This window comes from Furipterus horrens, unplaced genomic scaffold, assembly GCF_987537825.1.
Source record: "Furipterus horrens unplaced genomic scaffold, mFurHor1.1.pri manual_scaffold_4, whole genome shotgun sequence".
NCBI lineage: Eukaryota > Metazoa > Chordata > Mammalia > Chiroptera > Furipteridae > Furipterus > Furipterus horrens.
In genome coordinates this window covers 141,124,645-141,268,823 of record NW_028327174.1, presented here as the reverse complement: position 1 = coordinate 141,268,823, position 144,179 = coordinate 141,124,645, and the positions used below count along the sequence as shown (strand labels likewise).

The window sequence follows — 144,179 nt, the reverse complement described above, 5'->3', positions numbered from 1 at the left end:
AGGCAAACTGGGCTCACAGGTGGTGGCCAGTATGACTGGAGGCATTAGCTGAACCAGTCTCACCTGATACAGGTCTAAATGCTAACTAGATGTTTAAAAAAACACACACATGAATTAAAAACTCCCAAAGCACTAATGACAAATGAGGACGCTTTGCATGGAAATTAGTAGAGTATTACTAAACCCAACTGGCCTAAATCCCTAAAATCTCAGTTTTTTCCCCAAAATTCTTTTTCCCCCCTGCCTTCTGCCCAGTGTTCTCGCCCTGATTCCCAGTCTCCTCCCTGCACCCTCCCCATGTTTACAACCATGTGCCTCTAGCGCCTTCCCCAATTTCCACACCTCACTCAGCAGAAAAAAAGCTTGGAAAAAGCCAAATCTTTAGCCCTAAGCAATCATCCATTGTTGCTTAATTATGCCCCGGGAGTGCTTTGATTTTTCTCTCACTGGCAAATAAACTGGGGATCATCCTAGAGCTGAGTCAGAGGACGTGAACATTCCCAGACAGGCTGCGGTGGGCCCCACACTGCTTTCAACGGTTCACAATTGTCCCCTCTTTGAGAAGCAGCACAGGTGTGGTCAAGGGCTCTGACTCAGAAGCCATGTGGCCAGGATTCACATCACTGTTTTTACCTACCAGCCGTGTGACTTGAGGCAGGCAGATTAACTTCTGTGCCTCAGTTTCCTCATCTGGAAAGAGGAATTGGTAATAATGAAGCACCTTATAACTGACAGGAAGTTTATAGCAGTTACTCTAAGTGAAGTGCCTAACGTGGTGTCTAGTGGATGAGAGCTCTGTATGTAGTTGTTACCATCACACTTTATTTACAGACAAGGAAATGGAGGCCCACAATTTGATCCAGATCATATAGCTGATATTTAAGAGAGAACGAGATCAGGAAAGGAAAAAAACAACTCCCTCTCCCCGCAAAAGAGTGATAGTTAAAAACTTGCAATAAACAGAGTGATAAGGATAATCAGAGAAAAGAGAAAGAAATAAAGAGATGTGGAAAGAAAAAGAGAAAAGGGCAGAGAATAATAAAGCAAGACGAAGTCCTTGGCGTATACCTGTAACCTTTGGGAGGGGCCCCCAAGCTCTCTGTGCGGGCTCGAGCCCTGCTCAGGGCCCTTGCTGGCTTCCTGCCTGCCCTCTGTGCAGCACCCCGGCTGTGGGGTTGGCCTTCTTCCCACTGGGTTCCCTGGACGGTGAGTGGTCACTGGTCAGGGCTCTTGATCCATGGAAGCCTACAAGATTAGATACTATTTGGAGAATCATTTCATTGAACTCTTTTATTGTGAATTATGTTATTTTTAGCCTATTAGCCCTTATGTTCTATTCTACTCTAATGTAATGCTGTGCTGAGTGTGTGAACCCTGTGCTCCTGTGTGTACTAATAGATCATAGGGCAGCATGTAGAGCAAACAGCTTCCCTTCGAGGAGTTAGTCCTGGGTTCTGGTCTACCACTTGCTAGCTGTATTATTTGGAACTAATCACTTCAACTTTGTGAGCCTCAGCTTCTTTACCCATTAAAGGAGATTGAAAATACTATCCCTCAAAGATTGTTATGAGGATTAACTAAGACCATGTAAAGCTCCACCCCAAGCTGTAGTTATTATTAAAATCAGTAACCATTTCCACAGTTAGGAACTGAGACTCCCCAGAAATAACATAGATGATTAATGGAGGAGCTAAAATTCAGCCTTTTCTCTCTCACCTCTTCATCTAGTGTTCTTTGCTACTACCACCAGGGAGAGACGAAATTAAGAGTCAGTTCTGGATTTTGATTTTTTTTTTTTTTTTTTTTTACTGTGCTGAAGTCTCCACAGGGAATACACTGGGTTACCAAAGCTCAGAGACTAGAGCAGCTCAGTGAGAAGAGAGGAGAAACTGATGAAGACTAATTTCCTAACCCATATGTTCTAGGAGGGCAGGGATGACAAGGTCTGCCTTTGCTCACCACCCACATCCAGGGGCTGGCACACAAACACTCAAATACTTGTCAAATGAATCACTTAACTCAGACAGTGGTGACAAGGGTCGAGAGTGATTATGGAGAACACAGGAGTAGGCCTTGGGCGTGTGGGCTGAGAGAAAAAGAGTGAACAATGGCTCCTGGGTTCTAAGCATGGGGTGGGGGCGGTCTGGTGGATCCAAAATGGAAAACTAATGGGAGAATGGCAAACCCAGCTAATAGCAGGAAGTGAATCTTTGCCAATAGTTAGACACATAATCCAGTCATTTACCCAGTCCTGGCAGAAAAAGACTGGGCTCAGGTCAGGAACGTTTGGTGAGCTTTCCACTGGGACCAGGGTCAGCACAAGGGTAACTGAGAAGAGAATGTGTGGCATGGAGGATGGAGTGGGGCAGAGAGGTATTAAATCATTCTGATTCTCCCGTGGGGGAAGCAGTCCCAGCTTTCCCTCCTCCCTGAGGATTCGGGGACAAGCCTGTGGCCATTTTATGAGCTATTTTCCTTCAGCCTCTGGTGCTGTCATATACTGAAATCCCCTCAAGTCAGAGCCCCCCTGATCTGAGTTCAGAGGAGAAGAGAGGGATCCAAAGTGTGGACCTCGGCCGCTAGGGCAGTATCTCCAGTACCTGAGCTCATAAAAGTCAGCTACAACCTGCAATGCAGTACCTTCTCCATCTTGTCCCGGTGATGCTGTCCGAAGGGGACCTGTGATCCTGTGGCATCGTCTTTGGAAGGAAACCCAGAATGAGCACAGGTGGTGCCCACCCACTAGGGTGTACCTGGCTCCCCACCACCTGCTGCTGTCGCTTCCAGTCCCCTGCTCACGGCTGTCCTTCTCACCTGATTGAACTGATTTCACCATCCCTAACTCTTCCCAAAGGAGTGCCCTGAGCCATGTCCAGCATGCTGGGAAAAAGGCTGTTTTTGAAACATGTAGCGGACTTCTTACCTTCCCAAACAAGGAGACTGAGCAATTGAAAAGACTGGAAAACACTGGTTATTAAAGTTGGAGACACACTGGTTATGATCCACCTGCTGCTTATCTCGAAGTCAGGTGTTTCTTCTAGAGAAGGATAATTTGATTGAAACCAGGAACAGAATCTGAGCTTTCCATAGAATGTGGCTTTTAAAAAAAGAGTTTTCAGATAAGTCTAGATTTAAACTGTGCTCATTCTAAAATTATATTAACTTTTTGTGAGTTAGTGTACAAAAATCGCCACATTTTCTGAACATACTTGTGTCTGAAATATTTTCTTTTATGTAGCTGTTGACAAGAGTGTGTGGCAGCTATGGCCACTGACGTGGGAAGATTTTTTTACTGAGATTCTGGGTAAAGAAAAGGAGGCTACTGGATAGCATGATCCCATTTCTGATAAATGACTCAACCATATTATTCATGTATTCATTTATGCATAGAATAGCTATTAAGAGGATATTCACTCCATTAATGGGGAGGCACCTGCACTTCTGTGCTTTTGTACTCCTTGAAATTTTATAATGCTCATACATTACATTTATAAATAAAAGTAACAAGTAAAGTGAAGGGTGGACATACAATTTTTTTTACAACTACTGGTGAATGTACAATTATTTCAAAATAAGAAATTGAAAAACTGAAAGTAAATACATTTCCATATAATGTTTAAACTTCTGAATACTAAAGCCAGGGATAGATGCCTTAGAGGAGTCTGCTGCCTCGAGCGTGCCCAGCCCGTGAGACCTTAACAGCACTCTCTCTTCATGCACTCAGGGGCAAAGAATAAGATTAAAAAAAAAAAAAAAAGCAGCAAAGGTAGAGTAACAATATATTGCCATGTTGCCCCTTTTTAACAAGGCAAATCTTGCCAAAAGATAGGCGGGTTTCACAACTCAGGCTCCCAAGAACACTCAGGAAGGCAGTGCAAGATCAACACATGAGTAACAGAGATAAACATGAAACCCCCAAGCGTGATGGAAAGTAGTGATAGGCGGCCTGGAGTGCCCTCCGGGGTGAAAGTTCTTAGGGAGGAATAAAGCTGCAGCTCTCGTCATCTCCGTGTCAGCCCCCTCTGCTGGGCTCCTTATGGCAGGGTTATCTCTCCCAGGCTTCCATTAACAGGCAATCTCTCCCCCTGCCCCAAACACCTGCCCTTCCACTCCCCTTCTCGACTTTTTTTTTTTTTTTTGCCACACACATTGTAAGACAAGTAAAATGTGGTACTAACAAACTAACAAATGACAAAAGAAAAAAGAAAGTCGCAAAGGGCAGTCCAGCAGGAAAGGAGGGAGGCAGTGGTGTGTATCTGGAACTAGAGGAGGGTTCACTTGCTTTTGCCAGTCATCATTTTTTTCAGGAAATATTTATAGCTTCCCTGCCATGGGCCAGGCACAGGACTAGAGGCTGGTGGACAAAAATACACATGCTCCTTATCCTGGACTTGCCTGTAGTATGTGGAGTGGGGGTGTGGGGGTGGGAGAATGACATTAATCACATTTTCACACAAGTAAATCCCAAAGTACATCTCTGGTGGGCACTTTGAAAGAAGGGTACAGTAGTATGAACTGTGGGACTGGGGAGGCAAGAGTCAGGAAAATTGGGAAAGGTTTCACAGAAGTGAACCAGGGAGAGAGCTGGGCACTAATCTTAATAATGACATTAAAGGCAAGATAATTCTCTTTATTTTACAAAATTGGATGTAGGGCTAAGGATAAATTATGTCATTTGTTCCAGAGTCAGTGATGGAGCTTGGAATCAAAACCAGGTCTGTCCTACTCTAAAACCATAATTGTTTCTGTAGCGCACACTGTTACGATCTCAGAAGCTGGTACCACGCCTCAGGTGCTGGTCTTCCTTAGAAGCAGCTGACAGTGCTCACATTCCAGGACAGGAAGTGGAAGTGTTACAGAACCCCTGGACTGCTCCAGTTGAAAACAAACCCGCGGGCTCTTTAGTTAGGGGCCCGATTGCCCGCCGCCAAAATTATAACTCTCAATACCAGAGTTTAGTGAAAAGAAAAAGAATAGTTTATTTAACAGTTATATAGATTTAGTTATTTGCGGATTTCTGTTGTTAAGTCTTATGTTCTTTAAAACACCCATAAACACATATCCTTGCTTCCCCCCTACCAAACCAGGCTAGTTTTAGAAAAGTCAGAGAAACCCTTTCCCTACTTTCCAAACACAGTTCAGCTTTACCAGTAGCTGCCAATCATTCAATCCTGATTGGGGAGACCTCGTCTGTGTTATGGGGTCCACCAGCTTTTAATCCAGAACCTCATGGATTCTCAGCCTCCTTGTAAACTGTATAGTTAGTCCTTTTGTAATCCGCACAGTCAGCCTCAGCCTTAGTCCAATTCGCACAGTCCGCCTTAACCTTAGTTAAATCCGCACAGTCAGCCTTAACCTTAGTTAAATCCGCACAGTCAGTCTTAACCTTAGTTAAATCCGCACAGTCAGTCTTAACCTTAGTTAAATCCGCACAGTCAGTCCGCCTAAAATGTCTGCCACTTATTTTTAAATCCCTGACTACGTCCTCTGACGCAGTGGGTGCGGTAACCAGTTCTGACCATTCACAGAACCTCATGCAGGCTCTGTGTGCTTTCTCCATACCATCCCCTGGTCCCAGTCCCCTCCCATCTACCTGAGGCTTTGGATTCATTAAAGCCATTTTGCATTAAAAAAAGACACTAGCCACCAGCCTCAGGCATGTGGAGGCATTCTGAAAAGCTGCTTCCTTCTCCCCATCCCCCAGCTGCAAACTCTGGGGTTGTTTGGAACACCCCTGTTTCTGTAACAGAAGGATGAAAGCACTTTCAACTCACCATGTTCTGCCGACAGTTCCCTCTTTTAAAACAATGAAGGTTAGAACTGAAAAGTTCTGACATGTGTCCTCCAAAACTACTCCTTTTACAATGTATGCAGGAGGATAGAACCATAAAGATAGAACTTCTGCTACCAATTATTATCTCAATAAAGTTTAGTGAGGTATAATTTACCTACAGAGTCCTGTTCAAATCTTAAGTGATGAATTCTTACAAATGTACTCACCTGTATAAGCCAAATTCCTATTGAGATGTAGGACATTTTCAATGCCCTTTGCTCCCTATCAAACTCTCCAAGGTATACCCACTTTTCTCCAGGCCACGTACCAAAACTTTTCTGATTTCTATCACCACACAGGTGTACCTTTCCTAGAAATTCATATACATGGAACCACACAGTAGCTACTCTTTTGTGTCTGGTTTCTTTCACTCAGCCTAATGTTGTTGAGCTTTATCCATGCTGTGTACCATGGTTAGCCTGTTACTTTCTACTGCTGAATTATATTCAATTGTATAAGTACATCATAATTTGTGTATCTATTCTCCTATTAATGGATGTTTGGGTTGCTTCCAGTTTAGGGCTATTATGAGAAAAACTGTGACCACTGATGGAGAAATCATTTTGTGGACCTGTCTTTATTTCTCTTGAATAAATAAGCAATGGAATTTGTTGGTCATAATTAATTGCCATACAGTTTTCCAGAAGGGTTGTACCATTTTAAACACTCACAAGTAATATGTGAAAGTTCCGGTTGTTCCATATTCTTGCCACCTCTCAGTGTTGGATTTTTTAACTCCACGGTTTTGGTAAGTGGGTAAAGGTATCTCACTGTGGTTTAATATGTATTTACTAATGAGTAATAATTTTGAGGGCTTTTTCATGTGGACATTTGCATATCTTCCTTTGTGAAGTGTCTATTTAATTCTAATGTCTATTTTTAAGTTGCTTTCTCTTTTTATTATTGAAATATAGATGTCCTTTGTAAATACTGGATATAAGTACTTTGTTAAATACCTGTACTGTGAATACTTCTCACAGTCCATAGTTTTGTATTCACTTTTATAATAATGCTTTTAATTTTGATGAAGTACAATTTATCAATATTTTCTTCTTATAGTTATTTCTTTCTATATCCTATCTAAGAAATCTTTGCCTACACAATGTCAAAAACACATTCTTCTACCTTCTCATAGAAGCATTATCATATTAGTTTTTATGTTTAAGTCTATGATCCATCGCAATTTAATTTTGTGTATGCTGTGAGGTAGAAATCAGTGTTTTTGTTTTTCATATGGATAGCTTATTGTTCCAGGACCATTTGTCAAAAAGACTTTCCATTCTCCATTGCATTGCCTTTGTAACTTTGGCAAAAATTATTTGACCTTATATATGTGAATCAATGTCTGGATTCTCTATTTGTCTGTCTGTTCTACTGCTAGATTTTGTCTTTCCTTTTACAAATTCCATATTGTCTTGATCACTATCACTTTTAAAGAGTGTAAGCTTAATGCAAAAAATAAAATAAAATAAAACAAAGGAACAACAACAACAAAAAAACTAGACCATCAATTCACACCATACACGAGAATAAACTCAAAATGGATAAAATACTTAAATGTAAGTCACAAAACCATAAAAATCCTGGAATAAAATATAGGCAATAAAATTTCAGACATCTCTCATAGCGATATTTTTGCCAATATATCTCCTAGAGCAAGAAAAACAAAGAGAAAGAAAAAACAAATGGGACTACATCAAACCAAAAAGCTTTTGCACAGGAAAATAAACTATCATCAAAATGAAAAGGGAATGCACTGTATGAGAAAACCTACTTGCCAATGATACACCTGATAAGGGGTTACTTTTCAAAATATATAAAAAATGTATACAACTCAACACTAGGAAGACAAAAAATCCAATTAAAAAATGTACAATGTCTTGTAATTTTCTGAGTACAGGTCTTTTACATCCTTGGTTAGGTTTATTTCTAGGTATTTTATTCTTTTTGAAGCCATTGTAAATGGGATTTTTTTTTTATTTCCCCTTCTGTTAGTTTGTGATTGGCATATAAAAGTGCAACTGGTTTCAGGATATTGATGTCATATCCTTCTGCTTTGCTGTATGCATTTATCAGTTCTAGCAGTTTCTTGGTGGAATCTTTGGGGTTATCTGTGTACAGCAACATGTCATCTGCAAATAAAGATGGTTTTATTTCTTCCTTTCAAATTTGAATGTCTTTTATTTCTTCATTTGTCTGATTGCTATGGCTAGGACTTCCAGTACTATGTTGAATAAGAGAGGTAAAAGCAGACATCCCTGTCTTGTTCCTGATCTTAAGGGGAACATTTGTAGTTTTTGCCCATGGAGTATGATGCTGGCAGTGGGTTTCTCATATCTGGCCTTTCTTATGTTTAGGTATGATCCCTCTAATCCCACTTTGCTGAGAGTTTTTATCATAAATGGGAGCTGAAGTTTATCGGATGCTTTTTCTGCATCTATTGATATGATCATATGGTTTTTATCCTTTATTTTGTTTATGTGATGAATCACATTTATTGATTTGTGAATGTTGTACCAACTTTGCATTCCTGGAGTAAATCCCAGTTGATCATGGTATGTGATCTTTTAGGTGCATTGCTGTATTTGGTTTGCTAATATTTTGTTGAAAATTTTAGCATCTATGTTCATCAGGGACATGGGCCTATAATTTTCTTTCTTTGTAGTGTTTTTATTTGGTTTTGGAATTAGGATAATTCTGGCCTCATAAAATGTGTTTGGGAGCCTTCTCTCCTCTTGAATTTTGTGAAATAGTTTGAGAAGGTGAGGTGTTAGTCATTCTTGGAATGTTTGCTAAAATTCACCTGGGAAACCATCTGGTCCAGGGCTTTTATTCAGATTCTCTGATTCTTCCTGATTTAGTTTTGGAAGATTGTATATTTCTGGGAATTTATCCATTTCATCCAGGTTGTCCAGTTTGTTGGCATATACTTGCTTGAAAGAAATTGAAGAAGATCCCAATAAGTGAAACCACATACCATGTTCATGGATAGGAAGAATTAATATTATTAAAATGTCCATACTAACCAAAGCAATCTATAGATTTGGCACAATTCCTATCGAGATTCTAATGACATATTTCAGAGAACTAGAATAAATATTTCAAAAATTTTTATGAAACCAAAAAATACCCCATATAGCAACAGTGATCCTGAGACAGAAGAACAAAGTTGGAGAAATTATGCTACCTAAAATCAAACTATAAGACCATAGTAATCAAAACAGCATGATACTGACATAAAAACAGACACATAGATCAATGGAACAGAATAGAGAGCCCAGAAATAAACCCACAACCTTTATAGTCAATTAATATTCAACAGAGGAAGCAAGCACATACAATGGGCTAAAGATAGTTTATTCAATAAATAGTGCTGGGAAAATTGGACAGATACATGCAGGAAAATGAAACTAGACCACTTTCTTACACCACACACAAGAATAAATTCAAAATGGACTGAAGACTTACATGTTAATTCTAAAACCATTAAAAATTCTAGAAGAAAACATAGGCGACAAAACTTCAGACATCGCTCATAGAAATGTTTTATCAGATGTATCTCTCCAGGCAAGGGAAACAAAAGGAAAAATAAACAAATGAGACTACATTATCTAAAAAGGTTTTACACAACAAAGGATATCATCAAAAAAATAAAAAGACAACCCACAGAATGGGAGAATATATTCACTGATACATCTGATAAGGGGTTAATATCCAAAATTTATAAAGCACTTAAAAAACTCAATGCCAAAAAAACAAACAAACAACCCAATTAAAAAATGGGCAAAGAACCAGAGACACTACTCCAAGGAGGACATAGAGATAGCCAAGAGACAGTTGAAAAGATGCTCAATGTCACTAGTTGTCAGAGAGATGCAAATTAAAACTACAATGAGATACCATCTCACACTTGTCAGAATGACCATCATCAATAAATCAACAAACAACAAGTGCCACTGAAGATGTGGAGAAAGGGGAACACTTCTGTACTGTTGGTGGGAATGCAGATTGGTGCAGCCACTGTGGAAAGTAGTATGGAGATACCTTAAAAACTTATAAATGGATCTGCTTTTTGATCCAGTGATCCCACTTCTGGGATTACATCCAAAGGAACCCAAAACCACTAATTTGAAAGAACATAAGCACCCCTATGTTCATTGCAGCATTATTTACAATTGCCAAGATATGGAAGCAGCCCAAGTATCTATCAATAGATGAGTGGATAAAATAACTATGGGTCATTTATACAATGGAATACTATGTGGCCATCAAAAAGAAGGAAATACTACCTTTTGCAACAGCATGGATGGACATGGAGATTATTATGCTAAGTGAAATAAGCCAGCCAGAGAAAGACAAATACCATATGATGTCACTTAAATGTGGGATCTAATAAACAAAATAGACTGATCAACAAAACAGAAATAGAGGCATAGAAACATGGAACAAACTGACAGTTGTCATGGGTGAGGAATGGGGTAGGGACTGAATGAGAGAAGTTGAAGGAATTAGCAAAATAATAATAATAATACACACACACACACACACACACACAACACAGAAACAGAAACAGACACCATTGTGGTGATAGCCAGAAGGAAAGGGGGGTGAGGGCTAGGTGGAGGTGGACAATGGTGAGGGGAATGAGGGGGCATAAAGAAACTTTGCTTGAGGAGGTGGGCACAAAATGTTGGGGAGATGACATTTTATTGAGTTGTACACTTGAAACCTGTATGGTTTTGCAAACCAATGTCAACCCAATAAATTCAATAAAATATTTTGGAAAAAAAAAAAAAGACATGTAAGTTTATCAACTTTGTTTTCCTTTTTCAAGAATGTTTTGGGCACTGTAAGTCCTTTGCCTTTTCATATGAACTTTATAATTAGCTTGTAAGTTTCTACTTAGATTGTCATTGGAATTGCACTGACTCTTCAAGTTACTTTGGGGAAAATTGACATCTTAACAATTTTCAGTCTTTCTATCATATGTCATACGTTTTCATTTATTTATATTTTCTCTAATTTCTTCAGCAATGTTTTGTAGTTTTCTGTGTAGAGGTCTTATATGCCTTTCATTAAATTTATTTCCAGTTATGTTTTTGGGTGCTATGACAAATAAAATTTTATATTTTATTTTCCAATTGTTCATTGTTAGACTATTGAATCACAATTAATTTTTATATACTGACTTCCAATTTCCAGCAACCCTGCTAAATTTGCTCATAAGTTCTTGTAGTTGTTTTTTATTTGTGGTGGTTTTTGGTTTTGGTATATTCCTTAAGATTTTCTTTGTACACAATCATATCATGTGTGAAGAAATAGAATTATACTTCTTCCTTTCCAAATTGTATACTTTTATTTTTTATTTCATTATTTCAATGGTGATAGCATCTATGTGCAATGTTGAATAACGGTGTTGAGAAAATACATTCTCATCTTGTTCTCATTTTTAGATGAAAAGCCTTCAACATTTCATCATAAGTATGATGTTAGCTTTAGGTTTTTCATAGTGACCTACATTGAGGAAATTCCCTTCTCTCCCTAGTTTACAGTATTTTTTTTTTAAATCATAAATGTGGCCCTTACTGATGTGACTCAGTTGGTTGGGCAGCATCCCACATAGCAAAAGATCACCAGTTCAATTCCCTGTCAGGGCACATGCCTGAGTTGTGGGTTCAGTTTCCAGTTGGGATGCATGTAAGAGACAACAGATTGATATTTCTCACATCAATGTTTCTTTCCCTTTCTTTCCCCCTCCCTCTTCTCTAAAAATAAATAAAATCTTTTAAAAATCATAAATGAGTCAGATTTTGTCAAATGCTTTTTCTGCATCTATTGAAATGATCATATAATTTTTCCCCTTTAATCTCTTAATGTTGTGAGTTATTAATTAATTTTGTAATATTAGAGAAATCATGTATTCTTGTGATAAACCCATTGGTGAGATATTATATTGTTAAATTTGATTTGCTATTTTTTTAGGATTTTTTATCTATATTCATAAGAAATATTCACTGTAATTTTATTTTCTTGTAATCATCTTGCCTGTTTTTTATATCAATGTAAGGCTAGACTCATTAAATGAACTGAGAAGTGTTCTCTTTCTATTTTTTCTGGAAAAAAATTGTGTGAGAGTGGTTATTATTTCTTTCTTAAATTTTTTATAGAATTCACCAGTGAAGCCATCTGAGCCAGAGTTTTCTTTCAGGAAAAGTTTTCAATTAAATTCAATGTCTTCAGCAGCTACAGGCTATTCAGCTATCTTATTTTGTATTGAGTCAGTTTTAATAAAATATGTTCTAATAAATACATCCATTTTATCTAAGTTGTCAAATTAATTGGCATAAAATAATTTATAATGCACTCTTATTATTGTTTTAATGTCTGTGGGGATCTGTCACAGTGACTCTTCTGTAATTCCTGAATGAGTAATTCCTTTTCTCTCAGTTCTTTCTTTGATTAGTCTAGCTAATCATTTTTATTAATCTTTTCAATCAACCAACTTTGATGTTTTTAACTTCCTCTATTGCTCATATGTTTTCTATTTTCATTTATTTCCACTCTTATTTTTAGAATATCCTTTTTAAAAATTAATTTTGGGTTTAATTCTCTCTTCTCCTAATTACTTAACATTAACCATAGATCACAGATTTTGTACATTTGTTCTTTGTCATACAGTCACTCAGACTTACACATTTCCCTTCAATCAGTGCTTTAGCTGTATCCAACAAACTTAAATATATTGTCTTTTGTTATCACTTATTTTAAAATATTTTCTAATGCTTTTTGTGATTAACCTTTTAATTTCATAGATTATATACTAGTGTATTTTTAACTTTGAAACTATTTGGATATTGTCTAGATAGTTTAATTTTATTGATTCCTAATTTAATACTGTGTGGTCAGAGAACATTCTTTATATAATTTTATTCCTTTTAATTTGTTGAGACTTGTTTCATGGTCTAGATTAGGATACCATTATTCTTGATTTTAAAGAGGAGCTTTTAAAAAGAGGTATCTGAACCTGTTTCCCATTCCATCATGTTCCCGCCTTTTCCTTCACTCTGGCCTCTAAGCTTCTCATCTTGCAGAGACGCCTGTCAAGAGCAAGACCCAAATCCTTATCTTCCTTTCAAACTTCTCTTTCTTTTATGTAAATCAGACTATAGTTCCTCAAAGACATGCAATCTGCTTGATTCTCTGAAAGACAGTTTTTAAGAATATATCCCAAACCTGTAAGAAAATGGGTACTTGGAGGTAAGTTTATGTTTCAAAATACCATAGAAGAATACATGAACTAAGAACAATAATAAACTCTTTAACATTTCCCCCAGTGATTTGGACCTCGAATGGTCTCTGCAAGAGACCATCATAAGAGAAAGAGAGTCTTGTAATATTATCTTGAGGATGTAGGTTTTGTTCACAACCCCAAATATCAGTTTACAATATAAAGTTTAATGGGCTTAAGGTAAAGATACTACCATTCCATTTCTCAACTGGAAAGTCAAGTATGTTTCTGTTTCCACTTAGCACTATTGTTGGATCATAGTAAAATGTCTAAAAGGCTAAAATTGGAATGGAGTGTAAAAATTACTAGTTCTCACTGATTCCAGGTATCTATCTCCTCATTTCTGGGCACAAGGAAGATGTCACTTCCAAGACTTCCTACAGTTAGACAAGGCTATATAACTACTCTGGCCAATGAGATATAAGCAGAAGTCATGTGCATCACTTCATACCAAGGTAATGATTAGTTCATGGGAAGCCTTTCAACAACTTCTTTCCCTGACTTGGAAACAAATGATACTCCAGGTAACGGAGCCATTGCAATTTTAAGTTCCTGGATGGCTATGTGAATGCCCTCATCCAAGTCTAGTTACATTAAATATACAGCAAAAAGTGAACTTTATTTTGTTAAGCCACTGTGATTTCAGACTAAAATTGTTGTCGTAACATAAGCTAGCTCTTTGCTACTCAAAGTGCCATCCCTGGACCAGCAGCATCAGCATCACCTGGAAGCTTATTAGAAATGTAGATACAGACTCTACTGCAGAACTTTTTGTTGGCAGCCGTCCGTCTCGAGAGACGATGGTGTAGCTTCTTAAGAGTCTATCTGCACCGCCGAGAATGGCTGTGCAGTCCGACTCGGGAGTGACACGGTATCTGTCTCCTCCCGTGTTGAATCGACATCTTGCGATGACGCTGGAGTGTCCTCTCCAGTGAAGCTGAAGCTACAGAGCCTGGGCAGGGTGATATGGAGGGTCTGCTGTTGCCCATGCAGCAGACCCCCCCCTCTCTTCGCAGCTGAAGGGTCCAAGGGAAAGACGGAGTCAATACAGCTTGGCTTCAGGTGCGCCGCAGGAGTTGCCGGTGTTGACTACAATGTCAAACCGCCTTAGGGACTCCGGCTCCGGATTTTCTGTCGGGGTTTACTCCCTTAGCCTTTCCCCTGAAGAGGTATGCCGCAAGGCAGCGGAGGTTTTTTGGAGTCAGAGTTTTCCTTCTCTGATGTGCCCTGACTGGAAGATCGAACCAGCGACACTTAGCTCGCAGGCCGATGCTCAATCCACTGAGCCAAACCAGCCAGAACTACTGAATCAGAATGTGCATATTAAGAAGATCACCAGGTAATTCATGTATTAGTTTGCTAGGACTGCCATAACAAAATACATCATCGTAAGTAGATTAAACCATAGAAAGTTATTTCCTCTAAGTTCTGAAATCTGGAAGTCCAGCATCAAGATGTTAGCATAAGTGATTTCTCCTGAGACTTCTCTTCTTTGCTTGCATATGGCTGCCTTCTTGTTGTGTCCTCGTGTGGCCTTTTCCTTATGTACATGGATTCCTGATATCTCCTGTTTATCCTAATCTCCTCTCCTCTTAAGGACACTAGTCATATTAAATTAGAGCCTGCTCTAAGGGTCTCATTTGGATTTAATTGCCTCCTTAAAGATGCTATTTCCAAATACAGACACATTCTGAGGCACTGGGGTTTAGGGCCTCAATATATGGACTTTGAGATGACACAATTCAGTCTTTAAAAATTCATATGCATATTAAAGCTTAAGAAACACTCATCTAATCTATCGAAAATGTGTAGCAAGTCCTCCTGAGACTATAAAATGACCACTGTGGTCTGATTTGTGCTTAACATTGAAATAACAAGGCTCCTCCTGACTTTAGATCTTTTGTCATCTTTTGCATTCACCTTCTGTCATTTTTTGGAAGAAGTACTTCTCAGATTGCCATCATAGTCTGCTTCCAAGATCTGATAACAAACCAATGGCACATTTTCTGAAATACAGATTTCATTTTGGTAGTATGGTCTTGATATCACAACATCAATTCAAAGGCTAAAGAATTGGGTGGATGTTTCCAAAATAAACCAATAAGACATGTTATTTTCTTTTGAAAGAATCCAAGCTCTACCCAATGGCAGGCATCACACAAGGTTGCTTATTGCCTGAATGTTAGTCATCTAGACTAGACAGACATCTTCACTTTGGTGCCAAACTCTACTTACTGGGGTCTAAATTTAGATTTATAAGATAACTATACAAAGTTTTAAAACATACTTGGCCATTCCAAACTCCCAGACTCTTGGGGAATGTAAGAATGGAGGCCAATTATGTCCCAGGGCATGGGCTGGCTTTACAACGCGCCCACCAAGTGGCTGACCAGCTGTGTGAACAGCTCTAATGCTAGGAGCCTACTGCATTCCAAGCCAGCCTCCTTGCTCTCCCATAGAGCTGACTTCATCCATCGTTACCCTTGTGGTCATCTCCACTGTTTCCAGTTTTTCCTCCTTGGTCATACAGCTTTAGTCCTTTCTCATAGAATTGCCTTTCAGACAATTGAACTTGGCTATTATAATATCTCCCAGTTTTCTGTTTCCCAGGTTAACCAGATCTATGTAGTCTTGGAAGAAGAAAAAAGAAACAGGAAAAAGTCAAATAGTTTTTAAAATCTTAACACGACACTTCATAAAAATATGGGCAGAACAGGAGGTCCCTTATGAAACCATTCTGAGACTCTGAGCAACGATTCTGCATTTCCAATGAACAGGTAATTGGGCCTTATTTTAAAATATCACAAATTGCAAGTCTAGAATGCCATTAAACTCAGAGAACTGGCACAAGGATGCAGAGCACAATGGTATGGAGCTGTACTGTCCAGGACGGCAGCCCCCAGCCCCACATCAGGCTGTAGTCAGGAGGACCTTGGCTTTAACTAAAACTCCGCCACTTGAAAATGTTCCTTAACCTCTCAGAGTCTCGGTTTTCTCCTCTGTATAGTGGGAATAATAATACAACTTACAGTATATCACCTGTTCTTACGATGAATTCCTCATTATTCCTGGGGCTCCTGCTGTTAGTGCAGTGGCAAACTAAGGGTTCTTCTCACTCCCAGAAGATTATCATTCTAGCCTCATTATTCCAAGTCCCTTTGGTAAGGATGAATTGTGTGTGAACCAACACAATCTCCCCACTGTACCAATATCATTTCCCTTTTCCCAGCTGTGCCTGAGCTAATCCACACTTACATGCCTCATAGTAGAGCAGACCACAGGTGAAGAGGAACTAGGTGCAGCATCAGAAGAACATCAAGTCAAGTCCTGGCCTTGCCACAAACTAGCTTTGTCAGCTGCATTTATCATTCAACCTCTCTGAACTGCAAGGCCCTCCCCTGGAGGAGAAGGATACTATTCCACACCAGCGAGGTGCATAGAGTGTTATAGGAGGGCCAGATGAGAAAGCTGCAGAGTGCTGCACAAATCAGGAGTTCCTGGGAGGATGGAGCTTGAACGAGGCCAGTTGTCCCTCTCTAACAAGGAGACATGGGTGTTACTAGCTGCGGTTCAGCTCTCAGAGTTCCAACGTGATTCAGGAGGCACAGGGGCCACCTTTGCTCCCTACTCCTGGCATCCCCAAGAAACTTAACCCCAATGCCCCCCTCCCAAAAAAATTCTTGCTCTTCCCCAAGGGACTCTGGAAACTTGCACAGGTATAAGGCTCTGTTATCAAAGAACTCCACAGATGTTTGGGCCCACAGAGGCCCATTTTGTTTTTGACTTATGCATTTTACCAAAGTTTTTCAAATAAAACAACACTTGGAAAAAATCTCCTTCCGTCCCTGTCTTTATGTCCTTCCAGGTCAAACCCATTCATAAGGCCCATCTGGGGCCCCTGCCTACTCTAGACATAACTCCTCCCCCATTGATGGTTAAGGTCAGTGTTTCAGAAGGGACCCATTTCCTCTGTTTTGTCTCATCCCAATGCACAGACATGGCAGAGGAGAAAAATGACTCAATACTGCTTTGACTAAAGTGTTTTGGAGACAAGAGGCCAATTTTGCACTGTTTTTTTAACGTTCATGGCTTGAGATAAAGGGCCTCTTTGCTGGTACTGCTGCCTTTCAGCATTCCATCCTTCATTTTTCTCCATCTAACTTCCCCACTTGGCTCATCTCAGACTGAATTCACAGAGAAAGAATAGCAACCTCCTGCCCTGCCAGGGAAATGTCATTTCCACAGGTACAAAGGAAACATGCCTATTAGCTTGTTGTTACACAGAAGGGCACAGCCCAGACAAAGTCTGAAAGATGCCAGAAGGCTGGCTCCTTAGTGCTCTCAGCTTCCCGGGTGTCCTCGTGGAATGGTAGACACATGGACCATGGACCAAGGGTCTGAAAACCCAGCTCTGCTCCTACAACTTCCACCAACAGCTGTGTGAACTGGGATAACACAGGTCTCTGTCTAAGCTCCTCATCCATAAAGTGAGGTGGTAATAATAATGGTAATGATGATAACTATCATTTAATGAGAACATACAACATACCAGGGATTGTGCTGTGCTTTGTACACATATTTCCTCACTGGTATTATTTATCTCATTTTCATTGATAATGAAACTAGAGCTGATTGAATTTGAGTAAGTCCACCCAAGGTCATGAGTGTCTTTGTAGAAGTTTAATTTGCATTCCGGTCTGTCTGCTCCAACACCTGTGTTGGAACCCTCTGTATCTACAATCATTATTTCTTCTCTGAAGAAAGACATTTTGGACCTTCTCTAACCAAATTTGACCAAATAATTGTAATGCATACTTTCCTCTGTCATTTTCACTTACCACATTGCAATGAAGATACATTTGCTGGCCTGTATCTGCAATGAGATTTCAATAACATCTTCCTAACATCAGTGTCTCAGCAAGATGTAGCCAGAGAAACTAGCATGGTCCTTTGTACATAATAGGTAAAAAAGGTTTGACGAATAAGCAAATAGTTTCTGCATATTATATTGAGAGCACTAACTTGATTTAGTAAATTGGTACATGCTTCTCTCTTTGAGTATAAGTATTGACACCCACCATCCCTCCACCATGGTAATGCAGCCCCCAGCCTTCACTCATGGGGAGAGCTGGGCAGTAGGTGGTGCTCAGCGGCGCTACCAGACAATTCCTATGTGATTAAACATAGAATGTTTAGTTCGAACCACATTATTATATAGTATCACTGCTATCCATTTCTTCAATATATTAGGACTTAAAGGTAATAAGTTATAAAGAAAAACATCCAGAAAAATGCATAGCTCAATAAAATATGAATTTCCAATAGAAGGATAAAGAGTTAGATACAGATTTTAGAGAGTACTTTTATGAAAAATGTGCTTTAGTCTGATTTTATACAGCTTCGGGAATTTATTTCCATATTACTGCATCATATAAAATACCCCAAATAGAGAAGTCTTTGGTTATGCCAAGAAAGTGGTTCAATGGTAATTGTGGATTAACACACACCCACAGTAACAGTGGCTGCAGTGCAGCATCGGTGCAACCATTTACACTAATACATGAAAGGCTCCCTGCCCTCCTGCCCCCCTGCCCCCAGGCACAGCAAATGACTACCAGGGCAGGATTACCTTCCACTAAGCAGATTTCATAGTTCCAAGCCTCAAATCATGTGTAACCATCAGGGAAAACATGGGGCTGAACCAATTAAAAAAATAAAAACTATCCTCTAGCTCACAAAATCACATAATTACACTGCAACACTTAGCATTTTGATTATTTGGAAAACCTGATACAAAGGCTCAGAAAATGCCCCCAAATGCATCACAAACACAGTGCCTTTACTTATGTAAGCTCCCTTTATAAAAATGTGTTTCCAAGATATCTCTATAGGGAAAGATGGGTGCAGAGAGAGGTAGTAATGTAGCAACAAATACTATTGTCATTTTCTCCATCTCAGTCCATTGATTGTTACCTTTGCATTCATTGGTTTTAAAATTGCTAATGGCAAATTACTGTTTTACTTGTAGAAACACCCAGCAGTGGTGAGTCACTATTCCTTTCACAGTGTCTACTTGTGGAAGCTTGAAGTACGTAAACCACTGATAGCAATCCGATGACCAAGTTTAACACTAGGTTTTCCTCTGCCCTAAGACATATCACTTAGTCATTTTTGGTACTCAATATTTCCTCCAGGAAAATGGGCTGCCTGCCTACTTCAGGATTAGTCAGAATTTAAAAATCACTCTGAAAAAGATACTTAGCTCCTTAGTCAAAACCATAATATAAATACTAACAAGTATTTGGGAGCGTTAACACTGAACCTGGAAATGTTTTCCCCACCCACTATTTTGCCATCTCCCGACTCCCATATCAGTGCCATCCTTGTGCACTTGGTAGCACCCATTCCATCCCTGGTCTTCTCACGTTGCTTACCGAGAAGTATGTCTATTGCCAAGTGCACTCAGGTTTCATCCACAAACACAGATCCAGCATGGGAACCCGAGCAGGGATAGAAAGGTGCTTTGACAGAAGTAAAGAATAAAATTATAATGAATGTGTCATGGAGGCAGCAACCACAGGGAGGAAAGCAAAAAAAGGGGAGAGACATGGAAGGGAACCCACAAGCAGAGATGTTAAGAATGGTTCACAAAGCAGAGGTGAGGGGAGGAGAGGAAGAGTTCAGTACTGGGGACCAGGCCATGGATATGAACAATAGCTTTTTAAAAAGTTAGTTAATTAAAATATTACTAATATAAATCAGACTGCATTCAGTATCTCTTCTATATAAAAAATACCTTTTTATTATTTCTTTTAATCCAAGTAGACAGATAAGACAATAGAGATCAGCAAATAATAAAAAAAATTTAAGTCACCAGAAATAACCAATGGATTATAACCTTTGTTTAGATTTTTGTTTTTTACACAAAAAGAGATCATATTTTACATACTGTCTTATTTTTTCACTTAACAGCACATCAAGAATAGTTTCCCATGTCAGTAAACATACATCAAGATCACCATTCTTAATGGGGGTCTCATTTTTCATTGCATAAATGAATGAGATTTCATTTACCCAGTCTCCTGTTGGACATATAAGTGGATTGCTTTTTTGGCAATTACAAATAATACCTTATTGATTAACTTTCACTGTGTAACAAGTCAACCCAAGACTTCATAGCTTAAAATAAAAACCATTTTTTAAAGCTCATGTTTCTTTGAGGAAATTTGGAGACTTGGTAAGGCTGAAATGCCAGGGCCCCTCTCACTGACATACCTCACCCTGCAGTGGGCGAGACTGGGCTTCTCCACACAGAGGCCTCAGGTTCTCAGACAGCAAGCCCCAGGGTGCAAGTGCTTATCAATACTCTGCTTCCAACACACGTATGAATGTCTCGTAAGCTGATTCAAGTCACACATCCAGGCCAGTTGGAAGGGATAGAGAAACAGACCTCAATGTTTGTGGTGGGAGAACCTGCAATGCCCCATTACAGGAGGTGCACACGTAAGGAGGGGAGGATTTTTGGCCATTTTGGGATCCTCCACAGATGCTATACTAAATATCCTTTCAACTACTTCTGTGCACACTTACCTGGTTATTGATAATGGGACTCATTCCTAAAGATGAATTAATTGTTCTTTAAAGGATAGGAACATTTTATTTTTTTAATATACTTTATTGATTATGCTAATACAGTCGTCCCAATTTTCCCCCCTCTGTCCCTCTCTGCCCAGTACCACCATTCCCTCCAGCAGTCGCCCCCCACTTAGTTCATGTCCATGGGTCGTGCATGTAAGTTCTTTGGCTTCTCCATTTTCTATATTATTCTTAGCATCCCCCTGTCTATTTTGTACCAACCAATTATGCTTCTTAATCCCTGCACCTTTTCCCCCATTCTCCCCCTTACACCTCCTAGCTGATAACCCTCCAAAATAATCTCCATATATATGGTTCTGTGCCTGTTCTGTAGTTTATTTTTATTTTTTAGATTCATTTGTTGATAGTTGTGAATTTGTTGCCATTTTAATGTTATAGTTTTGATCTTCTTCTTTTTCTTAAATAAGTCTCTTTAACGTTTTATGTAATAATGGCTTGGTGATGTTGAACTCCTTTAGCTTTACCTTGTTAGGGAAGCACTTTATCTGCCCTTCCATTCTAAATGACAGCTTTGCTGGATAGAGTAATCTAGGCTGTAGGTCCTTGCTTTTCATCACTTTGAATATTTCTTTCCAGCCCCTTTTTGCCTACATGGGTTTTTTTGAGAAATCTGCTAATAGTCTGAGGGAACTCCTTTGTAGGTAAACCTCTTCTTTTCTCTTGCTGCTTATAAGATTCTCTCATTATCTTTAACCTTTGGCATTTTAATTATAATGTGTCTTGGTGTGATCCTTTTTGGGTCTAGCTTGTCTGGGACTTTCTGAGCTTCCTGGACTTGTATGTCTGTTTCCTTTCATTATTTTTTCAAATAATTTTTCAATCTCTTGCTCTTCCTCTTCTCCTTCTGGCATCCCTATGATTCGTGTGTTGGGACATTTGGAGATGTCCCAGAGGCTCCTTATACTATCTTTGTTTTTTTTTTAATTCTTTTTTCTTCTTGCTGTTCTGGTTGAATGCTTATTTCTTCCTTACATTCCAAATCATTGTTTTGAATCTCAGCTTCATCCCCTCCACTGCTGGTTCTCTGTAGATTTTTCTTAATTTTACTTAGTGTAATCTTCATTTCTTCCTGGGTCTTTTTTATATTGTTGTTATACTCAATGAGTTCTTTGAGCATCCTGATCACCAGTGTTTTGAACTCTGCATCTGATAGGCTGATTACTTCTGTTTCATTTAGTTCTTCTTTTGGGGTTTTGATCTGTTCTTTAATTTGGGTCATATTTATTTGTCCTCACAATTTGGCAGCCTCTCTGTGTTTGTTTCTGTGTATTAAATACAGGTGCTTTTACTCCCTGTCTTAGTACCATGGCCTATTGTAGAAAAGTCACATGGAAATTGCATGGGGTGGAGCTTTAGGTAACTGCCAAGGGTAGGAACATTTTTAACTGTCGATTCACACTAACACAATCAGAGTATATACTCTTATTCACTAGGTGCAGCAATAAGAACTTACTATCTGGCATAATATATAATATATTACACAGTAAACATTAATTAAATGACTGACTGAGCAAACAAAACTGAATAATCAACAAAAATAAATAAATAAATAGCTCGAAAATACTGGTAGTAGTTCCATTTCTTAAATATTAAATTTAAATATCTGATAGGTGAGCGGTGAGGTGGTCCAAGATATTATGTATCTTGATTTTGATAAATAGTAGATGAAGTTGGTGATTATATCCTTGGATAAGGGCACTGCACAGTCTGAGGGTGGGCAATAGTACTATTATGTGCATTTTTATCCAATTGAAAAAATATACCCAAACTGTATTTAGTAATTCAAGGTGCACATGATAGGGCTCTGTCCTTGGCTTTGTCTGGTTTAATATTTTCAACAACACTTTAAAATTGTATTTCTCCAATGTAATTTCTTTTTTAAAAAGTCTTAACAGTTGCTTAGTGTTTGACATAAATTATTTTCTTATACTATTACTTAAATATAGGCACAAACAAAATGAAATTTTGCTTATGGCATCCATAGAATATGAAGCTAAAAGTTAAAAATAAAATGGAAACCCCGTGAAAGTCAAATGAACATACTAATGTGACAGGTGATGTTCTTTTGCTGACATGAAATGACTGGTTTACCTCACGTGGTCCTAATGGCAATGGGAAGGTGCTTTTGAGCTCCACACAGCAACCGTGGAAGGGCCTGGTGAGGTCCCTGCAGTCTCACGGCACCGCCTGACACAGTCCTGTTGGCCTAGGCTCATCACATACATACCATTACACCTTTAGCTGCCTAGTTTTCTTTTCTAATGAGCCTGGACCATGTGTCACAAGCACAGTCTTAAACACTAACACAAACACATGCAGTAAAATGTTAATGCAAACACATGCACCATTGGTCTCGAGACAATTAGAACTTTTCACTTTTTATTGGGTCAGTGAAAGGAAAACAGAAATGTTAAAATTCCCATAGAGAACTCGGTTAAGCAATGGTGAGGAGTCACTAGGCCCTGGGTAATTGCTAGATTCTGTAGGTACAGTGATGAACTAGACAGCACACTACCGTCCACAGTTGGAACTGAGGGCTGCTGCTCCACTACAGATGATACAGAACTGGGAGGGAGAAACACATGCAAACAGGACCTGGATTCTAAAGGATCTTTATACATTTTCCCCATTATAATATGTGGCAATTACTAAATCAACTACCTGTTTATTGTTAAAGAATTGCAAGTGATACAGAATTCTATAAAGTATTTTAACTGAAAGCAACCCCTTTCTTAATATCCTCCAGTCCTACTCCACAGTGGTCACAACTGCGTTAACATGAACTTTCCAGACCTTTCCATGAATTACAAAACTCTAAACAATTTTATTTTGTATGCACAATTCTGTATTTATCCTCTGGCCTTCTCCATACAGTGGTAATTATCTAAAAGGTGTCTTTCTTATGTGAGAGAATCATCCTAGTGAAGTTAACAGGGATCACAGAGACAGAACTGGGCAAAACTCTTCAATGGTGTGGAATCATTACCTTGTTCTAAGTTGTGTGAAAAGGACTAAAGACACTGTGTGCAAGACACCTGGCACACAGTAGGCACTTAAAAAATAATGACTGCTCTTATTATAATTTAAAAGAGTGGTTGTTCTTGAACACTTACCAGCTTTTCCAGCTGTAATATGCTATGTTTTGATTATGATGTGATGGCAGTTCCTTTTCTGACAGTCCTGAAAAGAATGTCCTTTAATGTGGCTGCCCATTGGGGGTTATATCTTTTCATAATCTTTGGAGCAGCACTCTCGGTCACCCTACCATTTAACATAATACCTCCCTTGTCCTCAGGAAGGAGATGTCGGAGGGGCGGTGGAGGTTCGGTCATTTGAATTTTGAGACAGGGTGTTCGTGTCAGGACCATATTTCTTTTCCAACTCTGAAATCTAATTTCCTTGGAATTGTGTTTAACAGTCCTACGTTTACAGCACCAGTTCCTGGCGTCCCATCCGCTCACATATACTACATCACTTAGGTAATGCTTGGAAAGGACTTCGAAGGAAATGGGCCCAGAAGTGCTAAGTAGAATTACATGATACGAGTAGACAGTGGGGAGCCACACGGATAGATAAAATCTCCTGTCTGCGCTACATTTCATTTTCTGGTAGGTTTTATGGACCCTTCATGTGTTACATTGGAAATAAAGCAGGAAGTCACATTTTTATGAGTAATATGTCTGTTGAATATTGAAAAAATAACAAAGTAATGGAATGGAATATCTGCCTTCAGTTGCATATAATAAAAATAGTCAGAAATTAAGGGTCTGTCACTTTCCATTTTGTAATATTTTAAATAAATGACAAAAAAAAAATGGAGATAGGAGAAGGTAGCCATGGGGGAAAAACAGTTTTAGACAACTTTCTTATTCAGGGAAAGTGGTTCTGAAGAATTTGAAGGGTTCTTGGTTGATGGAGAAAGTTTACTTAAGAATTTGACCTATTTATTCATTTGTTCATTAATTAAATAAACTTTTACTAAGTACCTTCAGAGATGAAAATGCTGGTGTAGAAAGCATGGGGCATGCTATACAGGAGGCAAGATAAATTGTGTCCTTGCAGAACATGGAGAAGGGAGGGTCATGGAAAGTGTCCCTCAAGAAGGTGACATCTAAACTGTCATAAGGGTGAATAAGTGTTTTCTAGATGGAATGGGAAGGGAGGGATTTATTTCACGGCAGTGGAACAGCATTAACAAAGCACAGAGATGCTAAAGACATGAGCGGGTGAGAGAATGACAAAGTTTAATACCCTGGCAGACATGTGTTAAGTCTAGAGGTGAGATCAGAGAAAAAAATGCTAGCTCCAATTTTGCAGAACATTATAGGTATTGCTAAATACATACATCCTTTGTCTCTTCTTCAAAGAAACAACATATGCTGACATATATATGAAAATGGTGTGTTCTACTCAATTAAATTCAGCAAATATACCCATAGCAATCCTGAGGACACTGAGAGGAATATAAAAAAATCTCAATGGTCCAACGCTCACAGTATAGTTGGCACACTGTTCTTGCACACACCTTGGTATTCACTTCAGTTACTGTTACCCTGTCGGTTGGAACCACAGCCTATAAATCACTTGTAAGATCAGGAGCAGCCCGGCAGAGAGTCAGGTGTGGGTTCTAGAGTCAGACTTCCTGAGAGCAAACCCCAGAGGTTTTCTCCTCTGTAAAACGGGAGCCCTGAAAATTCAGTCTCACAGGGCTGCTGTGCAGACGAAGCGGCCGATGCAGGCACCACGTCCAGCACAGCAACTAGCGAGGTGTGAGCGCTGGAGAAATGTAAGCTAACAGACACACCGAACGATGTCGCGCTGAAAGTCCGCGCGGCTCCTCAGAGCATCGCGTGCAGCACCACAGGGAAAGAACCACCCCTGCCCGGTGTTCCTGTTCTGCGACTGCTCTCTGGGCTTTGAAAATGGAAATGTATATGTAACTTGGAGATGTTTGTTCATTATCTTCTGTAGAGCGGTTGTCATCATCCTCATCCCCTCATACATGGACGGAGGAGGCTACAGTTTACAAGTGTCCCCAGCTGTGTGTAGCTGGACATGCAGCAGTTAGAGAGCAAACCCCAGGCCATTCAGCCCCAGGGTACATGCGATACCTTGACAGAGGACATAAACTAATGATTTTTAAAATAAAGTAACAGGGGATTCCATCTGGGGAAAAGTGTTTCCTCTTCCCTCTAAACGTTGTATTTAGCTTCTAAGTGCCTCCCCCCAATTTTCATCTCCATTCCCCCTAAACTGGAAGATCAGAGGAGGAGACAGAGTGGTTCAGGAAGATGAAGTTGAAAAATATATATAAAACAGATGGATCAACTGATATGTGTGATTATATCAAGAGCAAATTTTAACTGCTGGCATTGAGCTTAGGACTCAATCACTGCTTAGTATATAGAAAAATAAACAATTAAAAAATCATGGCAATTATTAACTCCAGAGAAAATAAGAAGTTGTTCAAGAAAGAAAATGCAGTCATAATATATAATATGGCTCAGTGGTGGGAAAATATTCACCCCACTATATTAAAGTCTGCATCAAACATGATAAACTGCAGTGAGAGGATATGGAAAATGTATGTTTGTGAATTAAGGAGGAGGAAGAGAACAAAGTAAAAGTAAGAATGTTTTCTTTAAAAAAAACAAAATAGGACATTTAGTTACGTTAAAATCTGGAGGCAAACACAAAATAAATGGCTAACAGAGTTAAAAATGGCCACTCTGAGAAGAGCATAGGCAGAGGTTACTGTTTTTCCAAGTAAACCTTGTAAAGTAGGATTTTTTTCACTATAGAAACTATAAAATGGATTAATTTGACACAAATAAATATTAAATATGTTAAAATGCATGAAGAGAATTGTGTTCAGTGTGAAGTGCTTGAACCAAGGGCTGCAAAGCGTGATGAATGTTGGCCGAGCCCACTGTGCAGGACTTCCAAAGGCAAGAAAAAGACATGACTTTTTAAGCAAAGGAAGGGCATGATCAAGCTTTTGCTGTTATAGTATGGAAAACAGCCATGGAAATATGTAAATGAATGGGCCAGAGGGTGTTCCAATAAAACTTGATTTCCACAAACAGGCCACTGGCACAACCTGATTCTGAGCAAAGGATATGAATACACATTCCTACAAAAAAAGATATACTAATGGCCAATGAGCACGTGCAAAGTCCAACATTAGGAAAATGTAAATCAAAATCACAATGAGATACCACCTCACAAACAGATTAGGATGGCTACTTTCAAAAATACAGAAAATAACAAGTGTTGATAAGGAAGTATAGAAAGTGGAACCCTTGTGTACTGTTGGTGGGGTTTTAAAATGGTACAGCCACTGTAGGAAACAGTATGGAGGTTTCTCAAAAAATTAAACATAGACTTAACACACAATATAATCCAGCAATCCCACCTATGGGTAGATAACACAAAAGAATTAAAAGCAGTGTCTCAAAGAAATATTTGTACACTCACGTTTAGAGCAGCACTATTCACAGTAAAAAAGTGGAAGCAACCCGTGTCCACTGAAGGACGAATGAATAAACAAAATGTGGTATTCGCTTACAGTGGAATATTATTCAGCCTTGAAAGTGAAGGAAATTCTGACACATGCTACAACAAGGTTGAAACTTTGAGGATATTATGCTGAGTGAAATAAGCAGTCACAAAAGGCAAATACTGTATTAGTCCGTCCACTTATTTGAGGTACCTAGGGTAGTCAAATTTATAGAAACAAAAAAGTAGAATGGTAGTTACCAGGAACTAGGGGAAGAGAAGAATGAAGGGTTGTTGCTTAATGAGTACACAGTTTGAGTTTTGCAAGATGAAAAGAGCTCTGGAGATTGCAAACAATGTGAATGTACCTTACACCATTAAACTGTACACTTAGAAATGGGTAAGGTGGTAGATTTTAAGTTATATGTATTTTACCATAATTAAAAAAAAATATTAAAAAAAATAAACAGGTCAATGGCCAAACTTGTACTTTAGGCCTTAGTTTGCCAACCCCTGGTCTAGAGCTTCAGGACAGAACGATTATTAAAGAGTGGAAATACAACATTTGCCTTGAGAGCAGGTGGAGGCAGGGCATTTCCTGGGTCTCACTGCATCTCCAGCACTTTGTCATAGATGCTCAATACATAGTGAATTGAACTGCAGCTTCTCTGAGGCAAACTCCTCAGGAGAACTGCATCTGGAGGGAAGCAAATGGGGAGGGACAGAAAGAAAGGAGTAACAAGCATCAGTCCCTTCAGAGGAACACTGGTTACCATAACAGCAAGGTTCTTCCCCAAAGGTAAAAGCTGCAGCTGCCCACATTCAAAGTGTCCTATGTCCAAGGACTCTGTCCTAAGACTCTGCAAAGCCATCTTGTCTGTATCCTCCACAGAGCTGCTTTGTTTTCAGCATTTTTTTAAAAGGTGAACCTAAGAAAAATCTCTTGATAGGATTTCCAATTGTCCTGCTGTGCTGCAAATGTAAGGCTTCTTGGTTTAAAATAAGAGGACAGTTACCAGTGACCTGCAGGACCACATTATACCCATCCTCGTGGGAGCAGATGACCTGAGGAGGGGAGGGGGAAGGGAGGGGGAGGCTCGATTTTAAGATGCACAAACATGGGCAGATATCATCTTCAGGGACGACACTTACGGCCCTCCACTTATGCCCAGGCATCCCTATTCTCTTTGAACTATGTAGCTGCCCAGTTCTTTAAAGGCCACCTCCCACTGCAGCTTGGGAAATTTTACCAAGAAAAGAGGATGACACGGAGTCACCAAATTATCAAGGGGCATCATACAAAGGCATTTCTAGGGCCTTCAGAACTGATGCCCAGTTCTTAGCCTTCCTCTCAGAAAACCAAACCCCAGGCAGCAGCTGGGAAACTCTCAAATCCATTGCCAAAGTCGAAACCTGCTCCTATTTTATAAAGTTAAATGTTGAAAGTGAAGGTTTGATTGTTGGCTCTGTAAAAATGGGAAAGGAAGAAAGGGGACAAAAAAATGTGGCTTTTCAGGGTAAAGACTTTTATCGAAAGCAGGTACATTGTACAAGTCCGAGCCCAGGAACAAAGGAAGCCTTGTCTGGCTCCCTCCGCAGGTCGTTCTAAAGCCGCAGTGGCAGTAAGGGGAGTCGGGGAAGTGGTTTCTGTGCGCCATGGAAAAGAAAGAGCAATTCATGCAAGCTGCAAACAGGGGGCTGCTCTGAGGTGTGCCTGCAGTCCTGGCCTGGCCAGCGGTCATGTTTCACCGTAAGGAGAGGAGGCCGGCTGGGAGCTGGAACCTGAGGGAGACTGAGGTCTCCCTGCGGCCAATCAACCATCGACAGGAGAGATGAGGCAGCCTCCTTGCAAACAGAATCAGAGCAGGAGTCCAGGAGGCCCCTGTCCAGGACTAGCTGCAGTAGGGTGCCCAGCAGGAAGGTGCAGGTATCGAAAGCGTGGCCACACTGCTTAACAGTCTGGTCTCTGAGGCAAACCCAGCAGAGCGCTCTCTTCACCAGCCCAGCCACTAATCAAGGGCGGCCACTGAGGAGTTGAAAAGGGCTGGTCGGAAAGGAGGTGTACTGGAAATTTAATAGATATACTGTAATCTGAAGAATGGTGTGTGCAAAAAAACAAAGGAATGTAAAATGTCTCAATTTTTATATTAATTTTGAATTTTTGGATTGTTATGATAGGATAAAATTTTGGCTACACTGAGTTCAATGAAACATAATGATTGTATCTGCTTCTTTTTATTTTTAAAAATGTGACTGCTAGAAACTTTTAGATTACATATATGGTTTGCATTGTAGTTCCTTTAGACTGAGCTACCTTGGAGAACAGTCAGAATAGCTCTGACATTCTCAACTAATATTCTGGTTGGTATTGGATAAAGGAGAGGCTAAGAAGGAGGAGAAAATTTGAGTGAATGATGTATTTATGGTCCTACAGCCTGTAGCTCCTGCTTTGAGGTAGCTAATTCCTATGGCACTGCCCATTCTATACCCGTCCTTCCACACCGTGGTCCCCCGACACCCAGCCTGGCACACAGAGAACCCTGTGTTTTTCTGAGGAAGGGGTGCTTTTTCTGGTCTCCACTAAGCTCCCTTATGTGCGTAGTCAGTTAGATGGCTGCTGCCGGGGGCTGACCGACTCTCAGCTGGGACAATAAGGCAGACTGGGTCACATGTCTCTCATCCTGCAGAAGGCTAGCTGAGCTTGTTCTCATGGCCTCTGGGGAGGCTCCAAAACAGCGAGTGGAAGACTCAAGGCCCCTGTGGCTTAGCCAGAGCTTACATCATCATTTCTGCCACATTCCACTGACCAACACACAAGGCTGGTCCAGATTGCAGGGGTTTACAAACAGACTCTGCCTCTTGATGGAGGAGGCTGCAAAGTCACATTGCATCAAGGGAGGGAAATAATTTGGGTCATTTTTACAACCAATTTATCACAGAGGCCTTGTCTACTTCCCTGAGTTCTCTCTGTCCATTATACCCTGTACTCCAGCCATACTGTAACCCCCATTTCCCAAACATGGTACAAGAACCCAGAGGACTCAGGAACCAGGGGCTGGGTGCCTGGGAGGGTGGGGTGGGATGAACTGAAAACAGGATTGGTTGAATGAACAAGAAGCCATTCATCTCTTGATTTTCTCACCCTCTCTACACAGCCAGGTGAATACCCTTCTTCACCCAGGAGCCTGGAGATTTAATTGTGACAAGTCTAAGCCTGAGGAATGCTAGAGTTGGAAAGATCAGGCATAGCTCAAGGCAGGGCACCATCCTGAGAACAGGGACTGAAGGGAAGTCAACACACTAGAGGTGAGACACACCCGGCTGCATGCCCAACTCAGCTCTAAGAAAGCCGGCTGCCAGATTTATACATCCTAAGCGAGAAACTGTAGGATTCCACCTTGGGAAATCAACCAACTCAAAAGGCATAAGAACATTGACTTTTGTGAGCTGCCCAGTAAAATGTCAAGGTACCTGCTTGATTCCCCCCTCGGGAAGCCTCCAGCCACAGGAACAATCCGCCAAGGTCAAGAGACCTTTGAACAAAACCTCCACTGTGACAAATAGCAACAAAACCAATATCCAATCAAAGAGATGGGCAGCAGAGTTGAGGCAGTAAGAAAACAAAGTCCACGCTTCCATAGCCATGGGTCAATACACAATACTTACCTTTGAGGTAAGTGGCATCATAAGCATATTATTTAGAAATAGATTTGTAACAGAAATAAAACTAAAAAGTGCTGGAAGCCATTGGCTCTAAGGGTGGGACTCTAGGGAGGAGTGAGCAGGGCTTGGCTGGTTTACATATTAAACTATATACATGCATTAGTTTCTTAGAATTGAAAATTATTATTTTTAAGTAAACAAAACCTAATTAAATGTCATCTCTTATTGAAAGACTTCTCTGTTTCCCAAACAAGTCCACTGCTCTATTTTATGTGTTTTCACACGACTGTGTTACGCATTCATGTAATAATACATTACTGAGTACACATTCATGCCATTAACCATATTTTGTCTGTAATGTATCTGTTTGATTGTCTGTCTTCCTTCCAGGCTATGCCTTCTGAGGTCAGTGCTAAATCTTAATTCAGTGCCAGGTAGTCATAAGACATGCCCTACATGTGGGGAATGGGAGTTGTGATTAAATTACAGCCATTTCATAAGGCAAAATTGTGTCCCTTTATTCACTGCCTTTCTACTTTATTTTTAATTTACCTATTCATAATTTCCTTTGTTCCTAAAAAGAATTTAAATTGACTTGTAAAAACATGTCCAATTATAAAAGAAATAAATGAAGATATCAGGGCAAATGGAAGCCTGATTTTAAAAAGGCATACCAATATATTATTTAAAACAAGAAAGACAGAAGGCAGGATGGAGAGAATACAGGCCAGCAAGAAGGGAGAAAGGAAGGAAGGAAGGAAAGAAGGAAGGAAAGAAAGGAGGGAGGGAGAAAGGAGGAAGGAAGGAAGGAAATTTAAGTAACTCAAATGGCAAAAGAATTTGCCCAATGCTTCCTCATTTCCAGCTCCACCCTCTACTCCTCAAATCTCATGCCCATATCTTTGCTCAGGCTGTCCTCTTGGCTGATGAGTATTCTTTAAGACAAGGCCACTCAAAGTGTGGTCTATGGATCTGTGCCAGTCTGTGAACGGTTCCATTTCCATCCATGTCGGGAGAAATTATAGTATTTTATTTTTCAAGGCTGCATAATGTTCTATACATTCACATTTTCTTCATCCATGGATTTGAACATCTGAGCTGTTTCCATATATTAGCTATTGTGAATAATGTCACAATGAACATAAGAGGGCAGATATCTCTTTGAGGATCTAATTTAAATTCTTTTGGATACAAACCCAGGAATGAGATTGCTGAATCTTATGATAATTCTATTTTTCATGCTGTGGGGAATTCCCACATTGTTTTTCTATAGTGGCTGCACTATTTTACCTTTCTTCCAAATGTATAAGAAATATAACTTCTGCACATTCTTACCAATAATTATCTTTAGTTGTTGTTGTTCTTGTTGTTCTTTTTTTAAATAATAGCCATCCTAACATGTGTGAGGTGATGATCTCACTCGTATTCATTTGCATTTCCCTGGTAAGTGATGGCGAGTGCCTTTTTATATCCCTGTTGGCCATGTGTATATTTTTTTCCGGATAAAATTTTAAATCCTTTCTTTGTGTTTCATTTTGTGTTGATTTCACAGCTTAACTCTCTAAGGTAGTTACTTTCCTGATTTGGGGGTTTGGATGAGCACCTCACTTTTACCCTCCTGTACTAGGATAGCCACTTCCTAGTATCACTATGGGGAGTGTATCATATAAGGGATGCAGAGTATGTGGCGTGTAGTAGGATTTAAGTATATAGTTTGTTTAAGGGATGATAATATTAGGAATGTGTGCTCTAACTTCCTCCCCCTGTGTCTGAGGCAGACATTGCTAAACAAACCCTACACTTCCCTATGGATATAAAGCACACTGAGGTTCCTGTTCAACCACCACCATTGATGAGAAGTAGAAATATGCACCTTAGTTTTAATCCTCAGTATAAACTATGCAACCTGTAGCATGACTCTAGGCTAATGCTGGAGTGATAATCCCTGTTCCTGAGTCTAGTGAACCAGCATTAGATGGTATGGAAAAGTGAGGATTTTAAATGAAAGGACTGTCACATTACTGGAAGAGAGGCAAGTAGGCCTTCTGGATGGATATAGTCTCTTTGTCTTTATGGAACTAGAAGAAATGTAAACAGATGTGACCAACAAATGTATTTCCCTCAAGAGGGAAGCATTGGTAAATACCAGTCTCCCAGTCACTTTACTTGACAGGTAGGAAATCTTTGTCTCAGTTCTTAGAATGAGGCATGAAGAGTCAACAGGTGTTCCCATCATAAAATTAAGTGAAAAAAAATACAATATTATAGGACTTCCGGCCAAGATGGAGGCATAGACAGACACGCTGCGTCTCCCTCCACAACTAAGAAGGAATACAACTACCTCAAAACTAGAAACAACCAGAAGTTCAAGAAAATCAAACTGCATGGAAGTCCAGCAAACAAAGATATAAAGAAGAAATACTCATCCAGACAGGTAGGAGGGGTGGAGCTGAGGCGGAGAGGATGTGGTGTCATAGTGGCAGCAGCAGTGGTGGTGGCGGCACCAGCTGTGGCAGTGGGCTGGTGGAAAATGCAGTCACACATTTTAAAAAGTCAGGAGAGACACTTGGGGAGCGCTACCATCTCATCACCAGACCTAGCAGCTCACGGCCCCAGCACTGGGGAAAATCAAGCCTTATTGCTTCTGACTGTGCAGAAACTGTTGGACTCTCAGCAGAGCCCATTTGTTTAAAGGGCCCCCACAGTCCTGGAACATCCACAGACCCTCCCACTCTGGGAACGACAGCCAGAACAGCAGCTAAAGGGGCGCCAGTCCGGTGCAGAAGTGGGAGAGGTGCCTGGAAAAGGGGTGAGTGCTGAGCAGGTGGCATTGTTCCCTCTCAGACTCCTCCCCCATGTATAGCGGCAAAATATGGTGAAACAGGTGGCCCTATACTGATGAATACCTAAGGCTCCGCCCCTTACAATGTAACAGGAGTGACAGCTCTACCTGGAACACGGAGGAAAAAACAAACAGACAGAGAAGTATGGCCCAAAAGGGGGAACAGATCAAGGTTCCAGTGGGAGAACTAAGCAACGAGGAGATAGTCAACCTAACAGATGCAGAAATCAAAACACTGGTGATAAAGATGCTCACAGGCTTGACAGATATGCTTGAGTATGGCAAACGCATAAGGGAAGAAGTGAAGGCTATGCTAAGTGAAACGAAGAAAAATCCACACAAAACCAATGGTGAAGGGAAGGAAACCGGAGTTCAAATCAATGATTTGGAACATAAGGGGGGTGGGGGTGGGGGAGGAGTCAACCAGTGCAGAATGAGGAAGCAAGAATTTTAAAAAATGAGGAAAACTTCCCAAATTTTGCGAAGGAGATGGACATACAGATCTGGGAAGCATGGAGGGTCCCAGGCGAGCTGGACCCAGAGGGGACCACACCAAAATGCATCATGATTGAGATGCCAAGGGGGCGTGCCTATAGGACTATCAGCTGACTTCTCAGAGGACACTTTGCAGGCAAGAAGAGACTGACAAGCAGTATTCAATGTGATGAAAGGCAACCTGCAACCAGGATTACTCTATCCAGCAAAGCTATCATTTGCAATGGATGGGCAGATTGAAGTGCTTCCCAGACAAGGTAAAGCTAAAAGAGTTCATCATGATCAAGCCATTATTATACTAAATGTCAAAGGGACTTACTTAAGAAAAAGAAGATCAAAACTATGAACACTAAATGACAACAAACTCATAACTATCAACAACTGAATCTAAAAAATAAAAACAAAATCCAACTAAGCAAACCAGAATGGGAACAGAATCATAGGTATGGGAATCATTTGGAGGCTTATCAGCTGAGAGGGGGGAGGAGGAGAAATGGAGTTATGATGCAGGGATTAAGAAGCACAATTGGTTGGTACAAAATAGACAGGGGGGAGTTAAGAATAATATAGGAAAGGGTGAAGCCAAAGAACTTATATACAACCCATGGACATGAACTAAGGGGGGTAGGATTGCTTGAGGGAAGGGGGTTACTGAGCAGAGGGGAGCAAAGGGGAAAAAAATTGAAACTACTGTAACAGAATAATCGATAAAATATACTTAAAAATTCAAAATTATATTAGACTGTGAGTACAATTATATAATAAATATGTATAGGAAAAAAAGACTAGATAGAAATGCATCAAAATAAAATGCGTGGTCTCTCACAGGAGTAAAAAAATTCTAAGGATTTTCTTGGATATAGTAAGAAAATGAAGGAAAAAATGAAGAAACATGACCAAAAGATTAATTTGAAATACAAAGTAATTTAAATATACAAATAGATGGGTTATTTCCATCTAAAATTTATATTACTGTGAATAAAGATTCATTTAGTTAGGGGTGGGGGGGAGATTGTGGCCTCCTTTAGAATACAGTTATGTTTTTTTTTTTCTTGGATCTTCTATAATGTAGTTTGGTTAAAAATAACATTAAAAATTATTGAAGTAACTTCCACAGTCTACAATTTTGTAACTAAAAGGAACATGTAGGACAAGAGCAAGCAGGGGCCACTCACCTTGTCAGGGCCTGAAGTAAGAAGAGTGGCAAGTAAGCAACGGGCATTTTTTGGTGTCTGGTTCGTGGCTATGTACAGAGTGAACCTGTCAAAAGCTTTAAAAAGTTAGACTTCCAGATACCCAGGAAAGAAAGATCATTGTGGATTGATTCACTCTGTGTACCCCTTTAATTCTTGCACATACGTGTGTGTGTGTGTGTGTGTGTGTGTGAGAGAGAGAGAGAGAGAGAGAGATTTGAGGTCAGAGGAAAATATGGATCATCTGAAATCAGAGGCTCTTTTTTGCTTAACCTACTTTCATTCCAGTAGCATATGATCGAGATACCACCTCCATACAGCTTATCAATTGTAAGTTTCTGTATATTCTCAAAATACTCCACTTTTGCACTGTTTTTGAAAGGGCCCATTTTAATCTACCATCACTGTAATGTGTTACAGAGACAGCACTTGCAAAGAATAATAAGGAAAAACCTTTTGTTGTAATCTGTTGGAAGAGATGAGCTGAATGCTTTGAAATGAAGCATTTAATAAGAAAATATTAAATCTGTGTCACTCTGAGGAAACCATCTTGTTTATCTACAAGATAAGGACCATGTGTAACCAGGTGCATTATTAGCTGTTTTCAGTAACTTAGTGTCTGGTTTGAAAATGACTTCAGTATTTTTTCTTCCAGAGGCTATAGTTTTCTCTCCTCTAATTATCAGTGGAATGTTGTACAAAATCCAAAGCTGTGACCTTAAGTTGCAAGTTCACTTCCATCCCCTGGCATTGAATTTTTCTTGCTGCCTTACACGTGTCCCTCATGTTGATTCCTAACACTTTTATAAAAAGTTTCTCCAAATAGCCTGAAAATGCAGATTCACATATTAAAATGACTTCTATACCCCTTGACTTGCATGCAGTATGGTATTTAACACTGAAAAATAGGATTAAACTGATTTTTGTCTCTTGAATTTTACTGACGGACTTGAGAAAGTTAGCAACTAATTTATTATTGTCCCATTTTCTAACATTGGCTATTCATTTCTTTTTCTAGATACTCCCTTTTTTTGGTTTTCATCGCATTGTACTTTCTTGGTTCTCCTTCTACCTTTGTCTTCATTACCTGCCTGCCCTCTAAAGGTAGGAATTTCCAAAGGTTATATCTTCTCTTGTTTTGTGCCTGCTCCCTTGATGGCCCAATCCACCGTCACCTTCATTCGAATGCCACCTCAAAATATATATTCAATTTTATCACTTTCCACTCAACTTGACATATATTGGCTTTAATAACCTGTCTGCAATGCAAAGTTGCCCTATTCCAAACTGAGACCATTTTCTCCCCTCCTAACTTAACTCTTCTTTCTTAATTTCCTATTTTCAGATATGGCAACACAATTCTTTTAGGGGCCTGGCTCAAGCACAGAACTGTATATGATACCTCACTCTCTGTGGCGCCCACCATCTACACGGTTGTGAGGTTCTGCCAACTGTATGTTGTAATGGTCTTTTGACTTCTCCCCTTCCACACTTCTGGCACTAGTTCTGATCCTCCTTCTATCCTAAGGACCGCTGCAATGGCCTCCTCCTAGACTCACTATCCTTGCCACAATGATCGTCCTTAAAGGGTGACTTTGATCATGGCACACTCCTTGCTCAAAAACACGCAATGGCTCCCATTCTCCAACAATGTAGGTGCCAACTCGTCGTACTTGCATTCAAGCACACATAGTCTCCTATGCACCCTATGTTCACCTCATGCTGTGGCGAATTTACATGAGTGTATTTACATGAACTCTCTGTGTCTCCTACTTTTGCTCATTCTCTTGCATTCATCTGAAATATTCTTCCTGGTTATTTCTGTTTCTAGAAATATGATTCCTCCTATTAGGCCCAATTAACTTTCATTTTGATTTCCTTTCCTATGCTGCCTTTGAGTATAGTTGTTTGCATACTTGTTTACTAGACTGGTCTTTACTAGACTGATCAGAAAGATGTCATCAGCAGATAGGGGCTTTAGTCTCAGTTTATCTTGGCTTCCTCATTTATAATGTGCGGATAAGGATAACAGTGATTAAGACTTTGGGCTCTACAGAAGGGCAGAGGTGATTTTTGACCCTAGCATTGCAATATAGGTTGCAGAGGCCTTATCTGTAAAATATGGGTATGAATAGGACCTACCAGATATTTTAAGACTAAAGTGAGACAATATGAAAACCTTTTAGTGTAATGCCTGGCACATGGTAAGTGCTTACTAAATATTGCCCATATGATTGTTATTCATTCCTTCATAATATTGCTGTGGTAATCACATGCAATAAGACAAAAGTACTTTCTTAGCTAGCATTGAGGTGCCCACAAATACAGGTTATTTGTAAGCTCTGTACAACAGACCACAAGACAGAAAGCACCTCTGAATCTGTGTTGCCAGATAGAATGTAAATGTTCATGTAGTTACAAATCATAATATGCTATATAAATCAGTCAGATCTTGTTCCACCTTTGTCTTTGTACTTTCTGAGGTGGGATGGCAAGTGGAAAGAGTAGAGACTTGGATTTTATAAAATACTAAGACAATGAACTTTAGGTGTCTCAGTCTCCTATCTGTAAAATACAGCTAGCTGTATCCGTCACAGATATTAAAAAAGGCAATCACAAAGTTTTTATTTCGGTACTTAGTATTAAAAAGCTGCTGAATAAATGTCAGATTCCTTTCTCTTATTTCCTCCCTTTCCCCAAAGTGCCTCATGCCTAGTACGAACTTACCAAATGTTTTTTTGAAGCTAATTGAATTAAAAAAATACAAGAGTGTGTGCCTAGAATGTGTGTTTGTCATGGGGACAATCGTGCCCTGGTTGGTTAACAGGCTGACTCCCACAGAAACCAAAAGTAATCCCTTTAGAGCTTTTAGAAAAATAAAATTTACTTTTTATTAACACTGGGTTCCAGAAGACAGGTTTTAGGAGAGATAAACATTACAGCAAGAATTAAAGGAAACAGCTGGCACTGAAAGGTAGTGCCACAGGATCTTTCTACGCCTAGATTTTGTGATGGCTGGATGCAAAGCAAGGCGACTTCCTGTTTTCCTACAGGACTCAACAACAAAACAAGCCCCAGAGCAATATGGTTGTGTTTTATTTCTTTTAAATAAGTTTAGACTTATAATATTTTATCACAAGACTGCTACTTTCTAAGTGTTTTACGTGTGCTACTTTGTCTAACCCTCAAACCACCACGAGGAGGATACTATGATCATCCTCACATCAGAGATTATGAAAATAAGGCACAGAGAGGTAACATGTTTAAGATCACACAGTAAGTGGCAGAGCCAGAACTGGAATCTTTGTCTAGAGACCTTTATTGTAACTGTTAGATACAAACTATACATTTAGTGCCGCATTTTAGAAAGCACTAAGGAAGAGTTCTCCACCCTAGCTGCACATCTGAGTCACCTATGGATGGATACAGGGATGGAGATTCCCAAACTCCCATCAAGACCTACTCAGTCAACACCCCCGGCAGTGTGTAGATTTGGAGGTCTCACTGGAAATTTTTTAAGAGTGAGGCAGAATGGTTCTAACCTGTGGCATGCTGAGTCTGGGGCAACAAGACATCATGGAACATGGCTCTTTACAGCCTCATTTCCTATCATGAGCCTCACTAAGGACTGCCAATACAACCGAAACCTAGACCAATTGTCACATACCAGGTCCTCTAAGGCGCAGCTCTCGGGGACTCTGCAACATGTGTAAGACAAGTTACTGCACACAGCATGAAAGGCCATCCTGGGCACTCTTCTGTGCCCACGTAACCTCCCATGAGTGCTTGCACCAGACATAAGGCAATGCCAGGTCCCTGTGAAACTCCCAGAACTCTGACACTAGCAACTGCAGGTGCTGTAAGATGTGCTGCTAGGGAGGATTGCTGCCATGTGACCTTTCGGCCCCTCGACCGCATTTTTAGCTTATTGGTTGTGAGTGCTTTTCTGTTGGTAGAAGTTTTTGTTTTTTGTTTTGGTTTGGTTTTGACAGGCTGAGGAGCAGGATGGAAAAGGGTACTCATTACTATATTGCTGCTGCTACAAAGAGGCAAAGTTGAGGGTAACTGCTGACAGCGTCTCCCTTTTCTTCTTTTTGTTTGCTTGATCTGTCTGGACCAATGCACAAAGAGAAAAGACAGACAGACAGGCCCTCCGAAGTTGTGCTCTGTTTTGAAGCTGATAAAGGATGTGTTTCCCACAGCTTAGGAGAAAAACATATTATAAAGTGCCTGAGCAATTAAACAAATGGTATTTGCAAACATCTGTTGTCCAGTACTGGTGCCTGTGTTCAAACAAAGCCTCACAGTGTCTTTGGCAAACGAGGGTGAGAAAAGCTGGGTGCCATTTGCTAAATGAACTCGTCCAGATTACAATTCTGTGGCCTGAGGGAATTAATTCAAATCCACATGAGGAAATTAATTCCCAAAGAGGTAGTTATTTCCTAAGAGAACCAAAGATACTAGGACCCAGAGTAAGGTTGGCAGTAAGTCAGTGAGTGTTTTATTAACCTTACTAGACCATATTTATTATTTATGTCTGAATCACAGAACCCTAAAATTAAAGACCCCCAAGGGGAAAACAAGACCTCTGCTTGAGAACAGTTCCCAACAGCACCACTGCTTCCCCTGCAATTGCTCCAGTCGGTACCCAAGAAGATACACACGAAGATGAAAACTCTAAATAGCATCACTAAGACTGAACCAAATACACAATCTGGGGGAAAAAAACAGCACTAGTAATTAAAAATGCAGACTCCAGGTCTGAATTTTGGCTATGCCATTTAGTAGTTGAGTGACCTTAATAGTCTCACCTGTGAAGTGGGGCTAATGGGGACAATTTCATAGGCTTGTTCTGACGATTAGAGAGAATAATGCCTGTAAAGCTCCCAGAACCATGGTGCACAAAGCAAGTACTCAGTAAATGTTAGTTATTAGTAGTATAGGTTCATGGTTGATACTGTTGTCATCGTAAAACATGGTTACCCCTCTCATAGTCCTAAAATTGTAGGAAATGCAAAAGGTAACTGCACAAGGTATTCAAGTTTACTGAGTGGTGCTGTTTCAGTCTTTTAACCCTGAAGGAACTAGCAAAGTGTGGCCTCTGGGTAAATATTGAGAAAAATAGACTATAATAAATTTCCCTTCCCTGTGGGGAAGGAAACCCAGTGTTTCTTCTTCCTTAACCTAAGAGAAAGAGATCTTAAGAGAAATTCTAGCTAAGTTTGGGGGTTCCCAACACTCCATTTTTCATTAACCAAAAGATTAATGATCACCCTTCCTCAGAAGGTATCTGATGAGGCGCCAGGCCAGTTGAGTATCTAATGTGTTCCTTGGGCTTAGAGAAATGCATGAGAAAGAGATCGTGTAGTTGAATAGTGGCTGAGAAGCGGCTCACATTTCCACTGTTTTCATGGCAAGCCTACAAGAAGTTTCCACGGTTGGGTGGACACCATCTATAGGCAGCTAGACTTTTTTCATTTCATCTCTATCTCAATGAGGAGCCCCATCTACCATTAGTACTAGATCAAGCATTCCAGCGACAAGAAGCTGCTGGGACTTTCACTGATATCAAAAGAGAGGAAAGAAGCCAAGCTGAAGCCTGATCCCGCCAATCAAGGGCTCTGTGGAGAAAACAATCCTTTGTCTTTCCCGGCGTCCTCCAAAGAGACCCTCAGAGAGCCAGCAAGGGGAGAGTGACCACATGGAAAAGTCACCAGGCAGCTGGTGCCAGAGAAGCATCAACAAACAACAGCAAAAAGACCTGCCTGTGTCCTTTTTTCCCACTAGAATCCCTGGAAAGGAAGCAGCACTAGGGCCCTTGTTCTAGCTAGATTTGGGGTAGGGGTGGATATAGAAAGAAAAGGAAAAATGTCATTTAGGGAACAACCACCCAATGGTGAAAATGACAGTTAACAGAGCACAATTTTTTTTTAGAAAAACTTTTTTTCATTTTTTTGCTTCAATGTGTTGAGATTTCTCAATAAAGTATGCTATTATTGGTTATAAGGCCGCTAGAGCAAGATTTTAAAAGAGAATGATATCTAGAGGCTTCACTTCACAACAAACTCTGACTTCATTTCATACCACAGAAATAGCCTGCATAAAGGGTCCCACATGGTTCTACCAGGAGTCCACTGACGCCAGTGGTCAAGCCTTCACAAACCAGGAATCTGGCTACTATTCCTCTCACCCACTAGGCATTGCTCTATGAAAACACTTTCCCTGCAGGAATCCTCATCAGCATCTTCTTGCAACCAAGCAGGTAATGGATTAAAAAGAAAAAAAGCTGGCTTAGAAACTGAAGAGCTAACAGTGGTGGTGTCCGAAATGCGCAGCCTACATTCACAGGGCACCGGGAAGAGGGCTAAAGGGAAAGAGCCTTGGCAGAAACGCACTCTCATCATTGTGCTTCTCCATGCCTTCTCAGGACTCAGAATGCTGGAGAAACACATGGGAAAAGAAGCAACTTCTGAGAGCAGTTTCACTAGCTCATACTCTCCTGGCAAGGAAGAAGAATGGAAACAAGGAAGAACTAGGATAGAAACAATATTTACTAACCTGTCTTTTAGCTAAAGAAAGATCATGTCAGTGAGTCAGGTGAGACCTCTGACCAGTTGAAACTGAGATATATCTAAAAAACGGATCCTATTAAAAACAGAACATTTTACATGATTTAAAAACCACTTTACTGAAGTATGATTGGCATGTAAAAAGAGGTCCATATTTAATGTATACAACTCAATGAGTTTGAGGATAAGGATACACCTGTGAAACCATCACCGCCATCAAGGCTACAAACAAAGAAATCTTGCCAAAAGTGACAACACAGATGGACCTGAAGGGCGTCATGCTAAGTGAAATAAGTCATATACAGAAAGACAAATATTGTATGCTCTCACTTCTTTGTGCAATCTAAAATAGTCAAAGTCATAAAAGCAGAGTAGAATGGTGGTTGTCAGGGACTGGAGTGGGGAGGGAAATAGAGAGGGGATGTTAAAATAGTACAAAGTTTCAGGTATGCAAGATATATAAGTTCTGAAGATGATCTGTACAGCATAGTTCCTATATCTAACAATACTGTACTAGAAATTTTCTAGAAAGGTAGATATTATGGTAAATATTTTTACCACAAACATACACATGCACACAAAATAATAAATGGTGGATGTGTTCATGGCCTTGATGGTGAAGATTTTAAATGTTTAAAAAGTAATGCGTGTTCCAAAAACAACTAAAAAAGTGGACAAAAATGTATGAAACAATGGTTCTCAGACACTGGCTAACAAACAGGCAGTACAGGACTATAACTCTTAAAAGAGGGAAGAGAGATGAGGTAAGTCTTAAATCCCCTGATATTTTGCTTACAGTTATGCTATAGATTGCAATATAAGGAGACAATCCCAAGCAGAGCATGGTTGTCTTGCTGAATCAAGGAAAAAGGAGACTGAAATTTGGAAAGGCAGAGAAGGATGAAATTTGCAGATCAGAGTACCACAAGGAAAAGTATCACACAGAACAAAAACTCCAGAAATCTTCACGGGGATTTTTGAGACTGTTGCTGAATACTAAGCCACACCTGTGTATCGTGAGACTGCAAGGCTGAGCAAAGAAATGACTGGGAAATTATGAGCTGAACAAATTTTCAGAGCTCACACAGGATTGGAGATGTTGAAGTTGGAAACTCGTGCAGTAGTACTAGGATCAAATTAGCCTTTTTAAAAAAGTTTAAAAACAAGCTTCAAAAGGATCAAGCTGACCTACAAGTAATATAACTGCCTGTCAACAAAATCCAGCACTCTGAAAGACAACAATATGCATTGTTCAAAAATGTCAAATTCAAAAAGTCCAGCATCCAACAAAACATAACTAACACAGAAAGAAGCAACCTCATAAGATGAAGGAATTTAGTCAATAAAAATGGATGTAAAAATGACAGAAAAGATGGAATTAGCAGACACAAGGCTTAAAACATAGCTGCTACAATAATGAATAAGTACTTAAAAAATGTACATAAGAAATTGAATGATATTAAGAATTAAGTATAAGTTCTAGAAATGAAAATTATAGCATCTAAAGTGAAAAAATCACTGTATGGGACTAACAGGTTACTATTAATAACAGTAGAAACACTGTAGTATAAGAAAAGAGAGTGAACCTGAAACATCAGATAGAAACTATTCCTTCAAGAGAACAGAGACAGAGAAAAAAATGACTAAGAAAATCAAGAGTCTCAGTAACCTGTGGAGCAATACTAAGTGGTACAGCATATGTTTAAAAGTAATGAAGTGGACCAAATATGTAAAGACATAACAGCCAGTCTTCAAAATTTGATTAAAAGAATGAACCCATAGGTTTAATGCATTCAATAAATCCAAGCAGAATAAATATAAACACCAAGACACATTATAATTAAACTGCCAAAAATCACAGACAAAAGGACCATTTTAACAAACATAAAAATGACACACTGAGTACAGGGGAAAAAATAAAGAATGATAACAGATGTCTCACCAGAAAATATGCATGCCAGGAAACAATGGAATGAAAAGGCCTCAATCTAGGAGGGAAAAACCCTAACCAACCAAGAATTCTATATCCAATAAAAATATCCCTCAAAAATGAAGTTGAAATAAAATTTTCCCAAACAAAACTTGGGTGAATTCATTACCAGCAGACTTGACTCACAAGGAAATCCTCAGACAGAAGGGAACAGATATACATGGAAATCAAGATTTACAAAATAACTGAAAAGTACCAGAAATGATATACAAATGGGCAAATTTTAAAAATATTTTTCCATTTTGTTTGTTAGTTTATTTTGTTCATTAGATTCCACATATGAGTGAAATCATATGGTATTTGTCATTCTCTGACTGGCTTATTTCCCATAGCATACTGTTCTCCAGGTGCATCCATGCTGTTGCAAAGGGTAAGATTTTCTTTATTTTTATGGCTGAATAGTATTCCATTGTACAAATGTACTACAGACTAACAGCTATCAGAGGGGATGGGGGTTGTGGGGCTGAGTGAGAGGGGTGAAGGGGTTAAGCAAACAAACAAATAGATACAGATAACAGTATGGTGATTACCAGAGGAAAAGGGAGGAGTGGAGTGGTGGAAGAAGGTATAAGGGGGGATAAATGGTGGTGGAATGAGACTTGATTTGGGGTGGTGAACACACAATACAATATACAGATGATGTATTATAAAATTGTACACCTGAAACCTATACAATTTTATTAACCAATGTCATTCCCAATAAATTTAATTACAAAAAGAAAATAAAAATAAATATTTTTCCTACTTTTAAATTTCTTTAAAAGATAATTTACCACTTTGGTCAAGATGGAGGCATAGGTAGACACGTGTCTTCTCCTCGCACAGTCATAGAAAGAATTACAACTAGATCTAAAAATCAAAAAACAACCAGAACAGTCAGAAAATCAAGCTATATGGAAATCTTATAATCAAGGATTTAAAGAAGCAATGTTCTCCCAGATGGGCAGGAGGTACAGAGTCACAGAGATCGGGCAGAGAGGCAGTATGGCTCAAACAAGTGACGATGGTGGAATGGAGGGTCACACATTCATGTCTTGTGAATAAAAATTGGGAGGGATATCCTGGGAGCAAAAAATTCCAGCCCTAGGCCACCCGACACAGCCCAGGGTTCCAGATTTGGGAAGATAAACCCCCATCACATCTGGCTTTAAAAACCAGTGGGGGTTGGAGCGGTGGAAGAAACTGCTGGATTTTTGCCACTTATATGGCCTGCATGGTCTCAGAACCCCAAGGCAGCAACCAGAAGGGTGCAATCACATATGGGGAAGTGGGTGAAGTGACTAGAAACGGGGCAAGTGCTGGGAAAATTGCCAGAAGTTAGGCAGCAGCATTGTCCCCTCATTGAGCCCCACACCAAAAATAGAGCCACAAAGCAGTGAAATGCATAGATGTGCCCTGGCAATTACCTAAGGCTCTGCCCCAAACAATTTATAGGTGCCTTTGCTACATAGGCCACACTACTAAGACAGGGACTCAAAGCAGCTCTCTACCTAATACACAGAAACAAACACAGGGAGGCTGCCAAATGGAGGAGGCAAAGAAATATGGCCCAAATAAAAAGAACAAAACCTCGGAAAAAAGAACTAAATGAAACAGAGATAGCCAACCTATCAGATACAGAGTTCAAAACACTGGTGATCAGGATGCTCAGAGAAATGACTGAGTACAGCAAATGCATAAGGGAAGAAATGAATGCTACACTAAGTGAAATAAAGAAAAATATACAGGGAACCAACAGTGAAGGGAAGAAAGCCAGGATTCAAATCAATGATCTGGACTAAACATAAGAAATAAACATTCAACCAGAACTGAAAGAAGAAACAAGAATATAAAAATAAAAAATGAGGAGAGGCTCAGGAACCTCTGGGACAACATTAAATGTATAAACATCCGAATTATATGGGTGCCAGAAGGAAAAGAGAAAGAGCAAGAAATTGAAATCTTATGTGAAAAAATAATAAAATAAAACTTCCTTAATTTCGTGAAGGAAATAGACAAACAAATTAGACCCAAACAGCACCTCACCAAGACTCATAATAAAATGCCAAAGGCTAAAGATAAAGAGAGAATCTTAAAAGCACCAAGAGAAAAGCAGAGAGTTACCTACAAAGGAGTTACCATAAGACTATCGGCTGATATCTCAAAAGAAACTTTGCAGGCAAGAAGGGACTGGCAAGAAGTATTCAAAGTGAGGAAAAGCAAGGACCTACAACCAAGATTACTCTACCCAGGAAATCTATCATTTAGAATGGAAGGGCAGATGAAGTGCTTCCCAGACAAGGTAAAGCTAAAAGAGTTCATCATCACCAAGCCATTATTACATGATATGCTAAAGGGTCTTATTTAAGAAAAAGAAGATGAAAACTATGAACATTAAGATGACAACAAACTCACAACTATCAACAACTGAATCTAAAAACCAAAAACAAACTAAGCAAGCAACCAGAACAGGAATAGAATCATAGATATGGAGATCATTTGGATGATTATCAGCAGGGAGGGGGAGGGAAAGAACAGGTAAAATGATGCAGAGATTAAGAAGCATAATAGGTAGGAACAAAACAGAAATGGGTACAGTAAGAATAGTATAGGAAAGGGAGAAGCCAAATAACTTACATGCATGACCCATAGATATGAACTTAGGAAGGGATTGCTGGAGGCAAGTGGGGTACCGGTGGAAGATGGCAAAAGAAGAACAATTGGGACAACTATAATAGCATAATCAATAAAATATATCTAATAAAGAATAATTTACCAATAAAAGTGATAACAAAGCACCCTGGCCAAGTGGCTCAGTTGGTTGGAGCATTGTCCCATATATCAAAGGATTACAGGTTCAATTCCCAGTAAGGACACATATTGAAGTTATGGTTTCTATCCAGGTCAGGTCTTGTATAGGAGGCTACTAGTCCATGTTTCTCTCTCACATCAATGTCTCTCTCTATATAACTATCTATCTCTTTCTTCCTCTTCTTCTCTCTCTAAAATCAATAAGCATATCCTCGGTGAAGATTTTTTAAAAGTACAGTATTCCCTCACTTATCACAGGTATCACATTCCAGGCCACCCCATGAAGTAGGAACCTTAAATTTATTCTACACTCTTAAACCTATGCAACTTTAACAACACACACATACAGTACTGCAAAATCCTGCAATATAGTGAAAAATCTGCAATAAATAATTAAATATAATATTTTTAAAAATCCCGCGATACAGTGAGGCCACGATAAGTGAACCGCGATATAGCGAGGGACTACCGTAATAACAACATAGTGTGAGATTCATAATATGTACCAGAAAAATATATGACAATAATATCCAAAAGGAAAGAAGAGGAAATGAAAGTAAAATGTTATATGATTTTTATATTATACATGAAGTGGAATAACAATATTTAAAAGTAGAGTGGTAAATTGAACTGGCATCTTATAATTCTAAGAAAAACCATTAAAAAAGTAAGAGAGGTAGAGTTAAACCAATAGCGGGTATAAAGTAGAGTAGTAAGGATATACTAAATTAATCCCACCCAGAAAGGCAGGAAACAGAACAAAGAACAGATAGAAACAAATAATAAATAGAAAAACAGATTCAAAGACAACCATAATAATAATTACATTAAGTATAAACATCCTAAATCAGCAGTTCTAAAACTGTGGTCAAATCAACATAGAACATCAAACTATACTAGCAATCACTGTATTATTCATCAATATTAATGTGCAGAAAAAAAAGTCTCACTTAAGAAAATCCTTCATGAAGCAGTAATTATTATTGATATTATTTAAACTATGACCCTTTAGTATGCCTCTTTTATTAAATATCCCTCTTTGTATATCCCTCTAGTATATTTCTTGGCATAAAACCTATTTTTCTGATATCATTATAGCTATTCTAGCTTTCTTATGATTACTTTTTGTATGGTATATCTTTTGTAACCCTTTATTTTTAATCTATTGATATTTTGAACATAAGTTTTGTCTCTGTAGACACTAAGATCTTGCTTTTGTATCCAGTGTTACAATCTGCATCTTCTGGTTGAAATTATTAATCCATTTAAACTAATATTGATATGGTTAAATTCACATGTGCCTTTTTACTCTTTGTTTCCTATGTCTCATCCTTTTTTTCTTCTGGTCCTTCCCTACTGCTTTCTTTTGTCTTAAATATTTATTTTGTTATAATTTTAATTCCCCTACTGATTTTAAACTATATTTTATGGAATTATATTCTTAGTAGTTATCCAGTGAATACAACATGCATTGTAACTCAACACAATCTACTATGAATTAATGCTAACTTAATTCCAGTAAAATACAGAAACTTTGTTTTAATACAGGTCTATTTCCTCTCCTTCTTCATGTTATTTTTTATATATTATATTATATAATTTGTGTAATACATATATATATCTCAAAATAAAAAAGGAGATAAAATGGTTTATATATATAAAACATTTATATATATTAGTTTATACATATGCATATATATAATTTTGTGTGTGTGTCTGTATGTGTATATAAAATCTAGACCAAACATTCATGGCATATAATCAGAAAGAGATAGCAATTATAAATCCATACTAATCTAACAACAGAGCTATAAAATAAATGAAACAAAAACTAAAATGGTTAAAAGAAGATATATACAATTCAACAATATCTGGAGATTTCAATACCCTAATCTCAATAATTATTAGAAGAACTAAATAGAAAACTACTAAGGATGAGCAAACACACCAAGCAACCTTCCATAACTGATATATTTATAGAACACTGTATCCCAAACCAGCAGAATATACATTCTTTTCAAATACACTTGGAACACTCTTCAAGAAATATCATGTGATAGGCCATAAATAAATCTCCATAAAGTAAAAGATTGGACTTCATACAAAGTGTGCTTTCTGATCACAATGGAATTAAATTAGAAATCATCAGTAGAAACATATTTGGTAAACTTCTATATTTTTGCAAATTAAACAACATAATTTTAACAATCTATATTCAAAAACTAAATCTCAGGGAAAATTAAAATATTTTGAATTGAAGAAAAATAAAAACACAGCATATCTAATTTATGGGATATCGCTGAAGCAGTACTAACAGAGGAACTTACTGTTTTAAAAATTTGTTTGAAAAAAAGCTAAAGTTTCAAATCAGTAATTTAAGCTTTCACCTCAAGAATCTATAGGAAGAAAAGCAAACAACTCAGGACTTCCAGCCAAGATGGAGGTGTAGGTAAACATGTTTCACCTCCTTCCAACCATAAAAAGGATTACATCTATCTCAAAACTAAAAACAACTAGAACTACCAGAAAATCAAACTGCATGGAAGTCCAACAAACAAAGATATAAAGAATACTCATCCAGACAGGTAGGAGGGGTGAAGCTGGGGTGGAGAGGATTTGGTGTGGTGGCAATGGCAGCAAGGCAGTGGCTGTAGCCAACCGACAGCAAGAGTCGTCACACATTATAAAATTCAGGAGGGACACCTGGGGAGCAATCCTAGACCCAGATCCCAGAACGCACATCTCATAGTTCCAGAACCAGGGAAAATAAAGCTTTATTGCTTCTGACTGTGAAAACCAGTGGGGGTTGGGGCAGTGGAGGAAACTGCCCGTCTCTCAGCAGAGTCCACTTATTTAGAGGCCCCCAAATCTTAGAATGTTCGCAAACCACTCACTCTGGGAACCATCACCAGGGCAACGGCTAGAGGGGCACTAGTCACATATGGGAAGCAGGTGAAGTGCCTGGAAAAGGGGCGAGTGCTGAGCAGGTGGCATTGTTTCCTCTCAGACCCCTCCCCCACATATAGTGCCACAACACGGTGAAACAAACCGCCTCATACTGACAAATACCTAAGGCTCTACCACTTACAACATAATTTAGCTCTACCTAAGACACAGAGGCAAAGACAGGAGGCAATCAAGTGGAGGAGACAGATAAGTATGACCCAAAAGAGGGAGCAGATCAAGGTTCCAGTGGGAAAACTAAACATCAAGAAGATAGTCAACCTAACATATGAAGAGTTCAAAACACTAGTGATAAAAATGTTCACAGACTTTACAGACATGATTGAGTATGGCAAATGCATAAAGGAAGAAGTGAAGGCTATGCTAAGTGAAATGAAGAAAAATCCACATAAAACCAATGGTGAAGGGAAGGAAGACGAGTTTCAAATCAATGACTTGGAACATAAGGAAGAAATAAAGTGAACCAGTACAGAATAAAGAAACAATAACTGACCAAAAAAATGAGGAGAAGCTTAGGAACCTCTGGGACAACTTTAAACATGTCAACATTCGAATCATAGGGGTGCCGGAAGAAGAGGAAGAGCAAGAAACTGAAAACTCATGTGAAAAAATAGTGAAGGAAAACTTCCTTAATTTGGCAAAGGAAATAGACATACAAGTCCAGGAAGCACAGAGAGTCCCAAACAAGCTAAATGCAAAGGGAACCACACCAAGACACATCATAACTAAAATGCCAAAGGTTAAAGATAAAGAGAGAATCTTAAAAGCAGCAAGAGAAGAGAATTACTTACAAAGAGGTTCCTATAAGACTATCAGCTGATTTCTCAAAAGAAATTTTACAGGCAAGAAAGGGCTGGCAAGAAGTATTCAAAGTGATGAAAAACAAGGATCTATGACCAAGATTACTCTATCCGGTAAAACTATCATTTAGAATGAAAGGGTTGATAAAATGCTTCCCAGACAAGGTAAAGCCAAAGGAGTTCATCAGCAAGCCATTATTATATGAAATGTTAAAGGGATTTATTTAAGAAAAAGAAGATCAATACTATGAACATTAATATAACAAACTCACAACTATCAACAACAGAATCTAAAAAATAAAAACAAAAGAAAACTAAGCAAACAATCAGAATAAGAATACAATCACAGGTATGGAGATCATTTGGAAGGTTATCAGCTGAGAGAGGTAAAGGATAGAAAGTGGGGAAGTAGTGCAGGGATTAAGAAGCATAATTGGTAGGAACAAAATAGACAGGGGGATATTAAGAATAGTATAGGAGAGGGTGAAGCCAAAGAACTTACATGCATGACCAACAGACATGAACTAAGGTGGGTGGAAATGCTGGAGGGAAGGAGGCTACTGGGTGGAAGGGAGCAAAGGTAAAAACATTGGGACAAGGGTAACAGCATAATCCATAAAATATACTTTTTTTAAAAAAAGCAAAAACTCAAAATAAGCACAAGAAGAGAAAATATATTATGGTACAAGTCAATGAAATAGAAAACAAAACTAGAAAAAAAGTCAATGAAAACAAAACTTGACTTTTAAAATGATCACAAAATTGACACACCTTTAAGTAGACTCATAAATTTTAAAAAGCAGGCTATCATATTTGGAATGAAAGAAGGGACATCATTGACACTACAAAAATTAAAAGGCTTCTAAGGGAATATTATTAACCAGGGTTCCCCAAACCCCAGGCCATGGACGGGTGCCTGTTAGGAACTGGGCCACTAGCAAAACTCACATGTACTGCACCTACTCGCTACCCCTACCCCTCCCCACCATCCACAGCAGGGGAGCTTCAGCTCTGTCCTCACCCTCCATCTTCCACAAAACCAGTTGCTGGTGCCAAAAAGTTTGGGGACTGCTGTTATAAACAATTTTGTATTAACAAGTTGCATAAATTGAAAGAAAAAAAAATTTCAGAGAAAGACATAATTACCAAAACTTAAGAAAAAATATAAGACCTGAATAGAACTATAACAACTGATTAAATTAGTAATTAAAAACCTTGCAGAGAAAAAAGGTGCAGGTCCAGTTAGCTTCACTAGTGAAACATACTAAGTATTTAAAGAAATAATACAAACTCTTAATAAATTTCAGGAAGTAGAATAGATAAAAAGCAGAACAATTCATACCATAGAATATCACTCAGCAACAAAAAGAAACAAAGGGACACAATGTGAATAAATCTCAAAAACATGCTGAGCAGCCTGTCAGAAAAATGGGACATACTGTATAGTTCCATTTAAGAAAAGTTCTGAAAAAGGAAAATCTAATCTGTAGTGAGAGAAAACTGATCAGCGTTTCCTAGAATATGGAGTAAACTGTCCCAGGGAACTTTTGGCGGTGACTGAATATTATATACCTTGATTATTTGGATAGATACATAGGTGTATATATTGTAAGAAGTAATTGAATTATACACTTAAAATTGGTACATTTTGTTGCATGTAATCTACATTTCAATAAAGTTGATTTTTAAATGAACGATATAAAATAATCTGACTATAAAATTTTAAAATATATGCATAAGAATAGGCAGGAACAGAGAATAAAAACATAAAAATATATTTCAAATGAGTGAAGGTATTTAACAACACCATTTCTTAAATGCAAGTTACTTACAATTAAAAAAACATATGTGAATGCTTCTGAAATTTTTACCAATTATTAGAATTAAATACATATTACATAACTTTAAGAACATTGTGACACTATAAATCAGATGTGAAAAAAAGAACTGTGCAAAAAATGTGTTGGTGATATTTTGTACATCTAAAAAATTTCATTTCCCACTATGCACTCATTACAAAAATAAAATTTTACAGAAATATAGAAAACATTGCAGTTTACTAAAATTAAGGTTACATTGGACTTTATAAAGATAAATTCCAAATGAATTCAGCAACAAACAAAAAAGAACAAAACTATCAAAAAATATTTTAAAGAAAATACATAATCTTGATTTAGGAAAGACCTTTTTTATGTTAACAATATAAGACCCAGAAGTCTTAAAATAATTAAAATTTTAAAATAATATTGTATTGATTATGCTGTTACAGTCATCCCAATTTTCCCCCTTAGCCTCCTTACCCCCTTTTCCTCGCTTCACCCAATTCCCCCATTCCCTCCAGCAATCCCCTCTTAGTTCATGTTCATGGGTTGTGCATATAAGTTCTTTGGCTTCTCCATTTCTGATACTGTTCTTGACATCCCCCTTTCTATTCTGTACCTACCAATTATACTTCTTAATTTCTGCACCTTTTCCCCCATTCTCCCCTTCCTCTTCCCAGCTGATAACCCTCCAGATGATCTCCATATCTATGATTCTATTCCTGTTCTAGTTGTTTGCTTAGTTTGTATTTATAGATTCAGTTATTGATAGTTGTGAATTTGTTGTCATTTTAATGTTCATAGTTTTGATAATCTTTTGCTTAATAAGTCCCTTTAACATTTCGTATAATAATGGCTTGCTGATGATGAACTCCTTTGGCTTTAGCTTGTCTGGGAAGCATTTTATCAGCCCTTCCATTCTAAATGATAAATTTCCTGGGTAGAATAATCTTGGTTGTAGGTTTTTGCTTTTCCTCACTTTGAATACTTCTTGCCAGTCCCTTCTTACCTGCAAAGTTTCTTTTGAGAAATCAGCTGATAGTCTTATGGGAACTCCTTTATAGGTAACTTTCTGCTTTTCTCTTGCTTCTTTTAAGATTCTCTCTTTATCTTTAACCTTTGGCATTTTAGTTATGATGAGTTTTGGTGTGGTCCTCTTTGGGTCTAGCTTGTTTGGGACTCTCTGCGCTTCCTGGACTTGTATGAATATGTCTTTCACCAAATTAGGGAAGTTTTCTTTCATTATTTTTTCACGTAAGTTTTCAATTTCTGGCTCTTCCTCTTCTCCTGGCATCCCTATTATGCAGATGTTGGTACATTTTGAGATGTCCCAGAGGCACCTTATACTATCGTCATTTTTTTAAAATTCTTTTTCTCTTGCTGTTCTGGTTCAATGCTTATTTCTTCCTTACATTCAAAATCGTTTATTTAAATCCTGGCTTCATCCCATCTACTGTTGGTTTCCTATAGATTTTCCTTTATTTCACTTAGTATAACCTACATTTCTTCCTGAGACTTTTTTATTTTATTGCTATACTGTTGAGTTCTTTGAGTATCTGATCACCAGTGTTTTTAACTCTACATCTGATAGGTTGGCTATCTCTGTTTTGTTTAGTTCTTTCCCTGGGGTTTTGTTCTGTTCTTTAATTTGGGCCATATTTCTTTGTATCGTCAACTTGGCAACCTCCCTGTGTTTGTTTCTGTGTATTAGGTAGAGCTGCTTTTACTCCATCTTAGTAGGGTGGCCTACTGTAGAAAAGCACCTGTAAATTGTTTGGGGCAGAGACTTAGCTAATTCACCAGGGCAGGGCAACCCACTTCACCACTTTGTGGCTCTGTGTGGGAGGAAGGCTCGGAGAGGGGTCAATGCTGCTGCCTGGTGTCTAGAAGTTTGCTCAGACTTGCCCTGTACAACTGGCACCCCTCCAGCTGTTCCCCTGGTACTGAATCCCAGAGGGGGTGGGTTTCTGTACGTCCTAAGTCTATATGGGCCCTTAGGTGAAGATCCCTGAAAATCTGGCCGTTCCTTCTGCCACCCCAAATCCCATTGGTATTTTACAGCCAGAAGTTATGGTGATTTATCTTCCTGGTGCTAGAACCCTGGGCTGTGCAGTCTGGCGTGGGGCTGGGGTTGCTTGCTCCAAGGGTATCCCTCCCAATATTTACTCACATGCAAATATGAGACTGCTTGTTCCTCTGCTGCTGCCTCCACATGCCACACAGCATTTCCACACCACTGTGCCCATCTCCGGATCTCCACCCCTCCTACCAATCTGGATTAATGTGGCTTCTTTAAATCCTTGGTTATCGGACTTTCATACAGGTCAATTTTTTGTCAGGTCTGGGTGTTATTTGTTTTGAATTCTACTTGTAATCCTTTCTGCGGTTGTGTGAGGGGGCAAAGCATGCTTACCTATGCAGCCATCTTGACTGGAAGTCCTTAAAGAAAATGTTTTAAGATAACTTAATTCTTCCATAAAACATACTGTTTGTGGCAAATTTTATTTTCCATAGATATCCTCAACAATATCTCCCTTGCCACATGCTTTCCTTGCAAACATGCCCTTGACATTCTCCTCAAGAAGTGGAGCCTCTGTGCTCTTTCGGGGAAATCTGGGCTGGCTTGTGACTACAAGAGGCTTGTGATGTCTGGAGCCAGGTCATGGAAGGCGATAAGAGATTCTTTCCACTTCTCTTGGGCCACTCATTCCTGGAAGCCCAGACACATGGAAAGGCCCATGTAGCTGTTCTTGATGACAGCCAGCATCAACCATCAGACATGTGAGTAAACGAGGCTTTGGCTGAGGGCAGTCTCGGGTAATCCACTCCTTCACAGTCTTCAAGTATTTCTAGCTGAGGCTTGAGACACCATGGAACTGACCACCACTGTTGCGCCCTTTCAGAATTCCTGACCCATAAAATCTGTGACCATAAAAGAAAAGGGTTGTTTTATGTCACTAATTTTGGGGTTATTTGTTACACAGCGATAGTTATCAGAAAAATCACCATGAAGAAAAATAAGAAACCTGAGCTAAAATTTAGGAACATATTGAATAAAATTATATGATATCCAAAAATACAGAATTAGTAATATTGAGCAAAGAGAAGTGAATGACCTAAACAACATAAACAAGGAATTTATAGAAGAAAAAAATGAGCAATGATTACTTCTATTAGGCAGACACAATTTTTTAAAATTAATAATATCAAGTGAGACTTGGGTAAATTAAAGAATTTTGGAAGACAGTTTGGTATATCCTATCTAAATTTAAAATGTACACATCCTTTGACATCAATTTCACTTATATGAATCGACCTACAGAAGTACTAGCAGGTAACCACAAAGATTTTTGTACAAGAGTGTTTACTATAGAATTGTTACTAATAGCAAAAAAAAAATTAATAAATCTATTTGATGTTTGCTATAGAGGCATGGTTAAATAAATCATAGGCTATTGATATGATGGAATCTATAAAAAGTTTTAAAAGAATGGGGTAGACTATTATGTCTTGCCATGGATGACCACCAAGATATATTAAGTTAAAAATGCAAATCACAGAAAAGTTAGTAGAGTTTCCCTAGAAAACCAAACAACCATGCATGCCTTATATGGAAGAAGAATAAACACCAAATTATTGCTAGCAACTAACTTTGGGAAAGACAGTGGGAATGGGGTTTTTCATATATTATTCAAGGTTGTAAGTGCTATGGAGGGTAGAAAAAAAGCAGGGGCTACTATGAGGAGCTTTATATAAATTTTAGATATTGCTCAAAAGTATTTTTCATGCTTACACACATAAAAGTATAAAAACGTGTATGTGGATAATAAATTCCAAATTCAGAATAGTGTTAACTCCAGTGAGGGAAAAGAAGATTCTACAAGGGTATGAATACCAGGAGGTGGGAACCACTGAAGGCCCACTTACACAGTGATCTCCAAATTAAAATTATTTTCAAAAATAAAAAAAATGAACATGAAAAATGAATAGCAAAAATCAGAGCACTTTAGATAAATTATTATCTATACTATGGGTACTTTTCCATGTTGAAAATATTTGAAATGCTTTCAAACATTCAAGAACTCTCTAAATCAGATATCAAGTCATGACACTAGATCACCCAAAAAACTTTGCTATCTGTTACTTCTAATTGCAATTAAAATGAACTTGCTCAATGGAATGAGAATATTTGGCTTACAGCTACACAGCTTATACAATTTATAGAATAAGTTTCATTAATTTGATCATCATCAGTTACTCATTAAGTATTACTTATCCCTTAGTTCAACTGTAAAATCTCCACATCATATTAGATCCTCAGTCACTTGGTTTTTGTCAGAAATCTTCACAAGTTAGAGCTAGGGAACACTTAGATTATGGTAAAAGAAATAAGCCAGTCAGAGAAAGACAAATACTGTATGTTCTCACTCATATGTAGAATCTAATAAACAAAATAAACGATGACCAAAATAAAACCAGGGGCATGGATACACAGAACACATTGACAGATCTCAGAGGGCAGGGGTATGCAGGCGGGACTAGATTAGCCAAAGAAGATAGGTGTACGTGCAGAGCCCATGGGCACAGACAGCAATGTGGTGAAGGTGTGGGGGTTACTGGGTGGAGTGGGGCAAAGGGAGAAAATGGGGGACATCTGTAATAGTGGCAATAAAAAGTGTTTTTAAAAGAACTATGTTAAGAATTGAGAAATTAAAAAGTGCCGAATAATAAATTTCTGTATTAAGGATATCATGCAGATCATGCCACAAGTAAAGTACTACTACTGACACGCTTAACTGCATATGTGTAGTAGCATCTGAATGTTTAGATATGTGTATTCCAAATTCTGTATTTCCTGCATTATTCTGGCTTTTTAATGTGTAACACATTGCTATTTGGGTGTTTGGTCTTTAAGTATAGGTGCTCTTTTGTTTGGAGAAAAGGGCTAATTTAAAAAATACTAGGCAAGCCAGGGGACATATAAAGAATGTGCTGTGACTGATAGAAATATTTTTTTTAGTAAGCTTAAATACACTTTTTCAAACTAACACACATCCTCTATCCTTCCTCAGTTCTGTTTGCTCAGCTGGATGTCCACGGGGTCCAATTTTCCCTACAATTGCCTTTGCATGCTAATACAACTGCTGCTCATATGGGTAATTGGTCAGCGTAGCAGCATTTGTTCACCTACAGTATCTGGCAGCTTCTCATATGATCTTCCAGTATTGTAATATTATCATGTATTTTTAGCTTTTGTCTCTTTATAACAAAGCGAAAGAGATGTGAATCTTTAAGGATGCTGTTTTAAGTGCTTCAAAAGCAGGAATATACAAATGCAAATAATGTATTTAATACCCTTTATGAATCAGTAAAAATGATTAACTATTAATTCTGGAACTTTGACTATATTTTTAATAGTTTGACAACATGGCCAATACACAAAGCATTTCACCTGTATTCTAAAGTAGAATTGTTTATTATAGAGGGAAAGAACTGGTGTGACTGAGTTGCAAGCTGAACTAGCCATGTTTTGCATGGAACCATGGTTTTTCACATGTGGGTATATGGCAAATGTTTTCTCAAAAATGAGTGAACATGTCACTTCGAGGAAAACTATGGACAAAATGTGGTTACCAATGATAATATTCAAGCCTTCACGTGAAAAATTAGAATTTTGAAAAATGTAGCATGTTATTATGAGTTTAACATTTTTCCAGTACTTACTTTTCTGGCAAGAAGTGGTAATATTAATTTTTTAAGTTAATTTAATCTAATTTAACTATATAGAATGAAATGTGTCAACATTTGTAAGATCTGCATTATTCCAATATTTCCAAATGACCAATGAAGGATGTCACAAAATCGTGTATGGGTTAAGAGAAGTTTACAAAGTGAAAAAGAGACCAACAGACTTTAATATAACAGTATGAAAATTTTCTTGGTATTGTTTCTGGTTCAAAATTGCAACTAAACTTTAAGAACACATCACATGTTGAGTTTTTGTGTAGTATCATGTAAGTACACAGTCACTTTAAAAAGTTATTAAAATATTTTTCTTTTTGCCTGGCCAGCATGGCTCAGTTGGTTGGAACATCATCCCATAAACTGAAAAGTCGCAGGTCTGATTCCTGATCAGGGCACATGCCTAGTGCTGGTTCGGTGCCTGGTCAGGATGTGTATGAGAGGCAATCAGTCCATGTTTCTCTCTCTCCCTTCCCCATTTTCTAAAATCAATAAGCATGCCCTTGGGTGAGAATAATATAAATAATGTATTTTTCACTCCATAAGATGTACTTTTTCCCCCCAAGAAATGGGGGGGGGGGGAAATGACTGTGAGTCTTATGGAGCAAATAATGCGTCACAGACCATGATATTTATTACCTGACCTGTCAGCGGTGGTGACAGCTGTTAGGAGAGGAAGTGCTGGGCCCATGTAAAACCCCTGGGGACGCTTAAATGTCCCACTTAACTGCTGAATCTCAGGGCATCTGGTCAGTATGAAGATAGCGAAGAAAGTGATATCGGTGATTGTGACCCACTGAGTTTCATAAATTCTGACACTAGCGATGATGAGTTCTTGGGGTTCCCAGAAAACTAGAAGAGTACTTGAACCTTAAAATCTTTCTTCATTTGTTAATGACAGTGATAATGGTTCTTAATACCGGTTGACTGCTGTTCACTTTACATGGTTGAAATATTATTGTTATATTTTATTAAATATTTTAGTACACCATTTGGTTGAGAGTACTTTTTTCTTCTTTTCCTCCTCTAAACATAGGTGTGTCTTATGGTCAGATGCATCTTACAGTGCGAAAAATACGGTGTGTGTATATATATAAGTAATAATTTTTTTTTCTTCCCAATTACAGATGATCCCCAACTTAAGATTCTGCGTCTTTACGATGGTGTGAAAATAATACACATTCAGTAGAAACTAGCCAGGCTATGATGTTCAGTAGTTTATATAAATTACAGGCATTTTCATTTTCAATATTTTCAACATACGATGGGTTTATTAGGACATAACCCCATTGTTAAATCAAGGAGCTTCTGTATGGTACTTTCATGAAACCGAATTTCTCTAGAGAATTCAATTAGAATAACAATGCAATGGACTGAAAGCAGAAGTAGTATGAAATCCACATTCTTTTATGAGGCGGATATTAAAGATTTGCAAACAATTAAAATCATGGGTCTCTAAATAAAAATAAATTGTTAACGTGATGGTTTTATTATTATATTCAAATAAGGATTTAAAATGTTTTAATTTCTAATAAAATCAATATTGATAAAGACAGCCTACATACGTGAAAATTCTTTGAGGCCTGAAATAATTTTCTTTAATGTTTTATTGATTATACTGTTACAGTTGTCCCAATTTCCCTTCCCTCTGCTCCCCTCCACCCGGTGGCTCCCCTCCCTCCAGTTGTCCCCCCCTTTTAGTCCATGTCCATTGGTTGTGCATACAGTTCTTCTCAACCTCTTCCTGTCTATTCCACTCCCTCCTACTATGCTTAATTCCTGTACCATCTTCCTCCCTTTCCCCTCCCTGCTGACCTCCCCCCAGTATGTTCCCCATACCTATAGTTCTTTTTCCACTCTTGTTGCCTATTTAGTTTGCCTTTGTTTTGATTCCCTAGCTTCTGTTGTTGGTTCTTGTGATGCAGTTTTCATTTTAATGTTAATAGTTTTGATCCTGTTTTTTCTAAACCAGTCCCTTTAACATCTCATATAATAGTGGTTTAGATTTAATGAACTCTTTCAGTTTTATTTTGTCCTGGAAGCACTTTCTCTGCCCTTCTATTCTGAATGACAATTTCGCTGGATAGAGTATTTGTGGCTGTAGGTTTTTGATTTTCATTACTTTGAATATTTCTTGCCAGTCCCTTCTTGCCTGCAGGGTCTCCCTTGAGAAGTCAGCTGATAGTCTAATTGGGACCCCTTTGTACATGATTCTTTTCTTTTCTCTCTTGCTGCTTTTAAGATTCTCTCTTTAACTTTTGACATTTTGATTATAATGTGTCTTGGGAGTGTTTCTCCCTGGGTCCAGTTTTTCTGGAACTCTCTGTGCTTCCTGGACCTGTAAGTCTATTTCCTTCCCCAAGTTTGGGAAGTTCTGCTTCATTACTTTTTCACATAATTTTTCAATTTCTAGTTCTTCTTCTTCGCCCTCTGGCAATCCTATAATCCATATGTTCGATCTCTTATAGTTGTCCCAGAGGTTTCTGAGCCTCTCCTCACTTTCCTTGCTTTCTGTTTCCTCTTTCTGCACTTGTTGACTGTTTGTTCCTTCCCTATGTTCCGGTTTGTTGATTTGATCTCTAGATTTTATTTCCTTACCACTTGTCTCATATGTGTTTTCGTTCTTTTCAGTATGAGTGGCTTTCAATCTTTTCTCGTCTTGCTCCAAATCTTTGTTAATTCTGTAAGTCACCTAATGACTATAGTTCTGAATTGAGCCTCTGACAGGTTTCTTATTTGTTCGTCTGTCAGATTTTTCATCTGCCGCCTGGTGAGCTGCGTCACCGGGAATTCTATAGTTGTCTGCCTCATTTTGACAGATTTGTGTTTTGCTTTGCTACTTGGGCAGGCTGTGCGGGGCAGAGCCCGTGTATTCATCACAACCCGGCGACCGGTGGTGAGTCGCTATCGTTTTTGCCGCACTGCAGCGCTTTGTCGTCACTACCCAGCGACTGGCGGTGATCCGCAATCTTTTTCGCTGCACTATGGCACTTTGTGTGGGGGCGGGGGTCCAAGATGAATTCCTGCCGTTATTCTCCACTGGGAGACCGGGATCCGTCCTCTCACCCTCTGGGCCTCACCGTCGGAGGCAACGCGGGGGCTGCCTTTCCCAGCGTTGGGGTCAGGAGCTGCTGGGGCTCAACTGCAGACGGGATTGCTCTCCCTGCCGCTGTCCCTGGTGCGACCGCAAACAGCACCGCCTGATTGGCTCTTCCTACCTGTCCGACGAGTGCCGCTGGTTTATAACTTCATATGTTGGGCTTCCGTGTAGTTTTATTTTCTGGAATTTCTGGTTATCTTTTGTTTTGAGGTAGTTGTATTCCTTTCTAGGTGCAGAGGAAGACCAAGCATGTCCATCTAAGCCTCCATCTTGGCCAGAAGTCGAGGCCTGGAATAATTTTTATGAGTATAAAGGAGTCCTGAGACCAGGAAGAATGAGAATTGTAATTTATCATCACTAAGAAATCATAATTATTAAAAATGCTATTTAGAATCATAGCAAAGGAAACAGGAAAAGGAACAAGATTAAAGTTTTGTAATCATTGAAAGTTTGTAAGAAATGCAACAATTTGCACTTATTTACCAATTCAACAAAGTTTATACTTTTATATGCAACTCTACCAAGTCATTTAATATGCATTAATCCAAAGTATTTATCAATGTTACTTTTATGGCAATAAAAACTTAAGAAAAAATTTAAAATAAAGTCAAGCCCCTGCCCTTCATCCTCAGGGCAGTTTTTACACCTTCATTGTTTCTAAGACACAATGATTTGTCTTTTCAGATAATATTTTTGACAATTAATACTAATTAATATACACTTATTTGTGACAACTATGTACAAATAAAGCAATTAGTTCAGACTATGGAAATTTGTCAGTAAAAAACTATCCAGAATCTCTTAGAATATAACTCCATTAGAGCAAAGGCTTTAAGTAATTCAATATTTCTACATCTAAAATAATACCTAGAGACTTTCGGCCAAGATGGAGGCTTAGACGGACACGCTCGGTCTCCCTCTACAACTAGAGAGGAATACAACTACTTCAAAACAAAAGATAACTAGAAATTCCAGAAAATAAAACTACACGGAAGCCCAACGTACAAAGTTATAAACCAGCGGCGCCCTTTGGGCAGGTAAGAAGAGCGAAAGGGGGCGGAGCTGTTTGCAGTAGCACCAGGGACAGCGGCAGGGAGAGCAGTCTCAGCTGCAGTCTAACCCCGGCAGCTTGCGACCCCAACGCTTGGAAAAGCAACCACCACATCGCCCCGAACAGTGAGGCTCAGAGGGCGGGAGTACGGATCCCAGTCTCCTAGCAGAATAACTGCGGGAATCCATCTTGGACCTCCGCCCCCACACAAAGTGCCACAGCGCAGCGAAAAAGGTTGCTGGACCACCGCCGGTCACTGGGTTGTGACGACAAAGGGCCACAGCGCAGCGAAAAAGGTTGCAGATCACCGCCAGTCGCTGGGTTGTGACAAGTACACAGGCACCGCCCCCTATAGCCAGCCCAAGAAAACAAAACGCAGCTGTCAAAATGAGACAGACAACTATAGAAATCCCGGTGGCGCAGCTCACCAGGCAACAGATGAAGAACCTGACAGATGAACAAATAAGAAACCTGTCAGAGGCTCAGTTCAGGGCCATTGTTATCAGGTGGCTTACAGAATTAACAAAAGATCTGGAAAAAGATGAGAAAGAATTGAAAAACGCTCATACTGAAAGGAACAAAACCTCATACGAGACAGATGGTGAGGAAATAAAATCCAGAGTTCAAATCAACAAACCAGAACATAGAGAAGGAACAGTCAACCAGTGCAGAGAGAGGAAACAGGAAGCAAGGATGAGAGTATCAGAAACCTCTGGGACAGCTATAAGTGATCGAATATACGGATTATAGGATTGCCAGAGGGCGAAGAAGAAGAACTAGAAATTGAAAAATTAAGTGAAAATATAATAAAGCAGAACTTCCCAAACTTGGGGAAGGAAATAGACTTACAGGTCCAGGAAGCACAGAGAGTTCCAAAACAACTGGACCCAGGGAGAACCACTCCAAGACACATTATAATCAAAATGTCAAAAGTTAAAGATAAGAGAGAATCTTAAAAGCAGCAAGAGAGAAGAAAAGAATCATGTACAAAGGGGTCCCAATTAGACTATCAGCTGACTTCTCAAGGGAGACCTTGCAGGCAAGAAGGGACTGGCAAGAAATATTCAAAGCAATGAAAATCCAAAACCTACAACCACGAATATTTTATCCAGCGAAGCTGTCTTTCAGAATAGAAGGGCAGAGAAAGTGTTTCCAGGACAAAATAAAACTGAAACAGTTCATTAGATCCAAACCACTGTTATATGAGATGTTAAAAGGACTGGTTAGAAAAAGGAGGATCAAAACTATGAACACTAAAATGAAAACTGCATCACAACAACCAACAACAGAAGGTAGGGAATTGAAGCAAAGGCAAACTAAATAGGCGATGAGAGTGGAAAAAGAACTATAGGTATGGGGAGCATATTGGTGGGGGAGGTCAGCAGGGAAGGGGAAGGGGGAGAGGGAGGGAGATGGTCTAGGAATTAAGAAACATCGTAGGAGGGAATGGAATAGACAGAGAGAGGTTGAGAAGAACTATATGTACAACCAATGGACATGGACTAAAAGGGGGGGACAAGGGGAGGGAGGAGGGCCACCAGGTGGAGCGGAGCAGAGGGAAGGGAAATTGCAACAAATGTAACACTGTAATCAATAGAACACATTAAAAAAATAAATAAATAAAATAATACCTAGACATATTGTTAAACTCTACACATTTTTATGTAAATTACTCCTCAAAAAACAAATATTTCCATGGAAGTGTCTGACGCAATAAATGTTAAATAATTTGTGTGACTCAATTTAGTCATTTGGGTTATCTCTAGGACAAATATGCCTAATTCGGAATATTGTATGTTAATTTTAACCTGAGCATATATACCTAGTTCTTCATGAATATTGTAATGAATTTTAAGATTATGGTAGAACAATATTCTAAGGCTATAATTTTAAATAATTATCCAAATTGCATAAAACTAAAAATATGACCTATTACACTGATAGTACTAAAATCTAAAATTAGGTTTGATTTTAAAATAAAGAAGTGGAGGAAAAGATAGTTCTTTGTTTTTAAAAATATTTATTTAAAAATAAGATTTCTAAAAATACATTACATAATACATTTCAAGAGAAGTAGAAATTCTATGATTTAAATTTAAAACAATCTGCAACGAAAAATAGAAATATTACATGAATAAAACTAAATTAACTAAAATAAATTAAAAAACAACATTATTCTTAAGGTAGACACACAGTTTCTTTTCGTTTTAAGAACCAGTGTACTCTTCAGTTAAACAAGTATATCTCAGATACATGGCTTGCACTTGTACTTTTTTCCCTCCCTCCTCTCAATCTATTTTTCTCAACTACTATTTTCTGTATTACCACTAGCACTAGAAATGTTAGTGGAGATGTCCTTTAAATGCTCTAAGGGAAAGAGACAAGGAAAAACAGACAATGCAGCAAAACAGCACTCAGATGTAAACATATGCACAGAATGAAATAATTGCCTAATTTAAAAACAAGATCTTTATATGGCACTTGGAATATACCCCTATTAAAAAAGAAGTCCTTTGGTTTGGGGATATATAATATTAGATACAATTTGACACTGATAAAAAATTTTAGGAGTCTCAAAATGTCACAGATTTTGACTATTCATTAAACTTGCTAGTCAGATTTTTTTTTAAATATTAATTCCAGGGACATAAAGCTCATACAGGCACAATAACCTGTGTTCAGTCCTCCCAAAGCCCATCCTGTTCCCGCTTAGACTTGCAACACACTTGTCCAAGTATCTCTGTGGCGGAAATTCTTCCTATCATATCACTTAGTTGCTTTATTCTCCTATGCTAAATTAGAAATTTCATTATTCATCTCTGGTAGACAGAGGATAGTGGAGCTCTCTCTACTCTCCAATAACTTAAAACAAATAACTGCATTCAGCCACATTAATTTAAATAATATATAAACGAGCTGAATAATTCAGTACTAACATTGTGGCAACAAAATCTAGCAAATACACTGTGACAATTCTGTTGACAATTAGAGAGACATAATGTTGCTTCTTTCCATTTTGCTTTCAAATTTTGCTTTTACCTGTAACGATATGTATAGTTGTATTTCTAGATATCATTCAAATAACCCTAAGTCATGTTTAATATAAATTTCAGACTTAATTCCTTTTTTCCATTCAGAATTCACTGCAAAATCATATATCTACATTCAATGAGAGGATTTTTGTTGAGTGAAAATGATACAAACCATTCTGAAATGAGACTGACTACTTTTCTATTACATATATACTTATTTTCCTGCCAGAATTTTAAACCATTTCAGCCACAGTTTTAAGGGCACTCAATGAGTGTTTTCCAAGTTACTGGAAAAACAAAGAAAACCAGAGCAGTATACATAGCAATATTACATTTGGAAACTTACGAGTACCTCTAAAGGTCTTTTTTCTCCCATTTGTTCATGAAATGAATCACGAAGCCAAATTAATTTTTAAAATACTCAACTTTTTAAGTAAAGTGAGTAACGACATAGAGACCTTTTTGGTAAAGTTCAATTTTCTATTACAGTTTCATTTAAATCAAGCACATCTGTGTTTCCTCTTGGGAAATGTTTATATATAGGTATATTTTTAAAGTGTTCTTCAATTTTATCTTTGTTTGGAGAACAGACAAATGACAATATCATTCTTTAACGGCATTAAGGACTATACACACAGGCAGATGCAGAATTCTTCACTTGTGATCAGAAAAGGCCCTTACCTTTTCATTTTAGAATTTTGTTTCAGCATTCATTAAAAGAGCCCAATGATCTATAAGTTCATTAATAGAAATAAAAGTAGACTGTTTATTATTTCTCATGTATTCCTGCAGAAATAAAGCAAAACCAAAATACCTTGTGAAAAGTTCTTTTGCAACTTCAGCCCATTAAAGTACCTTTTAAAGTCACCAATCTATATTAAAATACAAAATGAAAAACCATACTAATCTGCCTAACTAAAAAAAGAGAAAATTCAATGGGAGACATTTAAAACCAGTTAAATTGAGGCAGCAGTGTGTAAAAACTAAGATTTGTTAATCAAAATTGTTCTTAGTAATATTTAATCCTATCCTGTAAACACAAAGATGTGAAATGAAAACTCTCAGTCAACTAAAAAGAAAATTAACTCTTTGGTACAGGAAATAAAAACGGCACTCAATGCTAAATGAGTAGCACCAGGATGTTTTAGTTGTTGAGGTTGTAAAACACTTAACTTCAGGCACCAGGTTAAAATATCATCCAATGAACACTGGCAAGAACACAGAGCTTGCAATATGCAGACAACCTTTCCCTGTAGTCTATGCAATTAAACCCTGTATTTAGTCAAACAGGCAAGCAAAGCCACAAAAAGAAACGTACCTGTTTTGCTGCCATTTTGTCCACCTCATTCGTTTATATATAAAACTATCAATACCAAAAAGATCAGAGTATTGAACTGTACCAAGCACTACACTACATGTTACAGGTATTCACAATACTAATTGGTACGGAGAACTTCAAGGTATCAAGAACTCCAAAATAGCACAAATTTTAAAATGAAAACCATCCCTTATATATAAATTATTTATTTTTACTCTGGTGACAATATTTACTATAGTACTTAATATCATTTTTTTGCAATAGAAGACTTGTGAAAAAGGTCCCAGTTTTTTCAATCAGACTTTGGGTAATCTCTTCATTTCTCCTTAGCACTAAAGAGCTGCACCTTTCACATTATTCTTAACAATTTCCGTTACCATACACTACACAATTACAGTATTTATAATTTCTCAAGGTGTCTGACCAGCTGAAGAGAATCAGCAATATACATTCCTTAGATAACTCAAACTAAATGCTCACATGCATTAATAACTCTTATAGTAAAATGTTATCAGCGAGAGATAAGGCTAATGATTGTAGCAAGGGGATTTTCTGATGTCACAGAAACTGTATCCCGTCTATCCTGTTGCTGAGATGCTGATTATCCATGCTCTGTCCAGCCTTCTAGCCATTTTAATAATTTCTTTCTGCAATTCTGGCTACTCACTACTCATTTGTACTCTATGTCCTTCTATGGTGGACTAGGGGAGAAGGACGTAATAGTAAAAAATACATATGATAGTGAAAAACACTGGCAATAATTTGAAAATTTTAAATAGCATTGTTATTTCTATTTCAAATTAGTACTAGCAGTCACTATTACAACATCTAAAGAACAGACCATAAATATATATATAATAAATTTTGTTGTTAAAAACTGCACAATGATAATGAAAGGAGATGTCTAAGGAAACAGTCACTTTCCTGAAATTAAACCACCATTATCCTGATGGCAGCAGAAGTGCTAAATAATACACAGAAAAACAACATTGGTTCCAAATACTTCATGCAAGCTGATTCTATTTCTTTCTCACATTCTACTATAGACTATTCTAGAATTCAACTGAGGATGGCTAAATTCAGAACATAATGAAATTTGTTTATATATAAATTCAGAGGATGATTCTTAGAATAGAAAGTAACAAATGTGAACATTAAGTAATAAACTAACTCATTTATTAATTACAGGTTAACACTACTAGAAAGTAGAACATACTAAATGTACATGACTTAACTAACTACATTTGTAAATACTTACATTTTTGAAAGCCACAGTGGTAGAAATGGGTAAAAAGAAAACTATTACTTGTATCTATTAGTAAATTTATTTAATGTAAATATAAACTTTATCAAATAAATTCTAGATAGATCTATGTATGTTAGAGGTCATGTATAAAACTTATTTAATGAAGCAGCAATAGTATAGTAATCTTGAGCTAGGTGATATATTTCTCCATGAAGCATAAGGGAAGTAGTTAGAAAGCAGAGAAAAATTTAGGGAGAGACTAGCAGCTTTGTTAATATTAATGTCATTGTAAACCAGGGCTGGATACATTGTGATTTTACAGCAATACATTTGAGAACACTCCACCTACCCCACGACCTAACATGTAAAAGGTTGTGTGGCCATAATCTAAGTTACTTCACACTTCCTGATTGGAAGTGTTGTCCTAACTTAAGTCTTCATGATTAGCATTCAGAGTTATTAATCCCCTTTGGATAAAACATGTTTTCAACTAATTGCTTGTATGGAAGTGACTTAAAAAAGCCTGATGAAGGATAGTTATAATTAGCTACCATCCTTAGAGAAAAAATACCTCTAAATATTAGCAAAAATTTATGGATAGTCATTCTCATAGAAGTTTTAACTCCACTTTTATATTGAATTTTATATAGTTTATGTTCTCTACTTCTATTACTGTTAAAAGTAAACTATACTTTCTTCTGTTACAGTGATCAATACATTAAAATTTTAAATATAACTATCTCTTATGCTAACCACAGTATTTTTAATACAACCTTTAAGCAAAATAGTATTCTTCTTATAATGGGACATCATTTAACTTGATACTTTTAAACTGTGAGTCTTGGTTACAAAGTACCTAAAGCACTTTAAATGAATGCCTGTTGTTTAGGAGATGGTAAAGCCGGTCAATTTTTGCCTACAATCTTGAGCCCATTAAGATTTTTGTTTAAGGAAAGAACAAATATAATTGTTCAAGAGGTATAACTTATAATATCTAGGTAAAACTCACTTCCAGAAGCCCAATTAATGGCTTTGCTGATGTAAAACAACCTTTAAAATATAATTTGCTTATTAAAATGGAATAAAATGTTTATAAGAAACTACTTTGTCCAACATATAGATTATATCAGTTACCTCACGACTCATAATTATTTTCTAAAACGCAACATTATTAATTTTTCATGGTTATACAGAATATATAAATTGGCTACTAAAGCTACAGCTAGGACTCTGAGTAGGAGAGTTAATAAAAGAATGAAAAGTAAAAAAGAATCATTAATCTCTTATTATTTTAGTGCAATAGAATCAGAAAAAAAAAAAAGAGAAAAATCATTCCAAAACTGAGATTTAAAAAACTAAATATGTTTTTTAGATATTCAGTAAAACACATTAGATACTTGCTTGCCACTATTACTATAATAGATTTCTGTGTTTTCTAATAAACTAGTAATTTTAAAGTAATACTTTTCTACTTATAAGGACTTAATGTGCCAGAATAAGAACTCATGGACTCAGACAACAGTGTGGTGACTGTGGGGGTAGGGCCGTGGGGCAGAGGTGGAAGACGGTGTAGCAGGGATAAATGTTAATGAAAAAATACAATAAAAAATAAATAAAAATAACATTTTAAAAAATAAAATAAAATTTATAAAATGACTTACACTGTTTATCCTGATGATATAAATTTGTAAATGACCGTAAAAAATGTAATATGCATAAATTAAGCAAAGTAGTCACCATTTGTATGAACTAGATATGACATCATGAACAGGAACCATTAATTTTCATAAAATATAACAGTTTTGTACATATGGTCCCCTAAGTCTATATCTCTGACAGGTTCTGAACTTGGCTATACAATTTACTTGTGGGGCAGTAAATCTCTAGAGCCAGTATAATTACATCAATTAGCCAAAAGAGGGCGCAGAGAGAACACCATAGAGTTTATGCACGCCCTAGGAAATTATCTGTTGGGTTTTCTCTCTAACAAGGATTAACAAATCCCACAATGAGGCGTACTAATTTAGGGATACTGAAAATTACAGCGTGTGTGTGTGTGTGTGTGTGTGTGTGTATCTTAATATAGATTCTTATATAAATATATTGATATGTACCATTCTGCCACTCAAACAAAATAAATTTATGCCTTGCTTTTAGTCTATTAGCTTGTATTGCAGTACCAGAGGAATCAGGCACAGAGGGATCAGACCAATGAGGGTATAGAGAAAAAAGAGGGAAGAGAATGTGCCCTAGAAATGATAAATCTAAGAAAAACAAACACCTCTTAGAGTGGGAAAGGGACACCTTTGTTTCTCATTACTGAGGCAGAAGTTGGCTCTGAGCACCTCCCAGGTACCTTTCAAGGTAGCTCCTGCTACTATATGAAGTATAACCATGTCTATAAAGCTCTTTGAGGGATCTGCCCTTCACTTTGCTGTTTCCTCAAGGTCCTCATTTGAAAGGAATGTATACAGCTAGGTAGGGCATTTTACTGATAGATATCTATAATATCTATATATTACTTCTTCATAACAGTTCTTCACCAGGCCAAATTTGGTCAACACATTTCCATGACATGAACATACTAATGTTGTGGTTCATTAAGCTCTACAAATACATTTCTCATATTAAATTTACTATGCATCTTATCAGCACCAATACATATTTTAATCTGCCACTTCTAAACTTTTAAATAATAAAACATTACAATCAGAATATGTAAGACATGGCACTTATATCTCTGAGAACAGCTTATCCTATTATTTTAGAAGATATTTACAATTTCTGAAAGAACTAACCACAGTATAGTTAACTGCTGACAATGGTAACTATTTCTTGATTTCTCAGGTATGAGTCCCTACTATCAAAATTAAGTAAAAGAAAACTATTGATATGCTGCAAGAATAGCAGACCCCTTCAATCCTCTCTTCAAGGGAAAGACTGTAAGTACATAAATTTTCAAAAAATACACATGGATTTTGCAATATTGTAATGGAAAAGATGTTAAAGCTAAATTTTTTTCAAGCATGCTGAAGGTCTTTTCATACAAATGTTCTATGCTAAGAGACCATCACTCTTAGCAATTTAAATTTTACAATGCTAATGATAACTGTAGATCATTATATTTTATTTATGGTCATTTCCTAACATTAGCTACAAAAAAGTCTTTCAATCCAAATTATAGTCGGCCAATTAGAATTTAATTTCAATTGGGTAATTATAGGTATACAAAAGTTATTTACTCATTTTTACTAGTAATTTCCTATAGATAAAGTTTCAGGAATAGTTGGCCAATATTTTTTATGTATAAACCTTCAATGTGTAATTTTAGATCTATTAGTAGACATTGTTAAATAAAAGTAAAAAGTATATATATTTTTTCAAAAGCACAATATTCCTCTTTATACTGTACAGTATATATTACCTGGTTATGCCAGCATTTTAAAAACACACATTCTGGTATAACTGCACTAGAAAAGGTATCTGGAATTATTGCAAATTCTCTTTCCTTTTTGCTTATCAAAATCTTAGGGTAAAATAGGAACACATGCCCACTTAGTCAAAATTTTCTACTTGAAGTAAATATATTAACATACAGTACAGGAAAAAGAGATGGGAAAGTTAACATGAAAAAAATCAATTTTTCCTTTAAAATAAGGTAGATAGTTGGTACTTTACTTTAGTGGTGTTTTTGTTTTTGGTGAAAACATTAGAAAGCGACTTCTAAGAAAACACTGCCCTTTTGTTATTGTTCAATCCTATGCTGCATTTTAAAAAATCTTGCAGCATATATAAAAGTATTAACATATTTTAAGCTCTATTTGAAAAAGAAAATTTACATATACTGTACAGTGTAAAACCTTTTGTACAACCTGAAGAATTAAATTAAAATTTGGTTAGTACTCTAAGAGTGAAAAATTTAAATAAACATCTCAAAATTCCCATAAATTAAAATATGTAATATTGTCAGTACTAAAAGAGATTATGTACAATTATTTCAATCCAATCAGTGCCTTTTGAGTTTAATAACAAAAGCATTTTAAGAAATCCCTGTGGAAAGCTAATTTGAAAGTAAACATGCTTTAAAACTTAAATATAGATCTTGTATTAGTCCCACAACAGGATCAAGATCACTATTAAAATAAAGCCTGGGGCACATTGTGATGCCTAAGATTGGTGGGTGGATTTTAATTGACTTGAAGACTGTCATCGTTCTATTATCAGAAAACCTGTAACGCATTTCCAGCATGGAGGACCCATCTGTGCCCACCATCCATCTGTTTAGACGTGATTGGCAAAGTGGTAGGGAACTCGCAGTGGTTGCCTCTGCCTGAAAGGAATAAACCACAGGATCTTCCAACGAGTGCCAAAAACTTCTGAGAAGGTCTGCTGCCATGGCTTTCGGGGCCTCGATCTACAGAAGACAGCATTATTAGTGAAAGACAGCACTCCCATGGTGCACTTCAGTCAACTAAAACAATACAGGTTGGCTGGGGATCCATTACTGGACTCTGATGAATTGTGTCCCAGCATCACAAACACAGCTTTTCTTTCATTGTGGCATGCAGCTGAGTTTTAACTTTGGATAGCAGATATTGTATCTGTGTCGTCAATCAACCGAGGGCAACTTTTGAAGCAGAGGAAAATCTCAGCATTAACAGAATGTGTGTCAACAACACAGTAGCAAATCTCTTTTGATGTACTTTCAAGACAAATAATTTAACTTACTTTAGTTAGACAAGAAACAAGAATGATCGGTACTTATTTTGTATGAAAACTAGCATGGCTAGAAGTCCCCTACTGTAAGATGGGGTTATGACTGTCTAACTCAGGTCTTAGACAATACACCAAAAAAAGGCCATCATTATATTATCTTTCCACTACATGCACACATTATTTTTCAAATGTGGCAAGTTGTTTCCATTTTTAATAAGAACACTACAGACTCCACTTTTATACTTACGTTTCTTCACAACAGTTTGACATCTTTTCAATAGATGTTGTATCCTATTAAAAATTAAGAAAATATATTCAGATAAAACAAAGTTATTAAAGCTTTATTCTATAGTAATTTTATAATGTTTTTAAGTCATATACAGAGAATATACTGGAGATTTAAACAGTTTATATATGAGTACTATGATTTCTAAATTATCTACAGACATTGCTGAAATTCCATTGGAAAAAACAGAACCAACACTACATTGTACTCCCCACCCCACCAGTATTATTCAATTATAAAACCTAAAATTGCAGGAGTCTGACTTCATTAATGTAACTTTTCATTATACTTGACAATTCATTTAAAATATATAGTATATATTTTTAATTCAACTGTCAGTGGATATGAATTAAAAAAATAAATACCAAAAATGGCAAATAAAAGACATTGGTAAACAAAAAACTTCCAAGAGCCCAAGAGTGCTACTGCTTCTGGACTTCTGTAAATAATCACAATTCAACATGGCAACTACCCTACTACAACACCCAGTATTCTGAAAAGTCAAGTGAAGCCACTAGTGTTCTTTGGTAAAATATAAACACACACAGAAAAACTGTTTCCTTCATTTCTACAAAAAGACCAGTCTCTTCATAATAATACAATTTCTTACATGTTCTTCTATAAGGCTCTAACAAATACATAAAAATAATTCAACAAAAATGGTAGTTTCTAGACATGCTGGTTTAATTCATGTTAACAGATCTATTATTAGATTGAGAAACTGGCATGATAAATAGTACCTAAATAATCAAAACAAACTACATAATCTTAATTTAGATATACAAGGTCTGTCCAGGAGGTATCCGGACATGTTATATGAAAAATAGAGACATTTATTGAAGAAGATACAAGATACAAGAAACACTGTACGCAGGACAATGACGCCTCAGTCTCCTTTAAAGTAGGCACCATGGCACCTCACACAGCTCTCCCAATCGCCACCAACTGCCCCGTCCTATTTTTCTGAATCTCATCAATGGTCTGAAATCCCTTTCCTTTCAAAGATGATTTTAGTTTCAGAAAAAGCCTTAAGTCTCAGGGCATAAAATCTGGGCTATAGGGGTGAGACATATGGGCAATTTGATGTTTCACAAAAAAATAAACACAACAACAACAACAAAAAAACCAACTCTGCATGAGGTGTGAGGCGTGAGGCATGAGGAGGCAGACGTGTTGTCATGATCAAGCTGCCAATCACCAACTGCCCATAGCTGTGGCCTTCTGAATCATTCAAATAGTTTCCACGGAGGAATGTTCAAGCTTCACACAAAATCTGATGAAAATTTGTTGCTCTATTCAGTGCCCAGTAATTTTGAATGAGAATGCCACACAGTACCATGCTCATTCAATGGCATCTACCACCCCCACTAACTAGTACAATGAAGTCGTCATTGTTCATGCATGTGTGTTTCAGTCCACTCTCCTTGACTGCCAGGTTACATTGATGTCACGCAAACCATTATATTAACAATGGGTAGACTTTTTCCAGACAGACCTCATATATTTATATTTTAAACACACTTTAAAGTAGTATAAAAGAAAAAAAAATATTTTTATTTATTTATTTAACCCTCACCCAAGGATATGTTTATTGAGTTTAGAGAGAATGGGGAGAAAGGAAGGTAGAGAAGGAGGAACAAATATTTGCCCTAACCAGGGATTGAACCTGCAATCTTGTGTATCGGGACAACACTCTAACCAAATGAGTGACCCAACCGGGGCCTATCTTCTTTCAAATATACCAGAAAAGTTAAGAGAAGTTTTTCTCCTCTTATCCTTTCCTAGCTTGCTCATATACGGCAGGTAGACCGTACTATTATTAAGCAGTACTATTCATGCAAAAATCCCAAGAACTTCTCTGGTTATAAAAGCTTCCCCTAATGAAACTAATAAAAAACACCTTCACTTTAAAAGACTCTTTATAGAAGTTACATGAATAGCTATAATATTAATTTCTTACATATGAGTAGTTGAATAACTAAAGTTAGTCCACATTTGAAAAAAATAAATCTTTTTTAGATGCATAAGTAGCAAATAACAGTTTTATTTCCAGATTATCTAGTGATCTGGGACAAGACTGTAGATTAGCAGCAACATATTCTATATTAATCAGTTTTCCTGTTATGCTTTGAAATTCATGATAACCAATGACAATTTCATTTATAATTAACATTTCTTTGTTAAGTAATTTCCTCAAAATAATGTTTTTCTTTGTAAAAACAGGGTCTGCAAATATATAACAACATTGATTAGGGACTTAGAGGAAAACTAAGCCTCTGGTTTCACATCTGTATAGAAAATGACTGAAGTAATTTTAATGGTGTCTTTGAACTGATAAGTGACAGGTTCTTCCAAAACAATTGAAATAGCTTGTGCAAAAATGTAAAAAGATAGAGGTCAAGTGCTATTTGGAAAGGTATATATAAGTGGCATAAAATTGCAGTTGTGAATAATACTTAAACAGTGGAAATTATTTCAGGATTAAAAAAGCAATCACAAGGTCAGCCTACGATAGCTAATACTACAGGAAATTTTACTATGCAGAAATTTACAACTTGATTTTAACTTTGAGGAACTTATTTGTGGTAATAAAAGAATCAACTTTAAAGACTTCACATGAGAAGACCTTTTATTTTCAAGTGCTTTTGACATCTTTCTAGAATCTCGTTCAAGAAAAAAGTAGACTACTACAGAATAAGTCATCATAAATAGATGGTTATTCTATCAGAGGGTATGATATTTACCATGAGTTATGAACACAATTTGTGAGGGTAAACATAAACATTATTTTTTTTCTCTAGTAACAACAAATGCTTATCTCTCTAAAACTCAGCTATCTCGAATACTGTTTATAAGAAAAAATATATTTGTATTTGACCAACCAAACAAGTCATGAAGTTTATATTTTTTTAATAATTTATTTGTTTGTGTATTTATTTATTTTTTAGAGAGACGGAGAGAAACATCACTGTGTGGTTGCCTCTCACTTGTGGTCCCAACTGGGGACCTGACATGCAACCTAGTAATATGCCCTGACTGAGAATTGAACCAGCAACACTTGGTTTGCAGGCTGACGCTCAATCCACTGAGCCACAGCAGCCAGGGCTTCATGAAGTTTTTGGATGATATTTATACACCCTACTCAGAGCAACACAAGTTATTAAGCTATCACATTCATAAGCACAACAGAAACAGCAAACTAGAAGAGGAAGAAGTTACTACTGGCTGGAACACTGAAACCGTAAGTTATTTTCAAGTGCCAAATTAGACTTAATATACTTTTTTAGTTTTATAAAGCATGAAAATGTGGTATATTTTAGAAAAAACAAACTAAAAATAATTAAAATAATGTTGGTGCACATAATTCCACCATTCAATATAAGAGGTTCAGTAGCTTTAGTGACCATTAGAAAATGACAAATTAGATAATTGTTATCTTTAAGGAGTATAAATATAATTTATTAACTCTTAATTTTATATAAAATTCAGCTACCCAGAAATGTTCATTCTTCAAGGAATAATAGAAACCAAGTTTTTATTTTATGTTGTCTACAATTGGAATATCTTATTTCCAAAGAAATATTTGTCTTGATTATAGTCTAAAGATCAAAGTAGCTAAGACTTCCTTCAGTCCGCATAACTAAGAGATATATGAGAATGCTTTCCCATTTTAAAACTGAAAGTTTATTTTCTAAAAAAACTAAACAAAACTAGAAACAGCAAAACTTACAGAAATACAGGCCTTAACTATTTTATCAACCAACAGTTTATACTTCTGCTGACCTTACCCTAAGAAATTATCTTTCAGATTCAGCCTAAGAAAATATGATAGATATTAAAATAAAGTTGCATCCTAACTAATAAGATTATACCTAAAACAGAAAATAAAAGTTGTTAGCAGAAAAGATGAGGGCGGTATTCATTGACTACGAGAAACACTGGGAGGGTTGAGGAGCAAAGAGGAAGAATTCATCACCAGATGTTTCCTCGTTAACAGACCTGAGAATTTAGTCCTTTTGGAATATATATACTTTGAGGATACAATCCGTCCAACTAACTTTTCCTGCTTTGAATTCATTCTCACCAAACAGCACTTAGCCATGTATGTTATTATAGGGGAGAAAGACTATAAAGAGTCCTTTGAGACACCTGACAATCAGACATAAAGGAATAAATTGTCAACCTAGTCTATGACTATCACTTTAAAATCCGGAAGAGTTGCTGTTTCTTGACCTAATTAACTCTAGAAACATTTTCAATGAGCAATAATTGCACCTTGAATAAACCTCATTGGCTACGATACTGCCACTATGCAAAGCTTGGAAACATTTTCAAAATGGAGTTTGTAAAAGCTGCCAAACTGAAGACTTGATAAAAAGAAAAAACATTCTCTCAGAAAGATCCCTTGAAGGCAATTCTGTCTAGCCGCAATGATCGCCTGTACTCTTCATTCTTTACTACAGTTCTTGTCAATGCTTTTAACTCTGTTGCACATACTTTAACCTGGAGTTAAAAAATTATTTAATTTAACCTGGAATTAAAAAAATCTATTCAAGAGTTTTTCACAACTAGAGATTATATACCTGTGTTATTTATTACTAATTTCTACTAATTCTGAAACAGACCGTTTCTTGACTTCCTAGCACCTCTGATCAACAGTCAGCAAGAAGCTCATTTAAGTTTGCATCTTCCATAGGATCTAGCAGCATATATTGTTCAAAGTGAGTACTCAATATATGTTTGCGGCACTAAGCTAATTAAATATGGACAAATAGCACGATTCCTTAATTTTAATTTATATCTATAGTTCAAAGAGAAAAAATTTCCTGTTAATATCAGCTCTCTTTCCTCCTCTCAAGTCAGAACTCACTATATTCTTCACCTGAAATAAATGGTTCTTTAAGCACCCATCTCCAACAGAGGACCAGCTATTTCTTTTATTAGAGATGTGAAATTCACATGAGGATTTAATCAATCATGGAACCAAAGTGAGAGGGCAGGAAATTTTACATTATATAGTCACTGAAAATCTCTTTCCAAAATAATCCCCAAACATCAAGCCACTTTGGGGCTATAAAACATTAGGAAAATTACTAAAACTCCGTATCTCAATTTTCAACATATAGTATTTACTTTATAAGGTTCTTTTGAGGAATTAAATGAGTTAATATAAGTTAGAGCCCTTAATAACTCCTCAATAAATGGCAGTCCTCATTCTTATTCATATTGCCTACTAAACACTTTCTGAAGAGACTTTGGGATAAAACAACACAATTACGTAAGAATGTAACTTTAAAATATTATGTTTAAATAAAAACATGGTTTTTATAATAAAGGTTAAAATGACCAGGACTCTGGGAGACTACACAGATAAAATTCAATATCCACAAGGGGCTCAGAATCTAGTTGAAAAACCAAGTACCAAATACATAAACCAAGATTCACTTACTCATTTATCCATCTATCAAAAATTTACAAAGTACTTATTATTACACAGGCCTTAGCATCAAGGAGCTTACAGTCTAGGTGAAAGCAGTCAGTATGTAAGCAATCATTATACAGGAATATAGATGATGCCAGAGAGGACGGTTATATATTGTGTGGATAAGCCTTACACTAAATATTGGAAACAGCTAAAAAATTATGCTTGCAATCAGCACTCAAGGTTAACTATTCTTACATTTGTTTATACAAAATTGTACTTTAAGATTTTTGGTAATCAGTAGATGTAAGATGCCCTCTGGCTGGGACATGGGCAGTAACTAATATATTGATGAAATGTAACACAGAAAAGTATACGAATCGCAGTGGAAAAAGATCTACAAGTTAACTATAAATGAATCACTATTTTCTCCAATCCTATCATGTTTTGAAGTCAGATTAAAAATTAATAACGGGAAAACTGAAAGTAAAAAGAAAACGTGTAAATGTTTAGTTTCTATTTAATCACTCAAGCAATTAGTAATGCTTTAAGAAAATTAAAGTGCACTGTTCCTCTGCACTGTTATACAGATAGATTTAAATTATTTTCCATATTTGCAATGCTAGTTTGAAGTTGAATGCTGCTAATTTACCACACTGATTCAGTAGGATACTTGGAAAAATTTAATTATAAGGATTAATAATCTCAGCACTATATTTATGGGTATTTTTAAAAGGCAGGTAAATCCATTGTCTGATGAGAATGATATTTAATAGTCTCACCTAAACTAATTTAACATTTTGAACATAAGATACTAAGTCACTCCTGCATTTATAATTATTTCTGTATTTATTTAGGTAACCATGAGCTGATACTGGGGGTGGGGTGGGGAGTGGGCATTTTCCCCTTTTAATTTGAAAAGCTTTGCTTTAAGCTACCTTTAGTAATTCAAGTAGAGTCCAACAACAGTACCTGCGAAACCAAACACAAAAGCTCAGTTTTTTCTTTGAGAATTTGAAGTGCTTTACAAAACTGCAAGTAAAGTATCTTCCCCACCCTACCATGAATCTCACAACTGAGAAAAACACTGAGCTCTGGAGACACCATCAAAAGCTTAAGCTATTACATAAACTCCATGGTGCCCAGAAAACAAAAATGCTTGTATACAAAATGCAGATAAACTGTCAGAGCACTGTCACAGTATACAATAGCTCACTGTCAGAACCTCACCAGAAGGCGCTGTACCAGCTGTTACAGCACTTCTTGATTAACTCTCTCCAAGCCCAGTGACTGAAAACATGACTAACACAATCGCCCAGCACTATTAGTATTGGTGGTTGTCACAATGGACATTATTCTTGGCTGTGTGTGAACTACTGCTCAATAAGAAATTCTGACATCAATTACATTAATAACAACATCACTATCCATTTCATTTAGAAAAAGAAAAAAAACTCAACAGTCTAATAAGGAATAATTAGAATAAACTGTTCCCTAAATAAAGAATGCTTTAAAGCTGATGCTTTGAAAACACTTTAACCTCAATATTAATTTTAGTAAAAATATACAAACACGTATATTTAAATCCTGTTTCAAATTAAATCTAAAAATAATCAAACATAATCCTTTACAATTGGGTTTAAGATTAGTCTAGTCCACAGAAACATCTGGTTGTGTTGACTTTTAACCTTGGAAATGAGATTAGGAATCCACTATTCTTAAATTTAAGTAATTTCTAATTATTTTATCTGAGTCAGATAATCTGTTCTTGCTAGGTCTAAAATGACATCAGATTATCATTATTGATCATCCTGTTTCCTTCTACTATCCATGAGACATGATACTTTTCCTCTTACACTGAAGAGAAATGATTTATTTGTTCCAAGTAAGAATGATGGGGAAAATTGCTGAAAATTGTTATGTTGTTTCCAATATAAACCTAAAATAAAATAAAAAAGATAGCATTTGTTTCTTGTATGTTGTCTAAAAGGCCTATATGCAAACTATGTAATTACATAGTTTATGTAATGAAATGATATATTTCTACCAGTGTTTTCCCAAAACACCTCTTGTTCTTTGAGTACAGGAGTATGGGAAGGAGGAAAACTTCATTGAAAAAATTAAATTTACTGTGTTTCCTTCGCCCCCTTTCTTTCTTATGCTACCTGACAAATACATCACTTTTTTCACACTGTAAAGAGAGATCAAGTTCAGATTATGACAAAAACATGTCCAGGCTTGAAATTTCCTGTAGGTAATCTTCATTTTTTCATAAAATGAAAACAGCAAGCATGTTTTATAAAGAAAGTAAGCAAACTCTGTTTTTTACTTTAATTAAAATATTAAATACTATTTTATATAAATCCTAATAATTTGTTAGATTAAAATTAAATACTGAATACATAACAACTTTAAGTAATTAAACCTTAAAGAACCTTAAATCAATGTGAGGAGAAATGTATCCTGAAAACCCTTAAAAATTTTTTTAATCCAAAAAGAGTGATGCTTGAAGTTCACTATAAAAGGTCATATAAATGGAACTGAAATTTATATCAATTTTTCAAAGAAACTGGATTCAAAAGGAAGTACAGTGCCTACAGATTGGACTAACAACCATAATATTGTCTTGGTCTTTCTCTTAATACTTGAATATTTTTTTTAATGTTTCACAAATGTGTAATTTCTACAGACATCAGACCTCTCTAATACAGAGTATTCTGAGAGGCCGCTATATGTATATAGAAAAGAGATGAAACTTTGGGAGAGAGCATTAGTTAACAAATGTGATATCCATTCAGTTTTAGAAATAGCACAATGTTAGGACCAATCTCCCCCTACCTTAAGACAATGAAATGTTTTATAGTATAGCAAAAAAGAACATTATGCAATTTTAAAATTAACATTAACATATTGGTAGCATGGATTCATCGGAACAGAACCTGATGTTATCCAGTAGTCCCCACTTATCCACATGGTATACAGTCCAAGACCACCAATGGATGACTAAAACTTTGGATAGTACCAAGCTCTGTACATACTTTTCCCCCACATATTCAAACACTGTACAAGCTACTTTTTGGCATATCTGAATGGCCTGCATTTTGGGACCATTACTCAGCAAGCAAAATAACGGTTACCTGAATGCCGGGATACCATGACAGTCAATCTGATAACTATAAAAAAATCAAGGCTACTAAATGACGGTCATGTGGGCAGTGCATTTAGCATGGATACACTGGACAGAGAAGATTCACATTCCACATGGGATGGAGTGGAGCAGAAAGGTGCGAGACATCATGATATCCAGAATTTAAACTTAAGAATTGTTTATTTCTAAAGTTTTCCACTTGATACAGTATTTTCAGACCACGTTTGACCACGGGTGACTGAAACCACAGAAAGGAAAACCTCAGATAAGGGGGGACTACTGTAAATTCTTTAAAAACCAACAAATATGATAACTTTAACTTCATATCTAACTCAGAAGTGAATGCTAAAATTTTGGAGTAGGAATTCTGAAAAGGTTTTGAAGCCTTTGCGCCAAACCCCACTCTCTGAAGCTGGGAGGACTGCTCAGTGGAAAGGGAATTGTTTCCCTCAACTAGAAACCCTGGGCGGCCCTCACAAGTAACTTATACTCTTAATAGCAAAGCTCCCTAATGTCATTTCCAGGCATTATTCAGAAGAAATTAGGGAAATCTGAGAAATCCCATTTCAGGGGATATAAATATATACCAATGATTTTAGTAAATTCAAAAGTGGAAATTAAAAATATGTAAACATAATCTGGCAATTTTGCCATGACTTATGAACAGACACAAAGTAACTGTGAATTATATATTCTAAATACAAGTCCCTTATCAGATAAATGATTTGCAAATATTTTCTCCCATTCTGTGAGCTGTCTTCTCACTTTCTTGGTAGTGTCCTTTGAATCACAAAAGTTTATAGTTTATATTAAGTACAATTTATCCATTTTTTTCTTTGGTCATTTGCACTTCTACTGTCATATTTAAGATATTACTGCCTAACCCAAGATTTATCCCACGCTTTCTTCTAAGAGTTTTATAGTAATTATAATTTTAGATCTTATACTTAGACCTATGAATAACTTTGTGTTAATATGTGTACATGGTGTGAGGTAAGGGTCCAATATCATTCTTTTGCATGTGGACACCTAGTTGTCCCAGTAGCATTTCTTGAAAAGACTTTTCCTTCCCCCATTGAATAGTCTTGGCATCCTTGTTGAAAATAATTGCCCATAAGTATATGGCTATACTTCTGGATCTCCAACTGCATTTCACTCATCAATATGTGTACCCTTATGCTAGTACCAAACTTTTCGATTACCATTGCTTTATAGTAAATTTTGATGCATTTTTTTCTTACTATATACTTCTTTCACTGAATATATTCCAATAATCAATGTTTTCATACATAATACATACATTATACATAAAATAATAATGATCTTTAACTTACGTGTTTATGTACATACAAGTAAACCAACAGTCTCTACAAAATAAATTTGTAGCGAAAGGACTGTGCATTTTAAATTTTGATAGACACTGAGAATTTGCCCTTCAAAAAGGATATGCCCGTTTTCACCCCCACCAATAATATGTAAGGTCTGTTTACCCTACATCTTCTGCAATGCTGTATATTATCAAACTTTTAAATCCTTACTTAATACTTTTCTTACTTTTAAATCTTTTCTGTTGTGTGTGCCAAATCCCTTTTAGCTAATACATACATTAAAAAAAGATTTAATTACAACTAAAATGTTTCTATTAGCAACTCCTTTTTTGGAATTTACCGTATATGATAGCTTAAAGAAGAAAAAAAGATGATCAAAGTAGTTTTATTTGTAATATAGAAAACAATAATTGCACACTAGATCCTGATCAACAGTTAAAGGTTAATTATGAAGTCTATAGCTATATAAAACTATGTTAATTTTTAAAGGCAGAATGAACAATTGTATATATACTCTGTACATTGATCGTAACTACCTTAGAAATTACACAGGCATATGAAAATGGGAATAAATGACAATGGGTAATATTCTCTAATTTCTAAACTTTCTGTAACTTTTTAGAATCAAGTTCATACTTAGGAAATATGTTCATAAATTAATACTTTACATTAAAAATATACTTACTGTGATAATGCCAATTAGTTGAGTATAAAAGAGTCCTGTTATTCCAACTAACATAGTAATGCCCATAAAGGCAGCTAGTCTCATTATGGCCAATTCATGTCTAACAACAAAGAGGTCCTATAAAAATTAGAAGAAGAAAGTCTTAAAAACAATTCAAAAAGTTACTTATATAAATACAATAATAATCAAGAATTGAGCCATAACACTTTCCCTTATTATCTTAAAATAAATATTCTCCCCCATTTCTTGAGTTTATTTCATTTAATCAATATATAGTTTTAAATTTCAAAAATATTTTTTTAATTCATATCAGCAAGCTAAAAAATAGGGTTTTACTATTCTATTGTGTCAAAACCTCAACCCAAAGGCTGCAAGTTAGCCATGTTTGCTTTCTATTTATAGCAAAAAGCCTCCAAAAATCAAAACACATGGTGTAGATTCACTGGTTCCACAAAAGTAAATTTTATTACTGCACTGCTTAAACCCTTAAAGTTCAAGTGATCAAGATAGCTAGAGAGTATGCAACGTAGTCAAAATGAAGGGGAAAAGTAAATGATAGGATCATATGGACAGCTCTCTTCAAGCTCACTTCATTCATTCACCTATGAACTTACCCAACCACCACTTCAAGCACTACGCTATCAAGTAGAAATGCAAACATGATAAAGACAGTCTGTGCCCTCAAGAGGTATGCAGTTTACTTAGAGAGAGAGCCAAACTTGCAGAACACAATGTGATATATGCTATTAATAGGATGCACACACAGAGAACTGCAAAAGCATAAAGAGATGCCTAGATAGGAAGGAGAAATGGAAATGCTGTGCAGGAAAGCTGATTTTCATGGTCAGGGGATAAGCAGGAGAGTCTTAAAAGTTAACCCAAAAAATTGTGGTGGGAGGACAGGAAAACAATGGGGAGCATTTCATTTACCCTCACTGTTACTAACCAGACATGCCAGAGGAGTGAGAGAGAAGGAAAGGACAGATTTCTCACAGAAACCTTGCTAAACTTTGGTTTAAAATGGCCACAATGGATAAAATAAGAAATAACTGGGAAGGACACAATCACCCCAAAACATAATCACCCACACTCTTTTATATTATTGATTCAGGTTATGGCTTAAAGGTATTCTGGTAGCAATACGAAAAGCAAGGAGGTCATTGAATACAACGCCCTTGCTTGAAACAAAAGAATGGATGTTTTTTCTGTGTATCACAGTGATCATCCACCAGGCTCAAGCAAAAACCTGATTCCACACCCAAATCACTCAATTCATTAGCCTAGAGAAACTTAAAATTTACAAGACACTTAAAGTAGTATGTAGCAGTGAAATATCAGGCAGTCATTTCAAAAACACAGTAAAAAGAGCTTAATGCAGTCCTTACAAAACATGTAAAGATGAAAAGAAGGGGCTACAGATGATAAAAAAAAAAAATTACATACAATAAATTCTGCTATTTGAAAACACAAATTTGTTCCAATATCAGTAAGCAATAATTTAAGCATAGCAAGCATTTTGCATTTACTTTTGCATGATTTTATCTGTGAAAAACCCTAGATGAATACAAAAAACCGCAGCCAGTTAACCAAGCCATATTGGAAAACACAAAACACATGCACACCCGCAGATATTTACCAGCTACTTCGATTTATCACGAGCCACACTCATTTATGTCTTATTTTACACCTTAACCTCCAATTTCAGATGACCCCTCTTCTATCACTTCGCAGTAACTCACACACTGGAACCTTTCCAAGACCCACTTCCACAAGAAAATGTGAGGTAACTTTTAAGGAAAAGTGCTATGTTCATTACAGATTTTATATATTTCTTAACTATCTAACGTATATAAAACGGTGGTACTGTTTTTAGTAGGTTCTTACCTTTTTAAGTGTTGTGCCTCCATTTTCCCATAAGCCCTGTGGTTTTCACTGCATGATTTTGTATAGTGGGGTGAATTTTAGTAATACAGAGGTTGTGTTACAGTAATAAAAATATAAAATATGACCAAATAAAATGCATCCTCTCTTTTCCCAGGGAAAAGACTTAAATTGTTTTTGCCAACTAGAGTTTATAAATGTTAGGAATAAAGATAAAACTAAGATATCTACTTACAATATTACATTTATTCACTTAGTTATACATTTATAGTTAAGAGAATTTGTAAAACAAAAACTTTAATTTAAATTGAAATAGCTTTGTTCCCCTTTCACATTTTCAATAAAAGTTGGATTCCAAGTTTATATCTACATAACCATAGTGTGAGTTCTCCAGAGCACAACACCTTTACTTATAGCATAGATATAGCACTTTTTAAATCCAAAAACTGGCTTGGGAAATTTTATCCCAAATCATAAAAATCCATTTGCTATTCAAGATCTTTACTACATAAACAGTGTTGTGGCTAAATTGTGTCTCTCAAAAACCCCTCTCGGACTGTCATTATAATTGGAGATGACCTTTAAAGACGTGAATGAGTTAAAATGAGGCCCTTAGGTGAGCCCTAATCCAATCTGAGCAGTGTCCTTATAAGAAGAGGAAATTTACAAACAGACACCAGGAATGCTCAAGCACAGAGGAAAAACTGTGTGAGGACACAGCACCAGGTGACCATCTGCAAAACCTTCTGACGTCTTGATGTTGGACTTCTAGCCTCCAGAACCGTGAGAAAATGAGTTTCTGTGGCTTACCTCCTAGTCACTGGTCTTTTGTTATGGCAGCCCTAGCAAATGAACATTAAATTTTATTTGTTTTCATTTCTTCTCATTTTTGGTTAAGAATTGTGCTTAATTCAGATAAATGCATAAAACATAGGTTCAGTTTAGAGAAAAGTGACACTACCCTTTCAAGAATGAGACCATCTAAAACCACACAGAAGCTTTCCTCTGCGCATTCCTTCCCCATCACATTCTCTCCCTCACGCCTACCCTAAAGGTAAAGGTTACTGATCCAGTCTTCATACACTTTGGGTATTACTATATTTCAGTTGCATATTGCAAATATCTTCTCTAATCTGAATCTACCTTTTCACTGTCCTTATAGCATCTTTTGATAATCTTAAATTTCTAATTTTAATCCAATTCAATTTATGAATCTTTTCCTTTAGTGCTTTTTATTTCCTGTTCAAGAAATCCTTCCCAACCCTGAGGTAATAGTGACATTCTCCTATATCACCTTCTAAAGCCTTTAAAAACTTTATAGTTTTGCCTTTCACTTTAGGATCATTAATCCACTTGAACTGATTGTTTACACTTTTGAGCAGTGAGATATAGGGGACTGCATTTATTTTTACGATATGGATATTCAATTGTTAAAGAATGGATTATTTTAAAAATTGTCCTTTCCTCAGTGACCAGAGGTCAAGTCTCCACACTGGCATGAGTCTGATATGGGCTCTTTCTTCTGTTCTTAGTTTGTTTGTTTATCCCTGTACCAATGACACAGGCCTTAGTTAGGATGGCTTTGTAATGAGTCTCCATACCCAGTAAGCCAAGTCATCCCATCTTGCTCTTTTTCAAGAATGTCGTGGTAATTCTAAATAATTTATATTTCCATAAAAATTTTTAAGTTAGATTTTTAAGTTACAACACACACATTCAGACATGCACACAAAGTTACATTATCTCCATTAAGCTTCTCAATTTCCCCCTAGAGGTATTATACTTCTTCTGCCAGAATTATTTCAGGAACTTCCTGTTTCTTGATTCTACTATAAAAAGTTTGCTATTAATTTCATTGCATAAAGGATTGTTTGTTAACATACAGAAATAGAATTTTTAAATATTGTGTTATAGTTATGCTTCTTAAACTTTCTTAAAAATCCAAAAACATCTATGGATAAATCATTTACACAATTATATTATCTAAGAGTAATGAGAGTTTTGTTTCTTTCAGAAGTTACACCATTTTTTAATTTCTCTTCAGTGACTAGAATTCCTAGCACTATGTTTAATAACAATCGTGATAGGTGGCATAGTGAACTCAAGCCCTTATGCCCCAGCTTGTAGGAAAGAGGCCAACATTTCAGCACTAAGCATGCTACAGGTTGCTGTGTTGTTTTGTGGAAACTTTTTTTTTTTAAACCTTTATCTTATCAAAGCAGCTTTCTAGGTCTAGTTTGCTAAGACTTAAATAATATAAATGGATAATGAATCTTATTTCTGTCTTCACACATTGATACAAAGCTTTCATACATGATTTTTTCCCTAATCTGTTAATGCAATAAAATATACTGAATGCTTTTCTAATATAAAAACAACCTTTCATTCCTAAAATAAATTCAACTTCATTAGGCTGGTTACATATAACCAGATTCTGTTTGCTAATATTTTGTCTATGAGTTGTTTAATCTATGTTTATAATAAGACTAATTTAGAATTTTCTTTCTTTCTCTTATTATCCTTGATAGGTTATGCATCAAATATATGCTATACACATAAAATTAGTTCAGGACAATTCTTTTTTATTCTTTTAAAGAGTTTGTATAAGACTGAAATTATTGTTTACTATTGTATTTGATAGAACTAGAACTCACTGATAAATCTATCAATATTGATATTCTTTGCATAAGATATTTTAACAACTCACTCATTATTATAGGACTACCCATGTTTCCAATTTCTTCTTGAAGCAATTTTCTTCATAAAGCTATACTATGCTTATGATCAGGAAAGTCAGCAATGTAAAGATGTCAACTATCTAAACTGACTTATAGAATAAAATCACAATAAAAATTCCCCACTAGTGGAGATTATACTCTACTGGTGGAAGTTCTTTTATTTTTACTTTGTTTTGATTTGCAGAAATTGCTAAATAAGCTGTCTCTAAATTTCATAGGAACAAAAACACAAAGAAAAGCATACCACTTCTTTATTAAAAAAACAAGGTCAGGGAGTTTGTTCTACTGCTTGTGTTCTCAATGGCATAGTATCGACTCCAAAAGAGTGAATGTTGGTTCTTAAAGAGAAAAAAAAAAAAAAAATCTTAGCTATTACAATGGTTTGTGGCCATATACAAATCAATCCTACCTGAAAAAGTATCTTATTCCTTAGTATTTAACTTCATACAGAGAAGGGGAGAAAATGTTTTAAAAAGGCTCCTCAGTAGAGCAATGGCAATGACAAAGTTAGAAACACTCATCTACTGGATAACAAGGTATTTATAAAACTACAGCTATGATAGTGTAATATAACCACAAGGGTAAACAAATGCACCAATGAACTATAAAAGAACCAGAAACAGATACACATATATATGGATCTTGGTTTACGGAAAAGACGGCATTGCAGAGTAAAAGAAATACCTTCTCAATAAATGGTGCTAAATCAATTAGATACCCATCAGTGAAAAAATTAAACCCTGACTACTACCTCGTAAGAATCACAAAAATCAATTCCAGGTGGAAATATTAAGAGTATAATACTTGGAAGACAATATAGGAGAATTATACTGATAACATGGGGATTAAAAAGACTTCTTAAATTGAACCAAAAAGCACTGACTCAAAAAGGAAGAGCACGACAAATTGAAATACATTAAAATTAAAAACTTCATTAAAAAATACTAATAAGAGAGTGAAAAGGTCAGCCACAGAGTAAAAGATATTTACAACACACATAAATTTAAAAAGGGCACAAATGTAAAACATCCCACAGGTAAAATGAACTTTTTCATTCTTCTTAGATTCTAGTAAAAATTGAATGAAATTTTTAAAAATCACTATTCATACCTAACTAATGTTTATCATTGAGTGTTAAGAATTATACATTAAACTTTGATACCAATATAAATGAAGCTTTCTACGGGAGCAAATTTCACTGGCACCTAACTGCCAGGTTCATGAGTGAGGGTAAAATTATTGTTTTTGATTTTGTCTGCATTTCCATATTTCAGCAGCAAAAACTCTAGAAAAGTCTGAGCAATTCAATAAGAAAACAAGATATCATATTTCCTTGCTACATTTACCACTTAATACAGTACTATAGTGTTTGGTAAAACATGGATGAAACAATAAAATTTCAGGGTAATACTGTTTAAAAACTCAAAGTAACAGGTATTCTTATAGAGAAAAACTGCTAAATCTTTTATGCTAAATGCTGTTATACTTATAAATAATTAACTATATAAAATAAATGTAATGAGGACATATATTCAGGAGACCTGACATTGCATGGCAAGCTTAACATTTGTTGTAAGGTTTGTGTGTTCCATTTGTCACTAAAAGCACAGGAATATATTGATACAGAGAGTTGACAATTGTTGGAATAACAGGGTGTTCTTAAACTAATTTTTTCCCTACAAATATAAACTAATTATATATCTGACACTATTCCTTCCAAGCGAAAGAAAGAAAAGACAAGAAAAGGAAAGAGAGAGAAGAGAAGAGAAGAGAAGAGAAGAGAAGAGAAGAGAAGAGAAGAGAAGAGAAGAGAATAGAAGAGGAGGTTTTACCAAGGGACAATCTCCACTACATTTCAGGATACATGAACAAAAACTTCAAATCCCTAGCAACACTATTAGATATGAGCTAATTGGAATGATAATAACGTATCTTCATAGCTGAAATGCTGGCTGGACTGCTAAACATTATTTATTTTCCTCTTCTGATTATTGGCAGCATGTCCTTTATTCAAATTCTCTCTCTTCCTTCCCTCCTCCTGTCACTCTGCCCATGGCATTAAATGTAGTCAGTATATTAGTTTTTGACCCTCACATAAAAGTAGGTATACAAGAATCAATGAGAAATTACCTGAATCTATTTCACTGAAAAACAATGGAAAGTATCTAACTTTAGAACTAAAGTGGTATGCCATAAATGATGAGTTGCTTAATATCTACACTAAGGGCCATAAATTAATATTTTTTTAAAAAGCTATTATTTTCTCACATATTGCTACAATATGTGACTACCAGCAGGTCCATATTTTTTAAAATATTTTTAATCTACTAAAATGCCTTTATAAGGTGTATTTTGACAATCTTTACATTAATCTACTAAAAATGGTCACCTCAATAAAAAATGAAAACAGCAAAGTATGAATCCAGCAACCAAGAGCTTCAAATGAGCTTTATCCGAAGAGTAAATTTTGTTATACTTTAGCATTTTTAACGTTTTTTTTGTTTTAATGAACATTGCTACAAAAAGTGAAAAAGGATCTTGGTAACATTGAAAAAACACTGATGTAGAGAATAACAAAAATGGGCCCAAATTACATCTCTGACTAGTGGAACCTCTTTGAATCTCAGTCACCTTATCTGTCCAACGGGAACCTACAATTTATCCTCTCAGGAATATTTTACATGAGTCGACATTTTTTTTCACTCATCAAAGGCTGACAAATCCAGAATAATATAAAGTAAAAATTATGAAATATATGACCAATGAAATATTCATGGAACAAATAATGAATTTTAGGAAGTATACTCTCTAAGTATAGTGATTCATATTTCATTAAAAAACTATAAATTTCTAACATTGGTTTTGGCAAACAACTAGCATACATGAAAATGAAATACATTATTATAATTTTAAAATATGCCAAATACCAGGCAATTGCTTACAAACATTTAAAATAACTATATTTGAAAATGCCAAATCATTCTACAAATGACAAGTTTTTGTAATTTGTAAAATGATTTTCATTCCAATAACTAAAGCAGGATATTAGTTTCAAGAGCGGTTTTAAGTAAAATTTAACATTATATTGGCATTACACATGCAAATGATGGTTAAACTAATTTGACATTTATCATCTGAAAAACTTTTCCAATTGTCTCAAAGCTTATAATCTTTATTGAGTTTGGCTTCTACTTTATCCTACGTATTTAGAAAGGCACCAGAAAACACCTGTTCCTTAAGTTTCTGAAATTTTTGTAGATATGAATTTTTGTCTTATTCTTAACGGAGAGTTTTCAGATTTTTTTAAGTTACTATTTACAAAGAAGATAGTAATACTAATTCTCCTTAGGTTTGTAGGCCTCCTTTGGTAAAAGATACAATGTAAATCAATATTAACAGTTTTAAAAAAAAAGTCCTTATTTTGGACAATGATTCATGATGAATAAATTCCTTATTTCCTATACCTCTTACTACCTTCTTCCATCATTAAAGGATATATTAAGTATCTCCTCAAAACTTCACACAGTAAAAACATAAATCCTTAAAAATCCATGATATATGGAGAGTTTAAAAGTTAGTATCAAGAAGAAATCTAGAAAGCACTAAGTTACTAAAAAACAGTGGGCAATTGCAAAGCAATTAAAACAATTCAGCACAGAAAGAACTCCCCTGAAAAGAAAAAGCTAAGAGGAGAGACAAGGAAGAAAATCAAGGGTCCCAAACCCTTCATTTTCTGGAATCTGTTAACAGCCTGCTTTCTTTCAACTTTCTCTTTCCCATTAGCCCAACCAGAATACACCAGTTTTCACCAAATACATGTTAAGTGCCTTTACAACAAAGTTGAGAGAGCAATTCATTTTCCTTTTGTTTAATGAATTAACACTTTTATCTTAAAACAAAACAAAACAAAAACTTGAGTCTTCCCCACCTAGTGAATAAGCACTCAGGTTTAGAATTTAAAGATGGGCTAGAAAAGATACCATGCCGCCATCTATCTACCTGATAGGGTATAGAGAAAAATGCAGACAAGCTGACAGAAGAACACAGGGTCAGTCTATGGCAAACTTTTTAATTGTACTATTATTGCCACAAGAAAGATGCACAGTAGTCATTAAAACAACCTCCAAAGATAACGAGGATCATTGGGGATCTCTATGCCATATCCCGAATAATGAAAAGAGTAACAAGGAGAATGAATAAGATTTTTGACACTACGCCAGCTTTACAAACAAAACCAAGAGCTGGATATAGTTTTTCAGTTGTTTTAGAGAAAAATAACAGTGACACAGGCAAGGACTCAGAAAAAAAATAAATTTTTTTGTAGGGCAGGACTGTTTGAAGAATATTCTAGTATAAAAACTTATTTTTTTAAATGTTAATGATGACTTTTATACTGAAATTACTGATACTTTCTACCTTTATAAAAAATACACTAAATGTCATCATCAAAAGAACTGCTATAGTAAGTACAATATTCTATTATTTAACCTTAGAAATATTTGCTATATAGTATTCCAGAACAGATCTGATCTTAAAACAAATTATTCCAATTACTGTCTCAAGGCTCTTATTGTCCAGCAAAAAGTTCCTTCATCTCTCCATCTGGTTAATCTCTACCTATAATAAAGCCCATCACGAGTCTCATTCATTTCCTACAGTACACAGCTCTCAAACCATACGGCTACAGAAGTATTGTTCTGCACAACTCCACAGGATACTGTTTACACAGACATTGAGTGTTGCATGCTGAAGTCATGAAGTTAGGCAGCTCCGATTAGAATCACCTGGGAAAAAAATTTTAAACAAAATGCCATTGCCAATGACACCGATCAAGGAAGAAGTTATATGAGACAAACCCTCCCAACAAGAACACTACTAAAATCCAGATAAAATCTAATTAATTGATAAATAAACTGTCTGACTGAAGTCACTGGAAAGTAACCAAACTAGCTAGGACTTAAAGGGCCAAGATCTCAGAAAGTAGAAATGCGTTAAGGCAATTCCCACATTCTGCGCTGCTTTTTACCTTAAGGTACTTGGCAATTCATAAGCAATACTTATGAAAGACTGAGTAAAAGTGGAGGCTCAGAGCTTTCTTCAATGTCAAAGAGCTGGGGAAACAATAAGAAAGCACAGTCTACAGTAAACACCTAGGTTTTTCAGCTGAGAATCCTGAAGGACTACATTATAAGAGAAAGGGCAAACTGAGACTAGTCTTTCACAAAGACAAAACCCAATAAGCATAAATCCTTACAAAATCTCAATAAGTGCAACAAATGTCACCACCAAAAGAACTGCCGTATTAAGACCAATGTTCTATAAATATGTGTTACATATACACTGTTGACTGAATCAAGATAAACATTCTCCTACTGCCAGTCCAAAAAATAGGGAGTGAATTAGAAAAAGAGAACCAAGCCAAAAGTTAAAAGAAAGGGAATGACAAAGAGCAGAAATAGATAAAAGAGACCAAAAAGATGAGAAAAAATCAAATAAACTAAAAGCTGATTTTTTTGAAAAGAAAAAATGGACAAACACTTAGTTACCCAAATAAATAAAATCAGAAATAAAAAATGAGACATTGCATCAAAGTAAAAAACTTCTGCACAGCAAAGGAAATCAAATCATCTGTTTGATAATGGGTTATATCCAAACTATGTAAAGAACTCCTACAACACAACAGCAAAAATAAAAATAAAATTGTTTTTAATTAAAAAATGGGCAAAGGAACTGAATAGTCATTTTTCCAAAGAAGTCATACACGTGGCCAACAGTTATATGAAAAGATGTTCAATGTCAGTAATCAGCAGGGAGATGAAAATCAAAGTCACAAGCTATCACCTCACACCTGTTAAAATGGCTTTCATCAAAAAACAAAATAAACATACAAAAAAAACAAGAGGTAAGTGCTGGTAAACATGTGACCAAAAGAAACCTTGTACACTGTGGTGGGAAAGTAAATTGGAACACCCACTATGGAAGACAGTATGGAGGCTCCTCAAAGAATTACAAATAGCACCACCACATAATCCAGCAATTCCACTTCTGGGTATATACCCAAAGGAAACAAAAACAGGATATCGAGGAGGTTATCTACATTGCCATGTTCATTGTAGTGTTAATCAAAATAGCCAACAGATAGAAGCAACCTAGGTGTTCATGAACAGAGGAATATATAAGAAAGAAGCGGTATATAAATAAAATAGACTATTATTCAGCCATGAAAACATTTGCAAGAACATGGATGTACCTAGATGATGATATACTAATGGAAATTTGCCAGATAAAGACATATACTTCATGGCATCACTTATATGTAGAATTTGAGAAAAGGGAACCCTAGTGCACTGTTGGTGGGAATGCAGACTGGTGCAGCCACTGTGGAAAACAGTATGGAATTTCCTCAAACAACTAAAAATGGAACTGTCTTTTGATCCATTGATTCCATTGCTAGGATTATACCCTAAGAATCCTGAAACACCAATAAAGAAGAACGTATGCACCCCTATGTTCATAGCAGCACTATTTACAATAGCCAAGTGCTGGAAACAGCCTAGGTGCCCATCAGTGGATGAGTGGATCAAAAAACGGTTGTACGTTTACACAATGGAATACTATGCAGCAGAAAGAAAGAAGGAACTCCTATCTTTTGTGACAACATAGATAGAACTGGAGAGTATTATGCTTAGTGAAATAAGCCAGGTGGCAAAAGACAGATACCAATGATCTCACCTTATACAGGACCTAATGAACAAAACAAACAAAGGAGCAAAACAGAACCAGAGACATGGAAACAAGGAACAGACTGACAGTGACCAGAGGGGAGGGGGAATAGAGAGAAGGGGGAAAAGAAGGGGAAAGGTCTAGTCAAGGAATTAGTATAAATGACCCATGGACATTGACAACAAACAGAGTAGGGATTGACTGTGGGAGAGGGGGAGGGGGGTGGGGCAGGGGAGAGCAATGGGGGTAAAAATGGGAAAACTATAATAGAAAAAAAATTAAAATTTTTTTTTTAGTTCCAACCCATTGGAACAAAAAGTAAAGTGGCTGCCAGGGATTGGGGTGGGGGAAACAGGGAGAGGTTGTCAAAAAGGTAGTACAACCTTTAGCTATAAGGTGAATGAGGTCTGAGCAAAACATGATGACCATAGTCCGTAACACTGTACTGCATAATTGAAATTTTCTGAGAGAGCAGGACTTAAATGTACACACACACACACACACACACGCGTGCGCACGCGCGATAAATTTGTAAGGTGATAGATGTGTTAATTAGCTAGATGGAGGAATCCTTTCACAGTATATACATATATCAAATCACCATATGTACATTTTAAATATTTACATTTTTATGTCAATTTTACCTCAATAAAGCTAAAATAAAATAAATAATTAATTACTAAATCATAAAAGTAGCCAAAGAAAAAATACATTAATCAATGATGTAACAATAAGACCAACAATGGACTTTACAACAGAAATGATGGAAACCATAAAACAATGGAATAACATCCTTAATAACAGAAAGTAATACCATCCTAAAATCTACACCAAACAAATAAATTCTTCAAAAGTTAAAGAGAAATAAAAACAGTCTCAAGTGAACCCAAACTAGGAAAATTTGTTCTAGTAGATATGTATCAATAGGCAGGGAAAAAATATCCCTAGAAAGAAGTTTAGATATTTATGAAGTCATGAAGAACTAGGAAAAGCTGCTGTATTTGGATAACTCTAAATGAAAACTGACTTTATATAACATATGCATTATAACAATAATAACAATGTCATATCATGTCTTTTAGTTCTATATTTTATATCCCACAATCCCAACAATGATGGTGATAGGAGGTGTTCTATGGCCACTGCATTTGTTATCTGAGCAATGACTAAAGTGCTAAATTTCATTAAACTTCAAAAAAATCAAGGAGGAATGTTTTCATCTCTGGAAAACCATTAAAAGAAGAGGGGAAAAAAGCCACCAGAAGGAATAAATTGGATTTTTAAAATTGAAAATTCCAAAGCAGGAATAAAATAGAAAAATGGAAAATAAAAACAGATGGGTCAGATAGAAAATAAATAGTAAGATGACAGAATATCAGTTACATTAAATAAAAATATACTAAGTATTCTAATTAGAAGACAAAGATTCTCACACTAGATTTTTAAACATGAAATAGTTGGTGTCTGTAAGATACAAAGACAAGATATAGCAACTGACAGAGATTTAAAGTAATAAGAGAAAATATTAACCAAAAGAAAGTTAATATTATGACCTAATAACAGAAAAAATACTTTAAGGAAAAAGTCATTAGTACAGATAAAGAGGTAATTTATAATGATACAAGAGTCAATCCATTCAATCCAGAAATATATTAGAATTCTAAGATTGTATGCAGCTAGTAATATACCTTCAAATTATCAACATCTAAATCAATGAAATGACTAGAATATATTTCAATGAATGTTGAGTGCCTAATGAGCATTTGGAATATCTGGAGATATATAAATTATAAAATACTGTGTTTTCTCCAGGCTGTTATAATTCTGGTCCTAGAATTTAGCTTTACTTTAATAAACTTAAATAGGTTAGAAACACCAATAATAAACACTCTATTTTCATGAATTTAAATTAGTCAAACAAAATTGTCTTTTTGAAAAGTTCTCCATGCACCTAACTTGATAATACATGAATCACTTCACTCATTCAGAGAATATATCATAAACAAGGTTAAAACACACTAGATTCCTCAATACAATCTTAGAAATATAATAACATAACCACTTTGGGTTTCAATTTCATTATCTCTAAACATGAAGGTAATTGTGAAAGCATCCTGCTTAATACAATAGGATACTCTAAGACTTGAGCTAAGAGAACAACTCCTACTCAGCACTACTAGAATAATCCTGTCAGGTCCCTAGACCTTTTTATAAATTTATTGCTTATTATTTGCAGAGCTTATTTACAACCAATATGAACTAGTTAATTATTTTTAAGTAGTAACACTATTGGATAACACTTCTATGATTTTTTTAAAAATTAAAAATCACTTGTATTGCTTCTAAAATCGATTTCCTTCTGTAAGGAAAATCTGGTTTAACTTTTCAAAACCCAACTTATACACATTTTTATATTTTCCTTCTAGGTTTTAATCTCTTAAGAAATTTTTACTATGCTGCTATTCTTCTGTCAACATTCAAAATGAATGTAAATATATATTTCTAAGTATTGAAATATTATCACCTATAATCAGTTTTCCCATTTATTTTTTTTAATGTGTTTTATTGATTATAATATTACATTTGTGCCAATTTCCCTTCCCTCTGCTCCCCTCCACCCGGTGGCCCCCCTCCCTCCAGTTGTCCCCCCCTTTTAGATCATGTCCATTAGTTGTGCATACAGTTCTCAACCTCTCTCTGTCTATTCCATTCCCTCCTACCATGATCCTTAATTCCTATATCATCTCCCTCCCTCTCCCCATTCCCCCTCCCTGTTGACCTCCCCCCAATATGTTCCCCGTACCTATAGTTCTTTTTCCACTCTCGTTGCCTGTTTAGTTTGCCTTTGTTTCAATTCCCTAGCTTCTGTTGTTTCTTGTGATGCAGTTTTCATTTTAGATTTCATTGTCTTGATCCTCCTTTTTCTAAACCAGTCCCTTTAACATCTCATATAACAGTGGTTTGGATCTAATGAACTCTTTCAGTTTTATTTTGTCCTGGAAACACTTTCTCTGTCCTTCTATTCTGAATGACAATTTCGCTGGATAGAGTATTCGTGGTTGTAGGTTTTGGATTTTCATTACTTTGAATATTTCTTGCCAGTCCCTTCTTGCCTGCAGGGTCTCCCTTGAGAAGTCAGCTGATAGTCTAATTGGGACCCCTTTGTACATAATTCTTTTCTTCTCTCTTGCTGCTTTTAAGATTCTCTCTTTATCTTTAATTTTTGACATTTTGATTATAATGTGTCTTGGAGTGGTTCTCCCTGGGTCCAGTTTTTTTGGAACTCTCTGTGCTTCCTGGACCTGTAAGTCTATTTCCTTCCCCAAGTCTGGGAAGTTCTCCTTTATTATATTTTCACTCAATTTTTCAAGTTCTAGTTCATCTTCCTCGCTCTCTGGCAAACCAATGATTCTTATGTTGGGCCTTTTATAGCTGTCCCAGAGGTTTCTGATCCTCTCATTGTTGCTTCCCATTTCCTCTCTCTGCATTGGTTGACTGCTTGTTCCTTCTCCATATTCCAGTTTGAAGAAATGAACTCTGGATTTTTTTTCCTCACCATCTGTCTCGTATGTGGTTTTGTTCCTTTCGTTATGAGTGTTTTTCGCTTCTTTCTCATCTTTTTCCAGATCTTTTGTGAATTCTGTAAGCCACCTGATAACAATGGCCCAGAACTGAGCATCTGACAGGTTTCTTATTTGTTCATCTGTCAGGTTCTCCATCTGTTGCCTGGTGAGCTGTGCCACCGGGATTTCTATAGTTGTCTGCCTCATTTTGACAGATGCGTTTTGTTTTCTTGGGCCGGCTGTAGGGGGCAGTGCCTGTGTACTCGTCACAACCCAGCGACCGGCGCCGTTCGGCAGCCTTTCTTGCTGTGCCATGGTGCTTTGTCGTCACAATCCAGCGACCGGTGCCTGTCCGCGACCTATTTCGCAGCCCTGTGGCGCTTTCTTTGGGGGCGGGGGTCCAAGATGGATTCACACAGTTATTCCGCTAGGAGACCGGGATCCGTCCTCCCGCCCCCCTGGGCCTCACTGTTCAAGGCGATGTGGTGGCTGCTTTCCCCAGTGTTGGGGTCGCGAGCTGCCGGGGGTTCGACTGCAGCCGGGGTTGTTCTCCCTGCCGCTGTCCCAGGTGCGACCGCAAACAGCACCGCCCCCTTTAGCTCCCCTTACCTGCCCAAAGGGCGCCGCTGGTTTATAACTTCATATGTTGGGCTTCCGTGTAGTTTTATTTTCTGGAATTTCTAGTTATCCTTTGTTTTGAAGTAGTTGTATTCCTCTCTAGTTGTAGAGGGAGACCTAGCGTGTCCGTCTAAGCCTCCATCTTGGCCGGAAGTCCCCTCAGTTTTCCCATTTAAAAAATCAATTGGTAGTAATAATTTTTCCAGAGTTTCTATTTTCATTTGGAGAGGAAATTACATTTAGTAATTTCAAATGTCTAGTCCTTCAGTTGAATATTACCACTGTATTCTCAAGTATTTGCCCTGGCTGGTTTAGCTCAGAGGATTGAGCGTCGGCCTGCGAGCTAAGTGTCGCTGGTTCGATCTTCCAGTCAGGGCACATCAGAGAAGGAAAACTCTGACTCCAAAAAACCTCCGCTGCCTTGCGGCATACCTCTTCAGGGGAAAGGCTAAGGGAGTAAACCCCGACAGAAAATCCGGAGCCGGAGTCCCTAAGGCGGTTTGACGTTGTAGTCAACACCGGCAACTCCTGCGGCGCACCTGAAGCCAAGCTGTATTGACTCCGTCTTTCCCTTGGACCCTTCAGCTGCGAAGAGAGGGGGGGTCTGCTGCATGGGCAACAGCAGACCCTCCATATCACCCTGCCCAGGCTCTGTAGCTTCAGCGTCATCGCAAGATGTCGATTCAACACGGGAGGAGACAGATACCATGTCACTCCCGAGTCGGACTGCACAGCCATTCTCGGCGGTGCAGATAGACTCTTAAGAAGCTACACCATCGTCTCTCGAGACGGACGGCTGCCGACGATTCTCAAGTATTGAAATGCCTTTTGTATGTGATAAACCTCCTGGTAATGCTGTTAAACAGCCTATAAAATTTTTATTAAAAAGGTTAAAGAAAAATTGTTCCTTCCTTCTGAAAGCTTTCATTAAAATCAAATGTAACATAAAATGAATGACTATTATACACCAGGTACTTTTACATGTGTTATCTCATTTAATCTCATGGTTATTCACATTTTTCAGAAGAAGACATTGCAATTCAGGAAGATTAAATGATGTGGCAAAGGTTATGCATGCAATAAGAAAAGCCAGGCTTTGAATCTAGTTATGTCTGTACACAAAGCCACTCCACTACCACAGATTGGCAAACTCAATATAAAGATCCAGACAGCTAATATTTTAGGCTTTTTGGGCCATATGTCTCTGTCATGATTACTCAACTCTGCTATTGTAGCACAGAAGCAACCGTGGACAATATGTAAACAAATGAGAGTAGCCGTGCTTCGGTAAAACTTCATAATAAAAATTGGTGGAGGGCTTAATTTAACCCAGAGCCCACAGTTTGTCAGTTCCTCCAAGATAATGGAATGCATTCCCTCTAAGAGAACCTCTATTAGCTTTTTGTTAACATCACTAAATCTTTTTTCTCCCACTGTTTAAAAAATTATGACCTTAATCTTACTGGACAATTCTATTTTAATGCTTTTCTTAGTAGGTTCAATTATTTGAAACAGGTTACTCTTGGGGGAGTATGTACAACATTTTACATAATCTAAATATAGTACAAATTACATCAGATATTATTCTATAAATAAAACATTCCTAAAACTATAGTACTAGTATGCACAAAATACCAAGTGTGAAAATGTCAAACACTGACATCTCAAGTTTTACATATTGACCTTTTTTTGGTTACTAGTATCTAATTTTAATCACCCTATATTTAATAAGCATAATCCCAGAAACAATAGCAAATATCCTTTTTAATTATACCAAGTGATCATGTGTACAAAAAGATATACAGTACTCCCTCACTTATCGTGGGTATTACGTTCCAGACACCCCCCCGCTCCCCGCAAAGTAGGAACCTTGCATTTATTCTACACTCTTAAACCTACGTAACTTTAACAAGATATGTATACAGTACCACAAAATCCCACGATATAGTGAAAAATCCGCGATAAATAATTAAATATAATATTTATTAAAATCCTGCGATACAGCGAGGCCGTGATAAGTGAACTGCAATACAGCAAGGGACTGCTGTAAATACATAGAACCTAAAGACCTTCTCTCACTCTCTTCTTTATTCCAAAATTTAATTATATGTACACCACTGAACTTGTTTTTAATATAAACGATTTAAATAATACAAAAGAGAAATATCTCCCTTTCCATCAGGATTTCCTTCTTTCATCCCTCTCTCCTTCCCTTGTTTCCTCACATGCACATGTAGCCACTTGTGCATTCTCTTTCTCTGGTGCACTTGCGCTTGCTCTCGCTCTCTCACACTCACACACACACACACACAATATTTTAAAAACACAAAGTCCAAATAACATACAATTATCAGTCCCTCCCCCAACAAAAAATACCCAGCTCTACACACAAAGCACACAAAGTAAGATTCAGAAAACATAAGGTCAAGTTCAGATCCAAGCTCTACAATTAAAACCAACTGAATAATCACTTAAGCTTTGTGCCTTCAGTAACTATTATACTTATTTAAAGTCTGTTAGTCTGTTTCCTCATCTATAAAAATGGAGAAAAATTGTACTCATCTCAAATAGTTGTTATAAGCATTAGAGTTAAAATTAAAATGACATGCTCATAGCAGTGTTGATATATAGTCAAGGCCTTAAAATTCCTAATTGCTTCTATTACCAATATCACCACTTCCATCACCATTTGGGGCAGGTGTTACTAGCATCTGCTGTAGTTCTTCTACAAAATAGGAAAAGCACTGCCCTACCTCAAATGGTATATGTAACAACTTTTTGAAGCATCTTACAAATTTTTCTTCTTGTTACTGCTAAAGTTGGGGGAGGGGGTACTTTTTCTCATTAATTTAAAGTTCCTTTGAGAAACTTTAAAACATTAAAGTTTATTTTTATCCCTCAAAAGAAATAATAAGTTAACATTTTTCACTTTGTTTTTCATTATTGTAAATATTTTAAACCAAAACATATATAAAAGGATCTATTATGTTGCTTTTTAAAGAAAGTCATTAAAAATTAATAAATAATCATAAATGGATTTGGTGAAAAGGGACTGTCTAATTAGGTCTACTTTCTCAATCCCAATATATTTTAAAATCTATTAATTTGAGGGTTTATTTTTGTTGCTTTCGCTTTCAATCTTCTGCACTTAAAGGAAAAACATGTTGATAACTGTATGCTACAGCTGCTCTAACAAAGTGGATATAGACATTTCTTACCAAGTTACGCTTTTTTAGTGGAAGAAAATAATAATAGTGGCAGAAAGAAAACATCAGTGCGTAGCAAGTAAGAAGTTCAGTGTAGAAACACAACTGCAGAAAGAGCCAATGATTATCTTCACCAACACAATTGTTAATCCTGAAGAAAAAAATAAAAAACAAAATTTTAAACCTTTGTATGATGTTAATTGCATAATTGGTAAAACTAAAAATAAACAAAGAACTTCCTATATGCTTAACTTCATGGAGATAAGCTGAAGTTACTCAAACCTAAAAGCAAACAGTGCACAGGAAAACATAAAAATATGCCATCTCACATTTGTAAAGCACTTTCTATTGATACTTTACCAAGCAAGTCCATGTATATGATCCCCCTTCAACCCACAACCACCCAGTGAAGCAGGAAGAGCAGATGGCATTCCCCTTGTTCCATCGATGTGGAAACAGGAACAAAGGAGTGAAACCTACCAGAGATGTATGAAGTTAAGGCACTTGCCAGGGTATGTAGTTAGTGGTCAAGAGAACTAGAACCTTCTTCTATACACTGTTCTTCCATTACAACATTCTAGCTTCAAGAGCAACTTGAATGATAGTAAAATAACTTAAACCAGCTACTCAGATATGACTGCTAAGCATTCACAATTTTTCTTACTTTAAAAGTTATCATTGGTTGCTAAAAATAAATACATATCATATCCACAACTATTTATTAATTCTTCTCAGTGTTACGCGTCCAGCAATACAACACTGAACCATAACTAGGAAAAAATGATTAATGCTATAATCCCCAAATTTTCAAAGCTAATGTAAGATGAATATTTTATTGTTCCAAAATGTATTGTATCCAAATTTTACAATTCCAGTAGAAAACTCTAGTTCAAAACTATGTTACCTTGAACAAATGTTTTTATTTCAATTTAGTATTATACTGTCACTGTTTGAAAAAAATTCTATAATAGTCTCAGTTCCTAACTTAAACTGTTAAACTATTTTTTTTAAATCAGATATAGAACTGAACAGAAAACCTTGCAGAGGCATTCCTTAGACTTAAGAGTTCATGCTTTACTAACAAGAAAACTTCCTGTGTTGTTCACATGCAGGGCTATCGAAAAGTGTGTTTATGTATGCACTCAAAAATACTCAAGATATTGCTTGAAAGATGACTTATCTTTGTCCTATCCTTCTTGTCCCCCTAAATTTGAGAAATAAATGCTGTGATCCTGACATTCTTCTTAACCAGAGAGCTTTACGAAACACTAAGGTACTCAATCTATATATATTAAGAGTTCTTTTGGTAACAATTAAACTACATAGAAAGAGTAATCATAGTCGGAAATAGAGAAAAATCTTATGCTGATCTGACACGTGACCTCTAAATCTAAAGCTTATAGCAGTTACAACGCAGTTTCTGAAAATAACAAAAATTCTCCTTGCTTCCAGTATACACTGCACAATTTCCCTCACTCTGAGTATCTCAACAGTGCTGTTAGGGAATTCAATCATGGAAATCCCTAAATCTACTTAGGCCCCTGGTCTACCCCACTTTCCTATCCTCTATCTCTTCCTACTTCCACTCTTCTTCCCACCAATATTCTGAGAAGTTGACTAAATTGGAAGGAAGAGGCCTAGAAACAGAGAACTCACCCCAATATTAGAGTGTAGGCCAAACAGAACTTTATTTTGTCACTGAGTTAATCTTTATTCCCTAAAAGTAAGTAAATAATATCACTAATCTTTTTAATACCAAAATGTTTCCTAATTCATTCATTATGTTTTTAAGCTTAGACTACTGCATTCTTTTAAAAGGAAGTATCACTATCTAACTGTATATGAACATTTATGACATTTTTAATCAGAGCATTGCTCTAAAAAGTGTATAAAATTGAGTTTTCCAAGTGTGATTGCCACTTAGCAGTTTACCAGCCTTTATTAATCTATTACTGTTGTAACTGTAAATAGATTATTGACATGTAGAAAACACTTGAGAATTATTTTGCTTAAATTCAAGGCACATTTTTAAAGACCAATTACGTGTTATACATTATACCATCCTATTTATGAAATGTATATATTGTAACAGTGCTTTTATCTAAAATGGTTTCATTTTTTCCTATCTCAGAAAAGTACCCCCATTTAAGTAATCAGTTTACGGTAAAACCCAAATTTCCACTAAAATCTTACAATAACTTGTGCTATCAAAATAAGTTATCAAAAAATAAGGAAAACTCTAAATCGATTAGCATTATTAGGCAAATCTAAACTCTTCCCTAGAGTCAACTTTAGATAAACGAAGTTATAAGTTTAACAAATCCATTATATAGTTAACTTTGTATACATGCATGCATTACAAACATATAGTTGTATACAGATATATTTATAAAGTGCTACACTACACCAGTTTTAAATATTTATACAGAGATCCCACTTTAGAAAAACAAAGTTAAATACAATTTCTTGTTCAGATTTTGTGACAGCTTTGAAATGAGATACAATGCAGAATTCTCACAGCATTTGTTTGAAAAATTCTATTTCTCAACTAAACATTTTCTTTAAATATTACAAGAGAGCCCCCTATTGGCCAAAAATGTTGGCTGTTCAGCAGAATCAGCTAATCACCACTTATACATTCCAGTGTGTATGTAATATTAATACTTAAAATACATAATATTGAAAAAGTCATAAAGGGGGAGAAATGAGGTATCAAGGTACCCAAAATGGTTAAACAAACAGGAAAGGAAATAGAAAAAACGGGATGTATATGGTTCATTACAGTTAGAAACAAGAAGAGCTATTATTTAAGAACTTTCTAAGTCTTAGACACTAAGAAATGCTTTATGAAATGCTTTACATAGTCTCATTTAATATAATTACCTTAGTTCTTTTGTATATTTGGGGTGTATGTTAATTCTTAGTTTTCTACTTAAATATTTCCTTGTTAAAAAAGATAGAATCCCTATGGAAAAGAAATGATGACTTTGGGAGCTCACAGAATCATATCAAAAACGTATGCTTATTAAAAGATGCTTTTAAACTACATCACCCTAATATAACTTTAACATAAATCTGCTAAATACTATGATTTATTTTTTTTATTTTTTAAATCCTTACTGCAGATATATTTATTGATTTTTAGAGAGAGAGGAAGAGGGAGAGAGAGAGAGAAACATCGATGTGAGAGAAAAATATTGACTGGTTGCCCCCCGTACACACTCCAGCTGAGGATTGAACCCACAACCTAGTTATGTGCCCTGAGAGGGAATCAATCTGCAACCTTTTGGTGTATGGGAAAACACTCAAACCACCTGAGACACCAGGCCAGAGCATGACTTATTTTTAACTAGTGTTTTTTTCTAAAAGTAAATTACCCATTTCTTACCATGGACAGTGATGATCCATTCTCCTAACACAGTGGCCGCAGCGGCTGCAGTGATGGGAACGCTTTGGTCTCATCAAATTACACTTGTTACATAATTCCCAGAACTCCCTTTCTAAAGAAAGAAATTAAAATCCATTTAATGAAGGCAAATGACTAATGTTGAAATTTAGCAACAACTGTTTAAAAGATTTCACAGAAAGCCCTCAATACATATGTTTAAGAAATTTTTCTTCTAGTCTCCAGTATAAATGTGTTTCCCATAAATATTGCTGCTCTATTCTAGTTATGTCTTATTTTATATGTTTCAAATTTCAAACACTATAAAAATAAGATACTACTAATAGTCAAACTAAGAGATAGAAAGCAATATATTTGGGCTTTGGACCTACTGCTGTAAGTAGAATTTAATGACAAAACCCTAAATTAAAACCGAGTTATTAAAACAACTTTATTTAAACTAATTTATAGAAATTTTATTATTTAAAGGCTCAGACAAATGAATAATGCTGAGTCCCAATTTCAAAATCAAAATCGACCTTATAATCTCAACAGAGAAACAGATTGCATTCCTACCCCCAAACAATTTTATTTTTTAAATATTACTGGGTTCATTGGAAAATGTTTATTGAAGATATTTGGAAAAGAATTTCAAGTGGGTTTACGAGGTATTAGAATACTTTCAGAAGTGAGAAGTTATAAGAAAATTACTATTGATGGAAGTAAAGAAGTTCTTTAAAAACTCAGTCCTACCACCAAGAACAATTTCCTCTAGCCTATACTGAAAGAGCATACAAATAAGTTTTGTGATAGAAACATGAGTTTTACAGAAATAAAGAGAAAAGTCATGTTTTCATTATGAATTATTCCCGTCAGATCCATAAAAAGTATATAAGAACTCGATCTACCAAGACAACTGCTTTATTACACAGAATGTATCTTTTTAATATTTGTTAAAATAAAATCTTACTTCTACAAAATTCTTAAACTTTTCATCACTTAATGTTTAAATTATATCCTATATCATTAACAGTGTGGGCATAGGAAAACTAACCTAACTCCACATTCAGAGTGAATACTAGCATGTGCCAAGTATGGCCTTTGTACAAAGTACATAGTCATTAAATGTTTGCTAAAGTATAAAAAGTTTATTTTTTAAATAAAAGACTCTAAATATAAGTAAAAGAAATAACAGCAGGTAGTGTTCAATTTTCTAAAATGATACATTATTTTAATTCCATTATTTTAATTTAATAGCCAGTAGTAAAGTCAATATATTGGAATTTTATGATGTGTTGGAAACACCGTCTGCTATAAGATGTCTCTGAAGAAATCAATAAAGTATAAATAAAACCTATATCAAATTGTTTATTCCAATAGTATGAAATTTGCAAAAATAACTTTTACATTTAAAATCTCATTTTAAAATAAAATATTTCATTTCTTACAGTTCGTTTAAAGAAAATATATAATGTGAGAGAGCAATAATACTGAAGTTTAATTTAGATAAACTAGTATTATTTACTTATCAATTTTTAGAGAGAGCGGAAGGAAGGGAGAAAGAAAAGAAGGAAAACAATAATGTTAGGGACCTGGACTGCAACTCAGGCATGTGCCCTGACTGGGAATCAAACTGGCAACCTTTTGCTTTGCAGCATGATGCCCAATCCACTAAGCCACACCAGTCAGGACTAAACTAGTATTATCCAACTGTAAGTGAAATGGGATCTCATTTTATATTTAGAAAAATACAATGTCACAAGCACATCACTTTTTTCCCACTTAACTTGAAAAGCCCAAACATTCCAATGTTTCTTTGGATTCACATACTTCAAGAAATACAGAAAAGAGAACATGTGACTAAAGTCAGAAAAAGTCTGTAATTCTGTAGTCTAGACCACAGGTTGGCGAACTACAGTCCACAGGCAAAACTAGTCTGTTTTCTGTGACCTATGACCTAAGAATGGTTTTGATCATTTTAAATGATAATAACTTGTGACATGTAAACATCATGAAAATCAAATTCCAATGTCCATAAATAAAGTTTTATTTGAACATAGATATGCACATTCATTTACTTATTGCCTATGGTTGCTTTTGTACTAGAATGGCAGAGCTGAAGAACTGTGGAGACTTTATGGTCCATAAAGCAGAAAATATTTTATTATCGGGCCCTTCAAAATACTGTTTGCTGCTCTATGGTCTGGATCATAAATTTGTTTTTAAAAAGAACTTGAACCATTTCTTTGTCTAAATTTAAGATACTATACAACTACCTAAAATGAGAAATACCTATGAAAGCTCATTTCCATATATATGCATGAGCACACTTATGTATTGTAAAAATCTAGAAGTTTAATTAAAGTATCATCTATGCTTTTCCTTGAATAGCAAGAAGAAAAATTCATTCATATTAACCTATCCTATGTATGTATAAACCATTTCTTAGTCTTCTCCCTTTAATTCTTTCTTCAGGGTTTACGCCTGTCCAAACAGGACCTTGGTGACTGATACACTGCTGTTTGATAACTACCTAGAAGACTTTTGTAGAAGCCATCTAATAATTATTTTATAAAATAAATGCTTATGGGAGAGGAAATTCAATTGCTAATTTATAGTAGCTATAAAAATCGAAAACTCCCACAAATGTTTTTAAAGGAAGAAAAATCAAAACGTGAAACTAAGCAAAGAAAAACAGTCGAACTCCATAAATGAGTGAGGCTGTTTTATGTAAGTTAACAGCATTACACTGTTTAACATGGATCCTTATTAATGCTGTAAATGCATGAATGAATACAAAGCAAGGTTTTGTTTTGTTTACACCTCAGAAAGGAAGGAATTACCTTCCATTTGAGTCTTTTTTTTTTAAGATTTTATTTTTAGAGGGAGGGGAAGAGAAGGAGAGAACCGTGGATGTGCAAGATACATCCACTGGTTGCCTCTCGCGCGCCCCCAACTGGTGACCTGGCAGGCAACCCAAGCATGCGCCCTGACTGGGAACTAGACCATGTAGTTTTGGTTTGCAGGCCCTCACTCAATCCACTGAAGCACACCGGCCAGGGCTCTATCTGAGTCTTTTATAAGACTTACATATTTGGGGTCCTTCTCATTACTGCATTTAAAATCACAAAGTAATGTTTTGAGGAAAGAAATAACTTGAAACTACCAAAATCAAGACACAGTCTGGGTCTTAATAAAGGTTCCCTGACAGAACTGGTTGCCAATGTAGAAACAAATGTCAGTAAGTGTCCTACAGATCACCTTTAAAAAACAAAATAAGAGGGAGATAAAAGGCAAAACTATGAGTGAATACATGATCCTCAGCATTAATAATGCATGGATCCCTATAACTTGGGTTACATTTCAAGGGACAACCACAAATAAAAAACATGATATATTTCTTAAAACTTAAAAAAGGACATTTTGCTCTGTAACTGTGTCAAATAGTAGCTCTAGTGATGACAAAAAACACTGAAGTCAAAATTAAGAAAGTTTGGTTAAAAAAATGTTTTAACACTGTGGTGATGGTTGCATAACTCTATGAATATACTAAAAGCCACTAAAGTGTACAATTTAAATAAGTAAAGTTGTTTAAAAAATTTAAGATATTGAATAAAATGATTTCATAAAATTTGAAAGTGACAAAGGAAATATTTCTATATTTCAGGCACACGTGAATAATTTGAATAATAGACATTTAATGATTTCATTTGATGATTTCCTCTACATGCCCAAAAATTTATAAAATCAAATTCTGGGGACCTTTGCATAGGAAAATGGAAAATTCTCTTATATTCAAATTGCCTCATATATGGTGAGTCACATATTTATTCTGTTTTAAAAAACAGGCATTATAAAATAGTACAGAGTAACTAAATTTAAAATTTGGTTGAAATCATAAAGTTATTAGGGTTTCACTTTCCTTTTCTAAAGAGTTCGATTATATCAAACTGCTCAACTTTAAAACAACGCTGAATAAATGTCACTACTCTATAGCCCCAACTTTTTAGTCATGCTATATTACTTTTCACTGTTAAATTTTTATATTTACTAGTTAAAACCATATTTACAAAATAATCAGGTAACCAGCACTAAAAACACTGATGACTTCTAATTGTCCCCACAATCAAATCAAAGGTGAATAAATAGCTAAAATTATTTATCTGTATATACAGCCATGGTAAAAGCTGATGGGGACAAGGATCTGGGCCTTAAATCAGTTCTGGAATAACCTGTTATTGTCCTATAATAGTTAATCTATGATCCTGATTACCCAGGCTACCTACCTCATACAATTACCATGAGACTCATGACATGAGATCCCAAGAGACTTAGAAAAATTAAAATAAATTAACATATTTTTTTTCAGTTGGGCAAAAGGGAAGTCTTCTGACCTCAGTGAAGAAAAATATGCCAAATGTCAACTGGACGCAGATATAATGAAGATATCCAAATAGCAAGATGGTGTCCTTCATTGCTACAGTCTATAAACTGAAGGTAACACCATAGTTTCATGTAAACTCAATGACTCCCACAAATATAATTTGCCTGGTGTTCACTTAAAAAGCAGTTTTAAAATTTTAAATTAGCTGCCAATATTTTTTTAAAACATGAAATTTCTCATAAAAATTGAGATTCCCTATTGTGACTTCAGAAATTATAAGATTTAAGAATACTGGGCCTCTGTGATAATTTCACTGTAGCGGAGTAGCAGCCGCTCCCTTTAGATAAGATACGAGATTTTTCAATAGGAAACAGTTCCTACCTAGCCCCATTCACTGATTTGCAGTATCTGACACATGTAGGTATTTGAGTGTTTGACTTCGACAAACTAAAAATTTTATCAGAAATGGGTCCTAGGTTAGGAAAGGCCTGCTTCTTTGAATTTTTGGGAACATTGAGTTTTAGAATTGAAGTTGACCATACATGTATCTATATTTTAAAGCTTTTGGCTTAGACTAGTTGAGGAGAGGGATTTTATACAAATTGTAGAGCCACCCTCTTGGCCCAAACAGGTGCGTGCCCCCACACACCCCCACACAAACACACACACTAACTGCTAAGTGACAGTGATACTGTTTCTTTAAGTTAATAAATTCAACAAAGTTTTCAGAAATTTCTACAGTTATGTAAACATCAGTGTCATATCATTCCTATTTAATCATTAATACTTGCAATGCCAAGTAAGTAAGCCTAGATAAGATCGGTCTCAAAAAACAACAGTCAAGGAGAAACAAGATGGCAGAAGAGTAAGTGGGAGCTACACTAACCTCCTCCCAGAACTAGTCTGGATTTACAACTTAATTTTGGAGAAATCATCTGGAATAACCAACCGAACACCAGCTGGAGAGAAGTCTTATAACCACGGAGAGACAGAAAAGGCCGCTACATCACAACGTGACCGGTAGGGAGTGCGGAGACGCGGAAGGGCTGGCTGGGCTCACACGGGTGGCAGCTGAAGGGACTGAGAAACAGCTCAGCAGTCGGGGGTTCCCCCTGAGAAGGGCAGGGTCTAAACCCCCAGCCGGGCTCCCCAGCCTACAGCAACAGAGTGGAAAGTAAAATAGTATCCAGCTGAGAAAAAAGAAAAGCCACAGGGTTTCTTGCTAGCCGGAGAGAAACAGCTGGAGAAAAAGAGCTCTTAAGCGGATCATATCCAAAAATATTTTAGCTCCTCTTAGGTTCAGTAAGAGCCTCAAAACCCCCACCCAATAAGTTGATTAGCAGGAAGTAAAAACCACAAACAATGACTATTGAGAAGTCCAGTGAAAAGTTCCTCAAATCTTGCAGAATACCAGTAGGAGATAGAAAATTTTTACTCCCTTATTCTATTGTCCTCCCCAGCAACATGCCCAATAAATCACCAAGTACCTTCTCCCGAACAACATACCCAACAGAACACCAAGTACCTCATTGTTCGCACTGTTACCCCCAGACTCAACCTATTGTTCCTGCCGTTAACCCCAGGCCAAACCAATCACTAGGTGCCCCGATATCCTGTTCCAGTCATCCTCTATCCCTCCCTTTAAAACCTTGTCAGCCTGTACGCCAGCTGCTGTTCTCTCCTTTGAGACAGCCCGGCAGGTTCCTCTTAAAAAATCTTGCACCTCAGCTTCCTTGGTTTCGGTTTTTACTATTTCTAACAGCCCCCACTTACCCTGGGCTCAAGCAGAGGGAGGGCAGAGAGGACTAGAGACACTTGGGGAGAGTTTGGTGTGGTGGCTTTGAGGGGAGAACTGGGGAAGCAGCTGACCAGGTCCCAGTGCTGACTCATCCCCACACTGCAGGCAGACCATTCCCCTCCAAGTGGCGTCAGCCTGAGGGGAAGCAAAAGCCTTGCCTACAGGAATTAATCTGCTACACCCACGGTCCTTAAGCCTGACAGCTAATCACAGATTGAATAGATTAACAACTAAAAAAGCCAGACAAAGGCAGTAGATCCCTGGAAGTCTCCAACAGGCTGCCTAGGCCCAGACTGGTACAGGATCTGTCGCCACCAGGGGCAGATCCAGGAAGCGCAGATCATTCTAAGAAGCACCAACAAACAATAGGAGTCACAAAAATGGGGAGACAGAGAAACAACTCCCCATCAAAAGGAAAGGTAGAATCTCCAGAAAGAGTGCTAAATGAAATAGAGGGGAGCAAGCTATCAGATATGGAATTGAAAGCATGGATTATGGAGAAGCTCAATGAGCTCAGCGGAAACTACAAGGAACTTACTGAGAATTACACCAGCATGAAAAAGGACCTAGAAGCTATCGGTAAGAGCCAGGAGGAAATGACGAATATGATCTCTGAATTGAAGAACACAGTAGAAGGAATTAAAAGCAGGCTAGAGGAAGCAGAAGATCGGATCAGCAAGCTGGAAGACAATGTAGACAAAAACTCCCAGACAGTGCAACAGAATGAAAAAAGACTGAACAAGACTGAAGAGGCTCTAAGACAGCTGCAGGACAACATGAAACGTAATAATATCCATATCATAGGAATTCCAGAAGGAGAAGAAGAAGAGCAAGGGATAGAAAACCTCTTTGAAAAACTAATGACAGAAAACTTCCCTAACATGAGGAGAGAAAGAGTCACGCAAGTCCAGGAAGCACAGAGGGTCCCAATGAAGATGAACCCCAACAGGCCCACTTCAAGACACATCATAATTAAAATGGCAACATTCAAAGACAAGGAGAGAATCCTAAAAGCAGCAAGAGAGAAACAACTAATAACATACAAGGGAGCTCCAATAAGGCTATCATTAGATTTCTCAGCAGAAACACTACAAGCCAGAAAAGAATGGCAAAAAATATTCCAAGCAATGAGAAACAAAGGCCTACAACCAAGAATTCTCTACCCAGCAAGACTCTCATTCAAAATGGAAGGTGAAATAAGGAGTTTCCAAGACAAAAGAAGGCTAAAAGAATACATCTCCACCAAACCAGCATTGCAAGAGATGCTAAAGGGTCTGCTTTAAGAAGATGAAGAAACAGAGAGAGACAGAGAGGAACATGAGTACAAAGGGGGAAAATGACAATGAATAAGTACTGAAACAAAGAAGGGACTTCTACCATTTGCAACAACATGGATGGAACTAGAGAATTATGCTTAGCGAAATAAGGCAGGCAATGAAAGAGAAATACCTTATGCTATCACCTATTACAGGAAACTAATGAACAAAGCAAACAAATGAGCAAAATTGAACCAGAGGTATGTAAACAAGGAATAAACTAACAGTAACAAAGGGGGAGATGGGAGGGAGAAAAGGGGGTAAGAAGGGGAAGGGTCTAGTCAAAGAACATGTATAAATGACCCATGGACATGGACAACTGGGTGGGGACTGAATGTGGGAGAAGGGGGGGCAGGATGCAGGGAAGCAAGACGGGGAAAAAAGTGGGACAATTGTAATGGAAAAACAAACAAAATTTTTAGTGGGGGAAAAAATGAAAATATAAAGAATGGAAATGTAAGTTCAGTGAATATTAGAAGGACAAGGATTTTCCTTCACACTGTATATTTTTCTCCCTATCTAATCCATCCAGAGTTTGGCATTCTAAAGAAGTAAGTAATAACATAAGTTTCTTTGCACAAAACTAATAAGACCAGTCGTTAGTAGAGATTTTTTTTTTTTACTAAGACTTTGACTGGATTGTCACACCTAAAGGAGACATGCCTGGGCTCTGGTTGTTACCAAAAAGTCCTGAGGAACTGGGATTGACTTTCAAAGGTAATAAAAGCCCACAAGATAAAAGGCCTGGTACCTTGATTGGATGCGCGGTCCATGGCCATCTTTCCAGGGAAGGAATGAAGGTTGTGTTTCCTGAAAGATGGCTAGAAGGGACCTTAAGGCACAATGGAAAACCAGAAGGACTTGGAAAAAACAGGTGTTTACAGGCAAGGCTGAATGCCAGGTATGTGGTTCCGCTTCTGTGCCCTGAAGGGCAGACTGAAGGTCACTCTAAATGTTCCTTGCATAAGTTCCAGCAAAGCAGAACTAAAGATCATAAGTGATCATTTTCTGCTCTTGTTGTGTTTATGCAAATGAACAGGATAAATTAAAAATGGACGTAATGCAGTCCCTTTAATGACAAGGAGGGTAATCTTAGCGAGAAAAATCGTGATTCAAGGAAAATCACAATGCTCAGTGGTAGACTATAAAGTAGTGCAGCTAACTGTCTTTAAAGTTTCTTTTCATTTAAAATTTGTTTTCATTTGAAAGTTAAACTATGTCTGTGGTATCATCAAAGATGTTTAATTTACAGGCAAGAAGAATGTAAAATGCCTTGCAACTGGATGTCTTTCCGATAAGACAGTGCTACAGATTTAGAGACTTGTATGTGGGTTATGTTACATAAATGAACATGTGTTTTCTGTTTTCAAAGGGCATAAGCCTATGATCTCATTACCTGAGTGATTGTATGTATAGGCCTCACTTAATCCTGTCTGCATCGCTGCCTCCTGAGACTCAATGGTTTGGCTGAACTAAGTGGCTGGGTTAGTGAAGAATGGGGTGGTCTGTGGGCTTCACTTTAAAACTAGTTTCTCTTTTCTGTCCTAATGGCTTGGACAGAAGGAGTCCAGAGGTCTGAGAGGGGGGAAACCTAAAATATTTCCCTCAGCCCAAACTAAGTATAATGGGCAAAAGGGTTTTGGACAGGTGAGATGTACCTGGCACACCTTCCTCCAAAGAAGCCCCTTTTTTCCCTAATGTGGGACATTGAAAATTTAATACCTGTCTTTTGTCATTTAGTGGTTATGGATTGAATGATGTCTTTTAACCCTGTTGCCAAATCTGTTGCCTCCAGAATACAACAAGGATGCCAGCCTGTTAAATCAAGCATGCCATTGTCCGGGGACAGCCAACCGACCTGGAGTCTGCATGATCCTTCCCCATGTGGGAAGGCCACCCTCTCCTCCACATCCCCACTCTTATTAGGGATTTCTGGACCCAAGGGTAGGTAGGACGACGACCATGTCCAGCTTGAAGCAGCTAGAGGAGCTTGAGACCTTTGCCCATTGTCCTTTATAAGATTATAAAGGGTCTTAAGTTTGAGAGGGAGGAATTGTTATTTTTTATTGTTAATATAATTAATTATTTTTTAAAAAGGAAAAGAAGAATATATGAAAGGGTGAGGCAGGAGAGCTTGTATGTACGACCCATGGGCATGGACTTGGGGGGGTATTTTTGGGGGAGGGTGGGTGCTGGGTGGAGGGGAGCAAAGGAAAAGAATTGGAACTCTTGTAACTATATAATCAATAAAATATACTTTAAAAACAACAACGACAACAATCAGGAATCCAAGGGAGGCTCTACAGTGACTTGCCATTTAATCTAATTTCAGAAGGAATTACTGTTTTCCAAAGTTTGCTACACACTGAATCATCTGGGATCTTTCAAAAATACTGACACCTGACTCCCACACCCATACATTCAATTTAATTAATATGGGATGTGATCTGGACATTAGAATTTTAAAAGCCACCCAGGTGATTCCAATGTGCAGCAAGTTCAGAAACCACTGAATACCTATAAAGAGTATTCTGGTTCTATATTGTATAACAAAGACACAAATTTCTTAATAGAAGAAAGTTCAGAGTTCTCAAAGCTTACAGAGCAAATGATCAAAAAGTAAAACTCAGTAAAAAGGGTTACCATATACAGTATGTACAGTAGTCCTTCTATATCGTGGTTCACTTATCGTGGCCCCACTGTACCGCGGGATTTTTAAAAATATTATATTTAATTATTTATCGTGGATTTTTCACTATATCGCGGGATTTTGTCATACTGTATACGTATGTTGTTAAAGTTACATAGGTTTAAGAGTGTAGAATATGTTTAAGACATAAGTAGTGTTTATAAAAGTGTGGAAAAGGTTAATAAGGGAGTGGGAAAAGTTAATAAGGGACTGAGAACGGTTTATAAGTGTGTGGAAATGGTTTATAAAGCCTTAAAATATATATAAATACTAAAGTAATTTGTAAGGTTCATACTTCGCAGATTTTCACCTAACACGGGGGTGAGGGGGCATCTAGAACGTAATAACCGTGATAAGTGAGGGAATATTGTACTAAAACAAGCAATATATTTTCAATTCCTTTTTGTGATGTGAATGGTTACTTACACAATAAAGTGATTAAAAATTACCTTCAATGGGGGAAAAATGGGACAACTCTAATTGAAAAACCAAAAAAAAATTTAAAAAAAAAATTACCTTCAACTGACACTAGACTAAAAGCTTTCAAATTTTTTACTTAATTGTTAGAACTTTGAGAAATATAGGCAATGACATGATAATACTGCATAATTTACAATAAGCAATATTATATTTATATCATGAGGTAAGTGGCGCCATCAAAAAATTCCTTTATTAAATGAAAATATAACTTCTCATATAATTATATACCATTCAACAAATATTTACCCAGTATTTACTGAGTGACACAGAAGAGACTGTTCCAGGCACTAAGGATACAGCACTGAACCAATGAAGAAGAAACAACAAACCTACATGCTCACAGAGAATAAACAGATCTAGAATGGGAGGAGAGACAGACAAATGCAGAAACTGAAAAGGACAGCCAGGGAGTAGGGGTATGAGAAATCAGCTGGAATTTGCAAGAAGTCTGGAAAGGAAGCATTTGAGAAAAAAACTTGAAAGTTGTATTAGATATCATATATATTTAACATATAATAAAGGCAATAAATATATTAATAAAATAATAATTCTGGCATAATAAAACAGATAAATCTGAAGAGTACCATACCTCCATGTGGGATCTTAGGATTCTCGGGGAGTCTTCCTGGATCAGTTATTGAGGCCCTTATTAAGGCAACCAGACAAAATATGGCAATGCCATAGAATACTAGAAGAAAAGGAGAGGGGAGAGGGAGATGGGAGAGGGGAGGGGAAGAGAGGAGAGGGGAATGGGAGGAAAAGGGAGAAAATTAGTCACTTATCATTCAAAACAGTTTATCAATAAGCATATTTAAAGTTTTAAAGTATATTTTAATTAGTAACATCCAAGTAACCCCAAAAGACCTAGAATTTGTTTATAAAAAATTGTGTATTTTTTTTTTTGTGACTTAAATCTTTTTAAGTATATTTTATTGATTATATTGTTACAGTTGTCCCAATGTCTTTTCCCTTTGCTCCCCTCTGGCCAGTATCCCCCTTCCCTCCAGCAATCCCAGCCCCCTTAGTTCTTGTCCATGGGTCATATATATAAGTTCTTTGGCTTCACCCTTTTCTATATTAACGTCCCCGTCTATTTTGAACCTACCAATTATGCATCTTAATCCCTGCTCCATTTTCCTATTTCTCCCTCTTCCCCCTCCCAGCTGATACACCTCCAAATGATCCCCATAACTATGTTTCTGTTCCTATTCTAGTTGGTTGCTTAGTTTTTGTTTTTATTTTTTTAGGTTCTGTTGTTGATAGTTGTGAGTTTGTTCATAGTTTTGATCCTCTTTTTTTAAAAATAAGTCCCTTTAACATTTCATATAATGGCTTGGTGATGATGAACTCCTTTAGCTTTACCTTGTCTGGGAAGCACTTTATCTGCCCTTCCATTCCAAATGATAGCTTTGCTGGATAGAGGAATCTTGATTGTATGTCCTTGCTTTTTATCACTTTGAATACTTCTTGCCAGTCCCTTCTTACCTACAAAGTTTCTTTTGAGAAATCAGCTGATAAGTCTTAAAGGAACCCCTTTGTAAGTAACTCTTCTCTTGCTGCTTTTAAGAGTCTCTTTATTTTTAACCTTTGGTGTTTTAATTATGAAGTGTCTTGGAGTGGTCCTCTTTGGGTCCAGCTTGTTTGGGACTCTTTGTGTTTCCTGGACTTGTATATCTATTTCCTTCACCAAATTAGGGAAGTTTTCCTTCATTATTTTTTCACATAAGTTTTCAATTTCTTGCTCTTCCTCTTCTCCTTCTGGCACCCCTATGATTCAGAAGTTGTCCCAGAGGTTCCTAAGCCTCTCCTCATTTTTTTCAATTCTTGTTTCCTCATTCTGTACTGGTTGACTGTTTTTTTCTCCTTTATGTTCCAAATCATTGATTTTAACCCTGGTTTTCTTCCCTTCACCACTGGTTTCACGTGGATTTTCCTTCATTTCCCCTAGCACAGCCTTCACTTCTTCTGTTATGCATTTGCCATACTTGAGCATATCTGTCAAGTCTGTAAGCATCTTCGTCACCAGTGTTTTGAACTCTTCCAGTATTAGGTTGGCTATGTCCTCATCACTTAGTTCTCCCAATGGAACCTTGATTTGTTCCCTCTTTTGGACCATACTTCTCTCTCTCCTCAACTTGAAAGCCAACTGTGTTTGCCTCTGTGTCTTAGGCAGAGCTGTCACACCTGTTACATCATAAGAGGAGGAGCCTTAGGTATTCGTCAGTATGGGGCCACCCATTCCACCATGTTGTGGTGCTGTATGTGGGGGAGGGGCCTGAGAGAAAACAATGCCACTTGCTCAGCACTCACCCCCTTTCCAGGAACTTCTCCCACTTCCTTTATGGGACTGGCACCTCTCTAGCTGTTGCCCTGCCCGTGGTCCCCAGGGTGGGTGGGTCTGTGGGCATTCTAGGATTGTGGGGGCCCTTTAAACAAATGGACTCTGCTGAGAGACTGGCAATTTCTTCCTCCACCCCAACCCCCACTGGTTCTCAGAGTCAGAAGCAATGGGGCTTTATTTTCCCCGGGGCTGGAACCATGAGCTTCTTGGACTGGTCTAGTGCTGGAAGCACTCCCCAGATGTCCCTCACTACTTTTTTAAATGTGTGACTGCCCGTTCTGCTGGCCAGCCACAGCCATTGTCACCACCACTGCCTCCATGCCTCCTACCTGTCTGGATGGGTATTTCTTCTTTACATCTTTGTTTGTTGTACTTCCATGCAGCTTGACTTTCTGGAACTTCTGGTTGTCTCCACTTTTAAGGTAGTTGTCTTCCTTCTTAGTTGTCAAGGGAGATGCAGGGTATCTACCTACGCCTCCATCTTGGCTGAAGTCCGTAACTTAATCTTTACTGTATTTTTTTTCCATTACCAATTAGTCCTCTATACCACCCTCTCCACAGCAATCACCACACTATTGTCCATGTCCATGAGTTCTTTTTCCATTTTGCTCAATCCCTCCACCACCTAACCTAACTTCTCCCCAGCAATCATCCTGCTCTCTATGAGTCTGTCTCTATTTTCCTTGTTAGTTCAGTTTGTTCATTAGATCCCATATATGAGTAAAATCATATGGTATTTGTCTTTCACTGACTAACTTATTTCATTTAACATAATGTTCTCCAGATCCTTCCATACTGTCACAAAGAATAAAATTTTCTTTTTTATGACTAAGTAGTATTCCACTGTGTAAATGTCCCATAGCTATTTTATCCACTCATCTACTGTTGGACACTTGGGGTGCTTCCATATCCTGGCAAATGCAAATAATGCTGCAATGAACATAGGGTTGCCTATGTTCTATCAAGTTAGTGTTTTGAGTTCCTTTGAATGTATTCCCAGAAGTAGGATCACTAGGTGAAAAGGCAGATCCATTTTTAATTTTTTGAGGAATCTCCACACTGCTTTCTATATTGGCTGCACCAGTCTGCATTCCCACCAACAGTGCAAACAGTTCCCCTTTTTCCACATCCTCGCCAGCACTTCTTGTTTGCTGATTTATTGATGATAGCTATTCTGACAGCTGTAAGATGATATCTCATTGTGGTTTTAATTTGCATTTCTCTAATGATTAGTGATGTTGAGCTCTTCATATGCCTATTAGCCATCTGTATGTCCTCTTTGGATAATTAGCTATTTGGGTCTTGCCCATTTTTAATTGGGTTTTTTTCCTTTGGTGTTGAGTTCTTTAAGTTCTTTATAAATTTTGGATATTAACCCCTTATCAGATGTATCAGCAATATGTTCTCCCATTCTGTGGGTTGCCTTTATATTTTGTTCATGGTTTCCTTTGCTGTGCAAAAACTTTTTAGTTTGATGTAGTTTCATTTGTGTATTTTTCATTTTGTTTTCCTTGCCTGGGGAGATATATATCAGATAAAATATTGCTAGGAGCGATGTCCAATATTTTACTGCCTATTTTTTCTTCTACGATTTAAGTTTTCAGGTCTAATATTTAAGTCTTTGTTCCATTTTGAATCTATTCTTGTGTGTGGTATAAGAAGGTGGTCTAGTTTCATTTTTCCACACATATCTGTCCAATTTCCCAATGCCATTTATTGAATAACTTATTGTATGTGCTCGCAACCTCTGTCAAATATTAATTGACTATAAAGATGTCGGTTTCTTTTTGGGCTCTCTATTCTCTTTCATTGATCTATGTGTCTGTTTTTATGCCAGTACCATGCTGTTTTGATTAGTATGGTCTTTAGTATAGTTTTTATTAGGTAGTACTATTCATCCAACTTTGTTTTCTCAGGATCACTGTTGCTCTGCAGGGCCTTTTGTGGCTCCATATAAATTTTTGAAATATTAGTTCTGATTCTGTAAAATACATCATTGGAATCTTGATAGGAATTGTGTCGAATCCATAGACTACTTTGTGTAGTATGGTCATTTTAATGATGTTAGTTCTTCCTATCCATGAACACTGTATGCACTTCCACTTATTTGTATCTTCTTCAATTTCTTTCTTCAGTGACGTAATTTTCCAACTACAGGTCTTTTACATCCTTGGTTAGGTTTATTCCTAGGTATTTTATTTTTTGTAAGCAATTGTGAATGGGATTATTAATTTCCCTGTTAGTTTGTTATTGGCATACAAAAATGCAACTGATTTCTAGATATTAATTTTGTATCCTGCTACTTTGCTGAATTCATTTATCAGTTCTAGTAGTTTCTTGGAAGAATCTTGGGGTTCTCTATGTACAGTATCTTGTCATCTGCAAATAAAGACAGTTTTACTTCTTTCTTTCCAATTTGAAAGCTTTTTATTTCTTCTTCCTGTGTGATACCTGTGGCTACAACTTCTAGCACTATGTTGAATTAACAGAGGTGAAAGTGGACAGCCTTGTCTTGTTCCCAATTTTAAGGGGAACACCTATAGTTTCGCCCATTGAGTACGATGATGGCAGTGGGTTTGTCATATATGGCCTTTATTATGTTTAGGTATGATCTCTCTAATCCTACTTTGCTGAGAGTTTTTGCTGATGTGTCTGGTTAATGGTTTGTCAATCTTGTTTATCTTTTCAAACAACAAGCTCTTGTAGTCATTGATCTTTTCTTAGACTATTCCGTTTATTTCTCCTCTGATCTTTATCATTTCCTTCCTTCTAATCATGGCTGTGTTGTTCTTTTTCATGTTCCTTTAAGTGTAAATTTAGATTGTTTTTATTTTTTTTAATTATATTTTTATATAATTATATATGTAATTATACTTTTTATATATTTTTTAATTACTTATTTTTAATTATATTTTATTATGTTATTACAGCTGCCCTGATCCCCCCTCCCTTTACACCCAGCGCCCCCCAGCACCCAGCTGCGCAACATAGAACCCTCTTCTGCTGAATGATTTCTCCACTCTGTGAATCTTGGAGGAGACAGACACTACATTTCCCAATGCAAACTTAAAGTAGAGTCATTTCCAGTCTCCTTTGCAGATAGGGCACTACCTGTGACCAAGGTCTGGTTATTCTGATACATCTACTCCAAACATTTAGTCCATAGCTAGTGATACAAATAATTGGAGAGAGAAGACTTCTCTCTGAGAGTAGAGAGCATGGCTGCAGTATTTAGTTTCTTCTCATTTAGGCAGTGAATGTAGTCCAGACTTCAGAAACTGCAACAGTGGTGGCCTCAGCTAACCAATTCTGTGGTGTGATTTGTGACTGTGGTTCTGATTGCAGAGCCTCTGGGCCTTCCAGGTGATTCACTGTGCTACCCAATAATCTTAATATTTTCCCCTTCCTATGTTTAAATCAACCAGATTGGTTTCTGATGTTTTTAAAAAATTATATTTTACTGATTATACTATTACGGTAGTCCTGATTTTGCCCCTTTGTCCCCCTCCACCCAGGAGCTGCCACTCCCTCATGCAATCCCCCCACCATTGTCCATGTCCATGGATCATGTGGACACTCCATGGCTACTCCATTTCTTATAGTGCATTTTACATACCCATGGCTCTTCTGTAACTACCTATTTGTACTTCTTAATCTGCTCACCTCCTCACTTATTCCCCTCCACCCCCCTCCCATGTGGCAACCATCAAAATGCTTTCTGTATCCATGATTGTCTTTATTCTTTCTTGTTTGCTTAGTCTTTTAGATTTAATTGATATATATATGTGTGTATATATATACACACATATATATATATATATAATTTTTTGCCCTTTTATTATTCATAGTTTTGATCTACTTCTTTTTCTTAATGCCCCTTTAACATCTCATATAATAATGTTTTGGTGCTGATGAACTCCTTTAGTTTCTTCTTGTCTTTATGTGTGCTTTGATTCTAAATGATAGCTCTGCTGGGTAGAGCCATCGTGGCTCTAGGTCCTTCTTCTACATGATTTTGAATATTTATTGCCAAGTCCCTTCTAGCCTGAAAAGTTTCTTTTGAGAAATTAGCTGACAGTCTTATGGGAACTCCCTGTAGGTAACTAACTGTTTTTCTCTTGCTGTCTTTAAGATTCTCTCTTTATCTTTAACCCTTGGCATTTTAATTATGATGTGTATTGGAGTGGGCCTCTTTATATCCATCTTGTTTGAGACTCTCTGTGCTTCCTGGACTTGCATGTCTATTTCTGTCACCAAATCTGGGATGTCTTCTTTCATTATTTTTTTCAAATAGATTCCCAATTTCGTACTCTTTCTTTTCTCCTTCTGAAACCCCTATGATGCAAATGTTGGACCTCTTCTAGTTGTCCCAGAGGCTGCTTATACTATCCCCCCTTTTGGGGTATTCTTTTTTCTTGTTGTTCTGATTGGTTGTTTTTTGCTTCTTTAGGTTCCAAATCATTGACTTGATTCTCAGCTTCATCCACTCTACTGTTATTTTCCTATAAATTGTACTATCAATTAGTGTATGCTTCATTTCTTACTGCATCTTTTTTATGCTGTTGAGGTGCTCATTAAGTTCCTTGAGCATCCTTATAACCAGTGTTTTAAACTTTGCTGATAGATTGCTTATCTCCATTTTGTTTAATTCTTTTTCTGGAGTTTTGACCTGTTCTTTCATTTAGGCCATGTTTCATTGTATCCTCATTTTGGCAGCCTCCCTATACTTGTTTTTATGTATTAGGTAGAGCTGCTTTGACTTGGTGTCTTGGTATTGTGGCCTAATGTAGTAGATGTCCTGTAGGGTCCAGTGGCAGAACCACTCCTATCACCCAAGCTAGGTACTCAAGGTGTGTCCTTCATGTGGGCTGAGTACATCCTCCTCTGGAAGTTGAGGCTTTATTGCTTTTGGCAGGTCAATGTGAGGAATTTACCCAGGCCAGTCATCTGCAAGGATTGGCTGTGACCACCAACCACTAACCTCTGTCCTCCGGGGAGGATCAGCTGTGCAGGGGCAGGGTGCTGGTGCTCTAATGTGGTCTGTAGCTGCCCACTGGGTGCACAGGCTCTGGGGTTTCCCCAGCGGTGCAAGGCAAGATCCACCCCCACCTGTGTTTTGCCCAGGGCCACCCTGCCTAAGCTTAAGAGCAATCTGAGGTGGCTGTTACTTGTGCTAAGCTTGGAAATTCCCAGGCAAAGCCAAACTGTGACTCTAGGCTGGCTGCTGCTTAGTGCTGGGCCTGGGGCTCATCAAGGCCAGCTGTTACTTGTTTGAGAGTGTTTAGGAAGTTGAGAAGCATAAGCCCAGACTAGCCATTCATATGGAAAAGAAGCATGCATGGGCCTGTAAGTTGAGTGGGGCAGAGTCTCTGAGGATCTCCTAGGTGTGTCAAATAGTGTTAGCCAGGTTGATGGACTCTCAGATATGGTACCAGCTTGCTGGTTTTGTGGCCCTGTTGGGGGAGGATTCAGAATAGGGACAATGGCCTCTGTTCAACGTCAGGCCAGACACTTCAGTTTCTCCCCGTATGCCACTTGTGACTTTCAAGCTGCTACCCCAGTGCTGGAGCTCAGAGGGAATGAGTCTGAGAAGATGAGTCCATGTGTGGGTTCTTCATGTGGAACTGCTTGGGGTTTCAGGAGTTTCTTCCACTGACTCAATCCCCTTTGGATTTTGCACCCTGAAGTTGTGGGGACTTATCTTCCTGGCGCTGGAATCCTGGGCTGGGGAGCCTGGTGTGCAGCTGGCAGTCTTCACTCCAGAGATATCGTCCCTGAATATTTATCCACCTCACGTGAGTATGTGACCAGCTTGTTCTGTGTCTGCGCCCCTCCTACCCATCTGGATGGATGTAATTTAATTTCATAGTTGTCAGACTTCCCTTCAACTCGATTTCTGACAGTTCAGAGTGATGGCTGTTCTACGTTTTGTTGTAATTTTGATGTGGTTGCGCAAAGAGGCAAGCCATGTCTGCCTACACCATCTTGAGAAATTTGAGCCTTTTCTTGCTTTTTGAAATAGGCCCATAATGCTATGAATTTACCTCTAGGATTGATTTCCTAATTTTTGGATTGTTGTATCCTCATTTTCATTTGTTTCAAGGTATCCTCTGATTTCTTCCTTGATCTCATTGTTGACTCATTCATTGTTTAATAATATGTTATTTAGCTTCCACATCTTTGCATGTTTTTCCATGTTCTTCTTGTGACTGATTTTTAGTTTCACAGTATGGTGGTCAAAAAAGATGCTTGATATGATTTCAATCCTCCTAAATTTATTGAGACTTGTTTTCTGTCCTAACTTGTGGTCTATCCTAGAAAATGTTCCACATGCACTAGAAAAGTATGTGTATTCTGCTGTTTGGAGGTGAAATGCTCTGAAGATATCAATTAAATTCATTTGATCAAGTGTGTTAAGACCGCTGGCTCTTGGTTGATTTTCTGTATGGAAGAGCTATCCATTCAAGTCAATGGGGTATTAAGCCCCCCAATTATGACTGTATTTCTGTCACTCTCTCCCTTTACAGCCATTAAGATTTGCTTCACATATTAAGGGGATCCTCCATTGAGTGTGTAAATGTTTATTTACTAGGGTTATATCCTCTTGTTGGATTGTTCCCTTTATCATTATGTAGTATTCTTATTTGTCTCCTACTACAGCCTTGGTTTTAAGGTCTATTTCTTTGGATATAAGTACTGCTACCCCAGCTTTCTTTCTCTTTCCATTGGCATGAAATATCTTTTTCAATCCATTTACTTTTAGTCTGTGTGTATCTTCTGATCTGAGATGGGTCTCTTGGAGGCAGCATATATATGGGTCCTGTTTTCTTATCCATTCAGCTAACCTACATCTTTTGGTTGGAGCATTTAAGCCATTTACATTTAAGGTGATTAATGACAGACACATACGTATTTAGTGCCATTTTATTGTTAGACTTTTCTTTCTTTCTATTTTCTTCTGCTTCTTAAAACAAGCCTTTTACCATTTGTTGCAGTACTAATTTGGTGTTAACAAACCTCTTTAGCTTCTTCTTATCTAGGAAACTCCTTGTTTCTCTTCCGATTTTAAATGCTGGGTAAAGTGGCTTTGGTTGTGGGTGCTTGCTTTTCATCACCTTGAATATTTCATGCCACTCCCTTCTGGTCTGATATGTTTCTGTTGAGAAATCAGATAACAATCTAATTGGTGCTCCTCTGTTTGTAACTACCTGCAGCTGTTAGGATTCTCTCCTTGTCTTTAAGCCTTGCCATTTTAATTTTGATGTGTCTTGGTGTAGGCCTCTTTGGGTTCAACTTGTTTGGACTCTCTAAGCTTCCTTGACTGTGTGTCCTTTTCCTTCACCAGATTAGGGAAGTTTTCTGTCATTATTTCTACAAACAGGTTCTCGATCCCTTGCTTGCTCTCTTCTCCTTATGATATTTCCATGATGCAATGTTCTTATGCTGCATGCTGTTCTCATTTTAAAATTTTTTTTTCTTTTTGCTGCTCTGCCTAGCAGAGGGGAGCCTGAATTACAAGGTGCCTGCCCTCCAGAAAGTAATTCCAGTTTTTTGGGGGTTATCCCTTGTAATTTTCAAAAGACGGAAAAATTAAATAATTCATTTCATTCATCAAATAATACTGCCAAGAGGACTATCTTAAATTTAGCACTTTTAAATGTCATTTTGCATAACTGATAAACTTGCTATAATCAAATTCTTTATTTACAGAGATTCCCTATAATGATATAAATGAATGGGTTCCCTTTTAATTACATATACTGTATTTGAAAAAATTAAATCAGCATTTTTAAACATATTCTACAATTAAGCTTTTTCATTAACTCTAACTGGCTATCTTCAAAATTACTTTGAGTTAGTGATGTTAAATTGGTCCTTTCAACATATCTTAAGATATTTAATTTGAAAATAAAGAACCTAGAACTTTTAAAGTTTTAACAGTAAGAGAAGATAGATTCATTCATCATAATTCTAGCTTTTAAGTGAATAGAAAATAGGCATTCTGTTGGAGGCAGGGGTAAGAGGGCACTGCACCTGTAACAGGAAATTTAATTCAAGTGCTAACTCTAGGACTGACTGCATGGTATTGTTCAGTGTTATCATTTGTATATTAGAGATTGTATTTCTCACAGCTCTAGTGAGGTTAAGGTGACATAATGTACATGGAAACTGTAAATGCCATCCATGTACATATAAAATATGTCACTTCAAACTTAATCATAAGCAAGCCATTACCAATGAACTACAGCAGGAAATATTATGTAGAAGTTCAAAGTGATATAATGAACATCATAATCAATAATATTTATGTCATAAAAATCTCACTTCTCATTAACGTATACCATCTTCATTCTTAAAACTCCTACATTTACAATAAGAACATAACAGAAATATTAAAAATACACACACAAATTAGCACTACTGTATAAATTTTTTTTTAAAATCCATTATGTTTTAAAACTTCTATAATTTAGAAATAATTTAGTATTAATAGCATTAATATCAAAAGAAAGATTATCATAGTAGCACTATATTCCAAAAACATTCACAATGAGGAAAAATCTTTAATTATATAAAGAAATAAAGACCTAGAAACTTACTTATTATTAATATGCCTGGAATATGTCCTTCTTCATAGTGAGGAAAGAGGACAATTTTTGGAATTATAACAATATTGTATAACCAGACAAAGACAATCACACCCATGCAGCACCAACCATGTGGATCAACAACAAAGTGAATCCGGAGACCCATTTTGCGGTCCTACAATTGCCTGCTAACCCACAAGGAAAGATGATCCTAAGGAGAGAGAAAAAAGAAAAAGTTAATTATATTAAAAAATTATTTGACTAAAACAAAATTACCTACTGGCAACTATAAAATGATACTTATTGGATAATCTTTGTATTTTTTTAAAGATTTTATTTATTTATTTTTAGAGAGAGGGGGAATGAGGAAAAAAGAGAGGGCGAGAAACACTAATATGTGAGGGAAACATGGATTGGCTGCCTCTCACAGGCCCCCAACTGAAGATCCAGCTCACAACCTAGGCATGTGCCCTGACCGGGAATCAAACCAGTGCCTTTTTGGTTTGTAGGCCAGTCCTCAATACACTGAGCCATACCAGCCAGGGCTTCTTTGTTTATTTTTGACAAAATAAAACACTTCGGAGAACAAAGAGGGGTTTCACAATATTCAAATTTCACCATAAGCTTCAAATAATTTAATTTCAATTTTATTTATAAATTCCTATTACAAAATATAAATTAGCACTATTTTAAGTTAAATACAAGTCTGTCCTTAACCCAGTAATTCTAGGTAAAAACCCAAAATAAGTACACATATCTACCAAGTATATATATATATATATATATATATATATATATATATAAAATATTTTAGTTTAAATCATGAGATTCATGATCATCCACATCAAAATAGTAGTAATTTTGTGGTAGGAGGGGTGTTTATCAACTATAAAGAGACACAGGGGAACCTTTTGGGGGTAGAAATGTTCTATCTCTTGACCTAGTTAGTATTCTATAGATACATACATATGTAAAAATTCACTGAGCTGTACACTTAAGATTTGTGCAATTTAGTTTATTTTAAACCACAGTAAAATGCTTAAAAGTCATTTTGAAAAATCATAATAAAAAGTGAAAATTACAAATTCCCAAGAATATTTAAATTTATGGAATAAAGTCCAACTAATCTTATTACTATCAACTCAAGAAGACTCCTGTTTAAATGGGGTTTTTTTTCAGTTGAACATTAACAAAATGCTAACAGGCCTCCCAATGAATCACTTCAAGATACTTCTATACCTATGGTGCCAAAAAAGTAACTTTAAAAAATCCATACTTTCGTAGATACAACTTATAAGCTTACACAATAATTATATAAGGTCTAGGGGCTCCTTTACAGAAAATACAATGGAATAATGCAATAATAAACTAGGCTGATGTTTCTGAAACCTGTAAGCAAACAAAAATCAATTGAGGATCTTTCTAAGAATATTATTCCCAGACCCCATTCCAGATCTATTGAATCATAATTCTTTATGGAGCAACGCTCAAAAACCAACAAAATGTTTTAAAATGCTCCCCAATTATATGATACAGCTGAATAGTATCTAGGAATCACTAATCCAGAAGCTTCAGCAATGAGTTGAACCCAGTTCAACAAATATTCATTGAACCTCCACTACATAGCAGTCACTTGCTAGGAACTGTAGATACAGTGATGAATAGACATGGTCTTTGCTTAAAGAAACTAACAATCTAATGAGGAAAAGAGTCATAAAATGGGTTTATTATCATATGTTAAGTTCCAGAGACCTAGACAAGTCATTACCAGAGGCACAAAAAATGGGGACTAGTTAAATCAGGACAAGACTCTCTACAGGGCTTGAAACCTGAGTTTAGTCTTAAAAGATGAGTAAAAGTTATCCAAGCAAAATGACAATACTGCAAACAGAAAGGCAAGAGGTACACAAAAGTAAAAGTTGTAGGAGGTATTACAAATTGCCATCATAAATCACAAATCTTTCAGTGGAGAGTGAGTGGTGAGAAGGGGCTATACCATGAAATTCATAAAGATGCTATGTTAGAATGCTTAGATTTCATTCTTAGGCATTAGAAAGCTACTGAAGCAGGAGTTTAACATAAGATTTGTACTTTCAATAACTTACTGAAGCTCTGGAAAGGAAGACGCAAGATCAGTTAGTGTAAGAGAAGACAAAAACCAAAATTAGTTTTGGAGAAGAGTCAGCTGAAGAAAGAGTTAGAATCAAACCAGTACTTTTACTAATTGATTGGATATTAGGGGTCACAAAGGAAACAGTCAAGGATGACTCCCACATTTTCAGTTTATATTCCAAACTACTTCATTCTTAGAATAATTTCTCATTAGCTGAAGAGCCTCAGGATACCATCTCTTAGAGGCCTTGACAATGTTCTTTGAAGCTACAAAGCCACCAGAACAAGAAAAATAAAGATTAAGGATTATTTAATTTTAAAAGGATACCCTTATGCTATCATCCCTAGAACCTACAAATGTTGGGACAGCAGAAAATAGGACAGGAACTCAAATGCAACACCACTTAACTGTTTAAATCAGATATGGTCTAAATTAGTCCTTATCAATGAAATCTAAAATATAAATAGCACCTAGGTCTTTAAAAAGAAGTAAAAGTTGAACTTCATCACCATTTATTTAGAAAATTTAAATGCGTATCAGTATCATTTAAGTGAGAAAAGTCGCAGAGGATAAAACTATGCTAATTAACTTGCTAGGTATTATTTTAAAAAATAAAGGCGCTCAAATAAAAATGATAAGCTATCTACACAGTTAAAAAGAGAAACATTAAAAAGACTGTTTATATTTACACTCTTGCCAACCATCAAGTGCTAAAAGAAATGACAGAAGGCTCTGTCTCTCAACGTATTCAATATTATTAACTTCATGTACTTCCTTTTAATGTTTCAGTTCCATTTAGGACTAAACAACAGATTATGAATTATAATAATTACACAGAACAGAGTAATTTCATTACTTATTTCTAAATTTATTAATATTAGAAACAGGAGAACAAGCCAGCAAAACAAGTAGCAAAATGATCAATTACTCATTCATATTTCAAACTTTTATTTTAAATCTCCTGTATTAGAGAATAATTTTTCTTATCACTAAAAGAGAGAGATTCCTCACAATAGAAAATATTAGATAGTGAAAAGTAAGGTTAAAATGTATCTATTTTTCCTGGATACAAACATAACAGACAACAAACTCTAAAAGAACAAGCATCCCCAAGGAAAAGTGAGCAAAGGATAGTAAAATAAAACAGTAAACAAATAAGATGTTGAATATATTTTTTTAAATACCTGATTAATGAAAATTAGTGCCACATAACCCTTAAGATTGGATTGTAGAGAAGAAAACAGTAGTCTTCCAAGAGCGCCAAACCAGATTACAACCAGAAACCAGAGCTGCAGGATCACTCCACTCAGTTAACATCTACCAGGCGTGGCTTATGGATGAACAGAAACTATTACACATCCTGAGCAACATCCGAACTGAACACAATGCTGCTACTCCGTCTTAAGGGTGACATTTGTAAAATACTTTCATTAGCTAGAGATTCCAACATATTAATTTGTATATTAAATAGTGAGCTCATAACTCAAACTTTGATGTAACTAGTGGACATACTGGTACATCAACATTTTTTAAGATTGTTATCTGGTAACTAACTATACTTGAGTGCTGTGACTAACTTCATTAATGATGCAAATTACTACAGCACAAACTTTTTTTAAAAGAAATTATAATTCAACTCTAATAAACTGGACTGCATAAATATTTACAATGTTCAAACTATTCTGATAGGAAACCCACCTTTCCTTTTTGCCTTTTTGGGAAGCTAAATTTCATCTCACATTTTCCTCAGGAAGAATACTCAAGTCACTATAAAAAGAAAGTGACATAGAACTATAATATCAGAATGCAGATTTCAGAAAATGATAAAAGCCAAAATAATTTATGAGAAATCTAGTGAAACATATATCTCTAAACTTACAGTTTTATCTGACTCTCCACCTCAGCCAGTGGTCTTATTACTATTCCATGAATATGGAAAATATATTCCATCTCCCATTTCTCCTATCTGAAATGTTCTTAACATTTTGCTTACTCTAAATTCAATTCATACTTCAAGGTCAATTTGAATCTCACTCTCCACATAAAAATTTTCCGGGCAACTCAGTTCACAATGATTTCTCTTCCTCTTCTAAATTCTAAATAAAAACCAAAACTAGTAGAAGAAAATAGCAAGTGGTTTTATAATCTTGGAATGAGGTAGGCCTATAGGCCAAGTTTGACCACATAAAGGAAAAAGTTCTGAAGCCCAAGATACACCAAAAACAAAGTTAAAAGACAAAGCATCCCTGGAAAATAATACCATATAACTAATAAGCAGCATACAAAGAAACAGGCAATTCAAAGAAGAAAAAAACCCAATGGCTAATCACCAGTAATTAAGAAAATGTGAAATAACTAGGTATTTTTTTCATCACCTGTATTGACAAAATTTTAGAAAGACAGATGATATCCAATGTTGAGAGGACAGACAAAAAAAACACACTGGTATGCATATAAACTGATACAATCATTTGGAAGGCAATTTGACAGTATCTATTAAAATGCCAAACTCTTTGAGCTAGCAGTTTTATTTCTAGTAATACCTAAAAAATACTCATTACAGTGTACAGGTATATATACACCTACAAGGATGCTCTATACAGAACTTGTTTTTCCTCACCCAAGGACATTTTTTCATTGCTTTTAGAGAGAGAGAGGAAGGAAGAAAGAGAAATACTGATGTGAGAGAGAAGCATTGATCTGTCACCTCCTGTACACGCCCAGACTGGGGATCACACACGCTTGGATGTGGGATCAAACCCACAACCTAGGTATATGCCCCGACCAGGAATAGAACACACAATTTTTCAGTTATGACGCTCCAACCAATTGAGCCACACCAGCCAGAGAATAGAGCACTTTTGGAATCACAAAAATATGTCACAATCTCAATGTCCATGTAGAACAGCAGTTCTCAACCTGTGGGTCACGACCCCTTTGGGGGTCGAACGACCCTTTCACAGGGGTCGCCTAAGACCATTGGAAAACACATATATAATTACATATTTTTTTGTGACTAATCAATATGCTTTAGTTATGGCTGGGGGTCACCACAACATGGGGAACTGTATTAAAGGGTCGCGGCATTAGGAAGGTTAAGAACCACTGATGTAGAGGGAGAGTAACAAGTAAATAAATTATAATATCCATAGTGCAAACTATTTCCAAGTCACTGCAATTTTAGAAGAAAAAAAGTAGGGGGAAGAGTTAGATCTAGACCTCCATATGGCTACCCACCTACAGTGTGGAGTGAAAAAAAAAGGTTACACAGGCAAAATCTATTGGGGAATGGGGGCAGGGGAGGGTCTTATCAGTGGTTTTCTGAAAGGAGAGGTGGAAAAAGATAAACTAGGAAAGAGCATAAGGGAATTCCTGTGGTGCTGATAAACACCTCTGTCTTGATATGAGTCTGAGATACATAGGTTATGAACTGTCAAAACTCAGCCAACACACTTAAGATTGTTGCATTTGATGGTATGTTAATTTACCTTTTAAAAAACCCTGTAAACAGACACTGAACTCCGGTTAATAATATGTATACTGAAGTATTGGGGACAGAGGGAAGGAAGTGTACTGATGCCTGCAATTTACTTTGAACAGGATCCAAATTAAATAAAATAAAATAAAGTGGACCGATAGATGGACAGAGGGATGGATGAGTATGTGATGAAGTTCAGCAAAATATTAGTTGTAAACATAGGTGATGGATATTCAGATATTATACTGTATACTTGTAATTCTTTCTACTCTCCAGTTAAAATATTTTTTATAATTAAATGTTGGAGGGGAAAGCAAGTTATAAAAAAAAGTGTATAACATGATTCTGTTTTTTGTTAGAAGAAAAGTATAAGTAATTTCTGTATATGAATAGGAAAAAAACTGAAAGAACATACCTGCAGAACTGTTAAGAGTGGTTATCACTGGGCTGAGAAAGGAAAGAGCAATGAGAAGGCAGACTTTCACATTGCATGGATGTATTAATGTGTCCTTAGAAGTTTAATAGTAAACATATATAGTTCTAAATTCTTTTCAGCCAATTGAAAAATAAAGATAGCATAGGGGCTGATTAGACACTACAACCTTATCTTCTTTAATGTTTAATTTAAGCTTCTCTCTATCACTGTATGTTATCCTTACTTTAAATATTTTTAAATTAATATTTTAAAAAATGCAATGCAGAAGCATCAGCTATAAATCCACATAAGATTTATAATCCAGAAAGATGTTTCTGAAATTTGTATTACTTACAGGTTATATTTCTCTATTAAAAAGAGACTTATTTAAGAAAATATTTAGTTAAAATTTAACATTAATAATTTTAAATAAAGTAGCTACAATTCTTTCTGCGAAGGAACAATTATTAAATACAACTAACTAAACATAAGAATTAAGGACACTGTGACACATAATTCAAAAACTTATTCCCATGGAAAATTAAATACAGACTTACCACTTGCAAATTCACTGTGATGTGATGGTACTTTCATTTAGAGATTTTATCTTGATTCATTCTTCTTTTTTAAATTGCATTCCAGCAAATGTATCTCTCTTCAATAACAATTTTCCACAAGAATCTATTAATGGTTTAACAAATAATTATCTCTCACAAAGATAAAAACTGTAAGCAGCTAAATAATGTAACCATGAAAATGTCAATGACAAAGTTTTAAGTTCAGAAAGATGATTCAGCTCCACCTGATTCGGTGCTTTCATATCCCACATCACCCTTTAAAAATGTACATTTGATTACTATTATACGTGAAAGTTCTCTCTTTTGAAACCACTCAGTTCCCACAAAAGCAAATCAGCACTATGTGCCCAACATTTGAGCTTCATCAAACTTCCTGACACAAATCACAAAATGACAATCGATTCTGAGATCACTGATGGAACAAAATGCAATGTAATGTCTATCATAACGTGCGGCTAGAATGATCTCATAATAATTGATGAACATAAAATTAAGAGTTTAAAAATAAAAGCAAGTTTTACTTTTAAATGTTGTAAGGAAAAAACTTATACTTCTGTTATAAACCATAAGAAAAACAACCAGAAAAGTTAGTTTCTACAATTCAAGCTTAAATGGTTAACACTGAAGAGTTCTAGATAGCACACACTGATTCAATATTTCATTTATTTAATCAACACCTATTGACTATGTATGTGCTTTGGTAATGGACATAATACCAGAGAGGGGCTCTATCCTAAGTGGAGAAAGACTAGTAAACAGATTAACATCAATACCACATAAGACAAGGTAAGGGGGGAAGAAATCATCTCATATAGAAAGGATATTGTTTCATGGATCTTTTGTCACTTATAAGAAAATTTATGTGTGTACTAGGCTGCAACACAAAACGTATTTCTTCTACTTTTTTAATATTTTATTTATTTTTAGAGAGAGAGGAAGAAAGGGAGAAAGAGGGAGAGAAACATCAATGTGTAGTTGCCTCTCATACACCCCTAACTGGGGACCTGGCCCACAACACAGGCATGTGCCCTGACTGGGAATTGAACCAGTGACCCCTTTGGTTCGTAGGCCAGCACTCAATTCCCTGAGCCACACCAGCCAGGGCCAAAATGTATTTCCTATGGTAAACTACCATCAGGAAAAGATTTCTGGAGAGAGTGAATCTGTGACTTAGCTAAATGAAGAATGGAGGCTCTTCAGAACAAGGGGCAAATAAGCAAAGGTATAAAAGCAGGCAGAAAATCCAATTAAGCTGAAATGACAAAAGTCATTGCATATTGAAGGATGAGATAAAGCATTTCTATCCTTCTGACCACAATCAACTCAAAAAATGTATTTTATAGTGTTGCTAATACACACAAATATATAAGTATATATTGCATGTATGAAATACAAACTGAAAAGTTTAATGAAATATTTACCATTAGTGTGCAATACATTCTGATGTTATTTCGTGACCGACAAGCAGAAAATGACTAAAAATGAAAAACACTATTAAGCCATGTCCATGAGTTTGGATTTCACCCTGAACACAGTGGAAGCCACTGCAGGTTTCAGTCATAAAATGCCATGATGAAACTTGCACTTTGGAAAACAGAGCAACACTTTAAAGAATGGACTTAGGTGGATGGATAAGGCCCCAAGACTGACTAAATGAAATTAGATAGGCTTACTGACATCCCACGTGAGATATAAGGGCACTCAGTAAGCACCCCCAAGTGGTAACTTATAAGGGGAGGCGGTGAGGAAGGAACACTTAAGATAGGAGGCATGCTAAAAAAATGAAAATTAAGAACTTAATAAGTAAATTTATAGGAGTTGGTAAACAACTGAAAGCAAGGAGCACATGCTAGGATGGTTCCCAAGTTTTGGGTTAGGGAGCTGGTGAAGGGTGGTACCACTGTCCATGACGGAAATAAAGGACAAGTCATGACTTTGTTCAGTATACTGCTTATCACAGCAATGAGAAACTGTTACTACTGAGGATGTAAAAAATACATCAAAATAATTATCATTACATTTCCATTCCCCTTAGAGAATTTTTTAAAAACTATTTTCTCCCAGGGTCAACTTTTCTATGGTCCACGACTGTTAGATTATCAAATGTAACTTATCTGTACCCTAACTTTCTAAGCTAGTTTAAAGTTGTCTCCTTGGTTGTACCTTTGTTTCTTTAAGACAAAATATGGAATCACCAAGTAAAGGAGCTGCTGGTCTAATGGGAAAGGAATGAATTAATCTTCCAGAAAAAAGTCTCAAGACAGAATTAAATGCGGTACATCAAAATGTTCTGAAACATGGCCAAGGTCAATGACGCTGTGAAGACCACAACTGCGGTGGCTTCCCACATTTCAGCACAGCAGTTTCTGTCAGTTACATTATTAGGTAATAGCACAGGTCAACCATCCATGAGCCCAACTCCAGTCACTCACTGGCTTAAAGTCAAGAAAGAAATCCTACTTTACTCTTATAGTTATTAGAGCTACACTGCAGCCATAATATACAAAATGAGATTAATATTTCATCTAGTTCAACAACATCACAACCACTGTGGAGTCAAACCTCCTCTACATGGGATAAAAGCTATGTTAACCTTAAAAATCTGAGAAATTTTAGGATAACAAAGAATACCCCAAACTTTCATAACTATAAAATGTAACTAAATATTTTTAACATCGCTATGTCTAAAAGAATACAATCAACAATTATATAGAGCACATAAAAAAAAAAGGTTTCCCCACAGGGCCAAAAGAAAATGGTTAAAATATATATGAATATATAAAATGTATACCTATAATTGCAGCTTAAAGTAAGTTCTAAAAACAAAGTTACAGCTATATACCTTTAAATATATGTTTATACAGCTATTTAACTTCTGAATTTACCTACTCTAAAAACTGGTTAAGTTAAATAATTCTACCTAAAATATCCTTAATAATTAGCCAATGAGGTATTTAATTTTTGATTATCACATCAGTACTGTTTACTTCAATAGAGTAGGAAATCAATTTTGTACAGAGAGTAAAAAGAGAGCCACATTCAAATTATGACACAGCCTCTTCAGTTTCTTTTCAAGCTTCAGTTTAACCATCTGTAAAATGTTGATAAAAAAATATTAACTCACGGGGTTGTTGTACTTAGAAGAAAAAATGCCTGGCAAATGACAAGCACATCCATAAATTACAACTTTAAAAGAGAGTGGAAGAGTGGAGAGGAAGGGAAACTTAAAGATGAATTCTACTTCTAGTCTTACAAACTCCAGAATGAAAAATGATTCTGGGTCCCCATCATTAAAGTAGTGACACAATTCAATCATACTCCAGTTACCTACTTTCTCTAACACTAAAGTCTGAGAACTTCTTGTCAGAGATGAGAAACCTCAAATGGTACAGTCTTTCAGCTAACATCATACTACAAGCATGTAGTGAGGTTGGCATGAGGTCTCTTCAAGCAGAGACCCCCAAAATAGAGAGGTGATCTCAAATAGAGAGAACTGAACTGAAGCCTGCAAACTACATTTATTTCAGGTAAAAACAAGAGACCTGGTGACTTATGGAATGAAACATGGAAGAAAATCATGACCTGATTTTAGGAGCTAATGAAAAATGCGTAATTTAAATAAGGAAATCTGATTCAATAGTTGAGTTCTGCAGGAAGATTTTGTGAAAATGTGAGCAGTGCTACTTCATGTCTATGAAGGTGGGCTTCTTAAACTAGGCTAACTCAATTTATCAATGATTCTTAACCGAGAAATCACTATTCTAACAATAAGAAAGTCTGGTGGTTTTCCATTCTTGTTTTTCATCTATATTTTTTACTGATTCAAAATAGTTCAAACATTTTCAACTTAAGCAGTATGAATGCACTGATTATTCTACTAAATGCTAAAATGTCTTTTTTATAGGTAATGCATTTTAAAAGTTGAATCTGAGCCCGAATAGTTTACTAAATAAAATGTCTTGATTCTTTAATATAAAAGTAAAACTGAGCTTAGGGAACAACTTTCTGGTAATAAATTATAATTTTTCCTCTGTCTTCCTTGTTATCCTGGTAATACTGATACCACCACTATGTGGCCTTCTAAGCTGAAAAGGATTTTGACTCACAATCACAGTGCCAGGAAAAAAGCTCCATGGAGACCTAAGTAGACTTTTCAATTCATTTCTTCAGTAATACATGGCATTATTTTATCCATCCTCTTTTCAAAAGTTCTGAATCAGTCCCTATGAATTAAAGACATCAGGCAGTGGGCAAATAAGTAAAAATTTTATGATTCACTGATTATCTTGTTTTAGAACCTACCTGCTAAGCTAATGGTATGTGTATGCATTTTAAAATGCTTCAATTACTTTAATGAAATAATAACCTAGAGATAGGGAATGTAACACAATTATCACCATTTTTATTTGGTCTGTCTCATATACTTCAACTACTGTAACTTCTAACTTCAAAGTTAGAAAAACTCCTAAAGTATGTTAAGCTTAACAGAAATCACAACAGTTTGAGAGGACCAAATATAACCTTATTGCTTTAAATCCAAAATGAGGAATTCTGGAATAGTACAATACTACACCAAACACAATTCCGAAAGTATGGAATTACACATTTTTTACTTAGATTTTGATATAATTTTACTAATATTTCTCAAAGAAAATGTCTTAAATGTACGTTTAACAAGTTAAAGGGTCTTAAGTTCTTCACAAACATACATATGCCAAGTAAGCATGGAAAAGTGAATAAGTCTTAAAGAATGCAGCCTGACTCCCTAGTTGTATGGATGAGAAACCAGCATGGGTCGCTGACCTACCCATGACCCCACAGATAGACTGTGAAAGCAGTGGGACTAAAATCCACAAAATCCAATGTCATTTGGTCCCCTCTTTCTGAGTTCTCATTTAATCTCATCTTCAAAAATCTTTTTGACATTAAGACATAACTAAGCAAAATAAGGCACCTCTCTGGGTTTTGTATTTAAAATAAATCAAATCTAAAAGGTTGGTAGAATTTAAGATAATACACAAAAAGCATTTTAGTCGAGGGATGGCACATACCACCTTATCGTCATCATTATTACTACCTCCACAAGGAAGTTAGTGAAGTTTTGCAGTATACATATTAGCATACTAGGCTGAGGACCCATTTGACACATTTCTCACTCACACTTAATTATTATTAGTCCTCTATACTTTAGACTGTAACTTTACACTATGATTTATTACCTGCCCACAATGACCTTGATTTTTTTTCCCACTTGTACTTTTATGGACCACTATAGTACAATATTTTCAAGTAATAACTGGTCAGGTTCTCTCAGCCCTAGAGATACAGACATCCTCCGCTGACTCACAAGGGATCATAAAACGTGACCCAACTATAGCTTGAGAAAGACCACAACTTTGAATGGACTCTCCAGTTAAAACCCAGCGACTTATTACAGTGAATGGTGACCAGTGCAAACTGCTGCCATTTATAAGCCATTTTCTCAAAACCACTCTAGACTCTAAGGGAAGGAGGCAGGTCAATAAAGGAGTGAAAACTCTTTCTCCTCCTGCTGATCATCTGCAGCCTCACACCAGCGACCTGGAAATGAATGAAAGGCTGTGGCAGCATGAATCCGAAATCCCTGCGCAGGTCTGAGATCCGGGGTACAGAGAGGTAAACAGAGTTCACAGACGAGAAACTTACGGCACAGATTTCATACATTTTTTAAAAAAAGAAAGAAGGAAGGAACAACCGTATCAAAATCACCTCGACTAGAGCAGGAGCCCACTCACCACCAGTTAATGGGAGGAGCACCTGGCGGGCTGTTGCAGCGCCGGCTGGAGATGCCCTGAGGAAGGCCAGGCCAGGGGCGAGCAGGGCACCCAGAGGACCGGGGCTCGGCGCGGGAGCGGGAGGCAGGTGCAGGGAGGGGGCAGGGCGCGGGGCGGGAGTACAGCCAGGTGCGGGCGGCCGGGCGCCCAGGGGCGGCGGGCGGGGGGCCCGGGAAGGAGGGCGGCCCCCTCGGCCCCGCGCCTGTTCGCACTCACCGGCGCCGGCAGGCTCTCCTCTCGCCGCCGTCGCTCTCGCGGCCGCCGGCGGCTCCTCCAGCTCCAGCTCCACCTCCTCCGCCTCCTCCTCCTCCAGGCCCTCCGCCGCCCAGGCAGTGCCGCGCTCCTTTTCCGCTTCCGGGAGCCCGAGCGCCGGGGCCGCCGGGGGCGAGGATCAGCCCGCGCCCAGTAGTGACCGGCTGCCGCCCGCGCCGTCCCGCTTCGCGCCCGAGAGCCGCGATGGGAGCCGCCGAGGGCCGAAAGACCAGAAATTGCGGCGCGGGCGGGAGGGGATGCGCCCGGATCGAGGCTGCGAGCCCGGCCGGACCTCCTGGAACCTGAACGCTCGTACCTGAAGCACCTGGGCGCCTCCGCCCACCCGACGCTGCCCCCGTGCCACCTTCCCAGCTCTGCCCAGGCCGACCTTCCCTTTGGCCCCACACCCTCACCGGCTCCCTCTCCCGCGGGACTGGACAGGAGCCTTCCTTTAAGGATTGCATTTACTCTCTTTCTTTAAGGGGAGATGCCCAGCCGGACTCTCTTCCCCATAAGACGCTCTGAATGTCCTCCTGGTATCTTGCTTCAAAGTGCAGTTGGCGGCATCAGCACCCTGTCGGTGCCTGTTAGAAATGCACAGTCTTAGGCCTGCTGAATCTGAATCAGCGTTTTAACAGCATCTCCAGGTGACTTCTGCATGTGCACCTTAAAGATGGAAAAGCACTGGATTCTAGTTAATGGTCTTGCTCACTTAAGACCCTCTATGGGACAAAAGCCAATGTTGCCCCAGCGAGCCAAGGTTTTTCCTATTCCTGTCAGCAACCTAGACTCAGACCCAAACAAGTTTTACTTGGGATTTCAGGAGACAACCAGAAAAGTTGCCATCTTTCGCATCCTGTAACCTAGGAAAAATAAACTGACCCAATGTAGTGAATAAACCACCTCCCAGTCTAAAGTGGTATCTTATCAAACACCAGTGAGACACTAAAACCTCCCGTCTCCTCCCTCACCTCAACTGAACAGTACTTTGGGAAGGTTAAAATGTTTGCCATAATCTGGAGGTAAACCTCTGTGCTTGCATGCCACAGGAGATAATGTGTGGCTGGAAGAACTATTACCTGCTGCATAAAATCTGAACTCCTTACAGGATGTCATTTTAAGCCCTTCATAAAGTGGTCCCTACCTGCCTCTCCAGTTTTAGTTCTAACTACTAACTTGGTTCATTTACCCTTCCAGAATGCCCTCCATCTTCCACTCGGATGACCTTAATTATATCCACGCTTACCAGGTAGCTCAAATCCTAACAGCCCAGAGTTCTCTCTCACCACTGCACTTAGACACATTGTAGCTTATTTTGGGCCCTTGTGTTATTTTGTATTGCTAAGTATTTTTAAATGTGTTATGTCCCAGTTTCTGAATCAATTGCAAACACCTTAGGACCTTAGAGATCTAGTCAGCGGTTATTGAAGTGTTGCCCCCACACCAACATCAACATCGCCTGGGAACTTGTGAGAAGTTCCATATTCTCCAGCTCCACCTTAGATCTCTTATATTGGAAACCAGAGGGTGAAGCCCAGCTATCTGCATTTTAAAAAGACTTCCAAGAGATTCTAATGTACTCTCAAGTTTTAAAATTACTGATATAGTATATAGCCTCTACCGCTAAAGGAACTCAATGGTTGGGGTTGATTTGTCTATATGCCTGTTTTATTGCCTTTCAGATTAAGAAATAAACTGCTCAGTTCACGCATAACTAGTTGGAAGGCAGTGACAATTATTTTTGAGATAATTATCTTTTATTTTCATAGTGCATTTTATGTAGTAGGATGTTTGTCACTTGGTTTGTTTAAAAAGAAAGAAATAATACAGATAACTATTCACTTTAGGGGAAGAGGAAGTATGTTGAGTTTTACCTCCTGTAGTCGGGTAATTGAGTTGCGTAATGTTGCTCTCTTATCATATCCTTGTGATAGAAAGCAATTTGTAGGAAATAATCTGAACAGGTGCCAAAAAGAATTAGTGGGCGGGCACATGAATGCACATGACAATTGAAAGTGTACATATTTTTCATGCTTTTTTTAAATGAGTTAATTAGTTTTTTTTCAGTCAAATCAATACCAAAGAGAATTTTCTTCAAAAGGCATGGGAAGAGAACTTCCAGCCAAGATGGAGGCCTAGATTGACACACTCTGTCTCCCTCCATAACTAAGAAGGACTACAACTACCACAAAACCAGAAATAACCAGAAGTTCCAGAAAATAAAGCTAAATGGAAGTCCAACATATGAAGTTATGAAGAAGTGGTGCTCATCTGGACAGGTAGGAGGGGAGAAGCCAGGGCAGAGAGGTCAAGCTGTGCTAACGGTGGCAGCTGCAGTGATGGCAGCAGGACTGCGGTAAGCACAGGCACCCGTATTTAAGGGGAGGTGAGAAGCGCCTGTGCAGCACCCCTGTCTGCAGACCAAACCCGTCAGCCCACAATTCCAACACCAGGGAAGGCAGACCCCCATTGCCTCAGACTGTGAGGGCCAGAGGGTGTGGGGATGGAGGAGGAGGTTCCCAGTCTCTCAGCGGAGAGTGAATGGCAGGAATCCATCTTGGACCCTCGCCCCCACACAGAACGCCACAGTGCGGTGAGAAGGGTCATCTGGTTGTGATGAGTGCACGGGGCTCTGCCCCCTATAGTGTAGGAGGTGTGACAGCCTCACCCAGGAAGCAAAGGTAAACACAAAACTGTCAGGATGGCAGAGATCATGGTAGAGATCCTGGTGACGCAGCTGACCAGACAGCAAATATCTAATCTAACAAAGCAGCAGATAGGAAATCTTTCTGAGGTACAGTTCAGAGCTTTGGTTATATGAATGCTTACAGACCTAACAGCAGATCTTAAACAAGATGGGGAAGGAATGAAGGCTAGCCCTGCTGAAATGAATGAAAACACATATGAAACTAGTGGTGAGGGAAAGAAAACCGGGGATCAAATCAACAAATCTGAACATAGGGAAGGAAGAAACAGTCAACCAGTGCAGAAAGAGGAAACAAAAAGTGAGGAAAATGAGGAGAGGCTCAGAAACCTATGGGACAGCTATAAGTGGGCCAACATCCAAATCATAGGGTTGCCAGAAGGTGAAGAAGAACTAGAAATTGAAAAATTATGTGAAAAAATAATGAAGCAGAACTTCCCTAACTTGGGGAAGGAAATAGACTTACAGGTCCAGGAAGCACAGAGAGTTCCAAAAAAACTGGACCCAGGGAGAACCACTCCAAGATACATTATAATCAAAATGCCAAAAATTAAGGATCAAGAGAGAATCTTAAAAGCATCAAGAGAGAAGAAGAGAATTATGTACAAAGGGGTCCCAGTAAGACTATCAGCTGATTTCTCAAAAGAAACTCTGCAGGCAAGAAGGGACTGGCAAGAAATATTCAAAGTAATGAAAAGCAAAAACCTACAACTACGATTACTCTATCCAGCAAAGCTGACATTCAGAATAGAACCAGAGAGTGTTTCCAGGACAAAGTAAAACTGAAGGAGTTCATCGGATCCAAACCACTGTTATATGAAATGTTAAAGGGACTTTTTAGGAGAAGGAGGATCAAAACTATGAACATTAAAATGAAAACTGTATCACAACCAACAACTGAAGCTAGGGAACTGAAACAAAGGCAAACTAAGTAAGCAATGAGAGTGGAAAAAGAATTATAGTATGGGGAACATATTGGGGGGAGGCCAGTGGGGAGGGGGGAAGAGAGGAAAGGGGGGGAGATGGTACAGGAATTAAGAAGCATAGTAGGAGGGAGTGGAGTAGACAGGAAGGTGTCAAGAAGAACTATATGCACAACTAATGGGCATGGACTAAGGAGGGGAACAACTGGAAGTAAGGGGGTTGGTGGGTGGAGGGGAACAAAGGTAAAAGAAATTGGGACTACTGTAACAGCATAATCAATAAAGCATAATTTTTTAAAAGGCATGGAAAGAGAGAACTATCAGAAAAAGACATTCTGAAAATCGTGAGCCATTTTAGCATGGGAAGTTAGGAAGCATAATCAAGGGTCTATCTATATCTATTCTTTATCCTGAAGGTGAAATCATCTAGTTCTATCATTCATGATAAACACAACTATTTGTATTGCTACCCATATACTTAGGGAGTTATGGCATCATGTAATCTTTTGGATGGTTTTTCTACTTACAGTAAGGTTGGTGAGAAGATATATGTCATGCACTATTTTTTTCCTTCCACAAGTCTAGTCTACTCCATGGTCCTATGACTGATGGAACCATGATTATTAATCAACTAATACCTATCTGAGAATTGAAAAAAATAGACAAGGACAAGTAGCATGGCTGCCACTGCCAACTTGGCTTCTCAACAAAGGCACAG

General features: G+C 36.9%; 1 protein-coding gene and 1 pseudogene across 1 annotated transcript; both read right to left on the bottom strand.

Moving 5' to 3' along the window:
- Positions 1 to 70,535: 70,535 nt before the first annotated feature.
- On the bottom strand, positions 70,536 to 139,650 carry ZDHHC21 (zDHHC palmitoyltransferase 21). Its single transcript, XM_090274093.1, has 9 exons — positions 139,518 to 139,650; positions 133,749 to 133,872; positions 127,198 to 127,396; positions 116,846 to 116,944; positions 105,593 to 105,704; positions 102,217 to 102,355; positions 83,476 to 83,592; positions 72,854 to 72,897; positions 70,536 to 72,304 (listed from the first exon to the last, which is right to left on the bottom strand). Exons 3-9 carry the CDS (start codon positions 127,349 to 127,351, stop codon positions 72,172 to 72,174), a joined length of 798 nt encoding a protein of 265 aa, XP_090130219.1. The 5' UTR covers positions 127,352 to 127,396; positions 133,749 to 133,872; positions 139,518 to 139,650; the 3' UTR covers positions 70,536 to 72,171.
- Positions 77,029 to 77,212, bottom strand: LOC150012961 (U4 spliceosomal RNA; annotated as a pseudogene).
- Positions 139,651 to 144,179: the final 4,529 nt, after the last annotated feature.

What these genes read in the sequence shown, in the direction of transcription:
- ZDHHC21 (XM_090274093.1), bottom strand. Translation starts at nt 127,351, where the DNA reads ATGGGTCTCCGGATTCACTTTGTTGTTGATCCACATGGTTGGTGCTGC. An exon ending in TCCTAAGATCCCACATGGAG is followed by an intron (nt 105,705 to 116,845) that starts GTATGGTACTCT and finishes TTCTTTCTTTAG; the next exon opens with AAAGGGAGTTCTGGGAATTA. An exon ending in CACTAAAAAAGCGTAACTTG is followed by an intron (nt 83,593 to 102,216) that starts GTAAGAAATGTC and finishes TAATTTTTATAG; the next exon opens with GACCTCTTTGTTGTTAGACA.